At 35.9% G+C, this 102,582-nt stretch overlaps 6 protein-coding genes and 1 pseudogene across 8 annotated transcripts; 3 read left to right on the top strand and 4 right to left on the bottom strand.

Moving 5' to 3' along the window:
• The first annotated feature begins 209 nt into the window (after positions 1 to 209).
• Positions 210 to 1,316, top strand: LOC149012734 (early nodulin-like protein 9). The gene is made up of 2 exons (XM_089159691.1): positions 210 to 498; positions 591 to 1,316. Exons 1-2 carry the CDS (start codon positions 288 to 290, stop codon positions 1,118 to 1,120), a joined length of 741 nt encoding a protein of 246 aa, XP_089015817.1. The 5' UTR covers positions 210 to 287; the 3' UTR covers positions 1,121 to 1,316.
• Positions 1,317 to 2,869: 1,553 nt separating this feature from the next.
• Positions 2,870 to 28,629, top strand: LOC149012733 (Ypt/Rab-GAP domain of gyp1p superfamily protein). Of its 3 annotated transcripts, none has more exons than XR_016174050.1 (12): positions 3,049 to 3,190; positions 3,379 to 3,514; positions 3,640 to 3,823; positions 7,761 to 7,831; positions 8,902 to 9,039; positions 9,141 to 9,232; positions 10,360 to 10,631; positions 20,593 to 20,678; positions 20,912 to 21,013; positions 26,553 to 26,728; positions 27,906 to 27,956; positions 28,125 to 28,629. XR_016174050.1 is itself a non-coding variant. In XM_089159335.1 (11 exons), the coding sequence occupies exons 2-11, from the start codon at positions 3,102 to 3,104 to the stop codon at positions 26,712 to 26,714; spliced, it is 1,332 nt and encodes a 443-aa protein (XP_089015461.1). In that variant the 5' UTR covers positions 2,870 to 2,967; positions 3,097 to 3,101; the 3' UTR covers positions 26,715 to 27,047. The 3 variants fall into 3 exon arrangements, 1 of the variants encoding a protein (XP_089015461.1); XR_016174049.1 differs by having other exon boundaries at positions 27,896 to 27,956; XM_089159335.1 differs by lacking the exons at positions 27,906 to 27,956; positions 28,125 to 28,629 and adding an exon at positions 2,870 to 2,967 and having other exon boundaries at positions 3,097 to 3,190; positions 26,553 to 27,047.
• On the bottom strand, positions 27,516 to 31,450 carry LOC149012732 (cation transporter HKT1;3-like). The gene is made up of 3 exons (XM_089159334.1): positions 30,336 to 31,450; positions 29,530 to 29,748; positions 27,516 to 27,714 (listed from the first exon to the last, which is right to left on the bottom strand). Exons 1-3 carry the CDS (start codon positions 31,397 to 31,399, stop codon positions 27,516 to 27,518), a joined length of 1,482 nt encoding a protein of 493 aa, XP_089015460.1. The 5' UTR covers positions 31,400 to 31,450.
• A 19,129-nt stretch (positions 31,451 to 50,579) lies between these two features.
• On the bottom strand, positions 50,580 to 53,753 carry LOC149012731 (cation transporter HKT1;3-like). The gene is made up of 3 exons (XM_089160048.1): positions 52,681 to 53,753; positions 51,980 to 52,210; positions 50,580 to 50,809 (listed from the first exon to the last, which is right to left on the bottom strand). The coding sequence occupies exons 1-3, from the start codon at positions 53,748 to 53,750 to the stop codon at positions 50,611 to 50,613; spliced, it is 1,500 nt and encodes a 499-aa protein (XP_089016174.1). The 5' UTR covers positions 53,751 to 53,753; the 3' UTR covers positions 50,580 to 50,610.
• A 5,185-nt stretch (positions 53,754 to 58,938) lies between these two features.
• Positions 58,939 to 83,824, top strand: LOC149012730 (proteasome subunit alpha type-2-B). Its single transcript, XM_089157910.1, has 11 exons — positions 58,939 to 59,116; positions 59,245 to 59,321; positions 64,734 to 64,798; positions 72,303 to 72,349; positions 75,313 to 75,388; positions 77,429 to 77,496; positions 77,992 to 78,061; positions 79,341 to 79,426; positions 80,356 to 80,418; positions 82,323 to 82,388; positions 83,527 to 83,824. The coding sequence occupies exons 1-11, from the start codon at positions 59,076 to 59,078 to the stop codon at positions 83,573 to 83,575; spliced, it is 708 nt and encodes a 235-aa protein (XP_089014036.1). The 5' UTR covers positions 58,939 to 59,075; the 3' UTR covers positions 83,576 to 83,824.
• A 6,422-nt stretch (positions 83,825 to 90,246) lies between these two features.
• On the bottom strand, positions 90,247 to 93,491 carry LOC149012729 (cation transporter HKT1;3-like). Its single transcript, XM_089160205.1, has 3 exons — positions 92,401 to 93,491; positions 91,705 to 91,935; positions 90,247 to 90,445 (listed from the first exon to the last, which is right to left on the bottom strand). Exons 1-3 carry the CDS (start codon positions 93,456 to 93,458, stop codon positions 90,247 to 90,249), a joined length of 1,488 nt encoding a protein of 495 aa, XP_089016331.1. The 5' UTR covers positions 93,459 to 93,491.
• Positions 93,492 to 98,104: 4,613 nt separating this feature from the next.
• On the bottom strand, positions 98,105 to 99,678 carry LOC149012728 (uncharacterized; annotated as a pseudogene).
• Positions 99,679 to 102,582: the final 2,904 nt, after the last annotated feature.

The raw sequence follows: 102,582 nt of genomic DNA, 5'->3' as shown, positions 1-102,582 counted from the left end.
TAACCTCATAAAGATAATTGCTTGATTAAATGCAAAAGTGCTCTAGAACGGTAGCTTATGCTTTGCACAAGAAGTTAATATATTCAAACAAAAAGGAATATCTAAAAGAAACACAGAGCTTCAATGCTACGAGTTGTAAATTAAGCTCTTGCATATGGAGTGGCTACAAAATCCCCCTAGGATGTTCTGTTTCTTGTCAAATCTTTACCTTTGAACCAGGTAGCTAGCAAAATCAGCTTTGCTGAAGTTCTCACTGCTTCAGCTAAAGACCCATTGATCCTTTTGCTATGGCCAACAACACCATTCTTAGATTGAAAAACCATGGAAAAGTTTTCCATGTTTTGAGTCTCTTTACCTTTCTTCTACTGGTGATGCAGAGAGTTGGTGCAGTTGAGTTCAAGGTTGGAGATGCGAATGGATGGACTGTGCCCACTGATTCAAATGTCTCCTACAATCAATGGGCAGAAACGAAGCGGTTTCAAATTGGGGATTCTCTGTGTAAGTTGAATTTTTTGGTTTTTCAGATCAAGCAATTCTCAAGTGACTTCAATCTACCATTTTAGCTCTGACAACAATTTTTTTTGATGCAGTGTTCGTTTACTCAGCTGAGAAGGACTCGGTGCTAAATGTAAACAAAGAAGAATACGACAGCTGCAACTCAACATCACCCATTGCATCATTCAAAGATGGCAACACTAAAATCATGTTTGATAAAAATGGTTTTTACTACTTTATAAGTGGAGTTCCAGAGAACTGCAAGAAGAATGAGAAGCTGGTGGTTGTGGTCATGGTAGATAGAAGCAACAGTTCTTCTACCACTAATCAGAAAACCGCAACCTCTCCTCCTCTTCCACCTTCAGATTCCACTGACAACGCCACTGCTCTTCCTCCTCCACCTTCAAATTCCACTGACAACGCCACCGCTCCTCCACCTTTTACAGAGATTACTCCCCCTCCTAGTGAAGGAGAAGCACCACCAGCTCCTTCACCTGTTTCAGAGACTGTTCCTTCCACTCCTGGTGTGGTGTCTCCCTCTCCCAATAGAGCTTCTGTGATGTCAGTGAGTGCAATTGCTTCCATTGCAGCTTTTGCTGGTTCATCACTGCTGTTAGTTATGTAATTCGATCGAGTGGTTTCGAGATTTCCTTCTTGAAATATTTTATTCATAATTTTTCTGCCACGGATTTGGAGTGGTTTGCATTTTTCTTCTCTCTGGGTTTGTGTGGGAGGCATGGGAGAGTTGGTGTATTTCATTGTTTGCTTGGTTTATTCGGAGATCACACATAAATAATAATTACATTATGGTTGTACATGGAATGATGGAAGAATGAATAAGAAACCCACGATTCTGTAATTTTAATTAGTACCTTACAACGAAATCCAATTTCATTTCTGTCACGAATCTTTGTAGTGCCAGTCCAACGCATGCGTTAGCCTAGATTAAGGGTGTCAATTGGTACTGTTTCGATAATTCGGTAGGGTTTGGTGCGGTACCAACTTTGAATGTTAAAAACCAGAACCGTACCGTACCGAATTTAAACGGTACAGTGCGGTACGGTTTCGGTATTTACAAAAACGGTTCAGTATGGTTTCGGTATTAAATCGGTACGGAAAACGGTTTAAACACGGTATCTAGTGAGGTACAATTTTGATATTAATGAACTTATGCCACTTTTGTTATTAGTTCATTAAGATCTTAATGAAATTATGATCAACCAATCAATATAATTTGAAATTAACATTGATAAAGCAAATAAATCTAATTAATAGAGATAAAACAAGTAAATCTAAGAAGAGAAATGAATGATAAAACAAAAAATTGAAATAGGAAATTAGGGATAGGGAAAAAGGTTAAGTGTTTTAATTGTAAAATTACAATTTATATCTTTTAATTTGGTATGGTAGCAATTCGGTACATACCGACGGTATGAGTACCCAAAACTGAAATGTACCGAAGAAATTCGGTTTAGGTACATACCGTACCGAATTTTGAACTGTACGGTACGGTGCGGTTTTAGACGGTACGGTTAAATGGTTCCGATACACAATTGACACCCTTAGCCTAGATATTGAATATAAAAGATATAATGTCCAATTTTAAATCAAATACAAAATGAGTTAGATCCAATCATCTGGATGAAAAATTTTCTTTTCATATGGATTGAGAATTTTTTTTCTTCTCTCATTTGTTCTTACTTTCTAATTTTTCTTAATTCATTCTCAAAAGTTTTGCCTTTGATTTTCTTCAAAAAGTCTTACTTCCTCCTCAAATTATCTTCTGCTTAAAAAAAAAAAATCTTAATTACACATAACAAATTCTTATAAGGAAAAAAAAAAAAAAAAAAAAATTAGAGAAAGAGAAAAAATTAATTTAATATGAAAGGTCAAAAATATAATTATAGAAGAAGAGATAATTTTTTTTTTTCTTTTTAGAAGAAGAAGAAAGTTTTATAGAGGGTAGATTAATAGTAAATAAAGAATATAGAGGTGAACTAGAAAATTTCTCGGAAAATTGACTGTGTTTATTGTCACAAAACAAAAACAATATCGATTGTAATGAGAACATCTCTTAATAAAGAGATCGTGGTTTGGTCCAAGTGGTAAGCAGCTAGGTCCACTTAAGCAAAGTTCCGGTATCAAAACTTTTTAGATACAAAAAATCCTTGCTTGGGAGACTCACCCACCATAGCCAGTTGTGCGACCGGGTCGAACTCTGGATTAGTTAAGGCAAAGCTTTGGTAACCGGAGTTGGCAACAAAAAAAAAAAAAAGATCGTGGTTTCACCTTCCCTGATGATATATGCAATATTCTTAATCCTATATATGAAAAACTCCTTCATACCCCCAAAAAATCAATCAATGACGATCAACCAATTCTGATATGAATCCGAGGCATTGAAAGGATATCCGATAAAAGATAGGGGTATCATCGAGCATTTGCAAGTAGAATGGAGAAATGACGCCATTGGTTAATTTTCTATGACTTTCGCATAAAATAGAGCTTTATATTTTATATAAAACCATTGTTTATTTTTGTGTTTGCCTTGATTTGAGAAGGGTTAGACTGAGGGAATCCAAAATGCTATTTTGATTGTAGAAGCTATGAGGAACAGTGACAGAGAAGTGGAACGAAAGGAGAGCATTCCAAGCCTTGATACCAGATTCAATCAAACCCTCAGAAGTGTTCAAGGGTAATTGATCATTCATAACATTTCATTTGTGAAATGGTACTCTCATCATCAAACCTTAAATCCTCCAAATTGGGAACTCAATGAAGAAAGTCCCTACAGAAACTACAAACCATCGTAGATCTAAAAACCTGTAAACAAAAAATTATCCTCACTTCTTCCCTAAATTTCTTTTCTATTTTGTGATTCAGGTTGCTTCAAGGTCGCAGTTTTCCTGGAAAAGTTTTGCTATCCAGGAGATCAGCTGAACATCATCCTCCAGACGTTGAAAGAAGAAGATCAGAAGATGATTTCGGATCAGATGAACACATGGGCATGCCTTTTGAGGTAATATTGATTAAATTTGAATTCTTTGTCTTGGTTTAAAATATTTCAGCATCGTCTGGATTTCTTGTCCGAATTAATTATGGACTATAACAACTAAAAGGTTGTTTTTTTTTTATATTATTTAGAGCGAAGTTGAAAGTACGAGCAAGGTAACAGATGAGACGGGCATTAGTAAAGCAACATCATCCAATACAAGCATGCAGAGTACATCTGGAGAAGCTCAGAAGCCCGTGTTGGGGGCTAGAGCCACTGATTCTGCAAGGGTTATGAAATTCATGAAGGAACTCTCTAAATCGACTGTCATATTAGGTATTTGCTTTTCTTTGTTGTCTAATTGGCCGCATTGTTTTCTTGTGCCTGACCTTCGACGAATATTTATTCTTGCAGATATCAGATTATTTTCTTGTTTATAATGGGCGTCTTATTTATAATTTATTTGGTTTTTTGGGGACATACAGAACAAAGATGATGTTCCAAGTGCATAGTATCAAAACTGTACGACATAGATAGTTGAATTATCACCTTGGCCGTTAATCTGGGCCAATACATCCACTTGATTATCTATGTGAAACATGTACTGTTTGACATCCTGTATGAGGTATCCATTTGGATCACTCTAGGCCAATAAAACTGGAGCATTTAGCCAAGTGCTTTGTTTATGTTCATAACAAATTGGAAGATAAAGAATTCTGATCGTTGGTTAATGTAACAAGTCCTCAACAGTTGCTTTGTAAGTTAAAATACAGTATAAGAAATTCAAATATTTCTAGATCAGTAAGTGGGGATCCTGTTAAATTCATCAAGTTATTCAAATATTTATTGATCAGTAAGTGGGATCCCGTTAAATTTCATCAAGTTAATCTGTTGAAGTAAATAAGATTAGACAGAAGATGATATATTCCAATGGTCAGATTACTCTACACAGAATGCATGCCCTCCTCCCCACCAAAATAAAATAAAATAAAATAAAAAGTAAAGAGCTTCCCATATGGGTTTACGATTGAGCAGGATGTGTTGGAAAATTCAGAGCAGAACTTGAGCTTACTTATTAAAATGTCAGGAAAAAGATCAAATGGGTAGCAAATCTAATGCTAGTAAAGTAGTTTCAGAATATGAGGAATTGAACAATCCACCTGATCTTTACACTTCAAGGTGTTCAGTAGGATCAGAGACCAATCTGCCTTGATCACACACAAGGGTTGTCTTAGTCAAATACAAGGGATCTTAAATGGAGAAGTAGAGCAGCAAAGGGCTTTTCATTTATCCAAATCTATTTGTAATGCTAGCCTGTTAAACTTGTGTAGACGGCTCAAAAACAGACTACTATACTGATAAGGAATGACCTAACTCAATCCTTGACCAGCAAGACAACATACATTCTTCAGCAACTGAAATAACAAAGAAATAAATACACTCAAGTATTTTATTCCATATGCCCAACCTAGATCCATATTATAGGCTCATTGAAGTGGCTCATTACAGTGAAAACCTATAAAGGCCTACACCATAGCTTAATTCTGCAAAATATGCTCATTTTTGTGAAGTTAAACTCTTAACAAAAGAAAACTGTCTTGAGACGTATTAAAACACTAAACACACTAAGACTGGCCTCTTGTGGATATCTTGGCCAAAACCTGTGAGAATCCTTACCTGCAGTTCTGAGACACCTTCCATAATGCAGGTCTTATTGCTGCATCTGTGTGCAGTTTTAGTTGGGCCTATCACTACAGGTTTTGTGTATCTATCTGCATTAAGTATAACCCTTCCTAGAGAGGTAATAAGACATCCAAGAGGAACTTTTTCCTATGTCAACGTTTTTGACTTCCTCCCTGCCTCTGTTTTCTGTTGTTCTTGAAGCTCAACTGCTTGTGGGCATGGGTCATTTAATACCCTAACTGCTGAGATGCCTTGGCAGCATTATGATGCAGCACAACCAGAAATTACTGTTCAAGCTACAGTGGCGTGAACAGTAACTTAGATGATATTTTTCATATTTGGTGGGCCCCAAGTCTAGCTTGCATGGAAATAGATTCAAATTTGGTGGGCCCAAACTGCCTTCAAGGAGATAAATAGGTCTGTTGGGGGTCTAGAGTTTTAGTTTTTTGGGTACATGTAATCGAAGTTTTTTATCCGGGTAGGATATCTAGGATAAGTTTTAGTTAGTTTTAAATTCCTAAAGTCCTAAGGATCAGTCTTTTGTTAGTTTTAAATTACCAAGAGTCCTATTATGTTGTTTTCATATCAAGTATGTTTGTTTTGTTATTTAAACCTTGTGGGGGGGGGGGCCGCGCCCCCCCCCCCCCTCCCTTCTTTTCTTTCTTTTCTTTTCTCTCTTTTCTCTCTCTCCTTTTCTTTTCTCCTCCCCCCTCTTTCCTTTTTCCTTTTTTTTTCTTTTTTCTTTCCCTCCTTCCTTCCTCTTTTTTCTTCCCCCTCTTTTTTTCTTTCTTCTTTTCTTCCTCCCTTTCTTCTTCTTCTTTCTTTCTCTTTTTACCCCTGGTTGGGGAGGGGGGCGGGCCCAAACTGCAGCTTGCAAGGAGATAAAATAGGATCTGTTTTCGTGGGAGTTCTAGAGATAATTTAGAATTTTATTATTTATTATTGGGATAATCATGTAATCGAAGTTTTTTATCTGGGTAGGATATCTAGGATAAGTTTTAGTTAGTTTTAAATTCCTAAGAGTCCTTGAAGGATCAGTCTTTTGTTAGTTTTAAATTACCAAGAGTCCTATTATAGTTTGTTTTCATATCAAGTATGTTTGTTTTGTTATTTAAACACTTGTAATCAGCTTATTGAGTATGGAATAGAAAAATATGAATTGAAGCTTGAGCTTTGTGCGTTTGCAGCCCCCCCTTCTCTCCTCTTTTCTTCTTCTTCTTCTTCTTCTTTCTTATGAGTGTTCTTCTCTCTCTTTCTCTTCTTCAAGACTAATTCTTCTAAGATTTCCCTTCTTCCCCCTATCTTCTTTATATCCTTCTTTCTTCTATATTCTGTCCCCCATTACATTATTTATCTATTGTAGAAGCAGCTAGAAGGTCTAAAATGTGGGGAGAGAGAGAGAGCTTCCCATTTATTTTCAAAATCTGGATTCCAATTTCTTGGAAATTTGGTGCAAAAATCGAACAAAAACGGCTTGAGAAATTGAAACAGCCTTTGACACTGAGATAGAAATCCAACAAAAGAGAGCCTAAGTCCTCCCCCCCCCCTTCTTTTGTGGATGAATGAGAGCTGAAGTCCTTGGATATTCAGGTTCCTAAATCTTTCTGTGCTCAATCATGTAGATCTTGCTACTGAAGAATGAGCCAATCCATTGTCCTGGGTTTGGAATGGAAGGCCAAATTGAGTAAATAAAGCTGAGTTATGTGGGTTAATTATTCGAGCTTTTTTCTTTTGTTTTAAGTAGTGTGGTTGAAGTTCCTGCTTGTGGAAACCTGATAAGTTACCTTGAGACACATTTTCCGCCACTCAACATGTCAGACGAGGCTGAAATTTGCCAATAAAACATTGATAAGTTGGTTGACCATGAAGAGCGTGTACGGGTTATTGGGGGTTGCATGGAATACATGGTAGGATATCAGATTGAATTTGAGTCTTGAATTGATGGCTAATCCAGAACATTTCTTAGATTTCCAATGGTGAAAATTCCCATATCACCCATCTATGTGGCAGACCAGCAATGCCATTCACACAGACTAGGATCAGGGCAGAAAATCGGGTGGATCAGACCCAATCTCTTTCATGCATTGAATCAGTTTTTAAATCTTACTTGATAAACGGTTTGGATTTGGATAAGCAACTGAGATTGTGACCAGATTTTGATCTTGTCCAGAGCCAACTCATATTTGATCATATATGATACCAAAATAATTCTCATATCTAACTGAAACCTTAGATGCTTTATGCCTTACCATGAAACCTTTGGCTTTATTTATGTTTTGATTAGGCACCAGGTGAACACCTATGTTACTAGAAACAGCATGGACGTGACACTTTTAGGTATCCAATACAATTTATGTTCAGTATGGAAGATAATATATATTCAGTATGAAAGTATCCAACATTATGTGGATGCCATTCGGAAACAGCCAGCTCTAGTAGATGCAAACAAATGTCTTCTAAATAACCATTTTTAATTCCTGTTCCCGAGCTATATATTTCTTTCACAATATATATATTTTAAATAAAATTTTGTTCCATATTTCTGGGCTAAGTATGATATTTTTTCCTAATGTTTTTATGCATCCTGTAGAGACTTTACATCAATTGGCTTGGAATGGTGTAACTTCGCATTTGCGCCCAACTGTTTGGAGGCTTCTTTTGGTATGCTGTACATTTAATGTTCAGTTTTTAAGCATCATATACTAATGCCCTTAGTTCAGGCTTTGTTGAACTTGACAGTTGACACTAGCATTAGACCATTTTGATGTGTTTATGAAACTTGGCTTTCCTTGATAGCATGATTTTTCATCTTCCTTTTTGGGTAAATAGCAACTCTTATTATCATAGCCTTACGGTAGTAGTACACTCCAAATGCCAAAACTGGATATGCTTGGAATCACCCTTAAAAATAAAAGACTGAATGAACTGAATTTGTTGAAACAGAGTAGGACTAGTCTCTCCAGGAAAGGAGTCCCAGAACACCATCTCAATTTACAGCCTGCTTGGTGAATTGGTGAGGCATTGCATTTGTTTGGCTTGGCTTTCACAGTTGTTGCATCTTCTTACACTGTAATGTTAAAGGAGCCTCCCTCATGACAAACACAACATTCTTATGGAATGACAACAGTTCCATCCAAATTAGTTTCCTTTGACCTGTTTTCCCTGTTGAAGATGTTTCCGTCTAGCTGCATACAACCATGAAGCTCTAAGTAAAGGCATGGATGAATGCCATAGAACATAATAAGATTATCATTCAGTGTATATGGAAAAGGAAAACAAAGAAAGAGAGCAAGGGTTACAATTCTCTACTCCAAATTCCTTAATATATAGCATTATTTTTGACAAAAGTACCATTAGATGAACCATACTATCACATTTATGCCATTTAAAGTTGCATTTCTTATGGAATGGGTTGTGTTTGTAGTGCTTGTGGTTAGGCTTTGAACCTTTTTTTCTTGGTAAAAGTAAAACTTTGAATCTGCTATTTTTTGGCTGGAGGAGTTGTCACTACCTCTGTGATGCGAAGAGAAGTTGTTTGCTAGATTAAGTAGTTGTTTTGTAATCATTTGAATCCTGTTTGGAATGGACAGTATCATTTCATCTTGAAGGAATATAACTGTAGATTTTCTTTCTTGTCCATGGTCAGTTAAATCCTCTTTCTTTAGTTGTACTTCTCCGGGTGTTTACTATTCACATTGCTTGTATGAAACTTAAGTATGAACTGACTACAGGGATATGCACCACCTAATTCAGATAGAAGGGAGGGGGTTCTAACAAGGAAACGGAATGAGTACCTTGAATGTGTTTCTCAATATCATGATATTCCTGATACTGAACGTTCTGATGATGAAATCAACATGCTTCGCCAGGTAATCTTTGCACACGATGCAACCATATTGAGTGTCATTACAAGTTCCATCACTGCTAAAAAATATGGTCCTATGCATTATTCTTTGTTTCTGTTGCTCAGATAGCTGTTGATTGTCCTCGGACGGTACCCGATGTTACCTTCTTTCAGCAAGCAGAAGTTCAGAAATCTTTGGAGCGGATCCTTTATACATGGTTAGTTGAGTAGTTCTTTTTCATCAAAAACCCCCTCCCAAAAAAAAAAAAAAAAAAAAAAAAAAAAAAAGAAAAAGAAAAAAAAGGAAACTGATGAGAAATGCACAAGCTGAGGTTCAAGGAGTACCATATGATGAAAGCTTTAACTAGGTGGATCTATGGGAAGAAACCTTCATCCTATGTATTTGATTCCTTGTTCATGAATATACAAAATGCACAAGCTGAGGGTCAAGGAGTACCATATGATGAAGCTTTAACTAGGTGGATGTATAGGAAGAAAACGCCTTCATCCTATGTATTTGATTCTTCTAGAATGTTACATTATTTGGCAGATGAAAAATATTTGCCAACTGGGTCATCTGATTGGCTTGATTTCCTCAGAGACATCTTAGGTTGGTGTCGTGAAATGTTTGGGCACCTTGGATGTGCTTATTTTATGCATAGAATCAATAGAAGATTTACCACAAATAGATTTATTTGATGAAGTTTTGCTGATATGTCTAGGTACCTGAGCTAAATTTATAAATAGCATGTACTTTGATTTGGTCAAGTTTCAATGGTTATGGAATATCAAACAGTAATTACATAATTTTCTCCAGCTTTGCATCCTCTTATTTCACTCCTGCTTCCTGTGCGTATGTTTCATTTCTTATTGAGGTATATTTAGTTTCTTATTGAGGTAAATGATATTTATAAGATCTGTGTTTCATTTCTTATTGAGGTATATTTATTTTCTTATTGATTTAAATGATATTTAGTAGATCAGCATAGTTGATGTTCTCTGGGGCTCATCAGTGATTCGAATATTAAATGCTTGAGACGCCATTGAGAGTCATCTTGAGGGCTTCCATACAGCATACATCATATAATTTATTCTGGACATTTTCCAATGTCTTTCTGACCATGAATGTAGAGGGTGGTAGGTAACGTGGGTTTTGGTGATCTTTACTTTGGAGATCTCCACTGTAAGTCCTATCAAATGGTCAATTGTGCGCATGGCATGGTTGAACCATATGAAGTTGGTCTTTTTGAACTCAGGAGTGTTCTAATTGTTTTTTTCTTAAGAGGTTAGCAGTTGATTATTTCTAGCTTTCATCTATATTAATGGGTTTGTGACTTATTTTCAGGGCTATTCGGCATCCAGCAAGTGGTTATGTTCAGGGAATTAATGATCTTGTTACACCCTTTCTAGTTGTTTTTTTGTCTGAATACTTAGAAGGGGACATGGGAAATTGGTCAGTTAGAGATTTATCATCGCAGAAAATTTCCAATGTTGAAGCCGATTGCTATTGGTGTCTATCAAAATTACTTGATGGGATGCAGGACCACTATACATTTGCTCAACCAGGAATTCAGAGGCTTGTGTATAAGCTGAAAGAATTAGTTAGGAGGATTGATGGTATGTTCTATTTTCTCTGTTTCCTTCCTTTCTTCTTTCCCCTTGTATTTTTCTTTCATGCAATTGTTCTTTCAGACCTTTCTTGATTTTTATATGTTTACCCTTAAAAGTTTTGTTGACCAACTACTTAGTATGAGTGTTAGGCTAGATACCCAAGACTATAGAATGCAAGCTTAGTACCAGTCTTTAACTCCACCAAGATATCCTATATGAAGATCGGCTTTTTGGATGACTGTAAGAATAAATTCGAGTATTCGACCATTTATGCCAAAGTAATCAGAAATATTGGGTGGCAGCAATTACCTTCTTCACAAAATGAAACAAGGAGTATTTTCTTTTTAAATATGTCTTTCTATTTTTTTTCTTCCTAGTGACAGTATTGTTTATGTTGCCAAATTGACCTTCCAATCCTGGCATGCTTATTACAACTCTAATTAAATAGAAAAAACTCACTCAAATAAAGAAAACATAAAAGGACTAAATTGCCGGACTTAGAGTTGGGCAAAAATGCCGTTACCCAACTGAAATTTATTGGACTTGAAAAACTTTCTGTAAAATGCTATTAAACCAGTAATGTGCTGCTGGGCAGCAAGCCTAGAGGCTTCACTTGGGCTTCTAATTGCCGAACACCAAATCTGAGAGCCCTAATTAGTGGCTGGACCTGCATCATCCATATTTTGGGGATCAGGTAGCTTCATCTTATGTGCCACCTCACAAGCATGATGGGAGATTTTCCCATATAGGAAGTCTTTACAAGTCCGTATACCCCCAAAGGTTCCTAAAAACAAGGTGTAGTCTGATAACCCCTAAGAGAGGAATAGAGTAAGCAAGCTAGATGGGGAGTGCTTTTGATTTGAAACCAAGCCAGCAAGAGATGCTATTTGTGCTTGCAGTTGTCTGTTTCATGATGTTCAAAGTAATGGTTGAGTTTGTGGTTTGGGATTTTGTTTCTTTTTCTTTTTTTAACTGTGTGGAGGTTATATTTGTAATTTGGATAGGAAAATTTTGTAATTGTTGATAAGGGAAAGGTTATTGTAAATTTTGCTACTTGGACAGTGGACTTGGAGAATATTTTTGTAATGGTTCAGTTTCTTACGGCTTAAGGGTCTTACAATTTAACTTTTGAAGAACCTCTTTGCTTCTTAAATAAGCTACTTCTAGCTTTTTGTATGACCTTTTTTACCATACAAAGATGTGGACTAAAGTCGGAAAAGATGGAATATAGTTGAATGAAATGAAAGTGTGTTTAGTGAGAGTTTCTTTCATGAGCTTGTAGGGTGTGACCCCTTCTTATCTTCTCTCCCCCCTCCCCCTTTTTCTCCTTGTACTGTTCATAGCCCCTTAACTTAGCTCAAATGCTTTCATTCCCTAATTTCTTGTCTATATTGGAGCTCAAATCGGGCCCAACACTCTTCCCACCATTCTTTCTTGTAGTCAAGTTAAAGAAATATAAACCTATAGGTTATCCACTTATCCTCCTGCAATATAAACACTTATTTGCTTTAATTCTTTCTTTCAGTCTGGGTGTGGTGTCTTAATAAAAGGTCTCTTATTTTAGTCATTTTCAAATATGTTTGTGTAAAGTGTTGAGACAATTAATGCAGTCTTATTTAGTAATTCTATTGTTTAAAATTTCTCAGTTGAAGATGGAGTCGTTAATTGAGAAAGAAACATAAGAAAAGCAAGTTGGATGAACAGATTGGCTTGTCTAGAATGATAGAGGCCATTATTTATTTGTACATATCCAACCAATTACAAACACGGTATGATAATAATATTAAGTCGTCGCTATCATCCTGACATACAGTGAACCAAGATGGTCATTTGTCTAGTCTATCCTGAGTACTCCCCCTTGAGGTGGTGTTAGATGGCCGTAGTGCCCAACTTGAATAAATAGTGTGGAATAACTAAGAAGTTAAAGAAGTTAACCCCTTAGTAAATTCACCAGCTGGCTATTTTACTTAAGGAAGGCAAATTGAACCTTGTTGAAGCTTCTCCTGGAAGAACTGTTTGTCAATACCAATATGGTTCGTTTTGTCATGCTGAACTGATTATGAGCTATACTGATCGACCTTAATATCATAGTAGATCCCTGTAGGTTTGGCGGATATTATCCCTAGGTTCTGTAACTTCCTTAGCCAGATAAGCTCGTAATATACTTTGGGCCATGGGTTAGTAGTATGCCTTTGCATTGGATCTGGATACCACTGCTTAATTCTTGCTGTGCCAAGTTTCCAGATTACAATTGAGGAATAGTGAAGAGCCAATCGTTGATGGAACTGGCCAGTCAGCATCAAGAAATCATTGTAACCTAAAAAAATTGTGTAATGTATTAGACTTGTTTGAAATTTAAACTTTGAGCATTAACATGTTAGTGCATGATGTGTACAATGGGCCATTTTAAGGTTCACTTCAGCACTGTTGTTTCTCTGAATTGGATCTCACATTTACACTACTTTTTGAATCCCTGGAGTGGGCCCCATGGCCACTCCAAAGTGGCGCACCTAGGGTTAACTGTACCCTCCAGGAGGGCTAATTTGCTCAATTTCAACCCTAATTATCTGCTGGAATTCAATTTCAGATTTATTTCTTTATTTCCAGAGTCTAGTTTGTTTAGAAGTCTTGATTTGATTTGTGAGTTGAGTTCTCAAGTCCTTAGGAGTCTCTCTTTAAAGTTGGACTCTAATAGATAAGTCCTTTATTTCAAGAAGAATTCTTTTAATATAGGTGGTTGATAATGAGTTGTAAAAGGGTATCCTAACTTATAAAGGAAACCCTAGTTTAGTTGGTTTCTAAATTCTAGTTGAGTCCAATTGGAGTCTCCCTGTTTGAGTTAAGTTCTTTCTTTTTTATGTAAGGCTATAAATAAGCCAGCCTATGGTTGTAAAGTTCAGTCTGCGTTGAATAAGAATTGAATATTGTTTGTGGTAAATAGGTCGAGGTTCTCTTTGGGAGGGCCATAGCGAGTTTTCAGATCTTTAGATCTAATTGCAGCATTCCATCCTCAAGTTCCAGCAGCCAATCAACAACTCCATCAGCAGAATTGAACCCAAGTAAGTACAACAGCCAAGAAACCCCTTCCCCTCCCATCGCAGCCACCAAGAATCCCTTCCCAACCCCTGTGATCCTCTCAAAACCCTTGCCCCACCCCTGCCCTCCCTTACACCTTGTGGCACTGCTCCCCCTTCCCTTTCTCTCTCTCAACCCCTCTCCCTTCTTCGACTTGTGGCAGCATTACAAGAAGGGGAAAAAAAAAAAAAAAAAAAAAAAAAAGAGAAAAGAAAGAAAAGAAGAAAGAAAGAATAAGAAAGAAAAGATTTGAAAGAGTGCCCAAGATCCATCCAAGAATCCACCAATTTTTTATCCAAGCCTTTTCCCATATTCCTAAAATCTTCCCTAAAACCTCCCCATCCCCAACTGTAGGCTTCCAATGAATCTTTAACACATCCTATATTTCTTTATTACATCCCATATTAATTTTGGGTATCTCAAGATTATCCCAATAGGATACGTTAAAACCCTGACCCTTCCCATACCATCCCGTTCAGTTTTGTTAGATCAAATCTGACCCAAAACCCTACCCATAACAAATTTACCCATCCCTAAAATTATTCCTAAGGTTTCCCAGAAATCCTGAACCCATTACCATCTCCACCCCTGCAACCCATTTAGGTTTTGTTATTTCCCACCTTTACCTAGGATCCAAATGTAACCATACTATTCATCCCATCCTGATTTGCTTATTAATTGCTGGAAGATTCTGGGTGAACCCTCAATTTTAGGGAATTCTTCACATAAACCCTAACCCTAGAAGTGGGTTTGACATCACAAAGTGTTCGGAATGGGCTGAAACAGGCTAAACAGCAATTTCAACCCCAATGGCCCTTGACTGAAGTCACTGAACCTTGAGTTGGGGGAAATAATTTCACCAACTAAGTGAGACTATTGCTGAGATGTTGAGCCAAACTCTCTTTTTTGAGTGGGTGAGATGGGCCTCGAGATCTAGACCTTGAACCATGATCAATATCTGTCCAGTTATAGGAGAGATATAAATCTATCAACAAGGCACTGATATTTCTCCTTGACCATTGGTTCTTCTCCGTTCCAGTTGAGTTAGTAATTAACCTCAATCGGAGACCTTGCAGCATGGTGGTCTTGGCGTTGCCATCCAGATGTCGCGTTGAATCCCCCCCTGAGGGGAATGCTTTGCTTGCCTAGCTGCCATGACAACTATGCTTTGCAGGTTTATAACCTAGAATCTAAAGTCTTGCTGAAGATGCAGTTCAATTTTTTGTTTGGAAAATGAAGATTCCTTTTTCTGATGGTCTACTACATTCCCTAGAAAATATCTAAGAGGTCTTAAATCCTTAGTCTCAAAATCTGTAGATAACTGGGTTTTCAACAAGTATATTTCTGCATCATCATTCCCTATTTTTGCTCCATCCTCAACATAGACAATAAGAGCGGTAACTTTTTTTTTTTAATCCTTATGTTTGACAAACAAGTTATGATCAGCATGGCTTTGTTTCTACCCAGGTTGTGACAGATTTTTGGAATTTGCTAAATCAAGCCTGTTTTGAATGCTGAGATCATAGGGGAACTTTCCCAATATGCACACCATCTATATTATGATGAGGCAAATGCTGGGGAATATCCATATGCACGACTTCTTTGAGGTCAGCATTTAGGAAAGCATTCTTTATGTCAAATCGTTTGGAGATTATCCAAGTTTGCAGCACAGGATGGCAATTCTCAAACAGAGCTCATCTTCACAACATGATTCTTCAAGGAATGTAATAGGTTAGACTCACCTGTATTGGATATTCTCTATTTTTGAGGTCCCCTTCCTCTAAAGGAAGACATCCCGGTGCCTAATCTATCAGATGACTCCTCTTCCATTCCCTTGATTATTTTCCACCCTTCTCTGCCATTTCTGGCATTGCACACAAAAAGATTCCTCTGCTTCTTTCTAATATCTATTTGATCCACAATCTTCTTAGGGACCATAAAAAGAGACATGAAGTACATAGGGGGACTCAGGGCTTCCCTTTTGTGAATCACAATGTTAGCCCAACCTAGTTGTGGACAGGGATTCTGATTTAGTGTCGAAGTGGGATGTCCTCAGTTAAAGAGCTCCTGCAGGAATTTCAGATCTGCCTGAGATGGCAAAGGTCCAAGCGCAATCCAAAGGACATTTCATTCCAGTGGAAGCAAAGAACTGCCTTCTCCTTAGTGTATTGGGACATATTTCTCTTTGCTTTCTACTCTTAGCAAATGTGCTTTTTGGATTAATGATGTGGTTTACTTGAGAACTGAGCACCCGGTTTGATTAGGTTACTGCCCTGTATAGTGTTCTGGGTTATATGTTGATTGGCCATGGGCCCATAACCCCAATAAATGGATGTAATCTAACAAACAAGAGATTCTATTATCTATCCCACAAAGCACGGATTGTGATTAAATTTTTGTAACTCAAAATGTTCTTTATCAGTGTGGTGGGACTTACTTATACTGGGCCATTTGCAGTCATGTAGATCATGCTTTTCTCTAATCTTTGCTTTCTTTTTCTTGTATTGGAGTTATTGTAGTATGTCATCTTTTCTCTCTGTGACACTGTTGTAATTTGTGCATCTGTTCTTTATCCCCTAAATATAAGGAGGGATAAGTTCTACTTTCTCTGTGACTTGACTTAAAAGATGCTTGCAGTCTACCAACTACTAGACTCAACCACATGCTCTTTTGGCTATTTTTTTTTAGGGGATGATTTTGGTTGGAGAAGTAGAATAGGGTGGATGAAGTAGAAAGGCCTTTCCAAAGTGTTGTGTAATCGACATATTCCTTCAAAGCTAAAAAGGGAAGTTCTGTGGAACAACAGAGACCAGTAATCATGTATAGTGTTGAATGTTGGGCAGCTAGGAAACTACATAGAAACAAAACTAGTGTAGCTGAAATAAGGACGTTGAATTGGATGAGTGGTAAAACTAGAAAAAAAAAAAGAAAAGAAAATAGGAGCAACTTAGATGTAATTTAGGAGTAGCTCCAGTACATGTTTAGTAATGAGAAAAGTTATTTGAGGTGGCATGGACGTGCCACTGATGCCTTTGACTGGTCTTCCAATCCAAAGGGGTGATTTCATTCTGATCAGAAAATGACTCCAGTATTAGGGGTGAGCAAATGTATAAATTACATTTGACTACAAGAAGTATCAGGTTGGATATAGATACAAGAAGAAGAAGAAGAAGAAGCTTAATCCCAACAAGATGGGGTTAGCTACATGGATTCTTGCCTTCTAATCAGCTTTGTTTTAGGCCATGCTAGATACAAGGCCTAAGCTATGCACATTCTTTCTCACCACTTCTCTTAAGGCTATCTTAGGTCTGCCCCTAGCTCTTCTAGTTCCTTCAATTTAGATTATATCACTTCTTTGTATTTATAGGTCTCCGTTGAACATGGCCGTGCCACCTCAACAACTTTCTTGTAGCTTATCACTTATCAGAGCAACTCCTAGATCAACTCTAATATGATCATTCCTTATCCTTTCTATTTTTGCCACTCATCCATCTTAACATCCTCATTTTTGCTACTTTGAGTCTATCTATATGATTATTTTAAACAACCCAAAGCTTTGAACGATGGTTCTGTAGGATTTTCCTTTAAGTTTTAAAGGAATATGTCGATCACACAAGACCCTGAATGCGCCTCTCCACTTCATCTATCCTATTTTAATTCTTTGGGAAACATCTTTCTCTATATCACCTCTTTTATTTATGATTGAACCAAGGTACCTAAAACAATCACTTTGAGAAATCTATTTTTCATCAAGTTTCACCACCTCGTCGTCTACCCTATTATGACTAAAGTTACAAACTAGATATTCTTTATTCATTCTACTTTGTTTAAAGCCTCTTGATTCCAAAGCTGCTCTCCATGATTCTAATTTTGTATTAATTCCTACTTGAGTCTCATCTATCAACACAATATCATCAGCAAAAAGCATACACCAAGGAACCTCGTCTTGCATGTCTTTGGTTAATTCATCCATTATAAGTGCGAATAGATATGAGTTTAAAGTTGATCCTTGATGTAGCCCAAGTGTAATTGGGAATTCATTACTTTGTCCCCCACTGTTCTTACACTTGGTTAAGTATATATATATATATATCCTTAACTATGTCCCCATATTTTCTGGTAACATTTCTTTTCTCTAATACTTGCAAAATTAATACTTTAGGAACTCTACAACAACAACAACAACAACAACAACAATAAGCCTTGTCCCAACTAAATGGGGTCGGCTACATGGATTCTTGCCCTCCAATTAGTTCTATTCGGGGCCATGCTAGATACAGGGCCTAAGCTATACATATCCTTTCTCACCACTTCTCCTAAGGTTATCTTAGGTCTACCCCTAGCTCTTCTAGTTCCTTCAATATGGATTATATCACTTCTCCGTAAAGGAGCATTTATAGGTCTCCGTTGAACGTGGCCGTGCCACCTCACGATATGAAGGTCTTTCGTACACTCCTATACCTTTCCATAAGTCTATTAATTAGGTAATAGTCTCCATTGTAGATCTTCCTGGCACAAACCAAAATTGGTTCTTCGTAATTGGGGTTAAATGTCTCAAACGGGTTTCAATTACTCTCTCCCATAACTTCATAGTATGACTCCTTAGTTTAATGCTTATGTAGTTATTACAATTTAAATATTTGCTTTATTTTTGTAAATTGGAGCCATGATGCTTCTCCTCCGTTCATCTGACATTTTCCCTGTGCTCATAATTTTATTAAACAACTTAGTTAACCAAGCCAGCCTGTGGATTCCGAGGCTCTTCCATACTTCTATTGGGATTTCATCAGGACCTTTGCATCTTACTTATTCCTCCTTGGTGCTTCCTTTACTTTGGAAATCGAAATTCTTTGTATATATGTTTGAAATTGGTGCCTTGGTGAATGGTGTAATCGTTCAAATCACAGATGCTTGAAGTATTCTTGTTTAGTAGACTAGAGAAATAGATTTTCCATATTTTTTTAATGTCTTTATCACATTCTAATACTTTACCATCTCCACTTTTAATACATTTAACATGGTCAAGATCTCTACTCTTCCTATCTCTTATTTTAGCTATCTTATAAATAGATTTTCCCCCTTCCTTTGTGCCCAACTTATTGTATAACTCTTCATACTTCTTCTCCCTTGCTTTTCCTGCAATTTTCTTAGCTTCATTTCTAGCCAACCTATACCTTTGAACCATCTTTAGTCATTTGCTATGTCTTAAAACTAGCTTTCTTATTCCTAATGACAACTTGAACTTCACTATCCCGCCACTAAGTCTCTCTATAAGAATGAAACTTTCCCTTTTGATTCACCTATGACATCTTTAGCCACCTTCTTGATACATGTAGCCATCTCATTCCACATCACATTAGTGTCCCCCTTAAAATCCGACTTTTCTTGTTTAACTACTTCATTAGCAAAGGATTTCAAGCACTCTTCTTTAAAGTTCCACCGTCTTATCTTAGGATGATTAACCTTGCACCTTTTATGAATTTTTGGGGTTAGGCACATATCCAAGACCACAAGTCTATGTTGTGCAGTTAGCTTTCCCCTGGTATCACCTCGCAATCCTCGCACCACTATCTATCAGTCCTTCTAGTTAGGAAGAAATCTATTTGGCTTCTATGATGTCTACTTTTGAAGGTAATTAAATGTTCATCTCACTTTTTGAAGTAAGTATTTACAACAGATAGATCAAAAGCAACAACAAGATCCAAAATTGAGATTCCTTCCTCATTCCTTTGTCCAAAACCATATCTTCCATATACACTATCATAGCCTCTTTGATCTTTCTCAATATGTCCATTTAGATCACACACTATGATTATCTTTTCTCTTTGATGAATTCCTTGCATTAATTCATCCATATTTTTTCACAATTCTGACTTTAGACTTTCATCCAATCCTACTTGAGGAGCATATATACAAATTATATTTAAAATCTCTTTCTCCATTACAAGCTTGATAGTAATAATCTTTTCACCTAGTCTTTTAACATCCACCACGTCGTTCCTAAAATCTTTATCCACTATTATACCTACTCCATTTTGTTATTTTTATCCCCAATATACCAAAGTTTAAAGTCATCTAACTCTTTAGTTTTTTTACCCTTCCATCTAGTCTTTTGAATGCAAGCTATATTAAGCCTTCTTTTCCTTATAACATTTATCAATTTTAAGCTCTTACTTTTTAAAGATCCTATTTTCCAAGATGCCAATCTAATCCTACGTTCTTTTCCTGCACTCGTCCACAGCGTGGGAACCCTTGCCTACTTATCACCGCATCCAGGCCATAGTGTAGCACGTTGCTTCTTTTGTTGGGGGATGCCCCAGTGTAGCATTTATCATATACGGTTAGATTGGATATAGATGATGGAGAAAAAAGACCTATTTAGTTGAGTTCAACTGACCCAATTTAGCTGGAATGAGGATGAGCTACAGGTTCAGAGTTTGTTGTGTTTAAGACATGTTTACAGGAACTAAACAACTAGACAGGACAAAGTCTCAAAACTGTGATCATCCCTCATAATTCAAGAAATTAGGAAAGGGAGGGCTAGGTGACTCCACTCAGTATATCATTTTATTGCACTCAGAAATAATCAATTGAAAGCTTCTTGGGCATTACTCCCTTTGTTATGGCCTCCAAATTGTCATATTTAAAATTGTCATATTTGTCAAGTCATATAATAGCTGATTCATCACACTATTATCCCATGTGCATGTGCTTTCTCTTTTGTTACGGTATTATCATCCCCCACCCCCCACTGCCTATCTTCTCTTCTTCTCCGGTCCTTCTCCCCCCCCCCCCCCCCGTTTTCCTTTTTTGGTAAGATAATTGAGTCTTCCAATTTTTTAGTGGTCAATGTCAGCTCCTGTTTGACAAAAGTTATTTTCTTGCCCATAAGAACCTCTGTCAAGGCACATGGAGGAGCAGGGGCTTGAGTTCATTCAATTTGCATTCCGCTGGTTTAACTGTCTTCTAATACGTGAGGTTTGATTCCTTTTGACCATTTGTTCTTAACGTTTTCTTTTCTCTAATTTTTAGTTCTTCATTTTTGGGTCAGTTATCTACCAAAGTATTGATGCTACTGTCCAATCAAAGAACTCTTCCTCTTTTTTTTCCTTCCTTTTTTGGGTGTTGGGGGAGGGGTCTATTGAACAATGAGGTGAAGTACAGTTATCTTTTGGAAAAAGGAGCTAATATGCATTTCAAATTATCTGCAGATTCCTTTTCATTTAGTAACACGACTTTGGGACACATATCTTGCAGAAGGAGACACATTGCCTGATTTCCTTGTATACATATCTGCAAGTTTTCTGTTAACGGTAAGATCTGGTTTTATTGATTATGTAGCCCTTTCTATCTATAGTTGACTGTTGGAAAACATGTTCCTATTTTCTGCCTTTGCCAATAGTTTGTGTGTAGAATCTTGTGGCTAATCTAGACCATATTCTCTGTCCATTAGTGGGAATAGAGACATCATTTATCAGTGTGGCAGATTGAATAAATAACAGACCTTTATGAAAATTTTGTGTGAGCTTGAAATTTCTTAGTTTTGCAAGAGGTGTCGCAAAAATGAGGGACAGATTTATCTAAGAGACTGATAGGACCCTAATGTTGAAGGTTTAGGGAGAAGGGAGTTGTATGATATCAAATAGCCATGTGGAAGGACAAGGGCAAGTGGTAGGAACTCACTGGGGGAGCAGCCACATTTCTTGTTGGCACCCTTTAGATGTGTGGCGGAGATGGAAAGTAGTTAGTTAGGATTTGGGTTATATTAGAGGGGAGGTTTGAGATAGAAAGAGAGAGGGGGGGGGGGGGGAATAAATTTGGTTTTTGGGGCAAGCTCGCTTGCGGTGTGAGGGCTCTCAAGTGAGTTAACTTGGCTGAGTTCACTGGATTTTGTTTGCGCCTGTGCAGATGTTGTCCCTGCTGGCCTGGAATGGTCAACTTGTGCCTGTGTGGATATGATCTGTGCAGCCTGGAATGGTCAATACTTGGCGTTGGAAAATCCAATGGTTAGAAACAAGGTTAAAATTTTTAGTAATTTTCTGATATTATAGTTTTTTCAAATTTACATATTGAATCCCCTCAATTTATCTAATTCACTCGCAGAACCCTGTTTGGGGAAAAATCCAGCCTGAACTCTAGATAAAACCTCTCCTTCCTCACCGGTGACGACAAACGACCAAAAATACTAACAAAATCTTCATATTTCCATCACTTGCCTTCGGTGTTGGCCTCCCAGCAGTCTTTCAAGACTTCTCCATCTGCTTCCTCTTCTTGTACTCCTCCCATCTCTCATATTTTAACTGACCACCACCGTAGTTTGTTGAGTCCTCATCCACCTTCTTATTCTTCTTCCTCTTCTCTTTCCCATCACTGATACCTGCAATCGCAGAACGAGCGATATGATCATGGAACTGTCTCTTATTCATCATTTCCCCATCCACTAATTTAGGGCGTCTCTTATTCATCTTCTTCTCTTCCTCTGTGGTCTCAATAATCATCCTCTTCCAGAGCTTCTAAACTGTTCTTTTGTTTAAGGATGGATTTGAAATCCTAGAAGAACTGGGTATTTACTGTTGTCGTAGAAAATGCCCAAAAAAAAGAGAAAAAAGCAAAGTAAAACAACTAGTTGGAATATGGCAGATGAGATGTCTTTTAGGTACCTTATGGTACTTGTATGGTGATTATCTTGGCTCTCTTGAGTGGTATGAGCTGTGATTGAGATCTTATTGGAGAAGCATCTGCTATTAGATCGGGTCTTATCAAAGCAGTCAAGTACAAATTTTAGAATATTATTCTTGAACCGATTATCTCAGAAGCAAACAGAATAATGGCATTGGAGTATGTCGTATCAAAGAATTTGGTAGACCAAGATGAGAGTGCCGGAGAGTATGGAGTAGACTGATGGATTGCCGGAGACCAGGGCAGAACAGCAGCTAGGGTGGTTACTGGTTAGAACCAAAAATCTTGTTTTTGTGTATGGGAGAATGTTAGCCTTATTTTGTGAATTTAATGTTTCTGAGAGTTACTAAAAAAAAGAAAAAGAAAAGAAAAAAAAAACAGTATTTTGGAAGGGTGTAATTATAATTTAGAAAACTTTTTATACTTCATAAATAACATGTGATTCAATTAACCGTTGGATTTACTAGGTGACACATGTCATAACCTGACGCCTGCACGGACGATATCAACGCAAGCGCAAACAAAATTCAAGTTTACTGGTTTAGTAGCAGTAGCAGTTGTAGGGTAGTGTAAGGGTCTTGATGTTTTAAATGGAATTTAGCAGTTGTTGAGGCAATTCGTATGCATTCTAATGTTTATGTACCTGCATAGTTTATATACCTGCATATTTCATTGTCCATTGTTCACTACTCGCTGTTCCATTTCTGTTTAACAATTTCAGTGGGATTGAGTGAGTGAAATTGCCTCAGCGAGGAGGAAAACAGTGCCAGAATTATCAGGGGTGCCATGGGAGGTTGGCGGAGGTTGCTGGGACAATACCAGGGTCTTATCAGAGACAAATAGGATAATACGAAAGAATGAATGAAACATAATATTCATACTACCTGTTCTTAGAACTGAGATACTAAACAATCTCTACTAACAATCCCCTTTAAGCTGGAGTATAGAGATTCATCATGCCCAGCTTGTCACAAATATATTCCTCTCTAGCACTCCTCTGATACTTAAATTAAGTCCAAGATCTCACGAGCCTGCAGCATGATTACTGGAATGTCTTCTCTGAGACAATCCCATGCAGAAGAAAGTGGGGCTGGGGGCTTTGCTGGGGATGATCTTCTAGTGTTCAAATTGCCTTAGGTGGGGCAACTGGTGTGTGGAATGTCATGCTGAAAATGCAGAAAGAGATTTATCTATTCTTTTGGTTTGTAACCTATGTTGAAAGATAAGTACATCAAATAAAGGGAATAAAAGAGGTTGTGAGAGAATTTAGGAAAGAAAACAATTGTAGCTATCAATATGGTGAGAACCAGAATCTGAAACAACAGTGTTTGGGTTAGTTGATTTCTGGATTAAACAATAAGAAAGAAAATAATGTAAAGAAGGCACTTTTACTGACCTCATCCCACACTGCTCTGTACTGCTCTGTAATTATGGTGCTAATCCAACTCAGTTACTCTCCGGTGTATCCAATCTCATGGTAGGTTGTATGAGCATAAATAAGAAAACAAAATTCCTGCAAAATATAATCTATTCTCAAAAAGGGAAACTAACAACTCAATTGAATCCCCCACGTAGCTAATCTTACTAAAAAATAGAAGCCTGGTTTGGGCTACTTTCTCCTTGATTTGGGTGAAGCTGATCTAGCAATGTTGGCACTATGCATCACAGCCCAAAAGGCAAGGTAGCACTGGGAGAAACGGAGGGGAAGGGAAACATGCATGAGGAATTAATTGTTAAATGGCATGTTTCCCTAGAGGTGTATGCCAGACTGGTGAACTTCTCAAATAGATATACTTTGTGCATTTTCAGAGCCCATGCTGGTTCTTGGTTATGTATGATATGGTAGGACTCAAAAAGAATAAAGCATGTCACATTGATATTAGTTGTATGAGCATATCTCTGCAGGTGAAAACTGTTTTCACCCTAGTTTCAAAACTTAACACATGGCAGACATGGATGTGACTGCATATGCAATAATGGAGACTGCCACACCCATGTGACCCGTCAGTTTCGGTCCCTAGTGAGAAAATGGAATGGCCCACAATTTGGTGCAAAATTTAGTAGCTGGTCCAGCAGTTGGTGCCACGTTTATTAGCATTACAAAAACTACCAAACTTCTACAAGAGACAGTTTCTTTGATGGAATAAAATGGAGTAAACCTAAAGAGGTGGGAGAAGTTTACCTTTTCCCACAATTTATCAAAAGGTGACCTTGTTTAGGGAGAGTGTGCAGACAAGATCAAGGAAGCTTGTCGGTTGAGTTGGCAAGCATTTTTTCCCACCCCATGCTTTAAAATGTCTCAAAACTTTTTGGTGGAACCTTGTGGGAAATGAAAACTAACATGACCTTTTGATGTATCTTGCTAGGCTGGTGTGTCCTATGTGGTGGTGGCGTGGTGCGCCTGGTGCGTTAGCTAGGATCCAAATAATCTCTACCGTTAAAATGAACAGATTTTGGTAAGTGAAAATGAACCTGAGTTAGACTGAACTGTTCGTATCGATTTAACACACCAACCATTCATATTGATATTATAAAAAAAAAAAAAAAAAAAAAAAAAAAAGAAAAGAAAAGAAAAGAAGAAGAAGAAGAAAGAGAAGATAGCAATCAAAGCAGAGCAAAGAAAATGAAGCTTCTTCTGCAACTAATTGTTAGGTGACACCTGCAATTTTCTTCTCCAGCTCTAGTGTTTTCTAGCCCTTGCAGTGGTGGAAATCGCCAACCTCCACCATCCCCAACCCTACCCCCATTTCCACCCCCCACCCGAAACTCCAAACCCAGCCCACCTGAAACCCTAAACCCTGTTTGGAACCCAGTTAAGTTTCCTGGTTAAACCCTGTTCATTCTTCTTCGGCTTCAGCATTGGTTGGGTGAGGCGGTGAGCTACCAATTCCCTTCTCTACTGCTTTGCAGATTTTAATGGATCCCTTGTTCTCAAGGGGGCTGGAAGATAAAGATAGGAACAAAATGAACTGAGGTAAGTATACTGCTTAGTCATTTGTGGGCATCAGTGAGTGTGGCAGCTGAGCCCACTGCCAACGGTGATGGCAAAGTCCTTGACACGGTCAGTGGAGAGGTCCATGAGCTCTACACAGTCAGCCAAAGGTACCTGATGTGGTTAGCCGTGTGAAACAGAGCAGCTATGTGTGAAACAGATCAGCTATGTGTGAAACAGTGTTGTTCAAGAAGATCTGGTCAGTGAGCTCATCAAGGTTTTTATTTATTTTTATTATTATTATTTTTTGGGCCCGGGGGGGGGGGAGGAAAGAAAAAAAGGAAAGAACAAAGGAGAGAAAGCCCAAGGAAGAATGAAGTAGGGTTTTATGGGCTATTTCATAACCCTTATTGAGTTAACATAGGGTGGATGAAGTGAAGAGGTGCATCCGTGGCCTTGTGTGATCGACGTGTTCCCTTTAAGGTCAAAGTAAAATTTTATAGAATCGTCTTTTGACTAGCTGTGATGTATGGTGTTGAGTGTTGGGCTGTTAGAAAGCATCATATGGATAAACTTAGTTTAACAAAAATGAGGATGCTAAGATGGATGGTGGCAAAACTATGAAGGATAGGATAATGAATGATCATACTAGAGCAGGTCTAGGAGTAGCTGTGATAAGTGATGATGCAGGTCTAGGAGTAGCTGTGATAAGTGATGATGCACCAGTGTAGGATGCACCAGTGTAGCAAGATTGCTTTTTGATTGTAGGACCTTCTTTTTTAAGTCACTTTCCCTTCCTTTCATTTTCTATCCCCTCACCCTGCTATACATGGCTCTCACACATTTTAATTATCCCACACCTTTTCTTTCTTCCATCAAATGATTTCTAATGGAATCCAAATTCAAGGACAGTGTGACTCTAGCATCACTTATCATTAGCTTTTGACATTCTGTCCCTACTTGTTGAGCGCTGGTATTTCACCATGTAAGTGTGAGTCCTTGTTCTGGGGGTTCAAAAAGAGTTCTGTATTTTAATGGTGTGAGTTTAGGAAAGTGGTATGTCAGGATTTTTTTGAACCACCTTGCATCCACTAAAGATTTGATGAAAGAATTGTGCCTTCCTTCTCCTTTCTTTCTTTCTTTTTTTATTTATTTTTATTATTATTTTAATATGATTGATGCATACTGTTGTTAAAAATACAAAATTGAATTATAATTCATGCCTTTAAACCTTGTTTCAGTGGTCAGATAAGTTACAGAAACTTGAGTTTCAAGAAATGGTATTGTTCCTTCAACATCTCCCCACCCATAACTGGACTCACCATGAACTTGAGATGGTTCTTTCAAGGGCCTACATGTGGCATACCATGTTCAACAGCTGCCCAAGCCACTTATCCAGCTAAGGAAGAAGACAAAAGTATCAATTTCTTATCCCCTTATCTCATGTATTACTGCTTTTCAGGGGGTAACCTTTATATTCTTTATTTGTGGTCTTGTTTGTAAATCTAGCAGTCCATTATTTGTCAAGGAGAATGATTTTCATGAATGCAAAGAATTAATAGAGAAGCATCCTTAGGTTATTCGTCTGCCTTAGAATTTGTGAGATATCTCTACCATAGACAAAGATTGATATTCAGGGTTAATAAAACCATTGAGAGATCCCCCTTTTTTCCCCCCTTTATTCTTCCCACCCCCCTTCTTCCTACTTTCTCAAAATCTATGCGAGGCTGCGAAAATTATTTTTCGTGTGTATCAATGTAGCTGACCCTATTTGTTTTGGGTGAGGTGCTGTTTTTTCTGTTTTGTTCTTGGTAGAACAGGTAAAGTGTGGAACGAAGGTGAAAAGAACCTTGGCTTGCCAGGTGCTGCAAATACTAGGCCTTTCTTTTGGGTTTCTTGCAGCAATTGTCCAAACCAGAAAATTTGTTTCTTGCTTTGGTTGCTCTCATTGAAATAGCTGGGATGGAGTCACAATGTACTACTTGTTGCTCTGTTTGTGGACTCCCATAAAACATTTTAGAGGGTTGGTCATCACTTCAGAGCCAAAATGTACTTCTTATGCACCTATTTGTTCAATCATATCCCTATATTACATTATATGTGAAGTCTCTAATTACATGATCACATATAGATATGATTACAGCACTCGAACATATATATACTCTCCCCACAAAGGAAGGAAACTCATTTGAACTCATATATTTTCAGGGGAGTTTCCAAGCTTTACTTCCTTCCTTATTGAACTTCTTAAGTTTCCCAAAAAACATAACTAAGATGAGTACCATCTTCCCTTGATTGCTCCATCTCCCTGCAAATCCATACCATGTATCCCTACAATGGCCATCAGGCTTCAATTGTCTTTCACAACTATAGCCCATTGTAAGACCCACATTTCCATATGCACTGCATATCATATGCGATCACAAGTTAAAACCCCCAAAGAGTTAAAAAAGTGTATAAAACAGAGTAGATCATGTTCCTCGTGTGTTTAGTTAGCTAGAAAAAGAATTAAGTGTAAGAATAAATGTGAATTGTTTTAGCAGTTAATATTAATTGATTGACTTGTTTAGTGTTTAATAAATAGAAGTTGACAGAGACTCCAAGAGAGCTGGTGAGAAGACTAGAATGATATTGAACAGAAACAGGTAATATATCACCCAGTTGATGATTAGATCATCTTTTTCTATTCTCTACTTCTGTTTCACTTTATTAATTAATTAACAATATAAATAAAAAAAAAAAATATATATATATATATATATAGTTTTATTGGTTGGGCGGATCTTGACATAGTGGTCGGTTAATTATTGCAGTTGTAATTTAAGGTCAAGTAGTCTCTCAGTCTCAGCAAGTTAGGGGAGCCACACTGATTAAACTATAGATTATCCAGAGTAACCGGTCTTGATAAAAAAAATTTATTTATTATCAATTATTTGTGATGCCTTTGTTTACTGTAAAATGAATATTATCAATCAAAATATTTTATTCATTATCTATTGTGTATTATGAACATAATAATGGGATTGAACCTAAATATTTTATTTTATTTTTATTTTAAAAAAAAACCTAAATATTTATCTCTTAGATTTGAGATGAATTGCTTCTTTCCCATCTAAGTATCTACTATCATTTAGAAAGGGTAGATTGGAATATTTATTAGAAAAGAGAAAGAGGTGATTGGAATCAAAGACAGAATATCTACAATTTTGGTTAAAAAATTAAAAGCTATGCTGTGTGGTGGAGGTGGTTTTGGTATACACTATATGGTGCGGTTTTCATTGAAGACATCTCAGATTCAAACATGTCCCTTCCACTCTACCTTTCTCCCAACCCTTTTTTTTTTTTGGTAAAGATCCTCCAACCCTTCTCCCCCACCCAAAGGAGAGTTTGTATCTTGTTCGAGTTTTCGGTTTTTTATTTATTTTTCTCGATGGATAGAAGATTGTGTTCCTCTTATATCTTTTTATCACACATTTGAGAGAGAAATCACTTTTGAGCACTGACAAGAATGGCTAAAGGTGAATCTTCCTCTTCAATTTGTAGTAGAAAGATGTGAAGAGATCATAGTCATCTACCATTATCGTAGATAGAAAATCCCAACTTCAGGTGAATCATTCCTCGACGTTTCTAACATGTTTGCCATTAATTTTCAATAATTCAGACCATGTTTTCAATGGTAGGTATGGTGGGTTGTCTTCGTCTTTTCTCTAAACACTAAGGTTGTGTTTGGCAAGAGCAGTATGAATTAAAAAATATATATATTCTCTTGATTATTGGTTATTAAATGGAATATAAAAGAAAACTTTTAAATTTGATTAAAAAAAAAATTTGTTGGCCTATGATAAAATTTACCCAAACAACTGTTTTATAAAGATAAATTGATACTTGTTAGAAAATGGCAACACCTTTTTTTCTAGGTTATTCGTTACACACTACTTCCAAGATAAATTTCAAGAATTGTGAACAACATAAGATTTTCAACAGATAAAAGAAGTTTGTAGAAAAAAAGCACAAATCTGGTTCTGGTTCTGTTTCTGTTGTTTCCTTTTCCATTAACTAAGAATTTTATCTTTGATTCTATTCTAAGAACTTGAATTTATTCATTTTACACTTGACCAAGAACATTTATATATGATAATATATAATAAAGAACACTGCCTATCTTGTATAAAAGTTAAGATCCACAAATTCCTAAAAGTTAAGAGAGAAAGAGCGAACCTGATTACTTCTAGCACAATGTTTAACACATTGAAGTTAAGTGGATCTTCTCGTAACTTTTTCCTCTCAGTGATGCAAATGAGAATGATGAACATTGCCAAATAGGGAAGCTGTGAAAATAAGAAGCTGTCCACTAGTTTTTCCCTTTTCTCACAGCTCTTATGGTTATTCTCTTCACCCTTTCTTCTGGGCATAAAGGTTGTGTACGGAGGGAGGTACCTGTAAACCATTAAAACTATTGTGATTAATTAATCTGATAAACAAAACTATCATAATCATTAATAAAATACATATATTAGTTCTAATAATTGAAGGTAAGATAGATGGTTTTCGTGTACGTCTGTTCTTTTATAAGGTAAAAGGTTTCATGATTGATTTCTAGACATTTTCTTGAAAGTCCAATTTTCCAGAGAGAGGAAGAGAACTTTGCTTCTGTTTCATTTTCTTTGGATGAAAAAGAGATACTTATTCCATTTTAAGAACAGAATTATTGGATCATCAGGAATATATCTGCTCTACATAAGAGTAGCAGCCACAGATCTGGAAAGATGGTTATAATATTCTAAACCAAGTCAGTGCTTATGAGCATAGAAAGAATATTCTTGTAACTTTGGGTGAAAAAAGGAATTCGGATCCTTTCCACCACACATTTAGGAGTGGACTTTTACCTCCGAGTACTACGAGGTGAATTAGAGGTGGGTCCTCCTAAATATGTGGTTTAAAAATTTTGAGGAGAGTTCGATCCTCTACCCTTGGAACTCGTAAAAAAATTGAGAGAGAGAGAGAGAGAGAGAGCGAGAACTTACATCATTACAATATAGAGGACCAGGATTGCTGGAGCAATGACTGAGAGATCAACGAAGTTTTCGCCGGCGTGCCGGGAATTGATTGACTGGAAGAATGCAGCAACTAGCTTTTGATAAGAATTCAGACCATTCAAGGCTTCTGAATTCCACTCCATAAAACAGAACATAATGAACTGAATCATTATGAACACACAAACTGTGACAACCAGAAGGCAAGAGTGCAGAAAGGGGAGCAAGTGATAATATCCTATTTCATTGTTTTTCCTCAACAGGTAGTTTAGCTCTGCTTTCTTTGTAAATCTCTCCAAGACCCAGATCAGAAATCGCAAACAGGATGGGAATAATGTGTTTCCAAGAAGAATTTGAGGTATGAGAAGAAGCATCAGTCCTGAATTTTTTCTGAACACTATCATGTTCTCATTTGTGGGAATGAATCCACAGTTTGAAAAGGAAGAGATAGTGGTGAAAATAGAGAATGTCACCATATGAATTCCCTTCTTCTCAAGAACATCTCTTGCACTAGAAACATAGCTCAGATATATTGAAATCAATCCAGACCCAACTACATGAATAACCAAGAAATAACACCACACAACATAACCCAGATACCTGATAGAGTTGGACCTCAAGACATCACTAACTGATGTGCCTGCATCAACCAATCCTAACTCAAGTTTGGAAGAACTTTGGTTGTGGGTACTTACTGATTCTGCTTTGTTCTGGGTTTCTTGATCCTTAGACTTGGAATAAGACCAGCAAAGTTCAACCATTGAAATGAAAACCTCCCCACCCAGAAGCATTAAAATGGTAATCACAATAAGCTGGGAATTGGAGAAAAACTCCATTTCAACAGTAGACATGCTTGAAACAGTTGAAGCTGACACAGACATAAAAAACATATCTAAATTGCTTGGCCTATACAACTCTGTTCTTGGGTTCAAAACCTTCAAAGCTAAAAAACCTACTGCTGACACACACACAAAATAGCAAAGCTGAATCCAAAAAGGGTTTACACAGATACTCAGACACTGGAATTTCTTCCCAAAACAATTAAACTTACTCATCTTTACAGAACTCTATCTTTACAGAACTCTTTCTTCAGAAGAGGGTAGAGTTCTGCTATTAATTTTGAATGTGGTTGAGGTTATATATACATATATATATAAACGAATCGTCCACGTTAGGGAAATTAATTGACATGTATTGCTCAATCAAATTCGCTATAAAAAGAATGCAAAGAATACTTAAAAGGTAAAAACCCATTTCTTATAGAAGCAGAGTTGGGAAAGCAATTTTCCTATGCAGCTTATCGGAGCAATTTAACTGTTCTAATGCTTTAATTTACCTCAGACTATAATCATGTTCCGTGATCCATGAATAGATTAAAATAATAAGTTAAAAAAAAACAAAAAGGAGAATAAGAGTCATGATGAACAAGAATTAATGGTAGTTGAATTTTGTTTGAATGATTAAATTATAATTTTAAAAACTAATTAATTCGGTGTGGGTAACATGGTTGTATCTATATCTATCACGATTAAATGTTCAGAATTTTCTCTTTGAAGAGCCTGGAATTTTGGATTCATTTTTTTTACCTTTGAGATAGGATTATAAGAAATCCTTTCCCATCTCTAACGGAGATCAAATTGTCCAACATAAATAAGTGGATGAGTTGGACACCAACTTGCATTATATAGTGCCCCATATGGCCTAGCAGACATTTTCTTTCAGAGATGTCGTATCCTCTTGACCCATCATCACTAATTGCTTCTCAGGCATGCACTAATAGCTGAGCTGGGATGAATACGGATCATCACCTCGTCTGTCCCCGACTGCTTTACCACCACAAATCACTTGGCCCACAGAAAAAGAAAAAAAAAATCCATCACCAAACCCTGTAGGCCACGTTGTAATTTGTGGTGGTAAAGCCGTCGGGGAGCACAGACAGGGTGATGATCCGGACTCAGCTGGGATCTGTAGGTTGTACTTATTTCTATTATTCTTATTTTTTAGATCTGAGGTTCATTTAGGCTAGTTTACGCACATTTCGACTACATCTTTAGGGGCGTTTTTATATAATTAATATAGGCGAAGTTTCGTCTCTAGCCTCGAGATATTCGAAATCTGACCTCCAACATGGAAGCACTGGTCACTCTTCAGAGTTACTTATCTTACATTTCACCACACCATAAGAAGCAAAGGTTAACTTTGGTTCAAATGGTTACATGGAAAGTTGAAAAAAAGGAGAAAGAATGATTCTTCAAAAAATACGAATGGTTATGCATTCCCTATGGCATATGACAAACTGGTGGTCCAACACAAAATGAATTTGGCATGCTCAAGGCCAAGGATGAGTTCCTTCTTTGAGAAGGAAATTGTATGTTGATGGGCAAATCAAGCATACCCACATTTCGAATTATGAACCATTTAAATCCAATACTTCATCACACAATATTAATGATTGGTATTTATACATGTAAGGCCAAACATTTTTCCTTTGCATCTCTCATTTTTAGTTGTAACATTTTGATTTCTCTATGGTCTTTGTGTGACCACAAAAAATGAAACACATGGAAATTGACGAGTGAAGACACTAGCCATGGTCGGCACGGACGTCTACCGTCCCCGTTTCTTAAATGGGAAAATTGAATAGCATATGCAAAATGACATATCATCTTTACATATAAATAGGTACGCGATAAAAGGTCTAATCAAGAGAATAGGAATTCCATCTTACCTAAACAAACAAAAATATATAGGTATCCATTTTCGTGTCATGCGTAGTTGATAAGATATGAATGGAGATCTTGGTGTCCCTTATTTCTACCAAGAAGGATATATCAAATTGCAGAAGATGTTCTTATAAAGACAATATTCTTTCATTCATGATACAAACGTCATAAAAATTCTACATCCACTATAATTAGACTTGACAAGGTCCATTTGGAGGAGATTATACTTATGGTTCTATTTTTTGGTTAAGTATTGTACCTTATAATATGTAATGAAACCCATTGTTCTATCTTCCCAATTGTTTACAAATTACAAAGAGAATCATGGGAAAAGACAAATCTAGTGGCGAATACACTTGTTCTGTAGAGTAGGTTCTTTAATTTCTTCTCTAATTCTTTATATTATCTCACTTTCTTTTTTATTTTTCTTTAATATTTTTAATCATTAAAAAAATATTAGAGCAAATTGTTTCAGTATTTTAATTAGAGGCCTTTAAACCACTAATAACCCATTTTATCCTTGAAAAACAATGATATTTTAAAAATATTTTTTCATCCACTTATTCATTATTTTTTTTCTAATTCCAAAATTACATAAATACCTAAATACCTTATGAAAAAAAAATGAGGTGAGAGGGACTCATGTTGGAGAATTAGTCTAATAGAAAATTAGTAGATGGGGTATTCTAACCTAATTATATATAACACATAAACGATGTTAATTGTGGGTGCAAAATTTCAAGAGAGATGCACTCTATTTTCAATTAAAAACGAGAGAAATTCTTGTAAATTGTTTTGTTTTCAATAATATTCATAGAATTCAATAGAGGAAGTCATTTGAGGCTAAGGTGCTGCTCGTAACACCTAACACGTACCCATTAACTTATTTTTAGGATCAAATTGAGATTTAAATATTAAACACCGAAAAAAAAAGAAAGAACACACAACAATTAAATAATGCCTCAATTTATTAAGTAAAGAAGATGGTAGCGTCAAATTAAGAAGGATTGGAGCCAATATTTTTTGTCTCATTATTGGTAGGTTTTTTTTTTGAATCAATCAAATAATGCCTTGATTTAGCAAGTATATATAGAAGATGGTAGCGTCCAAAGAAGGATTGGAGCCAACATTTTTTGTCCTATATTGGTAGGTTTTTTTTTTCATTTTATGGTAAACATTATTAGTAGATTAAAAATGTTAAAAGTTGACGTTTGTGATCAAGGAGAGGTTAAAATAAAGAATGAAATATATGAGTTGTAAATATTACAGCCATGCAAATATAAAACACAACGTTAAACCATTCATGGCCAAGCCTTTTTTGGGTTCTCCTATCTAATCTGAGATGTAATATGGAATGTTTAAAAGTTAGTCAAAAAGTTAGAAATCCACTTTTATCTTTTAATGTTTAACAGAGCAGAAAGGCCATGGTTCTATGGAAGAAGATATGTTTTGCTTCAAGCAAAGGGATCAGGTTCTCACATATATACACTTTTTTTGTTAGTGGATTTGAATCCTATTTGTGTGTATTAGGGTTTATGTGAATGATCCTCATATGATATTCTCTCCTGATGGTGGTGCACCCACAAAAAGGAACTTGTTAGGATAAAATTATTGCAGGTCTCCATCTGTTATTCCTGGGAAAACCATCTCTTAGGTCTTAAAAGTTTTGGATAACCTACCCATTAGGGGATAAGCAATGGGTGAGATCCCACATTTGAGACAATGTTTTTGGAATAGGGTTATCCTTCTCTTTCCTTCGCTAATAGAAGATTCATGCTTAGATCCGGAGGCCTTCAACCTCGTTCGTATTAATATGAAAGCTAGGGTTTAACAATTTAACTTCGATATCGATCATTGAAGCCTAACTTGTCAAATGGTAGCTAGTAAATTAATGTGAATTTTTTTTTTTTTGGGTAAACAAAAAGAGGGGATGCGTAGGCGGCGACCTAGCGCCCCCCGCTACGCAATGTTCGGACTTTTTATCGAGTGCGACCTATGCAAGCATTAGCCCTGTGCATTACCAGCGCAAGCACTGACCCCGTCAGCGGAGCCCCACCGGAGGTCTAGTATAATCCACAGAAGCCGGTAGCACTCATGCCCAGGCCAAAGAGCACACGACTGTCCAATGCAAGAAACAAAGGAGCAGAGGGGCCAGTGAGCATAGCACACAAATCCCCTCTTTTTGTTTACCCAAAAAAAAAAAATTAATGTGATTAAGTTTAATCCCACTGAGCATAGTAACTGGAGAATAAATTTCCCACGTATATATGTACATATTAGAAAAAGAGAGAGAAGGGGCGAGTTTGGACCCAAATCATATAAGAAGAGTGACAAGAAAGAGAAGTAGAAAGGGAAGATGAGTCGGGACTCGGGATCAGCTCCCTGACGGCTTCCCAACCACAAAAGCCAGTGGCTCCCACTGGTGAAAAAACACATTTTAGAAAAAGAAAAAAAAAATCAAACTTATTTTGTCATCTGTGAGACCCACTAGTTTTTGTGGTTGGAAAGCCGTCGGTGAGATGACCCCGATCCAGGGAAGATTAGATTAATACCCTTGTGAACAACCTGTTAATCAAATAAATGCATATTTTGAAATAGTATAGTTAATAATAATATATTCAAATGAGTTGATTTTGGTAAACGAAATCAAAAGAAGTTAGAGATGAGTCTGAAATAATCATAAGAGAAGTCGTGAAGAAAGACTTGTTTAACTTAGGCTTTGCTTTTGACCAAGATAAACTTAGGATTTGCTCATTTTATGACTTCAAATGGAGTTAAATTGAAATAAAATTCAATACATCAAATCAAATTAGTTTAGCTGGGCTTGGATTGTAGTGACGTTGTTGTAATAATACAAATTTTTTTTGTGTTCTTGATACTATATTCCTTTTGACATTCAATAGGTTTTGCTTATGAATGACACATGTTGTGATTAATACTTAATTCTAATATGAATGATTGAAATAATGCAAATTATAAAATTAGAACAATCATAAGACAATGTATAACAAAAAAATGATTCATATTTTAAAATTTGCATTATTATTATGGTTTCTATCTTGACTATTACTACCATTACATCGTCTATTTCAATTATAGATAACAAAATATCATTTAAAGTCTTAATCAGCGAAGTCACAAGTTAGCCTAAGCGTGCTGAGGTGGTTACGTAAACGATAGTACATGCCATAGATTAACCTGAGAAAACGTATGAGATGAAATCCTCATTGGTTGATGCAAATTTATAAATGAAATTGAATATTAATTTCCCAGGATAAATAAACGTTCCACATGTTAAATCCGCCCATATCTATAGCATGATTTGTATGCAGATTCAAGAAATAAAAAATATGCGCATTTAAATGTCTGCTTGTCATTATAATGTGTTTATGTTATCGTATATTATTTTTTTTATATTTTTAAAACTAGTGCTCGAATTACTGTATTAAATGAAATTAAGTTTAGAACTGTTCATATTGTCTTTTAAAATTGAGTTTTTTTACGTGTAGGTCCCCTTTAGTGGACTATAAACTAATGTTGGGTCCTTTTAGTGCAATATATTATGTGTGGGTTTCAACTAAAGTAACACTGTTAGCCACTGTCAAGTATATTCAAAATTAAAACGTGAAGGGATCAAAATGCTCTTTAGGTTATTTAGAAGGACATTTAGCTCTTCTTCTTTTTTTTTTAGGATTTTGTTTTTCAGATGATATATTTCTGCATGGAATATTTAGTCTCACATAAATAGTACCCTTTTATGGATTTTTATTTTTAAAACTCCACTTTGAAAGTGGAAGAGTAAGGTTTAGCCCATATAGAAAAGATAATTTCTTTTAGCCCATATGTTGAGGGATCTAAAGTGCTGTATGCACAAAGAGGACCTAAGCATCACTTCATGCATAGCAATTTGTATGGGAGCAAATATTCCTGAAGTGTGTTTTTTCTTCTTTTAACAGGAACATTCAGAAATGTTTCCAGCCATCTACATGCATTTGTCTTCCAAAGGTCTTTCTTCTGAGTGTCAAGAAAGAAGACACAGAAACAATGAGCGAGGGATATAACCGTGGGAGTCTTTTGATTCAATGTATAATATTCCCTAAGAACCTTATTAACTAATAACTGAAAGTGGTTTACAGGAAAGAAAAAAGAAGAAGACATTTGTCTACAATCTTATATATTTATGCTTCTCCGAATTCCAACTCAAATGCCATCAAACGACTTGTTTTTGACATGGGATCAAAAAGTTAGTGCAACTATTTTGTGAAAATTCAATATCATCATCAAAACTCCTTTAAATAGACAGTTCTTAGATGATCGTCTTTAGACACATGAAAATTATTATCTCAAATGCAATGAATTAGCCAATTCACTCAGATATGTACGTATGGACTTGAAACTTGATCTTTATTTTCCCAAAAATATGGTATACTAGACTAAAACTGAATGAAAATATAGTAAAGTTGATGGTATCGTTTCTCAAATTTATCCTCTTAATAATGCGAATGAGGATTAAGATTGAAGAGGAATTGGAAGAAGAGAGAGAGAGAGAGACTAGCATTCTCACCTGCAAAGCAGCCATTGTTTGAAACGACATTCAGATTTAGCAATGTAACAGAAACTCGTGCTTCCATCCGAGTTGAAGAACATCGCCTCTGTTGCTGAGATATACCCCAGAAATTAGGGTTTCCCTGGGTGTCTCATGTTCTTCGAGAATCTTTCTTACGTACACCATCTCCAACATCAACTTCCGTCAATAGCAGAAACACCTCGCATGCCCCATTACCAAACCCTAATTAGTAAGCTTGGTTTATTTCTCTGACTTTCTATCAAACTACCATGCATTTCCTCTCTGTCTTTCAATGTATTTGATTTCTTCAGTGATTTATTGCTTTGTAAGATTTCGAAGAAGGTAGATAAGGCCCTCAGATTTCAGAATCGAACTCTTTGCAAGAAAGTTGAAGCGTTGAAAATTTGAAACCCTATTTCGAGTCAGCCATTATAAATGCAATTAGAAGCTAAACACATCATTCGTTAGGAGTTAGAAAATTAAAACCTCTTAATAGTCTTCCTAGCAGAGACAATAATGAATAATAAACCTCTTCAGGTTCGCCATTGTTGATGCTTGAACCAACTGCACCACCATCACCGCCACTATTTGATTCTTGTTACCCTTCATAATCAAACAAACAAATCAAGATAAGTACGTATCAACTATTGTTGGTAAGTAGATCAATCGATTCAAAGTCAGGAACTTGAGTTCGAAGAGGAAGATGAGGTGAATTATAAGTTGTCTTTATCTTATAATATATAAATTGTACTCTAAATCTAATTATTTGACAAATAATCTTGCAAATACAAAATTGCAAGTTCATAATAAATATAAACATGACCATTTTATAAATATATTTACTAAAATCATATATTATCTAAATGATTTACATGATATGTGAATGGATCTACATATTTCACCCTACGTACATTCTAAAACTACAGGAGATGCAATCCCAATTTTAGCTGGTGATAATCTAGTACTAAATTTTCCTTGAGAACAAGCAGCACAAGAAAATTCAATGAATTAAAGAATCTTATGATTCTTCAATAGATGAAGATATGAATTTTCAATCATTTTTCGCATCATATTTAATCTGAGATGATCCAACCGGTCATGTGAAATAATAAAGTTATCAGAATCATATTCTTTTGATTTATCAAAGCATGTGTTTATTTATTCGTGTAGTACAAACGAGAAGAAAACATCTAACACTTTTGTAACAATATAGATATTTATTTTTATTATCGTTTGTAGTTTTAATATGATAATCATTTTAATAAATTTCTTTAAGACTTACTACAAAATAATGTATTATTTATAACAAATTTAGTTTCCATGTAATAATATATTGTTTTTTCGGAGCCTTCAATCAATTTTGTACTACAAGTTATTGTATGAACATTGGCGTCTTCATTATCAAATATGATAAATATTATTTTTTCTCTCAGTATAATATGCGTCGTAATATATTAAGAAATATTCATAAATTGCAGTTCATTGTTTGTCAAATACCTATTTTCATAAATGCAAATAGTTACTGAGGAAGCATCCCTTGTGTGAAATCGTCCCAGTCAAGGATAGGAGATCCCAACTAGACAATAGTATTCGCTCAATCTGATAAGAAGATGAGATTTTTTTAATAAATAAATTTATAAAGGGTATTAGTCTTTATAAATTTTAATACATAGAATAGGATAAAATTTTAATTTTAATTTTAATTTTTGGTACAAAGATACTATTAAAGATGTATTTGTATTTTCCTCTTCAATTGACCATTCTAATGGAAGAGGGAGTGGTTGTCAATTTAAAAGACATTTTCGAGTGTCTCTACCTACTCGGTGTATTTTTGAGATGTCGATGACTTTTAGTATTTAATTAGAGGTGCCCTTAAAATTTATTCTTTTTTATTCTTTTTATTCCTTTTTTGAAATTTAAAGAAGGTTCTAAATGTTTCCTTCATATATATATATTCGTGTAAATAGGGTATATCACCCCATTTAGGTAGAATAAATTAAGCTGCATGAGTTATTGTTTATAATAAACAAAAGGAGACAAAGAAAGCCTTCGCTTGCTGGGTTTCCAATAACTAGGTTTTGTTGTTATTTACACTAGATTGTCTAGGCTAGAGAATGTCCCCTAGAGACTAAAACAAGTTCATATGATTGCTCATGGATGTATATCATTAAAGGTCTCAAGTGTTGAGCACTTTGGGGTCTTTCCCTCTTAATAATGCGTATCATCTTTGGAATATTTTTTTATTTTTTATTATTAACAATCCAAATCAGTTCCTTCTTTCAAGGTTTACAATGGTACCAGAGGGATTGATTGATTCGATCCATTTGGAGGAGTATTTTTATATTTTTATCCTTTTTTAGAAGTGAATATATTAAATCTTTGTGTTGTATTATTCTGGTTTGTTATCGTTGGTGCAATGTGTGCTCTCCTAAAGTGAAGGTGATCCAAACTCTTTCTTAGAGTGTGTATAAATTTGGCACTGATAATTGGAGTCTACTTTGAGCCCAAATGGGGTCTAGGCAGACTTTTCAACCAGAGAACGGGTTCGGATTGATAAACACAAGCCTTAAATCAGCATTGGACTGGGTTATTGTGCAGGTCTTGGCTCAGTCGAACCTAACCTTGATTTTAACCCTACTTAATACCCTAAAAAGTAATAATAATAAATTTCATAATGTTATAACATTTGTTTATGTATATGCTCTTGCATCATGTTTTGCTAGTATGTGAAACTAGTGAGGTTGGGTGTAATGGGTGCAACTATGGTTGCAGATTGAGTGATTGTGGTTCTCTAACATGGTGTATGCATGTATTGTAATCTTTTCGTTTGTTAATATAAATGATTTTTTTGAGAGAAAGTTATAGCATTTGGTTATCACAGAAAAGAAAATGTCATAGAACTTTCTGCCTTTTAGCCCTTTGACCATTCTAGGGTTCTCTTTAATTCACCATTGACTGAGTGCAGCTTCTTTTAATTGATTTAATGCGTACAAAGCCTGACTAAACAAGATCAATGCTGCAACGATTTTACAGTAATACTTAAAACAAGCATGACTATTGATCCAGGAAGAGTTACGGGACCATCAAGATGTGAAAAGAACTGGCTCGACGAGATCTAATGCATCCTTATCAAGTTCACCCACTAGATGTCATTTTGACCCCTAAATTCCATGGTTTAGTGGGGGGGGGGGGGTTTGGGGCATTTTTAGTTTTCTGATTAGATTTGGATTCTTAATTTGAGTTATTTTCATTTTGTTTTATTTTTTTCCTAATATTTTTAGGGTTTCTTGCTATAAATAGACATCATTGTTAGCTTGGAAAACACACTCTAATTTTGAATAATAATTTTCAATTTATCAAAGTTCTCAAAATTTTTGTTTTACGCTATATTCTGCGTCAATCAATCAAGTCCAACCCAATTCAATCCAAGTCTATTAGAGCGGAGTAGCGGAGCTGGACTAGACTAAACCCAACACAATTGAGTCCTCCAAGGTTAAGATCATGGTGGGCATAGGTTGCACAATAGGATACTAGATTTTGAAAAGTATCCTGAAAATCAAATTTGCTCTACAAGTTCGCAAAAAATTAAAGGGAGAGAAATTTTATGAACCGTTGAAATAGTGGAATTCTATGGGAATTTTTATCAAATACATTTTTGATAAAGAAATGGACCATTCATTTTCCTTTGGATGAATGACACATGTCCATCATTCACATCCAAATGTTCATATTAAATTAAAACAAAAAAATTTATATTATTTAAATCTTACCTCAACTTTTTAATGTAATTGATGAACATGTGTCATTCATCCAGAGAAAAATAGATGGTCGATTTTTTTGTCAGAAATAAACCTAATAAAAATCCAATTCTGTATTGCTTTGAATTTTTATTATGTGCCTGATTTCTCTTGATTGGGGAAGAGAAAGTGGAAGATGCACTATCTCAAGAGATGACAGAAGTGACTATGGGATGCACTATCTTAAGAGATAACCAATTCTGGCTTTCACCCTTCTTTTTCTCACTTCTCTTTATATCTCTAACCCCAGCACTTCTCAAGCATTCTCTATAATCCATGTTTTGTTTTTAATTCCCAAGCGTACTACAATGCATCTTTAACTAATCCAGCTTCTAATTACCCAAAGAATAACTATAATAATATACTACAGATTCTAATATGATAATAATAAGCTGTAGTGCCTATACATATCTTTTTATTATATTCCTTCTCCTTCAATAAAAAATTGAAAATATGTCTAGAAGTGGAAATCGGAACGGTTTTGGTACGTGTAGAATTTGAAAATTACCAATCGAAATCGTACCTTACAGAATTTATACAGTATGATATTTACAAAAACGGTTCAGTATTGTTTCAGTGATGGTTGGATGGTAAAATTATTGCTTTTTAACAAATTGGTTTGGGTACCATATGTTCTATGAGTACAAATCCATTTTAATTTAACAACATTATGCTTAGAACCTTATATTCACTAGAAGCACAACTAAGTTGCAGCAAGCTTACGGGTGGTTGAATGGTAAAGCTAGTGCCTTTCAACGCACGTAAGTCTTGGCAAGATGTCTATTTCTATTTCTTAAAAAATTAGTTTGCTAATTAATTTTTATTTCTTTAAAAATTAGTTTGCTAATTTTGTACACTTCTAGACAACCGATGATATGGTTCCATAAAACTAATAATTCAGTTTTGGTACAAATCATACCTAATTTTGAACAGTGTGATTTGGTGCGGTTTACAATTGATACCCTTAATCGCTTTACAATGAAGACAAATTTAGAGTTTAATATTTTCTATGGAGAAAGGGGAATCTAGTATAATATACTATATTATATTAAAATAGACAAAGATTATATTATGTTATATTAAAACCGACGAAAATACAAGAATAAATTACAAAAGGAATTAGAGTTCAACAAAAATACATGTCTGTTGAATAACACCTGCATTTACTAGCACCTTACACAATGATGATCGATCCAATTGGTCATGTAAGGCTGCGTTTGTTTGCTGGAATAAAGGTGGGGTGGGAAAAACCCCTTTTTTCCCACCCCACCTTTGCAAACAAACGCAGCCTTAGGGATCCCAACCATCAATGTATCACCATTTCAAAATTTGTGCATTTGGTGGATGCACAACTTATATGATATGGAAAATACTGCAGGTAAGATTCTTCAACCATTTAGATTTGAAAGCTTCTGGGTGCATGAGGATTCCTATGCAAATCTTTTACATCACTCCTGGAGTTCTCCCGTGCGAGGATTTCCTTCATTCTCTTTGGCAAAAAAGCTCAAAACTCTCTCCAGCAATTTAAAAAGTTGGAATAAATCAACAGTGAAGAATCTGGAATCCAAAGAGGAAGATCTCAAAAAACAGATTGACCTTCATGATCAACTCCCTTCCAAACAACGGTCGGAGTAGTACATGAAAGAAAGTCATTTGGTAGCTAAATTGAAGTTGGTTCTGAAACAACAAGCAGACAAATAGCAACAAAAAACTTGCATCAATTGGAAACTTTAGGTTAACAGAAACACTAGATTCTTTCACCAAAGCACTTTAGTGCGAAGAGCCCGAAATAGAATCCGCATCATTAAACAGAATGGACTTCAATTCATTGAACAAAACGATATAGCGGATGCTTTTGTCGTGCATTTTTAAAGACTGTATTCTTCATCTTCTCCACAAAGCAGTGATGAATATTTCAACCCTATCAAAAACAAACTTTTCGAAAATGATCGGCTATGGTTGATGCGTCCTATCAATGATGAAGATATCAAACTTGCTATTTCGGTGCAAATGGCCTCAACTCCCCCCATTCAGATGGTTTCCCAGGAATTTTTATATCAAAACAGCTAGGAGGAGGTTAAATTTGATGTTCAAGCTATGGTCCATCAGTTCTTTGACACATGTACATTCTCCAAATCACATAATTCTACCTTCTTAGCATTGATTCCGAAAGTAGATTCGCCTGATACAGTAGGAAACTTTAGACCTATTAGCCTCTGTAACATGAGTAACAAAATTATCTCCAAGATTCTAGTATCTTGCCTGAAGAAAATTCTCCCCGGTTTAATTTCCTTTCAACAAAATGGATTTGTTAAAGGCAAACACATTCAAGACAATATATTGATTGCTCATGAACTTATGAACAAAATCCATCGACGCAAGCAAAGGAAAAATGGTATCATGGCAATCAAATTGGATATGAGCAAGGTGTATGACAGATTGGACTGGAGCTTCCTCAAACAGGCCTTACAGGACATACGGATTCCCAGATAAATGGATACATTGGGTCATGTTCTGCGTTACTACCGTCACCTACATTCCGCTAATTAATGGATCCCCTACTTCTATGATACATCCTACTAAGGGGTTAAGGCAAGGTGACCCTCTATCGTCCTACCTCTTTGTGTTATGTGCCGAGCTGTTGACTTCACACTTGGAATTGAAAGTTCAAAATAAGAAATTAAAGGGTCTTCAATTAAGTAGAGGAGGAGAAAGACTCTCTTATCTCGCTTTTGCAGATGACTTAATTTTGTTTGGACAAGCCTTAAAGAAGGAAGCCACCATTTTTGCATAGGTAATCCAACAATATTGTGATCTTTCTGGTCAAGAATTGAATTTGAGATAAACAAGAGCTCACTATAGTCCGTACACCTCGGTTGCTATGAAAAGAGAGTTGCCATTACAATTTCACATCTCCTTGACTATGATGGAGGATATTTATTTGGGAATTCCACTCTTTCCAATAAACTGAAATGCAAACATTGTGATACTCTCCTTGAACGAGTTAACAAGAGATTATAGGGATGGAAATCCAAGTATTTGGCATCTCCCGGAAAGCAGTCTTAATTCAGTCAACTCTTACAGCTTTACCCTCACATTATATGTCTTGTTTTCGACTGCCATATTTGATACTACAGACTTTGGAGAGAGAAAAATGAGAACATTCTTTTGGTCCAATGGAGATAAGCAATAAGTGCACACCATTGATTGGAATACTATATGCTCTCCCAAATCTTAAGGTGGTCTGAGCATTCGCAATCTCTATGTTTTTAACCTAGCCCTTCTGTCTCGGAAGGCATGGGATTTACACGTAAATCCTCAATCGTTGTAGGGGCGGTTGATGTTGAAGAAATACTGCCACAATTGTTCCTTTTTGGAGGTTTCCCCTTCTCATACTGATTCCTGGGGTTGGAGATCTATTCTAATGAGTCGAGATTTAATAAAAAAAAAGTATTATGTGGCAAGTAGGAGATGGACAATTGATCAATCTGTGGACAGATAGTTTGATCCCAAATACAGCTCTTGACTTAGGTTGTTATCCTTCCACTTGGCTTGCTCCAACAAAAGTGGCACAATTCATTAATCCTCGCACTCACTATTGGAATAGAGATGATTTGCAGAAGTGGTGGCCTCCAAATATGGTCAAAAAGATTCTTGCAATACCATTACCAATTTTAGCTCAGAATGACCGATTGATCTGGCACTAGATAGCTTCGGGAGCGTTCTCAGTTAGATCAGCATACAGGCTGGCCACAAGTAACTCTCCCTTCTTGGATCCATTTGCTACCATGTGGAAGAGATTTTGGCAACTACACCTTCATCCAAGAGTTAGCCATTTTCTCTGCTACAATAAAGCTCCCAACAACTTCCCTATTAAATCAACGTGGATGCTCTTGTTCCAATTTATGCCTACATTGTGGGGAGGATCAAACGACACCAGATCATATTTTGGTACAGTGCCCCTTTGCAAAGTCAGTATGGGATGCTTTACAATTGCCCTTCATGTCTTTAGGAGGGTCCCTGGTGGAAAAGGTAATACAACTGGTGAATCAATGGCACAACAAGACAGCTATTGATCTAGGGAATGCCACTCTAACAACATTATGGTTATTATGGAAAGCCTATACCAGCCAATTTGATTCAAGCGAGACCACCTCTCCCTCACTGGTAATATTTAAAATTTGGAAAGGTCTTCAATTCTATTGCCAGTACTCCAGGAAAGAGCAGACATACAACACTAGTAATCTCATCAAATGGGTAGCCCCTCTTTCTTCCCATACAAAATTGAATGTCGACGGGTCGCTTTTTAAAGATCGAAGAGTTGTGGGCTATGGAGGAATTGAAAGGGATCACAAGGGTCATATGCTTTTCTGCTTCGGTCGGGGAATTGAGGTACATTAGATCCTCATGGTTGAAGCTTTGGCAATCCGGCAAGCTTTATTGTGCGCTATCGATTTTAAATTGACAAAGATCGAAGTTGAGTCCGACAACCAAGCTCTCATTAGCATCTTAAAGAATCCTCTCAATGAAGCACCTTGGAAGCTCTTCCCAATCATCACAGACATCTTACAACTCTCAACTTCCTTCAAAACTATCTCCTTCATACATGTTCTACGTGAGGCCAACATGGTAGCGGATACTCTAGCAAAGGATAGTGCTCTCTCTCAGGAGGCCTTCTTAACTATCAATACCCCACCCCCTCATCTTCTCTGGCTTTTGTTATTTGATATATTAGAACTAGGTTGTAATAGAGGTTTTTCCATTAAATAAATTAAACTCTTTCCTACCAAAAAAAAAAACTTATATGATAAGAAACCCTAATGACTAACGTATGTGATAAGATATCAATTGCCCATAAAAGTTAAATAATAAATAAATAAATAAATAAATAAAAGTAAAACCATTTATTGTATGATTTAAAAACTATTATCATTGTTACCAAAAAAAAAAAAAGTATTATCATTAGTGTGTATATTTTAATTGGGTAAATTATATATAAATTTCTTGTGTTTGTAATTAATTATATCTACTATTCCTAAAAAAAAAATTAATTACAGATGTCCTCCTATTCTTAAATGTTAAGAATTGAAAACTATAAATAGACAACTCTACTAAAGCAATAAATGGACATATATAATTGATTTTTTTCTTCAGAGATAATAGAAGCAATTGACTGTAAACCCAGAGGGTTTATATATAATTTGCCCATTCTAATTATAAGATGTTAAGAACTTAAGATAGTGCATTCACCATGAATAGAAGATGATGAATTTTAAAATTCTTAATTAATAAAACCATTAAATTATGGGTAGTATAAACTATAATGCATATTATGTGTTGATCAAAGTAGATGAAGAGGTTAAGTTCCTCTCTCCGACTAGAATTGTATGATTAAATTCTTTAAGTATTCATAATCAAGGTCTCTAACAATGGCAAAATGTTACATTCAAAAGAAAATATTAAAACTTTTGGGAAGTGGTTGTATTAAATATAAGGGGTTTAATTAGAAGTCTCCATGATCACTTTTAAAAGTTGGTCTTTTTTTTCTTCTTTCAGTGAGTATGTTCTTTTGTCCTCTTATATGTTCTCACATTTATGGGTGGAATATTTAGTCCTGCACCGAAAGTGGACAAACATAAATTTAGATGTTCGCATATCCCTGAACATGATTTTAAAATTGTATAGGGTGGCTTTGAAGCCACTTGTTAGGTTTTAGTAATAACTCAATATATAGTAACCAATACAATCTCTACAACATGAACTATACAATACACTATTCTCCATGGGTTAGTAGTAATCCAAATGCTAATCCCTGAATTTCCCTTTATTCTTTAACCATTACTTAATTTAATCTCAATCGAGAAAAAAATATAGTAATAAGAAAGTGATCATAGTGGGAACCCTTAGTTGGAATATATAGATTTTTTTAATTCTAACCCACTTTCTTAAAAGGTTATGAGTTTCCATAATTGTTTGAGCCAAAATTTCACCATATCAATGTAATTTTTCGTTCTAAATATTCAAAACGAATACTTTAGTATTGATATTATACTATGTTCATAGCTGCCTAACTCACTTTTCTAGCTAGACAGATATCATGTAAATGTAACCTACCAAAGGGGGTGGGGGTGAATAGTTTATACATAGTGGTTTGACTTGTCCAAATTAACTTACAAAATAAATTGGGTGCTGATGAACTCCTTCTTCTCTGATCAATACCACACTCAATGTTGTCATCGATGAAGCCAAATAGAATTGTACGTAGAACTTCTCCTGGAACTAGTCTCGAGAGGATCAGTGGGCTGGTCAGTCACTTCTTTAACTCTTCAAACACTAACTGACACTCTTTTGACCATCAAAGTTCATTCTGAGCATTTAAACTCTTAAATGCCTTAAAGAAAGCTGCACATCTATCACCCGATCTAGATATAAATCTATTCAATGTTGCGACTTTTCTTGTTAAACTTTGAATTCCTTTCATAATATTACTTGGAGCTCTCCCTACTGGTCATAAATGTTGTATGAGGTTAATATTCTTTTTTCATGAGAATTTGATTATAGCCTGAACATGCATCCATAAAACTTTGCATTTATTGACTAGAAGTTGCATTTATTAACTGATCAATTCGAGGCAATGGACAAGAGTCCTTAGGACATGCCTTGATTAGATTTGTATAATACACACACATTCTTGACTTCCCGTTATGCTTCGGAAACTCAATTGGCTGAATGAGGCTTGGGTTCTTTAACTTTTCAACTTCAACCTTCATCACCTTGTGTTTTTGCACTAAATAGTTCATCCTCCTTTGCTTCACCGGTTTGACTATGTTATCAACCCAAAGGTTGTGTTCCGCACATCTCTATTCAGACCTGGCATGTCTTCTGACCATGCAAATATATCTAAATTTTGCTATAAAAAACTCATCAACAACTTTTTATCTTCATCAAACTGTTATGCTCCAATCATGGTTCCTTCTCTGGGTCATCAAGCTTTAAAGAAATTATTTCCAGCTTTTTTACTGGTTCTCCCCTTTGAATTTTTTTCCTCATGTCTCTTGTCCATAATGTCAACAGTTAGGGCCAGGGCTTTACCTTGGCCTTTGTTTATTTAAGGAATGTTGTATAGCATTGCCTTGAGAACTCCTGGTTCGACCTACATTCGCCAACTCCTTGTTCTAGAGGAAATTCATCTTCAAATGTCCCATGAAGACAATCGCCCCTACTACATTTAATTTGTTGAGGATCATGTTATGCAATGACAAACTTCTAACCACCAAAAACATTGTCACAATTGTTACCATCTTTAGTTGACTCCATAATATTATTGTCATTTCTACTGTCCCCTCTAGGGGAGTTGATTCCCTAGAGAAGCCAACTAATCTAGTTCCGCAAGGCTTTAATTTCACAGAATCAAGTTTCAGCTTTAAGAAAGCTTCGTATGACAAAATGTCTACCGAAGATTAGGTGTCCACCAAAATTCTATGTTCATCTTGTTTTTCAATTTCTGCAACTATTACAATTGCATCATCATGTGCTTCCTTTATTCCATTCATTTCTTCTTTTGAAAATGTTATTTCCTTCCTCTTTCTAATTCATTTTGCCACTGACTGTGATTCTACCAAATGAACAAACCTTGCATGTGCCTTTGATTTGGCCACTGAACTCAAATCCACACTTCCCAAAATTGCCATGATAGGAGTTCGCTTTCGTGTAGGTTTCAGATTTTCTTGATCCTCAAGCTGAGAATTTGCTTGCTCGTCCTTCTTCACTTCTTCATCCTTTTTTGGCTCTTGTAGATTCCTTCCTTGTGCATGGTTGATCTTTGTTTTGCTATTGGCCTCCATTCTTGTGTTGCACATAACGATTCAGGTGACCTGGACTAATCAAATGTTCAATCTCATTCTTTAGGACTCTGCATTCGTCTGAACTGTATCCATGATCCTTGTGAAAACGAAAAAAATTATTTAGATGTCTATATTCTGCTCTAGGTATCATCGGAGAGGCCATCTCAAGAATCTTTGGTGTTGGATTTGCATCAATACATATGATCTTCTGGCATTTAATGGTGTATACTGATTAGAGTCACAATGTTGATCATTCCTTCCACCTCTATTTTCATTCCTTGCAGAATTTTTGTCATTCCTCCTATCTCTTTGATCATAACGGCAAGGTTCCACTTTCTTTGTTTTTATCACTCTTGTCATAAGCTTCCTTCCTAGCTTGCAAGATCTCTTGCATGTTTGCATATTGATTACAATGGATTGTCAATTCTGCCAAACTTGCTAGTTTGTCCATAGTCCGAGACGGCAAGTGCCGTCTGTGGGCCCTGAACATGCATCAGCCGCCCTTTCAGTCCTTGGTGGACTCCGGTGACTCTTCTGTAATTGCAAATACTCTCCTGGTTGGGGTGTTTGTATCTGTCTCCGCTCTCGAATCTTGTCTGTTTTCTTTTCCTTTTCCTCGAGTTGGTTCGCTAATCGTTGTTCGACCCTTCTGATGACGGGAATGTCTTCTTCGCTTCCGTTTGGTGTCCTTGTGGGTGGGCCTTCGGCTCTGGTTTTTACCTTGCTTTGGTTTCCTCCTCGGTTGGTGTCCCCTTTTTTGTTTTGTATTTTTCCTCTTCTTGGTGGTGGTCTTCTACAAGGTCATCAACTTTCATGGGGTCCATTTCCGAACCTCTGAACTTGACTCGAATGGTCCACAACTGTGTTACTTGAGCTTCGGATTCACGGTCCTGAAACCATGGTTTAATGGTTAAAAATCAAAGGAATTTCACATTGGTCCCCTCCTTGGTTTTACCAGTAAATGGTTGGTTTTGCCCATAACACACTAGAATGTCGTAGGGCATAGAATATTGTTTCCTTAATAGATCAAACAAGCTCATATGGTTGCCTATGGATATTTATAAAACTGAAATGGAGTTACAATGTACGTATTCGTGTTTGCACTCTTTCTAATCTCTTAAAGATTTAAATAGCAAATTGCCTTTCTGACAATGCATGCATGCCATGTTGGTTTTGTCATCTATTCATCTTTTGAGCCAATTTTACTTTAGTTGACAAGCAAAAATTATTCAAGCATCCAAATACTCTACTGACTAGAATAGATATATGTAATTACAATACTTGAAAATATTCTTACTAAATTACTAAAGAAAGTCCTCAACTTCTATTTATTTTTCAGGCGAGTATCCAACCTTTACCACCATTCATGTTAAACTTCTGAAGTCTTCCAAAAAACATTAGTATGATGAGCACTAGCTTCCCTTGGTTGCTCCATCTCCCAGAGAATCCATACCACGCATCCTTGCAATAGCCATCATGCTTTAGTTGCCTTTCACAACTATAGCCTGTTGTGAATCCTACATTTCCATATGCACTACAAATGATATATAAACAAGTTAAAACCTGAAATGACCCAAATATATAATTAAATATGCAACTAATGTTTGACTACAGACTACGACATTTTATTTTTATTTTTTTGTAAAAACTACATATTACAACTTTATACATGATAGTGAAAAATGGAAACAGAAAATCCCATCTTCCTTTGTCTCATATCCCAATTATCCTTTATATACAGTATAGTAGGAAAAGAAGGAATCGACCACCTTTGTGCAGCTTCAAGTATATCTTTATTGTTTTTTCTCAAGAAAAGTATTTATGGACGATGACTTACTTTCAATTGATATACATGTCAAGCATGAAATTTATGAAGTTCCTATGGAATATATATTACAAAAAGAGATCAACCAATTTGCCTAGAATCCAAAATTGCATTTTTCTCAAAAAAAGTATATATGGACGATGACTTACTTTCAATTGATATACATGTAAGCATGAAATTTATGAAGTTCCTATGGAATATATATTACAAAAAGAGATCAACCAATTTGCCTAGAATCCAAAATTGCATTTTTCTCAGAAAAAAGTATATATGGACGATGACTACACTTTCAATTGATATACATGTAAGCATGAAATTTATGAAGTTGCTATGGAATATATATTACAAAAAGAGATCAACCCATTTGCCTAGAATCCAAAATTGCATTTTTCTCTTTTTCTGTTTATGAGAAAGAAAGTGGGGACGGAATATGCACTCTATGGTGCCCATCTTGCTGTAATTAATATTCATATTAGGAAAACGATATGATTTGTTTTTTTTTTATTCCTTCCACTAATATCGATCTCTACCCTTGTAAGCAGAATGTATCCTTCACAAGAGTATAAGCTATGCTGATATGAAAACAAATAAGGAATTTTTTTTTGGCTGTAACCCATGTTCCTGCCACACTAATCATTCGTGTTGAAATGAAATTTGTAAGGTACGGTATTTGTAAAATAAATAATCAAACTTAAAGAAGATACATTGAAGTTGATGGCCAGTATCTCTTCTTTTTTTGGTATAAAGTTGACGGTATCTCAGGGGAAGACAAAACAATAGGAGCACCACCTTAAAGCGTGTGCATGTATATGTGTATGTATAGCTCTACCAAAAAGAAAGAAAAAAAATGTATATGTGTATAGCACAAAGTGTACTTACCTGATTACTTCAACGACTATATTCAACACACTGAAGTTGATGGGATCCTCTTTCATGTGTTCCCTCTCAGTGATGCAGATGATGATTATGAATATGGCCAGATAGGAGAGCTGTGAAAAGACAAGGTTCTCCACTAGCCTTTGCTTTCTTTTCTTCCTTTTCTCACAACTTGTTAGAATACTCTTCTCATCATCTTTTGTGGGCATAAAGCTAGTGTAAGGAGGAAGATACCTGCGAAACATATAAACTATTTGTAATTTGCTAAACATAAGTGTCTTAATATATACAAAAGTACATTATCACGAAAGAAAACTACTAGGGTTATGGTTTAACCATGCTTAATTGCTTGAACTTTTAAACAATCTCCATTCTTGTTGGAGGCTTGGACCCAGGGGCAGCAGGAAACATTCCTGCAATTCTCTGGTTAGAAATGCTGACATGCATTAATCTACTTGGAAAGGTGATTACTCCAACTTATTAGCACCTGTGCATAGGACAGAAGGAACATTCCTGCAACCTGAATTGATTCCCCTCCCCCACCCCCCACCCCCCGGCGTTGGTGCCCAGCAAAAATTGTTAAGGTATGATTGGAAAAACTGTGCTGAACTCTGCTTATGCAGAAGTCTTTGGCACCAAGTTGGCCCTTATCAATTTTTAAAAAGAGAGAGAGAGAGAGAGAGAGAGGGGTGAAGGTGACTAACATCATTACAACAAATAACACCAGTATCGCGGGTGCAATAACTGCAAGATCAACAACGGATTCACCAGCCTGCCTGGAATTCACGCACTGGAATAATGCAGCAACCAGCTTTTGATAGCAACTGAGACCATTCAAGGCTTCTGAATTCCACTCCATGCAGCAGAATATAATGAACTGAATCGCTATAAACACAAAAACTGTGACAACCAGAAGGCAGGAGTGCAGAAAAGGGAGAAAGTGACAATATCCTATTTCACTGGAGTTTTTCATCAACAAGTAATTTGGTTCTGGTCTGTTTGTTAATCTGCCCAAAACCCATATCAGAAATCGCAAACATGGAGCGTACAATGTGTTTCCAAGAAGCCCTTGAGGCATTACAACAAGAAGCAATCCTGGATTTTTTATAAACACAATCATGTTTTCATTTGTGGGAAGTAGTCCACAATTTGCAAAGGTAGAGACCGTAGTGAACACACAGAATGTCCCTATATGAAGACCCTTGTTCTTAAGGACTTCTCTTGCACTTGGAACAAAGTCCATGTACATTGAAATCAATCCAGAACCCACGACATGAATAACAAGCGAATAACACCACCCAACGTAACTCAAATACCTGACTGAGTTAAGTTTTAAGACATCACTAACTGAAGTGCCTGCATCTACCAAACTTGACTCAGTTTTGTAAGAACTTTGGTGGTGGGTAACTGGTAAGTCTGCGTTCTTTTGGGTTTCTTGTTTCTTCATCTTGAAATAAGAACAAGAAATTTCAAGCGTTGAAACAAAACCCTCACCACCTAAAACCATTAAAATGGTTAACACAATAAGTTGGGTATTGGAGAAAAACTCCATTTCAATGGTAGTCATACTTGAAATAGTTGAGGCTGACACAGACATAAAGAACATATCCAAGTCATTTGCCCTGTATAACTCAGTTCTAGGTTTCAAAACCTTCAAAACTAGGAAACCAACTACTGATAAACACATAAAATAACAAACTTCAGCCCAAAAAGGGTTTACAAGGTGACAAAGACGCTCAAATTTTTTCCTGATCAGAGAAATAAACTTGCCCATCCTCAACTCTTTTCTGAAAAGGTTAGCAAATTTTTCGAGGTTTGCACGGTAACGGAGTGCTTGATCCGATCCATTTGGAGGAGTTTTTATATTTTTTTGTTTATTTTACAAGTCAACATATGTTAAATGTCTATGATCTTTATTCTATTTTTTTTTTTTTTGGGCATATTACATATGCTGCTAATAAGGATTGAATCTATGTCCTTTCGACTGAGAAGTAACGTTTTCAACCATTTCATCAACCTCCATTACACTTTATTCTAATTTGCTTACCCTAATTGACAAGTAGTGCAGTATTAAGACAGGATAAGAGAACAAAAGGATAACTTTAAAAAAAAATTAAAGAATATAAGGCATGATAAAAGAAGAGATATGTTTTTATTTTTTGATTTTTTGGAATTTGGAATAAGAGATATACATGTTGAAGTGGGTGATCTAATGATCTCATTGATGACTGAATTAATTCCGTGGTCTGTTTGAGGTTCTTACTTAATGAAGGAGAAAGTTTGTTTTTTCTATACCATAGCTACTCATCCGATGCACCCCAAACTCAGCCAAACCAAGTTTAGTGGATGAGCTGAATTAACACTTACCAGCAGCAGCAGGTCAGCCAAAAATTAAAGAATATAAGGCGTGATGGTCGAAGTGGTTTTCGAATCTGAATACTCTCCCATCAAGAATACTTAATTTATAAAATTTATCTTCCACCATTCATGGAAGGGGAAGACCATTTTTGGAGGTGTATAGACTCCATTAAGGGTGTCAAATCTTATGATTTTGATTAATTATGCTGTCTAGTGTGAATGTTTTTCTAACACAGTAGGGACAACCTCTTATATTAAGACAATAAGATTAAGAAGGTCTAGTTCAAACTTCTTTCCATCCATGCCATCCCCACCCCTCATATTCGCTGAGCCTATCTGCCCCTAATCCAAACTTTTAAATGGGACTGGAAATTAATGTCTCTCTTGGATGTTCAATATATCTATTTTTGCCCGCCCTTGTTATATGATATGGAAACTAAAAGACCGGATCTGTTATGGTTTGAATTTGATTTTTGAATTCAATTTTTGGATTCAAGTTTTTAATTTTGAATTCAAATTTGAATATTGTAAATGAATCTTGTACAACAGCCATGTTTATTTATAAATATATAAGACTTACCTATCAAGGTAAGCAACCTACTTATCAAAATTAGAGTTTTTCTTTGCATTCTTTGCATCAAATTCACCATTGGACTTCTTGGCTTGTTGAAAGCTTCTCACCTGATTACTCACAGAATTCCAAGCTTTAAATAAATCCTGTCCGCAACTTCCTCCTCCTATTACTCATCGGAGTATTGGACTGATCTTTCATTTTCTACCTTAATCATTGTAAGGATATAGCGGTGGATCATCTCAACCAGACAATGTAAATAACGGAATGTGTGGTTTGATTGGAAGGCGGTTGATGGATCTAGGATTATAATTTTCAAGTTTTTTTTTCCCGCCAAACATAAAAAAAGAAATACATTCAAAGAAACAAGTCGGGGGAAATCCTCCCAGCAGGAACAAAGTACAATGGATCAAGTCCTCAAAGTGTCAATATTTTCAGCTCTAGAAATATGAAATACAACACAGTTATCAAACCCCAACAAAGAATGCTTAATAAGTTGAAGTAAGTTAGAACAGTGCCAATCTAGATCACTAGAATGGTCATGTAGACTGGAGACTATTGCCTTACAATTAGAAAAGAGCTTGATATTCTTGATCCCTAAAATAGAAGCCACTTGAAGGATGTCATACATTATCGCTTCTAGCTCCACTTGCTGTGCAGACAAAGCCCAACTTACGAGCAACTATGAAAGACTTAGAGGATGTCTTGATAAGCAATTTTCATGTAGCTGAAGTATTGCGCATTCAAATTCAGGTGGTGATGTCTGATTTTCCCGATCAAGGTGTGGCCGTTCTACTATACACCACCTCTTTTATCCACCTCTCAGAAACTTAGTTCAGCCACTTTTTGTATGAATGATGTTGTAAATCAGCTCCTTTTTAAGCTGTTTTTTAAAAAAATGGAACAGGAATCACATTCAAGTAGCTTTTTTTTTTTTCCTTCCTGCGATGGTGGATGATTTTGACATGCAAGGTGAAGAAAAGAGATGGGTGACCTAAGGAAGAGTGTAAGTGACAACTAGAGAGTAATTTAGTTATATCACTTTGCATGGGGTTTTTATGGTAATTTAGGGTATTATGGTCATTTAATATTCAAAAATTGAATTAATAAACAGAATTAAGACCAATCTATTAAATGTGAGTACCAATAATTTGAAGTGGACTACCAATAATATTTGACAGGGGGATGCAAACAGTTTCACCTCCACTTAAGGGAATTACTTTTTATATATATTAGGAATGAGGTAGTTAAATAATATACCAGCATAATCGAATCGATGAACTTTTCACTAAGAGGAATTGGATCCTACTTGTGTAGTTATGGTTTTCACCATTGGATGCACACCACATGAATTCTATTAAATTTCTATTGCTCTAACACATAGTTCGGTTTGTTTTAAAGAAAATCGGATTTTTCTACTTAAGTTAATTATACATGCACATTATGTTTTGAGCGGCTAGAATTTAACAAAATACACATGACATGCGTCCAACTATGTGCAAATCAAAAAATGTCAATTCGAAACAGTGGAGAAGTGAAATACCAAATTTGCCCCTATCATGTTCCTTCCTTAACTATGTCGAAGCCCTAACCCTATTCTATTGCAGTTGTACACCTCTGTCAATCCCTCTCCTGCGAGATTTGATCAGCCAAACTGCCAAAGAAAGCCTGTATTACCAATTTACCATTACCAAAAGAGTCAAGCGAGATTTGGACTTACTTAAAAGTAAAATTCTAATGCAGATGTTAGCTTTTGGATTGTTAGGAGTACATGTAATAAGTGTCAAATCTGAGGGGGTGGATGTAATTTACTTAAAATCATATCCACGTTACCCCGTACCTCCTTATACTTGCTTGTTGGCCCATGTTAAAAAAAGAATTTCCCGGTATTTTGGGGTTCAAAGGCCCATGTTAATAACGCAGGTCTGACAAATCGTTTCCTGGCCCTATAACAAGAATCCATACCCAACAACAGAAAAGAGATTAAATATATGGCCCAACCCATGTATTTGATATGGTACTAATACAATTTCAGGTAATTTTACATCATAAATACCAAATGATAAAAGTGCCACATCCGTTACTGTACCATATTTATTCAATGCAAAATAGTTTTTATGTGTAGTACAAAATCAGTGCAATATGGTTCATTTGTATCATTTTTCCATACCATTATGATACCATATATCAAATGGTACAACTATATCATATACCGATACTATACCATATCTCTTTGGTACTATAAGTACAGTATAAGTGGAATATTTTTTATTTTAATGAGGCACACAGTATGAATTGACACTCTTGACAGATCCCTCTTGGTACTTGCATGTGTGCACATGCGTGTGTGTGTGTGCGTGCGTGTATGCGAAATTCTTATCTTATCTTACTCCACGCTTTTTGCTTCCCAAATCATATGAAGGTATCAATTTGGGTTCAGCTGCAGCCTGTGAGCCATGGTATCACCATTAGACTTCTCAGCTTGTTGAAGGCTTCTCACTTAAACTCACAGGATCTAATCCAAGTTTTAGACTGATTTTCCATCTCAACTAGACAAATGGATTTTTGGTGGGCACACAAGATAAGTTTTCTTTTAATGTATGGAAATTGGGATATTACATATTCCATTGACAATAGTTGAACTCATGACCTCTTCACTAAGAAATATCGGTCCGACTAATCAAGCAACCCTGCATTGACACAAGTGATTGAAGCATTGCACATTCAAATTTAGGTGTGATGTTTGACTTCTCGGATTGGAATCAACTACTACTGATTTTGATCAAGGCTTGGTTGTTCTAGTCTGCACCACTTTGTTATCCATCTCCCAAAAACTTAGTTCAGTTACCTTTTTGTATGAACGATTTCATCGCAAAACAAAAAACCTTTCATATGAATGATGTTGCCATATATCAGGTGTTTTTGTGTGTGTGTGTGTGTGTGTTTGGAGATACAACAGGAAACCCACATCCATTGTAGTCCACTACAAGCATGCACTATGTATTAGACTTTAAATTGTAGTAGGTTGGGCCCTTGTAATTTATTTCCTACTAATCAAAGAAAAAAGGAAGAATATCAAGGACAACCAAAGTTAATTAGTATAAAGCATACAAACTCAAAAATTATGCCAAATTGAAAACACTCCCTTTTTCATTAAAATGATTAATTAATTAGAGAAAATGAGTAATATACTCTTAATTGTATTATTTATATTTTATCGTATAATATAAGATAACAAACGAAAGAAGAATAAGGAACTTTTTAAGAAAAAAAGGAAATGAAATTTAGAATTTCCGTATATTAGGTGCAAGTGTGCAATATTATAAAATCGTAAGAGATTACAATTAATATAGAAATTATGAAATAATTTAATCATGACTAAGTGCCTGTTTGGTTACTTGAGTCAAGAGATTTCTAATTTATAGATTTCAAATTTACGGGGTCATGGTTCATAAAATTAATTTTTTTTTGGCTTTTTGGAACTTCTTAAGGGCTTTTTGGTCTGAGTGGGTTCACTGATTTCATCTTTGGAGTTTTATAAAATATGTATATTAATCTTGAAAAACATCTATGGAGTCATGGTTCAAAATCTATAGATTCATGTTTATAATGCAAAAATGTGAATCCTTATATTTCATGAATCTAAGAATTCACACAATCAAATGGGTATAAATCTCCCATTTGTGAATCTAGAGATTTGAAATCTTTGGATTCATGTAACCAAACAGGCCCTAAACATAACTTACTAACAGAGTGTACAAATGTGTAAATTTAAGAGATATTTTAGAAGATTATCGCTAATTTGATGTAGTCTTGGACCTGTGTGTATTTTTCGTTTATTATTTTAAGGTGTTCCTGAAAAATTTTCCAAAGAAAAAAGGGGTTGGTATCAGCATCCATCTTGCCCGATATATTGTCGATCCGGAATACGGTCCGAGCTCTAGTAGCGATTCGGATTTATGTGTTCCGACTTCCGAGGACAATATGGGAATTATTTGAATTCTTTAGGGCTACCAACATAAATTAACAATCTGTAGTTTTCTACTTTTCTTGCGAAAGGGTTCATTTGCCTCCCCTTATTTCTGCTTTCGTTGCCTTAATTCTTCCTGATTTTCTCTCTCCCTCTTTCCTGTATTCGTGTTTCTTGGCAGTGACTCTCTCTGTGAAGCAATGGGAGATAGTCAGTATTCGTTCAGTCTCACCACTTTCAGGTACATTGGTTTCGTCTTCGAACTCTCTGTGTAATCCTTTTAATCTGTTCAGGTCGCGATCTTCTCCTTTTCTTCACGACAATTTACTATCTAGAAATTAATATGGTGTTCTTTGTAATCTGAAACAGTCCTTCTGGGAAGCTCGTACAGATCGAATATGCTTTAATGGCAGTCGGTTCCGGACAAACGTCTCTTGGGATTAAAGGTATCTCAGCTCTTCCAACATGTTTGATTAGTAGTTTGGGCTCAATCTCATTGAAATTGTTTTGAAGGCTTTTGATGTTGAATAAATTTCTATTTTTTTCTGAATCGCGTCTATGTTTGGCTTAAACTGTATAAGTTTAGATATGTTTAAACTAAGTAGCAGATTGCTCATCTAGGTTGTCCTATTCGTTCATTTCTTGTGTTGTGAGAAACATCCACGCAAAGTAACTTGTACTCAAATATCTCTATTCTTATTGGTATTTGGAGAAATTTAAGGGTTTAGTCATGTGTGACCTTCTCAAACAATGGGTTGGCAATCCCCTGTTCCCTCGTCCCACATGGGCTGCACTGCTTTACCTGAAGGGCTATAGATTAGACCTGTAAATGGATAGCCGAAATCCGCCTCCGAATTTGCATTTGTATTCGTTTAAGGGTATCCGATCCGAAAATTTTCTTACCGGAAAATATCCGATCCGTCCGCTACCCGGTTCGTGGATGTTGCTTCGGTGGATAATTCCGGATAAATTTTTATCCGGATAGAGTAAAGTATTTAACATTTTTCTTTAAAAATATATGATAATCGGATTCGGATACCGGTAATCGGATTCGGATAGCGGTATTCGGTAATAAGAAATTAGAAATTTATAATAAAAAATGTAAAAAAGTGACAATTATCAATCAATAATCGGATATTTTATCGGATCGGATTATTATCGGATATCCGATAGTTTCGGTTCTTTGGATGCCTTCTCTTTTTGCCGGTTCGGTTCGGTGCGGATTTGCTTCGGTTCGGTTCGGATCTGGTGTTCCGGCCGCCGGTCCCTTTCGGCCTCTATGTCTGCCTGGGTTGTTGTGGGTTCTTCTTCATATATATATATATATATATATATATATATATATATCCTGTCTATAGATTTGTTTATTGTGCAAGTTGTAACCACTTGAGGCTTTTAGGCATGTAAGTATCATCATATAGAAACTGAAACAAAATCACAAATTCAATTTATCTGAGAAATCAGAACTGTATAGCTGAAAAGAGTGAAAAGATGAGGAAAGGATCATTATTCCTCTTTCTGTGAATCTTGAAGTTGATGCCTAATACTCCATAGATTAGATAGTTTCAATTTATAGGAACAATTGTCAATTTTAGCCCAAGTGGTTTATAGGGATCCAATAGAAATGTACAAATTCTTTTCCATCAGTGCCTGCAATTCGTACTTGAATTCCTTTTGGTAACAATTTGTTGGAACATATGTAACATAATTGATCTCAAGTTAGAAGGGAAGTGCCACTGTGCTAGTATGGTCTCAAATAGAGCTGATTGGAGGGCAAGGATACATGTAATCTTCCCTCATTTGACAGGGATAGGCTGAGTTGTTGTTGTTGTGCAAATTAGTGATGGCAAGGAGTTGTCCTGCCTGTTCAATTAGTTCCACTCCTAAAAAATTGTATTACAATTAATTGCCTCCACTTATTATGACCAATCTATGCCTTGCCTAAAACCCCCCTGCTTTGCTCCGTTGGAGATGGCAGCTTGGAATGGAGCGGAAAAACTGAACCTTACGTAAATTTATTGAACTCGAGGGCACGGCAATTCATAATAGAATGTCTTCGGATGGGTGCAGCATATCTACACTTCCATTCCAGTAGAAGGAAGACCTGCAAACTCAGGGCTAACGTCTGATTAGTAGATTAGTACAATCTAGCCTCTTGGAATGGACCTGGCTCGGGCAGCTGCCATACTGGTATTGCTTATGACGATGGGGCCAAGGATAGTCTTTCTAGTCACTTTCTTTCTTTGCCTAGATTGGGCAATCTGATTTACTTCTTCCAAACTAAAGTCATCACAAACAAAGGGTGCCTGGTCATCTTTGTGAATCAGTCAACAAGGGGATGACCAAGCCTTTTTGAAGTGGAACCTGATCTCATTTCCTTGCCATTCAGGGAAAGCCTTCCGCAACAGACTTTGGCTTGTGTGAGAAGATGCGTTAATGCTTAAGTTATCGGCTTGCCAGTTGTACCTTTACCCCTACCCTTTCCTTGGCCAAAAGCTGGGCCTAACAAGCAAAGAGCCGTGTCAATCGGTCCTTCACCACTCCTTGAGTGACTTCAGGTCGTACAACCTTGCGGATGGAACAAAAACGCGCTTTGGAGAGATGTCTTGTCTTAGAAGTCTTGCTATTTGTTGGGGGGGGGGTATAATGATCAAGCTTAAGGCTTAGTGGCTTTAGAATGAGATCTTGTGGTTACTGCTTGTTGGAGGGGCTATAGGACAGAAAAAGGCTAGTCTCTTGAGTCCAAGGGGGAGCTTTTGAACCTTCAGTGCAACGAGGGCGCTAGAGTTCTTGAGACCAGGCACTCCTTGGCATTTGTTAAGTGAGAAAGGAATAGTGTGGACTGTCTCGTGAGATTTGCTTGAGCTGATAGAACTATAATCATGATGGTGGCAACCGTCACAGTGCAAGTCGTTCTTCAAGCTAATGGTTTCTATTTTGACTTGCTTCCTTGTTAAGACTGAGTGAGGATTGGGGGGGGGGGGGTTGTTGAGGCCAGCCTAGTAAGCCTCTCTAATGGCTACTTTTTATAACAACTAGCTGTACTGGTGGACCGACACATCTATAGGTCAACCATCTAATAACAAATATAATTGTTTTCTGTCCATTGGGATTCAAACCAATCCCACAATGTTGGCTATAAGTAGAGGTCTTGATGACCCCTTAATCACATTTAAGAATACAATGGTTAGCCTATCTTTCTAGCTTGTTTCTCTCAAGTTTTGTCACCCTAGAAGTCCAAATTTCCCCCAAAGTTCCATTTCTTCACAATTGAGAGCTTGTTCTCATGAATTCAAAGCATCTTTTCTTAGACATCATTAATTGGATGAAGTCCTCCAAGGAGACATTGGTGCATTGTAACTTATTCGTATCATTGTGCATCATCATTCACTCAAAGTGTACTGCATTACACCCTCTGATGAGTAACCAACTCCTATCTATTTCATTTAAAGTATTAATTGTACTTATACTCTAGATTGGACTTAGAGTAAGGTACAAAGACTCTTTCATCCTTAAGTGATTGGATACTCTTGTTCAAAATCAAAATTTCTAAAGGTGCTCTCGTCCTCTAACAAATTGTAAAGGTATTGTTTCCCCACCTATTGTACTGACAAAGAATTACTAGTGGAACTCTCTCTAAAGTTAATTTACAATATGATCATAAGGAAAAGATTTCTTGTCAAAAATGTAAAACTAGGAATCTGATCGTTTGGATTACTTATGGAGTAGGCCGAAGTTTAATATGCCTTTATAATGGTTAGTCCCATGTTCTATTCTACAGTAGCTAGCTAAATCCCTATTCTTTGATGGGTTATAAGAAAAACATCCATTGGCGAGTGAGAAACACATTGTAGTCTCATCAACCTTACATGATACATAACATCCTGGCCAATGAGAAACTTATTCTCTTAAATTGCTTTATGATTACAGAACTTAAGTGATAAGTGGGACCACACATTTGAAGACGACTTCTTTGGGGAACCTTACCTTTCATGTGATCCCCCACCTGAACTAAATAGGTTTAGGGTATGACCGGTACGCTACATAGGTACACCACACAATTCAGGATCACATGGTTTGAGGGCCACATCTCACATCCATGCTATAGATCTCAATATCAATGGCATAAAGAGAATCCAATGATCATTAGTAGTGTAAGAAGAGTTAAACTATATTAATTCAAATGATCATTGGATTCTCTTTATGCCATTGATATTGCGATATGTGAATGAGATGTGATCCTTAAATTGTATGATCTTGGATTGTGTGGTGTGCCAGTGTAGCATATGTTTCATGCCCCCTATACCTATTTAGTTTAGGTGGGGTGTGACATTCCATGTGCATGCTTTGTCCTTCGCCACAAGTGATTTTTTTAATGTGTTCCAATGAAATACTATCTTATGTGGCCTCAATTGAATAAGATCCAGTTAACCTAGATCTTGTTAGAACCAACCTTGCTGTGAAGGAGTGGATGAAGTGCTAGTGGAGATGACTGGCTGAATCCACAACCTAAAACCAGGTTCTGAAAATTTAACCACTAAGATCTTCAACCACCTAATATCCCAGGGCTGGATTTCAAACAATCTAAATCAGTTTTGGACTTTTAAGTACCAAACCTACCTTCCACAAAGGTAGACTAACAGCCGAGCTGAATCGCTCACCAAAATCTGCCTCTTTTCTGTCCTTGTATTCTTTCCTCAAGGGAGCATAAATAGGGGTTAACAGCCTTACCATTCATAGAAGCAAGAAAGAAACTTCTAAAAGAAATAGAACTAAAAATCTATTGGATCCTGGGGGCTAGGACTCCTTGTTGACTTAAGACTTGGACAAACTGAAATGAAAACATAAAGAAAAACTGTCATGGCCTTATAACCTAAGTTGCACAATATTACTTGAAAGATAATTAAAGAACCATATGAAATAAAAGTTGAACCAAGTTCTAAGTTTGTACTCTGGTTTAGTATTCATGCTTAAGGGTCATAGAATGGGCCCTTGACCACAAAATCCCAAGGGACAAATGGCCGGCAGAAATACCTCTCAACCTTAGGTAGGTTTCAAGGGAAAATTGGTAAGCTTCTCAATCCCCGTACATATATCTTCTGAATGCCGTGCGTAGTATGTAGCCATTCTGCCAGGCAAACTGCTTATTTTCCATTACTCTTTTCAAAGGTGGGTAGCTGTATGATCTAAGAAACCTATCCAAGTCACTGGCTTTCTTAAGTGAGCCTCCAACAATTGAACCCAAGATCTATCCCTCACCTTAAAAAACTTCCTATCCGCATGCAGACGTTCCATGAGGTCCACGCTCCATTAGCAACTCATGCTGGCGTATAATTAGTTGTTTCAGCCGCGCGCGTGCTGGGGTGGGGGAATCTCATCACCGATTCTCCATTATGGTATTATTTGAAAAGCCTTGATTTAACAAAAGAACATTCTTGAATAGTTTGATCTTTTTGAATATGTGCCTCTTCCAATTAGAGTAGTGTTTAGGGAAGTGGCAAGATGTGATGTCAGAATTGTGAAGTATTCTTCATCCATGGTTTCTTGAATAAGTTCATCCTTACTATTGCTACTGATCACCAATGTACTTTTGTAGTTTCAGATGAAAACCTGTCTGTATCATAGTCCAGATGGGATACTTCAAAAGAATCAGATTGCAATTTTTGTAGAGTCATCCTGATATTATAACTTCAATGCATAAACTTCGGTTGTATATTTTGGTCGCTGTTCTTTCTATTAAAGTGTTTTTTTTTAATTTAATTTTTTAATTTTAAATTTTGATTCTCCTGAATCACGCCAGTTAGAATTTCATTTATTTATCAATAGTCAATATTATATACCTTTAATGTTTATTGCAGCCTCCAATGGTGTTGTTATTGCGACTGAGAAGAAATTACCATCGATCTTGGTAGATGAAACATCTGTGAGTAATATCCAAACCTAGATCTAGATTCACTGTTCTGCTACCTTTTGCATTTATTATTTGAAACAGATTTTTACATTTTGTAACTGCTTTTTACAATAATCTTATCAAAGCTGCCTTGCCTTCTCCCATCCCCTTTTTCTGGTTCTGGCATTTGGCTTGCTTTTGTGTTTTTTGAATTAGTCAATAATGCACTTGTCTCATGAGTGGCATGTGATTGATGATTCTTTTAGTACTACAAATTTGAGGTTTTTCTTTTTCATTGTTCTTGGTTTATGATCAACTCTAGCCCAAAATAGGTTAGTGGTCATCCTGGTGAACATCAAACAATCAACATTACCCTTTCAAGTCTGATTTAGGACATCTGGGAGCTACTCCTACTAGCCTTAGCCTAGGCCCAATAAGATACTCCAAAAGATACTATCTCAGGCCCATGCCTATGCCCATCCGTTGCTGCATTTCATGGTTGTGAAGGCGACAAGGAGATCTAAGCAGCTGGGCACTGCCTAGGGGGCAATACAGCAATTAAAGTGGTTGGGGCAAGGTTTTTCAATACGACTTCTTTTAAATTGATAAATTTCAATTATAAGCAAAACAAACATTTTAAGAATTAGAATTATAATTATGAAAGATTATTCAGAAAGAAAACACAAACATAGGTCCATCTCATTAAGCATCATAACAACAATAATAATAAGCCTTGTCCCTAACTAAATGGGTCGGCTACATGGATTCTTGCCTTCCAATCAATTCTATTTGAGGCCATGTTAGATACAAGGCCTAAGCTATACATATCATTTCTTGCTACATCTCTTAAGGTTATCTTAGGTCTACCCCTAGCTCTTCTAGTCCCTTCAATCTGGATTATATGACTTCTCCGTACAGGAGCATTTATAGGTCTTCATTTAACGAGGCCGTGTCACCTCAAACGACTTTCTCGAAGCTTTTAACCATGACCATGGACTAAAATGAAAGTAGTAATTATACTTACCTCTTTGATAGTGTGATGCCAAATAAGTGCTTGTGCCTAGACCCTACGAGCATTTGACAAATTACATTGTGCTCTTTTACCTGACTTTTTATAAGTAAATGACTAATTTTCAAATCTGAATGGGAATTTGATATGTTTGTTTTTATACCACTTTTTTTGACCGAGCACGACAAATTAATGGTTGATTGATTCCTGTATCTGAAATGAATACCTATCAAATTCATATTTGGCTTTGTAGAAACACTTTAGCATGTAGGCAGGCAATATGGTGTACAAAACGACAAAGCAGCAGCACCTAGGCGATAAAGCGATAAAAAATTTGCACGTCAAAAAAGTGGTTGAAAATTGGTGGTTCAAAAACTGCCAAGGCGGATGCTTTGACAACAATGCTGTATTTAGCTTGTAGTTTACTTCATAAATAGGATTTGTTTCTCCTTTTTTTTTTTTTTTGGAATTTTCATTTTTAGTGTTGGTAGTGTGGTGGACACTTATAACTACTCCATGGCAAGTATGTAGACCATAGTTATCATGATGTCTTGGTAATTCAAGGTGTTTGAGGCTGGAAAAAAGAAAAAAGTGACACCAATAAAGGGGATTGATGTTTATATTCCTTAAAAGGGGATACTGAGCCTCCTTGAGGAGCAAAAAGGGATTCCGAATCTTCTTCTTCTCCCTCCTCCTATTGGGTTTCTCTTTCTCCAGTACTTTCCCTTTTTAAAAGTTCAAATTCTGCTACTTTATCTCTTGTTTTCGTTGTTCTCCTTCTTGTGATCCATTTGTCAATTTTTGTATCAGAACATAATCTGGGTGAATCTCTTGCTCTTCTTCTTTTCCTGCATAGCTGAAGCTTTCCTCCGATCTGGGATCCTCTACCCCGATGGGTGGAGGATTGTGCTTCTCTTTCACCCTTACCTCCACAATGTTTAGGAGGGGGGCCACTGGTGGTTTACTTTATTAATGCTCAGCGGTGAGCCTGCTCTTGAATGTGTGGTGGAGGGGTGTGAAGGGAGCAGAATCCTCTACCTGTCTGGGTAGAGGGTCCGGACTCCTTTCCTCCCTCCACCCTCCTAGATTTCTCCCCTCTCTTGGATTCTTCTTTTCAGTCTCTTCCTCTCTTCTTATCTTTTTTCTCCGAAGTACAAACAGAATTTTCCTTTTTACCCCTCCCATGTTCTGGGGTCCCCTAGCCAGAACAAAGTATCCATTTGCAAGTACCTTATCGTCTTGATCATGATATCAATTGAACGTTTATACCCACATGACTCAACAACCAATTGTTCCATCTTATACTAGGCAGGATTGACAAAAAACATCATAGATGCTGCAACACTATGGTGTATGACTTCAGCATTCTAGTCAACATTTTTCAGAGGAGGCATGTGGTTTCAAGACTTGATCTCCCTCTTATGATTACTAGAGCTTTTGAACTTCATATGGACTGGTTTGCTCTGTTTATCCATCTCTAGGTTGACTTTTTCTTAATAGCAAGGGACAATTGATAGGACATATGTGGGCTGCTTCTACTAGCCTTAGCACATGGCCGATCCAATACTCCAAAAAGTGCCATCTCTGGCTGAAATCCAAGACTTTTCTGCCTTGCATTTGGCATTTATTTCAGTATAATTATTTATGTTCAGTTTAATCATAGAAAATTTTCCTTTTTCTGCATTTTATGTTCAGTTTAATCATAGAACAGTTTTCTTTTTCTGCATACATTTCCACTTTCATTTTTAATTGTAGCATGGTGGACAGTTAAAACTTAAAACCATCCCACAACAAGTATGTAGGCTTTTATTTTCTTTGAAGGGCTACTGCAGTCTCTTTGAGTAGAGATGAATGACAGAAGAGAGAGAGAAGAAAATGTCTGGATCTTTTTCTTCTTCTTACCCCATTCTTCTCTTGGGTTTTTATCTCTTCAATCCCCTTTAAACTCAAGTTGTGCTACTATATCTTGTCTTTGTTTTCCTCACTCTTCTTTTAGGCACCCTTCACTAACACTCCCTTGCTGGTCATTTTTGTCTTTGTAATCTCTTGTAAGTGTAGGATCTTGAAAAGACATACCAAATTCATATGCTTCTTGATACCCCACCAGATAACCATTTTAAAGATCTGGGTTCTATCATACAAATATGGGAAGATAGTTGATGTTATTTCACAAAGAATTAAAGTGGGATGGAACCGATGGATGAAGTGGAGAGGTGCGATTGGAGTACCATGTAATGTAAGAATATTTCTATCCAAGATCGCATAGATCGACTAAAAACACCTTAGTATGATAATGACACAAGATGATGATGAGCATACCTTTCTATGGTTCTATTGGAGACGAAGCGCAGCGGAATATCTTCTTTATGTCTCCCACTAGGAACAAACTTGAGGTGGAAGTTGATTCTATGATCAACTTGATGTTGGATCTTCTCCTCTAGACTCCTCCCTATTCACTGGTTTGATGGTATATCCTTTCTGGCTAAGCAGATGTGATTGTGATTATGATTAGGGTTTAGAGGAGGGACCTAGCATCCTTTATATGCAAACCGTTAGATCGTCCATCAAGATCTCGGTTCCTATGCCCACACTAGCCCCCATATAAGAGTTATAGTAACCGTGTTCCCTTCGACCAATAAGAAACCAAATCAAAGTGTAACACAATCAATGAAGCCCACCTTATGTGGAATATTCAATTAATATTCTAACATGTAATCATCACATTCCTTTAAAGTTTAAAAGGAAGTCCTATGGAACTATCATTTGACCAGTCATGATGCATCAGGTGGAATGTTGGGTAATTAGGTAGTGCCATGTAGTGAAGCGCGGAGATGAGGATGTTAAGATGGATGTGTAGGAAAGCTAGGAAGGATAAATTGAAGAATGAACATGTTAGAGCAAACGGGGCAGTTGCCCCAATCAGTGACAAACTCAAAGAATGTTGTCTGAGGTGGTTTTGTCATGTATAATGGAGGCTTGGGGATGCACAGTAAGATGAGTGATGTAATCTTGATTGAGGAGCTAAAAGAGCTAGGGGTAGGCCTAAAATGAGTATAATTGAGGTTTTGAATAATTAGGAATGACATGCATAGTTTGTGTCCTATACCAAATATGACCACAGATAGAGCCTTTTGGAAGACTAGGATCCATATTGCGAACACCAGCTTTTCTTGATGTTGTGGGTTATTCTCTTTCCTCTTATCATTATCTTTCAACTTCATTTTCCATTTCTCTTTTCATTGTTTTATCAAAGATGCATGTAGGCAACCTCATTCAATTGGGGTAAAACTTTTGTAGTTGTAGTTTATGCCAAGTATAGGACTTGAATAAACGAAAAATGGTAATTCTCATTTTGACCCCAAGGTTTGACTCAAGTCATTTTTAACCAAAAAATATTTTGCATTTGCCTCCCCTGTGGCATATAAAAGGGGGGGGGGAAACCAAGGGACAAATCATCATTTTTATGACGAAAGTAGTCTTATCCTTTAGACTTTTAAGATTAGGTCATGTAGGAGAAATTCGATCCTACGGTTCTAATAAAAAGACAGGGTATACTTGTAATTATGATGTTTTTTTATTTTACATTTAAGTATTTTAGAATTTCAAATTTACAAAATGGAACCCTAGGTTGAAATCATATGAGGTGGAATCCATGAAAAGGGTTTGGCTAGATTTTTTAGGTGCCGGCTGCAAACTTGATGCACCAACCCTCCTCCTTTACTTGGGCTTGGGGCCGACAACAAACATTGGCGGAGTTAAAGAAGCACTGAGGAGGACGAAACTAGGCAAGACATAATGTTCCGATGAAATCTTAATAGAAGTATGGAAGAGCTTAGGAACCCACGGGCTATTTTGGTTGACTAAGTTGTTTAAAAGATTATGAGCACAGGGAAAATGGCAAATGAATGGAGAAGCATTGTGGTTCCAATTTACAAAAATAAAGGAGATATTCAAAGCTATAACAACTATAGGGGCATTAAACTGATGAGCCATACTATGAAATTATGGGAGAGAATAATTGAAACCCGTTTGAGACACTTAACCATAGTTAAGAGAATCAATTTGGGTTTATGTTGGGAAGATCTACGACGGAGGCTATTTACCTAATTAGGAGACGAAATGGTATAGAGTGTAGGAAAGACCTTTGTATGGTATTTATTGAACTAGAAAAAGCCTATGATGGAGTTTTTAGAGTTAATTTGGCAAATACTAGAGAAAAGAAGTGTTGCAAGTAAATTTGTGGACATAGTTAAAGATATATATAATGGAAAGTTGGTTCAGTGACAAGTGTAAGAATAGTGGGGGAACAAAGTGATAAATTTCTAATTACAATTGGGCTACATCAAGGATCAACTTTCCCAACTTTTAAGCCCATATTATTTGCACCTGTAATGAATGAATTAACCAATGACATTAAAGACGAGGTCCCTTGATATATGCTTTTTTCTGATGATATGTGTTGATAGATGAGATTCAAGTGGGGATTAATTTCAAGTTAGAATCATGGAGAGCAACTTTGGAATCAAGAGGCTTTAAACTAAGTAGAACGAAGACAAAATATCTAGTTTGTAACTTTAGTTATGATCGAGCAGACGATGAGGTGGTGAAACTTGATGATAAGGAGATTCCTCAGAGTGACTGTTTTAGATGCCTAGGTTCAATCATAAATGATAGAGGTGATATAGAGGATGATGTTTCCCAAAGAATTAAAATAGGGTGGATGAAGTGGTGAGGTGTGTTTGGGGTCTTGTGTGATCGACGTATTCCATTAAAACTTAAAGGAAAATTCTTTAGGACCATTGTTTGACAAGCTATGATGTATGGTGCAGAGTGTTGGGTTCTTAAAAAGAATCATATAGATAAATTCAGTGTTGCAGAAATGAGGATGATAAGATGGATGAGTGGAAAATTAGGAAGGATAAGATAATGAATGATCATATTAGAGTTGGCCTGGGAGTTGCTCCCATAAGTGATAAACTTCGAGAAAGTCATTTAAGGTGGCACAACCACGTTCAATGGAGACCTATAAATGCCCTTGTTGGAGAAGTGATATAATCTAGATTGAAGGAAAGAGCTAGGGGCAGATCTAAGATAACCTTAAGAGAAGTAGTGAGAAAGGATATGCATAGCTTGGGCCGTGTATCTAACATGACCTCAAACATAACTTATTGAAAGGCAAGAATCCATGTGGCCGATCCCATTTAGTTGGGACAAGGTTTATTGTTGTTGTTGTTGTTGGAACCCTAGGTTGAAACTCGATTAAAGCTGGGTTTCATGTTTGAGAAATTGCAAGCTGCCATTGCAAAGTGGAGCTTAATTCTTGACCGTTTGCAAAATGAGAATGGAACGGTTATCAATAAGTATGACAATCGGTAGGAATTCTCTCTGTTACCACTGTGAATCATAGAGAAGCTTTGGATATAAAAGCTATAGAGCCAAATTAATCGAACGAGACAATAAAACACATGCAAGAAGTAACAAAGACCAAATTAGGCCACTCAAGGTATTAGCATTTGATGACTTTTGTCACTAAGTTGCACGGATTACCACTAAAACTGACAGCGTCAAGTTAAAGGAGTACAAAACTTTAAAAAAGAAACCATGCTACCCTCCATTTTAAGGAGGCATGGGTTTCTGCATCTCAATCACCTTCTTCCATGAATCCCTACTGAAGATCCCCTCCCACCATCTCCTTGCATTTTCCCTCTCCATAAATAACTGATCCTTTTCAGTATTTTAGCAAGTATTGAGTAAGTGAGGAAGTTCGGGAAGGGAGAACTCATCACCAGCCAATAAACAACCATCCCCTAGCCTCTGCTCGTATACATCAAGCACCTTCGAGAGCTTGGCCTTGTTCTGCCTTATCATGTTCTCATCTTGTTAACTGTTCCATTCTCATGTTTGCTAATGGTCAGGAGTTAAGCTCTACTTTGCAATGGCAGCTTCCAATTTCTCAAACATTAACCTTGGGTTTAATCAAGTTTCAACCTAGGGTTCCATTTTGTAAATTTGAAATTCTAAAATACTTGAATGTGTAATAAAAAAGTCATAATGATAAGTAAATCCCCCTTTTTATTAGAACCGTTGGATCAAATTTCTCCTACATGACCTAATCTTAATGGTCAAAAGGATAAGGCTATTTTAGTCATAAGAATGATGATTTGTTGTTAGTTTTTTTGGATACCACAGGTCCACAGGGGAGACAAATGTAATATGTCATAAATGATTTGAGTCAAACCTTTGGGGGTCCAAATGAAAATTACCCATAGATTTATTTTTTAGATCTCTGTATATTTTGTTACCTTCATCTCATTTGTGGTTCCTTCATCCATCAACTTCATTAATTAATTGAGCTCTTAGTGTTTGCATGATTTTGCCAACCTGCATCATCCCTTCTTCCCTCTCCCATTTTCCCTGTCTTTGAATCATTTTTTTGCGTTGGGAAAAAGCCCCCAGGGGGGGTGGTTTCAAAAGAAGTATTAGGCCTAAAGTGGCATTGTGGTGATAATATCATTTGTTTGATTGCAGGTTCAAAAAATTCAATCTTTGACGCCAAATATTGGAGTTGTGTACAGGTTGGTTTTCTATACTAGTTACTAATTTGGGAGCTTAACTCTACTATTAGTAGGAAGTTTTACTCCAATGCTTCTTGATGCCATATGTCCATAATTCATATAGCATGTGGCCTAATAACAATTACATAATATTTGACTTTGCAATTCACTTTTTAATGAGCATTATTTTTTTAGTAGTTATGAATGCCAGCTTCATTCGCCATGTGTTAGGAATGTGCTATTTGCCTTTCTGCGGAAAAAAATTGTATATTTTCTTATCATGAAGGTGCTTCCAAGGTTGATCTATGCTATGAGCTCCTGACTGAGGTGGTAAATTATATGGAGTATGTTTCTTTGTACTATTTTTTTTCCCAAACATTATATTTGCACGACAAATTGTCCCTTTCTAAGTCAGCTATTATGTTTCATCCTTTAATATGTGGTCTGTTGCTAAGTGAATTGAAGGAATAAAAAAAAATAAAAACAGGAGGGGGAAAGGGGAATGCCATGTATCTTTGTTGTGTTGAGAGATGAGCAGATGATTCCTGTTTCTCTGCAGCAAATGCATATGCTGGCTATGTGAACCCTGTTTCTGCAAATTGTTTACCATAAACATTGTTAAGTACCTCCACAATTTGTTTACCATGAACATTTATTGTGTACCAAAATCCACAGAAAGGCTTCTAATCTTAAGGGGACAGTTTGACCCATGTTTTGTTTGTTAGAAGATTAGCTTCCTCTCTTACTACATGTAACTGAAAAAAGAATTCAATTGAGAAATCACCTTTTTTTTTGTTGATTCTTTCAGTCCCCCACTCACGATTGTTTTGGTATATTCTAATTGGGCTTTCACACCATCTTCACATTTCTTATTTACTAATGGTTGATGGGTCTACTTTTAATGGGTGTCAGTTAGTTCAGGGCTGGCAGAAGTCACAGTGGCTTCCTCAGATGTGATATCCTTCTCATTTTCCGTCTTTGCTGAACCTTACAAGCAGCCCAATTCATTTGCAGTATTCTTTAGGCAACTTAAATCACTTCTATGTATGTTGAAATAGAAAGTGTGGTGAATGGAAAACAATTTATTGTTATTTCCTATAGGGTTACGAGAAGGAATTCTTGAACTTCGCATTAGTTCTGTTTGGCATTCACATTCATTTATTGGTCAGTTAACCCTATGTTCCTCCATTATATGGCCATTCTTTTTTTTAGGTAAATTTTTTAATCCATATGACTGCAATATGAATCTTCTTCTTCTTCTTTATTTTTTTTGTTGTTTTTTTGGGGGGAGGGGGAGGGGATTGATGAGAAAGCTTTGTATTAGAGGAGGTAGTACATAATAAGCAGTCCCCAACAACCACCCAAAAGGTGTGATGGAGACTATATCCAAGGGTATTTTCTTCTAACCATTATCGCAAATTAGTAATAACTTCACCCTGTAGAACATGTAAAAGGTCGTCCATCTAGATCAATTCTAGGCTTCTAGCAACTCTGTTGAAGCACCTCAGGTGTTTATACTGGCTGTCTACTTTTCACTTTTGCTGCAGCCATGATGTCAGCTGGTTGATTCTGCTCTCTCCACACGTGCCTGAATTCCCTGTTATGAAGCAAATCAACAATTTGGCTGTTTTCCCATTTTCCCTCCTGCACTCTCCAAGGCCCTTGAATTTTCCTGTTGAGAGTATCAATGGCTAATGTTCCTATGAGTTAACAGTGAGGGGTAAATAAATGGGGTGCATGACGGTTTTGTAGCTTGTTCTATGTGTGTATGTTTGTCATTATATATATATATATATAATTTACTATTATAAAAGCATGAACTCATGGGAGATGCTACATTTTTCTTCCAAGAATACCCTCAAACGGTCATTACAAAGATATAATGAATTATGTCTAAAATCGTAATTTTAAACTTGTACTTGATTGTAATTAATTCTCACCATTATTTCTCTCCTTTCCATTTCTCAAAATTAAAATAACTAATTACTTGATATATTTTCTCCTAAAAAAAAAATTTACTTGACCTATCTACTTTCCTTCCCATTTGTTAAAAAAATAAAAATAAAAATTATTTGATATCTTAAATCCGTTGTATCTCTTTTTTCTCAAAAAACAAAGGCCTCTCTAATTTAGTATTAATAAATATAACTCTCTGAATTTTTTATTTATTTTTTCCAATACAAAAGAAAGCAGGCTAGAATTTATAATTCTACAAGAGAAGTATCACATAAAACATTTGCTTGCATGGCAAGCTGAAGAATGTGATTACATCCCCAATCCTTTTCTATAAAAAGGAAAAACAAGGAAAGCCCACACAAAACCAAAAGAAAAAACCCAAAAAGAAAATAATCTGATGGCTAATATAAAAATATTTGCTAATAATCAAGTACACTTAAAAGATAGAACCTGTTCAAGTTTAAGTTTACAAAATATGCAATGTAAATGTTAATTCTATAGTTCAGTTTATGTAATTCATATTCATATGGATACCACCACATGCATTTGCACGTGGAACCTTACTAATACACACACACATATGTATATATAATTATTGGTCTCATTGTCCAACCAAAAAGAAATGAGTTTGCTGATAATTTTTATAGCTTTGGGTATTGTAGTGCATTGGTCTAGTTCTTGTTGTCTCTTTCCACTTGTTTGTTGTTTGCTGCATTTTTGCATATTGCTCTCACCTGGTTACTCCTAAACAAGTTGGATTAAACTAAAATTGCCTCATGGTTGGGGTAAACATTGCCTTCATGGTTCCTAACTAACTGAAACCAAATATGGTTTGAGATAAAGTTTACTTTACCTTGTCATGTCTTACTTCCTTGTGTGAAGTATGTACTGATAGTGTTATATAATCGATTCTCTTTCAAAAATTTTATATATTTTCACTGTTATAAGTCTCTGTCTGTACAACTTTTTGGACATGCATATCCATAATATAAGTCTATCCTTGCAACTTTTGTTCTTTTTGGCTGCAGCGGCATGGGTCCTGATTTCCGGGTCCTGGTAAGGAAGAGTCGGAAGCAGGCACAACAATACTACAGACTCTACAAAGTACTGTTCTTTTCTTTCAGGATTGAGATGTTTCTTGCAAGTTGCAATTACTATTTTGATAAATGAATTTGCCTTTTTATTGCATCTCTCGAATGTCAGCGTTCTGATCCATATGAGTTCCTTCTTTTTTTTTTTTTTTTTTCTGCTCGAGCATCTCTTTAACTTAAATTAATGAAAAATGTTTATTGGCAAATGTCCTTGGGAACTTAAATAGAAGGGGAAGTTTGAAAGGAATTTAGTTCTCTCATATTTTATTTTTGATGTACAAATGTGGGAGAGGCTTGAAAGCATGGTCAGAGAACTCTTGAGATCTCATTAGGTATCTTTCTTTTCCATTTAGCGAGATGAGACAATGTGATTTTTTATGGGCTGAGGTCTCGAATCTCAAATTATAACTTTGATGATTGAATTATCTTTCAAACTTTGTAATTTGAAGTATGAACATGTGTATTGTGTCAGATTTGTTTGCATATTGAACTTTGAGCATTAATAATGTATGGGCGTATGATGTGTACTATAGGCCATCTGTGTGTTCAGAAGGATTGAAATAGACTGGACATCAAGTTTCAGTTCCAAATGATCCCTAATACCCCTTGAGTTGTAGCCTCGAGTTGGGGAAAAAATTTGAGTAATTCTGCTAGATCTCGCTGAAATCTAAAGTCAATTCTACTTGTTGGGTTGGCAAGATGGGCCTTGAGAGATTGAGATATTGAACCATGCTTGAAAGACAGTAAATTAGTGAAGAACTTTTTGAGTGGTATAAACTTAAATTTGCTCTTCATCAATTCAAATTAAAATCAGACCAAAAATCAAATTTGTTATGAAATATTATTGTGAGAATCATGTGAATGGTTATCATCTGAAGGGGTATCTAGTTTTAGTGAAACAATAGAGGAATACAAGTGCTGATCATGTTAAAATCATACAAGGAAAGTATTAAATACATAGATTTTCAGATTTTTTGGGACAGGTCTGATCTCCAATCCTCATCCTTGGAACTGCAATCAGAATTTAACCATCAAATCCTACTTCTGGCCCATGGATCTTGCGGGTTATTGGTGTAATTCAAAAACCAAGAAGGTCAGTGTCAAACCTAGCAATCAAACTGGACCAACAATGGACTTATATGTATTGAGTGCCCAGTGGGTTATTCAGATAAATGGCTTTGTATTTTTGAGTTTCTTTGGCAACGGGTCCCTTTTTGGTATGTGAAACTGTATTCTGATTATTATTCTGACCCCTGTTTTGACTGGTTTCTCCCTGTCCTTTTGTCATAGGAATCCTTCATATCTTTGGATCCAACCCTTGGATCTTGCTATAACATTCATCAAGGTTTATACCTGCAGAGAGGAAACTTGACCAGGCTATAGCCTGTTCTGACTAACTGATTTTGTTCTATCTGTCTAGACCAATTCTATGCCCCATGTTTTGATTCTGTTGTTAGTGCTAGTATATCAATTAAATCAGAATTGAGAACTACAATAAAGGTGGACATGAAAGCTTCATTTGTAAATTCCAGGCATACACATGAACTATCTGTCGATGGTCAGATCTGCCACATGACAAATGGATGGGCGGAGTTCTGTTGGATATTGACAGTGAGGTCTCCTGCTCATCTGTCAAGTGTCAACGTCAGTGGCATTGGTTAGCAAAATATAGTATTGAAAATAGCCAGAATCAGCAATTAGAGTGCATTCCAGTGCTTGGACTTACTAGAGGGTAATAGGCCCAACAATACATGGAAGGATATATGAATGATTGAACTAGAGACAAAAGTTACACATGGCTAATCACCCAGTCTTGACCATAGTTGTCAGGTGTTTAGGTGACTGAAGGCATTCAAGTGTGGAAGCAAAGCAACACAAATGAGATGCAAGCCCAGGCGATGCCTTGAAACTATTATCTAGGACGTTTCCTACATTTTTTTGTCCATGTTTACCTTATGGTTGTGCATATGCAGAAACCTGTTGCTAACTAGTATTATTTGTTTTGGTTTGCTGTTATTCTGACTTTAATTGCAATCTTGTCATGTCATTATAGGAACAGATTCCTGTTACACAGCTTGTTAGAGAGACAGCAGCGGTTATGCAGGAGTTCACTCAATCTGGGTATTAACTTCCTTCTACCCATTCATTTCTTTTTGTAGCAAATGTTTCTTGAAAAAGAAAGGATGTTGTTTGGTTTATGGGCCTTAAGTCAGGCAAACTGTCTCATCATCTGTTGATGTGGAACTATACTTGTCTACCACAAGTTTGGACTTCTATCAAAGCTGTGTCTTCTTCTTCTTCTTTTTTTTTTCAATTTAATAAAAAAAATGTAAAACAAAAAATTTTCATCCTTGAGGTTGTTTTCTGTTAAATTTTGCTTGTACTGAAGATAATAAGTGGATATTCTCTAGAACTAGTAAAACTTTGATACATAAAGAAAAATCGTATTTTTTCTTTTTAGAAGATTAGGTGCCTGAGGAACTTCAGTGAGGAGTTAACTTGGGTTTGTAGCTGTTACTCTGTGTTTTGAGATTTTTGAAGTGTGTTGGAAACCAGTCACAGATGTAGGGAGATCGAATTAATATTGGTATCATTTCATTTTTCCCCTATTGGCAGTGGTGTAAGGCCTTTTGGAGTTTCACTACTCGTTGCTGGGTTTGATGCTGACGGTCCACAATTATATCAGGTATGTGAAATTCTGCTTTTTAGTCACTCTTTTGTTTCGACTAACTATTATGCACAATAGCTAGGGTGTTCCCCGTGAGTGGCATATTACTTTGGCACCCAGTTGCAATGACAAATGGTTAAGGCTTCTTGCACCATTGATAACTATGGTGGTATTTGTAAATTTTAGTTTTCTGTTTGAAAATACTGCCTCATTGTATTTTGTATGTCAATGCATATTATGTTCTATCTGGCTAGAGAATGTTGTTGCTTGTTTTCTATTAGTCTGTTGGCTATTCCTCTCCCTGGGGATGAGTCTTATCTGAGATGAGTTTTAATAGCGTGGTTGACGTTTTTGGGAACTCAGCGGCAAGATCTGGGATGTCATTGCTAGTCTCAAATTGGCTGTCTTCCATTTGTTCAGCATCAGAATGGGTTGCAAGGAAAGGCCACGGTTCAGATTTAGGTAGAGCAGGTTACTTTTAGCCTAGTGGGACTACTCCCTATTGATGGCATTGCCAAAGGTGTAGGGAGGGGGAACCCAAGAAGGGAGATGAGGAGTCTTGTTAATGCTGGTGATTCTTTGGCAAAAGCCTGCTGTGCGTTTTTCCTATTATCCTTTCCTTGCTACAATTACCTGTTACTGGGAAAAAAAAAGTATAGTAGGCATGGTTAAAACAATCTTTGGTTTACATGTTTCAGGAGTCATTTTGAGATTCCTTTTCCATTTGTAAACACATTAGAGTGGCAGAATTACAAATTTTTTGCCATAGGGAGTTTTGGTTTCTGATTGTGTTTCCAGTTGGGTATTGGTTTACCTTTTTGATTCATTGGACTAACTTGAGTTAATTTATTCTGAGTACACTGAGAATATTAGGCCATTGGGCTGTAAATTGGTTGCCTGGCATACAGTTGGAGTCTTATGTGTATAGGGCTTTAAACAAGTTATTTTGCATAATTGAAGTTATAATTGCCTAGAACATTTGCAAGGTATAATAATTTGACATGCTTAAGTACTGTGGTAAACTGACCATCATGTATTGATGATTGTTATATTGTTTGTGTAACATAATCTGTTAATGTCTGTCTAGCTGGTAGTTATTGTGCTAACCTGGACTTAAAAAGACCATATGTTTTGAATTTTACTTCAGGTACATCAGATTCATGTACAATTGACAATCATGTTTCAAGAATTGATTTATTCGTTGGATAACCATAATTTGCTAATGTCTATCTAGCTGGTATATATTGTGCTAACCTGGACTTAACAAGTGCACATATTTTATATTTTGTTACTTCAGGTGGATCCATCTGGTTCATACTTCTCTTGGAAAGCTTCAGCAATGGGGAAAAATGTCTCTAATGCAAAGTCATTTCTTGAGAAGAGGTACATAATGATGCACGGTTTATTTGCTCAAGTGCTCTTGGATAGGTTTTGTCATGTCTTGGGATTGGAGGAATTTGAAATGTTTCATGTAAGAGGACCAGTCTGTTAGGATCACAAGGAAGATATTTATTAAAACTCTTGCTTCAGTATATGTAGGGGTCACCACTGCATCAACACGGTTTTTAAGACACAAGATTAGGCACATAGTCATTGTATTGCTTAACAAGGATGCTACATATCCATGGTGTACCTTTATGTAGCTTTGGCTCCTTTCGCCATCTTTGTGGTTGTTTTGATAGTTCTAGTAAACAGTGTGTAAGCTTATTCTTTGAACCATTTCAATTTCTAGTGGCTTGCTTTGGTTGAACAAATCTGCCTCATCTATAATTTTGCTGGTTGATTAAGCCTTGGAACTACGAGCTCTGAATATTCCATGTTTAGAGCTTGAAAAAGAGTTCCTTATCGTGATATCTTTTAGCTTGTTTTATTAAAGGAAACTCTTCTTTTTCTCATTGCATGATTTGAAGCAAACATTTTACCGTTAGGCACTTTCTTACCTTGCATCAAGGTTTCTTGTTCACGGGGAGTGCTTTAAGCTCCTTTGTGTAAAATGGAAACTTCCGAGTAACATCTTAACATTCTGTATTTTCTTTTGTATGTAAATTGTATTTTCAAGGTTTATACCTGGAAGCTCACTGGAGAATTATTGAAAAATTAGTACCTTAAAGGTGTCAGGATATTTTAGAGTGCAAATAGGCAAACCTTGGTTGGGACAGGACTGACTGCAAATCTTGTCTTAGTTTATTGACTTCAAGTTAAATTTATTTCCTCCTCTCCCCCTTTCACCCTCTCCCTTGAAACCTTCAAGTTTTTATTCTGGACTTAATTTTTCTGCAAGAACTGCATTGATTATTTCCTATCTATTACAGGTACACTGATGATATGGAGCTCGATGATGCAGTGCATACAGCGATTTTGACACTAAAAGAGGGGTATCTAACTCAGTTCCTGCTTTAAGCATCTCTGAGTTTCTGCTTTAAACATATCTTGGATGAACAGTCCAGTTATTGGAATGGGATATAGCAGAAAGAGGCTATTTCATGTGCTTCTATCATTGGGCTGAATTTTTTTTTTGAAAAGAAGTACTTGTACGAAACACATGTCAAACGGTTGGAAACCATGTTACTGCTTGATAGATCTTAAGTTTGTGGGAATAGATGATCCAATCCAAATAATTTAAGTTTATTTGTATTCTTTTTTTTTCTTTTTTCGGGGGGGGGGGGGAGTTTCCAGTGCCTTATTGAAGCTTCCTGGATTTGCCTGGCTTTTATTATCATGCAATTTGGCTGATGCAAAATGAATGGTAGATTGTAATATTTTGAGTAATCAGATGACCTTGTGATGGGGCTGGGCATAGTTAAGCGGCTTTGAACAACAGGTCTTCTAATTACGTTTCTGTTATGTTAAATCTTAGTAATTCAGGACCATAATCACCATCATTAAATGTAATTTGTTGACCTGTTAACTATACTTAGGAAATTATCTAAAAATAGATAGCTGTTAATCATGTCTGGGGCCCAATTCTGGTCGTTAGTTGTTCTTTCTCTTTATTTTGTAGAGTTTAGTTTGTCTAGGTCTCTCCTTATCGCCTTACATATGTGGGAGTTCCTTACTTTGTTGTCGTTACTTTCTTTCCTGAAGGTGTTTTTCTTGGTAGTTAATTTAGATTGGGATTCTACCTAGGGTAGCCAACAAGCTAGGAGGTTTAGTTTTCTATTTGTATCGTTCTGATTATTGATCAGTCCTTTCTTATTACCTTTGTCCTCAGAACTATAAAGCATCTCAGTCTTGGTGCCTTACTCTTTGATGGATGAAATATGGTTAATTTAGTTTAGAGGCTGTTGCCTCCTTTGTCATCCTCTCTCCACCCCCCCCCCCCTTCTTGCAATTTTTATTTTGTTCTCTTTCCTCTTTCTTACCATTGATCTTTTCTCTTCTCCTTTGCTTCCATTAATTTGACCTTCAACAGCAGACCCATCCACCTATTTTTGTTGCTTAAATCCATTTGCTTCTTTCAACTTCCTGTAATGAAAGCAATGGGGTTTATGGTTTTTCTATTAATCAATTGATCTGAAGCAATTAAAGTTTCTCGAAACACAAAACTGTGGTAAAACCAGTAATTTAAATGCTACGTTCTCATTGTATGTTGGAGCAAACAGGATGTTCCTGTTCTGTGTGGTCATAAAGTTCTACTGACTCTTGGTTAGGGGCGCCAGGTTTTGGGGTTGGGGTATGAATAACCTTCAGCTGTGGTATGTTTGTGGTTACTATATCTCTATAGGGTCTCTGTTCATTGAAGTGATACTGACTGCAAAGATTTCTCAAAATGCTTATCTTCTTTTATTCTCCTTTTTTTCCCGCTTTTTTTTTTTTTTTTTGGGGGGGGGGGGTCGGGTAGGGAATTAACATTTGGATTTTATGATATATACATCAAAATGATTCAGAGGTTCTTGCATAGTTTGAGGCCCTAGCATTTGTGTGAGTTCATCCTTGGAAGCTGAAACACCCCCCTTCTTCCATGTTTGATCAATTTGTTGGATTGGTGGTAGTGGACTTTGGATTTTCATTTCTGTTGGATCCCTTGGCAATCCCTTTACTATTTCTTTTGATAGATTCACAGATATTGCTGAATTCTTTTGCAGAAAGCAATTTATATAGGTTAAAGCTGATTTGTAATGAACTTCTTTTTCATTCTTCACATAATGTTGCCTTCTTGGTTTGTTGTATCTTAAATAATAAAAAGAGGGTAGGTGTTCTCTCATTTTTGTGTCTCAGAGCATCCTTTTACTGGATCTCATTCCGTTTCTGCTAATGACTTTCCTGTGCATATTTGTAGGTTTGAAGGACAGATTTCATCAAAGAACATTGAAATTGGGATTATTGGCACCGATGGAAATTTCAGGCATGTTTCTTTCATTCGATTATCTTTTAGGGTGGGTGCGTGGGTCTTCCTATATGAGGTTACTCAATGCCCTTTATCTGACAGAAAACTTGAGGAAGCGCTAAATTAATTGGATTGTCCTGTGATTCACTAGCTTTATTATTTCAGGCATGGGCATGTGGCATACACTTCTTGTAGGTTTCTTATAAATAAATAAATCAATCAGAGTTATCTAAGTGAGTCAATGCATAGGTAGAGTATTGACCATTGGATGCAAAACAAGGGTCCTTGCTTTATCACCTGATATGCTAATAAAATCACAGAATATGCAGATAGGGTCAAGAGGTTAAAAACTATACTGATGTTCCATTCCACCAGACCCTTTTGAGTTTGACAAACTTGGTGGCGGGTGGATTTGCCAGGCAAGGCTTTCTGAGGCCTTATTGTGGTTCGCTATGGTTATCTCATGAGGTTTTGGAAAGTGTCTAGTTCAGTGACTCTCTAAGTCCAATATTATACTTGTGGCTAATATTAACAAAATTTGTTACTCATCACCCCAAAAGAGAAAATGTGTGGATGACAAAAAAAGGACTGACCAGCAACAATTATTTTTTGAAAATTGATTAAATGGTAAAATGAAGAGACAATGTCTACAAAATAGCTGTTTGGGTTCTGGTTAGCAGATCGTTTAGGTAACTCAGATTCATTGACTAGCAGTCACTTGATTGCAGCAAGAACCAACCTACCTGTGGCCCCCTGGGAATGAACTGTCAATGCCTGCCTGTGTTGGGTACACGATTAGAACACTTTTGTATTGTCACTCTTGTTGTGTCATTTATGAGAAGTTCCATTAATGTTTTAATTTTTACCTATGATTGCCACAGGGCCTGGGAGCATTTGAAGAATGGTAATAGTTTGTGAATTACATTTGTAACAAAGAAGTTGCTGCAGATCTTGATTTGGATAGTGAGCAGTCATAATAATAATAAAAAATATTTTTAGGAAAAGAAAAGTTTGTCTTTCCTAACTTGTTTAATCTTTGGATTGTGCTAGATGCTGCTGCATTAAATGCCTGGAGCAATAGCATTAAGCATATCTTCTTTTTTTGCACAGAAAATATACTCAAAATTTTAACATCCATGTTTTCTTTCCCCTGCAGAGTTTTGACTCCATCTGAAGTCGACGATTACTTGGGTGAAGTGGAATAACTGGGTGGGTTTTCCTACATTATCAAGCATGTTCTTGTAGTGTTCTCCCATCTAAACCGCAAGGAGCTGATTTTCTTATGGTTTTTACAGTTAGAATCCCCTGTTTTTGTAGCTATGCTGGTAGTGGACATTTCACATTTTCTTCCTGTAATTGTATTTTCCTGAATCTAATTTTCGTTATCAATGATTGAATATCAACCTAACTTAACAAGTGATTTGGAGCATGGTAGTAACCAAAGCAACTTAAAATGAATGAAAGGCTTGTGGATGTCTACTCCTCAAGGGTAGAAAGAACAAAAACTGAAATTTTTGAAGACGGTCATGGTTCAATTGTGTGGGATTAAATTCAAGCATTTATAAGTATGAAATCTTCCTCTCTTGTTTTCGTGATGTGAAAACAAATGTTTGGATGTCAATGTTTAACTAAAATCCTTCTTGGCTTCGTGCATGATAGGAGATGAAGGGGAGGGTGTTAATTCTTAACGTATTCTATTCTTTGATATTTTAATATAATATATACATCACCATCACCATGCTTCAAGGTGTTTGTTCTGAGGGTTGTGAATGAGATCCCTATGATGGTAGGAGTAGGTAGGTGCATTCGCTTCATGCATGTTGGTTGTGAAGCAAATAAAGTTGCTGATTGGATGATGGAGGTGGAACTCGGCCTAGACATCCCTTTGGTGTTCTTTCTAGACACCCCTCAAGACTTGAAGGAGGTCCTTTAGGCATATTTGGTGTCCTTAACCCCCTTTTCTTCTACCCTCTTTACTTTAAAGTGAATCTCCATTCACTCTGGCTTATTAGTGGCTAAGGGGTTCAATCAACAAGAAGGTCTTGACTAAAATAAAACTTTTAATTTTGTTATCAAATCCACTACTATCCGACTTTTCTATCTCTTGCTATCTCCCATTCTTGGCCTATTCGCCAACTAGATATACAAAATGCCTTTTTACATTTTAATGAAATAGTTTACATGAAACAACCACCAGAGTTTGCTGATTCTTTTCATCCTGGTTATGTTTGTCATCTTCATATATCTCTATATGGTCTCAAACAAGCCCCTCGTGCTTGGTTTGATTGCCTTAGTTCATTTTTCCTGGAATTTGGTTTTGTTGGATCTAAAACTGACACTTCTCTTTTCATTTATCATGGTATTTTTGGTACACTTTATATCTTAACCTATGTGGATGATATCATTGTTATTGGAAGTTCTGAATTTTTACTTTCTAAATTTATGACTGCTATTGCCTCTGTGTATGCTCTCAAAGATCTTGTTCCTTACATTATTTTCTTGGAACATTTGTGTCTCCATTCTCTAATGGTCTTCATCTTTGTCAACAACAATACATTACTGATATTCATAGAGCCAACATGGGTTATTGCAAGCCTGTTACCAACCCTCTTTCTCCTTTTACCTAGTTGGGCAAATTTTCCAGGGAGCTAATGGCCGATCCTACCATATTCAGAAGTATTTTGGGGGCTCTATAGTATGCTATTATGACTTGCCCTGACATACAGTTTGTCGACAAAAAGGTGTGTCATTTTATCCAAAGTCTGACTCTTGATCATTGGTCTGCTGTCAAAAAGATTCTGCGGTACTTAAAGGGTACCATATCTCATGGAATTGTTATCAACAAATCCTCTAATATGACATTAACAACCTTTTCTTATGTTGATTAGGCTGGTTGTCCTGATGATCATAAGTCTACCAGTGGTTATGCTGTCTTCTTAGGGCCCAACATTGTTCTTGGATTTCTCAAAAACAATCCACTGTTGTTCGCTCCAATATCGAGTTTGAATATCGAACACTTGCTAATGTTGCTGCTGAGCTCACATGGCTACAATCTCTCCTCCACGAGTTTCATGTTTTTTTGAGTGATGTTCCAGTCCGTTAGTATGATAATATTGGTGCAACTTACCTCACTGCAAACCAAAGAGGATAAACTTCCTATTCTCCTGAAACAGTGGAATTTTGGGCTGTGTTGAACTTCTGTAATGTGCCTTCACCTCGTTTCTCTTGATTGTGAAAGAGAAAGTGGAAGTGATTATGATATGCACTATGTTTGGAGATAACCAATTCGGCTTTCACCTTTCTTTTTCTCCTTTCTCTGTATCTCTGTACACTTGCACTTCTCAAGCTTTGGACAAAAAGAAAAAAGGGAAGCACTTCTCAAGCAATCCTCCATAATCCATGTTTTGTCTTTTAACTCCCAAGTGTACTAGAATGGTTCTTTAACTAATCTAGCTTCTAGATACTTAAAAATAAAGAAAAAAAAAAAAAAAAATTCTAACTTCTACTTAAAAAAAAATATACTATAGATTCTAATTATAATAATAATAAATTGTAGTGCCTATACATATTTTTTCTTATATTCTTTCTTCTTCAATAAAATAATGAAAATATGTCTTGAAGTGGGAATCGCTTTATAATGAAGTCGAATCTAGAGTTTTAGTATTTTCTTTTGGTGAATGCACAACTTATATGATAAGAAACCCTAACCTATGTGATAAGAGATCGATCATTATCAAGTTAAAAAAGTAAAAATAAATCATTTATTGTATGAATTAACTAGTATTATCATTAGGATGTTCATTCTAATTATAAGATGTTAAGATAATGCATTTATCCATTATTAAAAGAAGAAGATTTTAAAATTTTTAATCAATAGAACCTTTAATTAACTTGTGGGGGTATGTACTAACATACATTATGAGTTGATCTAAGTGGATGAAGAGGTTAAGTTCCTCTTTCCGACGAAAATCTTATGACTAAATTCTCTAAGTGTTCATGATCCAAGATAGAGGACAAGGACAAAATATTAAATCAGAAAGAAAATATTGAAGAGTTGAATGGTAGTTGGTAGGTCTATCGGTTATAAAACGAGGACACTAATCTCAAGAAGTCTGATTTCACCTCTATTATATAATATAGATCATTAGAACTAAAGAAAATTCTAAGTCTGAAATGCATCTGTTAGTGATTTGTCACTTCATTTTGATGTGCTCATGTTATTATGCATTTCATTAAATTTTAAGGGAAGTGGTTGTATTGAATACAATGAGCTTTAAATCTTCATGATCTCTTTTAAAATTTGGTTCTTTTCTTTCCATTAGTTTGCTTTTTGTCTTCTTATGATCTCAAAATTTATGGGTGGAATGTTCAGTCCTACATTGAAATAGACACACATAGATGTTTGCATATCACTAAACATGATTTAGAATTGTATAAGATGGTTTAATGCCACTTGTTAGAATTTAGCTCTAATTCAATGTATGGTAACCAATACAATCTCTAAAACACAAATAGTGAATTAAATGGACTATGCAAGGTACTTTTCTCCTTAGGTTGGCAGTAATCCAAATGCTAATTTTGTCTTCTCTAAATTTCGTTTAATTATTCTTTATCAAACGTACTCGGAAAAGAATATAGTAATAAGCAAGTGATCGTAGTGGGAACCTTTAGTTGAATATATAGAATTCTTCCAAATCTAACCCACTTTCATAAAGTTATGTAAAAAAAAATGCTCCTACGATACAACTAAAAGGAAGTATGTTTTACTTATTTATTTGAAATTAAAGTGTTCGAACTAGTTTATGCACACCTTGACTACATCTTAAACAGGAGTAATTATTACATATAACTTAAACATAAGACAAAATTTTGTTCCTAATCTTGAGGGGATTTAAGTCTTAACTTCATTTATTATGAGGTGCTGACCTTTTTTTAACTGAGCAACTATACTTTATTATGACACCAATGTATCAAAATGTATTGTGAATCTCAAAAGTTAATAAGCTTCCATATTTATTTTGACCAGAATTTCACCATATAAATGTGATTTTCTGTTGTAGATATTCAAAACAACTATTTCTCTAGTTTTTCTATTATACTTTATACTATGTTCAATAGCTCTAAACTCACTTTTCAAGCTAAAGAAGAAGACAAAAACATCGTGTAGTAGGTTAACCTAGTGGTTTGACTTTTTCCAAAATTTCTTCTGCTCATCTCTACCCTTGCAAGTCTATCAAGTATAAAAGAGATCTTTAATAATATATTGGTTCAGAGAATAGTGCTTCAATCACTTCAGGATGAGAGAGTCCTTTTATCAATCTTAAGTCCAATCTAGAATGGATGAGGTTAATTTCAAATACATAAAATGTAAGAATTACTAAGAAATTATATTTCACCCGAGGAAAAAGAATTATGTATAAATAAGTTTGACACTTCACCTCTTAAATTAAGTGAATAATACAAAATAGAATTTTTTACATGAGCCCCTTTTGGTTTCAATTGAAAATTCGGTGTATACCCTCAGAATTGAAACCTTACAAAGTCTCCCTCCACATTTACCACCGTCAGGTTTCCGTTAGTTTCAAATTTGCTTTTACAATTTTATCATAATTTGATAAATTTATTTAAAACCCTAAATAATATTTATAAGAACTTTTTTTTTACATGAACCCCTTTGTTTTCATTGGAAACATGAAGCACCCCTTCAAAATCAAAACATTACAAAGAGCCCCTCATACTTCACATCTTTAGCGAATGTATGTAGTCAATTGATTAAAGTCAAATTATTTTGTTAATGACCACATTGACTATAAAGTGATAAAATGATCATGCAAGTGTTTTCTTTTTAATTGGAAGAAATTTAGGTTATTTATTTTGGGGTAACATGGTGACATTAATAATATGTTTAAGATTTCAAAATGAATATTAAAAATATTATTTGAGATTTTATATGAATTTATTAAGTGTGGTTAAAAAGGTAAAATCATTTTTACAGTTAAAAGAAAATTGACGGTGTGAAGTGTGGAGGGGGACTTTGTACGATTTTTATTTTGGAGAAGGTGTGGAGTGTTTCCAATAGAAACCGAGGAGGCTCATGTAAAAATTATTTAGGGTTTCAAATAAATTTATGAAATGAGGGTAAAATTGTAAAATCAAAGTTAAAACTAACAGAAACCTGACAGTGTTAACGTGGAGAGGGTGCTTTGTAAGGTTTCAATTTCGAGGGAGTGTGCCAAGCTTCCAATGAAGACGGGGGGGGGGGGGGGGCTCATGTAAAAATTTCTACAAAATAATACGCGAAGGATGGTGTTGATGCATCACAAGTTACCTTGCTTAATTCCCATTCGGAAGCTTCAAGGTAGGATCAAGACAATTAAACTACAATCACATATGTAACCTTGAAGTTTAGGAGGAATGCCAAAATAGCATAATGCTAGATGGGAAGCTTGAGTAGCCTTGGATAATTGATGGAAAAGTGATTTTACCAAAAAAGAAAAAGAAAATGATCATACTAGGCATTATTTGAGTGCCTTTATGTTGGGTAGATTGGCTCCTACAATATTTTTTGGGCCAAAACAGAAAAACAAATATATTAAATGAAAGAGTAGAGGTTAAGAGACCTAAACAAACGAGATAAGTCCACAATAAACAAAGGTGGCCCTACCAAGATTTCTCTAAGGAGAATCTACAAGTACCCCTAGCAAGAAAATCATCAAAACCATTGCCAACGCTAGGAATATAACTAAAAATAACCCTATTAAGTAAAGAACACAATCTCAAAATACTCAAAACTAAACTAGAGCTCATCTAATCTAAAGATAACTGGAGCCCTTGAAAAGCAAAAATCACAAGAAAGCAATCCAAATGAATATGCAAATCAACTGCTTCTAAAGAAGATTCAAGGAGATGTCATCCCTAATGGCTCTACTGCTTTTAATTGTGTTTTTGTCCATTTGGGCTCACCCTAAACGTATCTTAATTAAAGTCTATGCATGTGTATAAATGTTTAAAATGATATGCATTTTACAAGTACACAATGTCCTACGGTGCACTTGATAATTCTTGGGAGACTTTTAATCCTTAGTCATGATCACCAAGTTCGTAGATATTCCATTGACATCTGGGCTCATTAATTCTCTATAAATTTTCTTGAACCATCTACTACTTGACTACAAATGTTAGTGCTTATGAGTTTGTTATCATCAAAATTGTAATTGGAACGAAATGACTTTCTTCAATATATTAATTTGTTATTTAAATTGATTGACGGCATTTTTCCTTTTTCAAAATTAAAGGAGATTGTGTGTATATTTTTCATTTATATAACCATGTAGCCTACCCCATTTATCTGGTATAAGGAAAAATTATTGTTTGTTAGAAACCAAAGGATGCAAAGAGAACCATAGCCTTTCAGGTGCTGCAATAACTTGGCTTGTCGTTCTTTTATGCACTGGAATTTCCAGAGCATAGAATGTTACCTTAATAGATCAAACAAGCTCATATGGGTTGCAAGTAGATATTTACATAACTAAAATGGATCTCTTTGTAATCTCTTTTTTCGCTAAAAGGGTTATTTTATAACGAAAATAAGAAAAAAAAAAAAAAGAAATACAGCAATTAGTACCTACCTTGCTTACTCGCAACAACAGTTGCCCCCAATACACCCTTCCTCACTGGTTCTTACTCTTTGTAATCTCTTTTAGCATTTAAATAACAAATTGCCTGTGTTGGTTTTTTCATCTATTCATCTTTTTGAACCAAACAGAAATGATTTAAGCATCCAAATACTCTACTGACTATATTAGATGTATGTAATTACACTAGAAAAAGATTCTTACAAGATTACTAAAGAAAATCTTCATCTTCTTTTTATTTTTCAAATGAGTATCCAACCTTTACCCCCATTCATATTAAACTTCTTAAGTCTTCCAAAAAACATTACTATGATAAGTACCAGCTTCCCTTGGTTGCTCCATCTCCCAGAGAATCCATACCACGAATCCTTGCAATAGCCATCCTGCTTTAATTGTCTTTCACAACTATAGCCTGTTGTCAATCCCACATTTCCATATGCACTGCAAATCATATGTAAATAAGTTAAAAGCCTGGATGGCCAAAATATATAATGAAATATGTAGCTACTGTTGACTACAGAGTCACAGACTACAACTTCCTTTTTTTCTTTGGGTGAAAACTGTGGACTACAACATATACACAGTGTCCAATGTCCTTATATCAGAATACACTGTGAAACTCTCATATAGACTTCTATTTTGAGAAAAGAAGGAATCGACCACCTTTGTGCAGTTTCATATAGACAGTGAAAATAATATTCTTTTGGTTTATGAGAAAACAAAGTGGGGATGGAATATGCACTCTATAAATTTTCTATCATGAAAACAATATTACTTTTTCCTTTTCCTTGCACCAGAATCTAGATGGTTCTCTATCCTAATTTTATATTAGATATACATGGAAAATTATCATTTTAGTGCAGTACATCATCCATCATACATATGTGACATTTGATCTCTTTCTGCAGGCATATGGTGTACATTATTTAATGCACCATGCATGGTATATACATTATTTAATGCACCATGCATGGTATATGAAAAGAGGAAAGTCCGGCCAACCAAAAAGGGAAAGAGCAAAAAAAAATAGTGGCTGTAGAGACCTCTAAGAATGAGAAACAATTGTGTTTATAGAGAATATTTGTATCCTGTACAAGAGTGCAGATGCTGAAATGAAACGTAGAACAAACGGGAAATAAATTTCTGGCTGCAAGCTATATATGTTCCTACTGCTCCAATAATACGTGTTGACATGAAATTTTGTAGAGTTCTTGCAAAATAATAAAACTTAAGGAAGACACACTGAAGTTGTTGGTATCTCATGGGAATTAGAAGACAAATGGGAGCACCACCTTAGGGCCTGTTTGGTTACGTGAATCCAGAGATTTCAAATCTCTGGATTCACAAATGGGAGATTTTTACCTGTTTGGTTGTGTGAATCCCTAGATTCATGAAATCTAGAAATTCACATTTTTACACTAAAAACGTGAATCTATAGATTTATGGGTATGAGGTGAAATCCAGAGATTTCACCCATACTATCAAAGCGTTAAACATTTGAATCATAATTCAATAAATATTTTTTTAGGATAAATCTAGAAATTTCATTCAAAAAATTCAAACTTACCAAACAATTAATTTTACGAACCATGACTCTAGAGATTTGAAATCTCTAAATTTTTTAAATCTACAGACTCAAGTAACCAAACAGGCCCTTAAAGATTGTGCATGTATTTGTATATAGCAAACAGAATACTTACCTGATTACTTCAATGACTATATTCAACACACTGAAGTTGATGGGATCTTTTCTCAGTTTTTCTCTCTCAGTGATGCAGATGATGATAATGAATATAGCCAAATTGGAGAGCTGTGAAAACAAAAGGTTCTCCATTAGCCTCTGCTTTCTTTTCTTCCTTTTCTCACAGCTTGTTGGAATACTTTTTTCACCAACTTTTGTGGGCAGAAAGCTAGTGTAAGGGGGAAGATACCTGCAAAACATTTAAATTATTTGTAATTTGGTAAACATCATTTTCTTAATATATGTATATGATCATGAAAGAAAACTACTAATCCAATTATCATTTTGGGGGAACCAATAAGCTTGTTTAAACTTTTAAGGAATCACCATTCTTGTTGGAACATTCCTGCAACTCTCTGGTAAGAATTGCTGGCATGGCTTCAACTACTTGGAAAGATGATTATTTCAAGTTGGCATCTGTGCATGGGACATTAGGAACGTTCCTGCAACATGGGTTGAGGTTTATTTATTTATTTTATTAAATTCTTTTTTTTTTGGAAGAGAAATGTCCATACTAGGTGGCTTTTTCCTACGGTTATCTACTTTCGTACCTCTTCTTTATGTATAGAGAGAGAGAGAGAGAGAGAGAGAGAGAGAGGCGAGAGAGAGAAAGAGAGAGAGAAAGAGAAAGAGAGGAGAGGTGGAGGCGACTAACATCATTACAACAAATAGGACCACGATCGCCGGCGCGATAACTGCGAGATCGGCGATGGATTCACCAACCTGCCTAGAATTGACGCACTGGAACAACGCAGCAACTAGCTTTTGATAATTAGTCAGACCATTCAAGGCTTCTGAATTCCACTCCATACAACAGAATAGAATGAACTGAATCACTATAAACACAAAAACTGTGACAACCAGAAGACAGGAGTGTAGAAAAGGGAGAAAGTGATTATATCCTATTTCACTGGGATCTTTCATCAACAAGTAATTGGGTTCTGGTCTCTTTGTAAATCTGCCCAAGACCCATATCAGAAATCGCAAACATGGAGCATACAATACGTTTCCAAGAAGTCCTTGAGGCATCACAAGAAGCAGCAATCCTGGATATTTTCTAAACACAATCATGTTTTCATTTGTGGGAAGCAATCCACAATTCGCGAAGGTAGAGACTGTAGTGAACACCGAGAAAGTCCCTATATGAAGACCCTTGTTCTTAAGGGCTTCTCTTGCACTTGGAACAAAGTCCATGTACATTGAAATCAATCCATACCCAACAACCTGAATAACAAACAAATAACACCACACAACGTAACTCAGATACCTGACTGAGTTATGTTTTAAGACATCGCCTGCATCTACCAAACTTGACTCAATTTTGGAAGAATTTTGGTGGTGAGTAACTGGTGAGTCTGCATTTTTTTTGGTCTTATGTATTTTAATCTTGTAATAGGACAAAGAAAGTTCAAGCGCTGAAACAAAAACTTCCCCACCTAAAACCATTAAAAAGGCGAAGACAATAAGCTGGGTATTGGAGAAAAACTCCATTTCAATGGTAGTCATGCTTGACATAGTTGAGGCTGAGACAGACATGAAGAACATATCCATGTCAATTACCCTATATAACTCAGTTCTAGGTTTCAAAGCCTTCAAAGCTAGAAAACCCACTGCTGATAAACACAAAAAATAACAAACTTGAGCCCAAAAAGGGTTTACAAATTGGCAAAGAAGCTCAAGTTTCTTCCTGATCGAACAAATAAACTTGCCCATCTTCACTCTTTTCTGAAAAAGGTTAGCTGTTACCACGAATGTGAATCTGGGTGAGGGTATATGTATAGCTATAGCTAGGAGGAAATGGTTCAAGTAACTGTAGAGGACTTTATTTCCCACCACATAAATTGCTCAATCACGTAAGCTCCGAAGCTGTGTGGTATGTCTCTCCAGACGTTTCAGAGATTGTCCATTTCGAATTTTTAATTAGTAATCCAAATCAAACTTTTTTCAGAGGTTTTTACACGGTAATGGAGGGCTTGATCCGATCCATCTGGAGGAGTTTTTATATTTTATTATCTTTTTTGTACAAGTCAACATATGTTAATGCTGCTTTATTTTGGTTTGTTTATTACCATGTTTAAGAATTTCTGCAACATATAACAGACAGGGTAAGAGAACAAAAGGATAACTTAAAAAAGAATTAAAGAATATAAGGCATGATAAAAGAAGAGATTTATTTTTTATTTTTTTATTTTTTTAAAAAAAGAAAAAAATATATTGATGTGGGCGATCCAATGATTTGATTGTGATGTCCAAATTAATTTTGAGGAGGCTGTCTGGAAATCTTACTTCACCAAGGAGAAGTTATTTTCCCCCTCCCTCTGTTGTTGCAAAGTTCTGCTCATTCGTAAGATCAAGTGTACCTACAAAAAAGTGCTCAACTGGTTTGATTGAATAACCTCTGACGCCCAAGTTAGCCGAATACCCAATCTTTGAATGAAGAAAGTAGGTTGCAACAAACAAAATAGCTAATTGGATTGCAGGGGCGGACCCAGGATTCAAAAGTGGGGGGGGGGGGCGAAGAATAAAAGTCCAGATAACCTTCCCGTCGGGAAGCACTAATGCTTATTTTGTAGGGCCCATTATTGATAATAATTTTTTTTTGACAAATATAGATAAATTAAAGCCAAAAAAAAAAAAAAAAAAATGAATTCAGCCCTAGAAAGTCATTCGCAAACCAAAATTTTCTTTGTTAGTAGATGCAAACCAATGGTAGTTTTACCTTACTAACTATAGACATTTTATTCACAGTATAAAATCAAATAACAAAAATTGTAAAAGAAATAAAGAAACAAATAGTATAAAATCAAATAACAAAAATTGTAAAAGAAATAAAGAAACAAATAGTATAAAATCAAATAAAAAAATAAAAATAGAAACGATAAATAAATTGAGAAAGAGAAAGAATACCTAATTGTGGAGAAGATTTTTTTCCAATTTTACCTTAACCCATACTTATAGAAAGGGAAGAGAATATGAGAGAGGAGAGAATAAATACGGATTGAGGAGTTAATTTCTAATTAGGAATGAAATTTTGAATATCTAATAAGATTTTTTTTCAAAAATTTTCCTTAACCCACATTTATAAAAAGATAAGAGAATAAATAGGAAGAAAACATGAGAGAGAAGAAAAGAGAGAAGAAAGGGGAGAATAAATAGGAAAATAAAGAAATAAATAGTATAAAATCAAATAAAAAAATAAAAAAATAGAAACGATAAATAAATTGAGAAAGAGAAAGAATACCTAATTGTGGAGAAGATTTTTTTCCAATTTTTCCTTAACCCATACTTGTAGAAGGGGAAGAGAATAAATAGAAAGAGAATATGAGAGAGGAGAGAAAAAATACGGATTGAGGAGTTAATTTCTAATTAGGAATGAAATTTTAAATACCTAATAGATTTTTTTTCAAAAATTTTCCTTAACCCACGTTTATAAAAAGATAAGAGAATAAATAGGAAGAAAACATGAGAGAGAAGAAAAGAGAGAAGAAAGGGGAGAATAAATAGGGATTGAGGAACTAGTTTTTAATTTGGAATGACATTTATATCCATTATATTACCTTTAAAAATGATTCTCAATATTGGGGGGGGGGGGGGGCAAATAGTGACATTTCACATGTAGAAAGAGAAAAAGCTGAAGAAAAATAAAGGAATTAGCATAAAGACCAAAAAATTAAGGAATATATAACAAATTTTAAAAAATCCGGGGGGCCATGGCCCCCCTTGGCCCCAATGCAGGTCCGCCCCTGTTGGATTGATTCTTGAGAACATATCAGCTTGTTCGCTACACTATTTATTCTTCACTACCATTGCCATTTACGCCAATCAATGATTTCCAAAAAATTGCTTGAAGGAACACCAAATGCAACCAAAGAAGACAAATCCTATCTATTAGGATTTGAAGTTTTTAGTATGGATGTTTAAAGCATTTCACTTAAAATATCTAGTTTGAAATACTAAGTTTGTTGCTTCCAACTAGTATTTATAAGCAATACTATAAGTCCATAAAAGATGCACTCCCATTTATAAACCGGAAAAATTATTTAATTGCTTTATTTTAGGTACTGCAATCATTCTTATACATGGTTTCTCTTGCAAATGAAAAAGGCTCAGACCTTCTTCCTTTTTACGAGATGTATGGATTAGTTACAAGGACTACAATATTTATTTACTAAACTTTAGTTTTCTCATGCTCTTCTTTGAGTACCTGAACTAATAAATTGTTTTGAAAGAAAAAATTTGTTTCTCATTAACCCAAAAAATGAAAAAGAATTTCAGTTTCTTGAAGCAAAATTGTTTCAAAGCAAAATCAACATTGCCACAAACCCTAGTTAACTGCTTTCCTTTGGATATAAAACCTTGGTCCGCTTAAGCAAGGTTTTGGTATCGAAACTTTGTGGATGCAAAAAATCCCGCTGGGAGACGCACCCACCACAGCCAGGTGTACGATGTGGGTCAAACACTGAATTAATCAGCGCAAAGCCTCGGAAACCAGGGTTGGCAAACCAAAAAAAAAAAAAAAAAAAAATCTTAAGGTGAGAACTATAAGGAGCTCATATTAAGCCAAGGCTCCCCATGGTTCAGAATCTCGGTTTTGTACCAGCCAAAAATGATATATAGATAGACGAGATCTCGCAAAACTCAATCAAAACCAAGGAATTTTTCCCATCCATATTGACATGTGGTTTCAACACCTAATACATAGTTTTTTTTTCATCTGATTTTTGGTAATAACTGTTTGAGGATGGTAGACACAGTGGATTGGCTATTTTCTTAAAAATCACTAAAAATGATCGATATGATTCTTGACCCAAGTCTATCATTATTTGCTGGAATTTTGAATACTACGTTACCAATTTAAAAATATACAATGATATATACAAGGAGTTGTGATGTACATTAATACAACAATGTCAACAAATGGACACTGTTATCTTGCTCATATGATGGCTAATCTTCCTCCAAACTAGCTTATTTGAGTTAAAGTTCCAGAAGAAGAGGAAATCCTTTGTTTTTGGCAATAATACTCCAACAAAATCATCAAAATAGTAAGTATATGTTAAAATCAGACTCAAAATAACTCTAAACCAGCAAACTTTCTTGATTTCTCCTCAAACATGTGACTTCATGCCACTTAAATACTAACACCTCTTAGTGAAGAAGTTGTGGGTTCAACTCTTGTTGAGGCATATTAATCTCTCCATCCCTCCCCCGGTTTAAAAGCCCATTTGTAAATAAAAAAAAATAAAAAAAAAAAACCAGGTTTTGTTTACCCTATCTTTCGTCTCGGATTCTCAAGAAACTGAATTTTTTTTTTCAAGATTTTAGTCAGTTTCAATCAAAACTTAAGCCATGGGGTTCCGTAAGCAAATCAATGCAAGGAAAAATTGAAAACCCATTTTAGTTGTCCCAATGTAGAACATCTCTCGGATTATGCATTGAGACCATTACTAAGAGCGCATTTGGTAACATTCTTAGAAAACATTTTTGGCGTTCTTCCGCTCTTTGGGAATGGAAGAATGGGTTATAGACGTTTGTTAAAATAGTCCATTCTTCTATTCTTCAGACGGACCAGTCCGAAAAACAATCTAAAGAACGTCCTTTGTAGAACATCAAAAAAATATTTTTACCAAAGAACATAAACAAAAATGATAAAATTGGTCACGATTGAAACCTTAAAACGAGTTTATCAAACACCAACTTATTCTAATAATCTTCGATAAATATTTTTTAGAATGGATTTATCAATCACTCATTTCCAAGCAACGGATGGTCTTTTAGCACAAAAACATTAAAAAATGGTTTGGCATAAGAAGTGGTCTCTCAGAATGGAAACATTACCAAACACATACTAAGATTCCTCATATGACCCCTAATTCCAAATTAACGACATCCTACCCAAAATATCTGCAAGAGTTGCCTAAACATTCTCCTTTAATTCATCTCCAAATCTTTTTTTCCGAAATCAAATGAAAATAATACATAATGAAAGAGGTTCCTATAAGAAACGGAAAGAAACCCAACAACGTAGAGGCTCTGAATGTTTTCTTTCAATATTAATGCCTACAAGGCTTCTTAATTAATAACCACTAGGGCATGCCTATGAAGATGATTAGAACAAAAAGCCCCAAAAATCAGAAACCAACAACTGAGATTGTATCACCAAGGAAATACTCCTCTCAATCATTTTTGAGCTAGTCAGAGGCACCAAATTTTTTGTTTTCATGCAAAAATATAATTCTTGTATAATTCAGCCAAAAAGAAAATCTTGTAAAAAAATACTAGAATCATCTTCCAAACTCCTGTCTCTCTCACGCTTCACATCAAACACTTAATGACAAGTTGAGTAGATATAAAAATTCTCAAGAGGAGTCTTGCAGTTCATGAATAGCTGAACGCAGTTTGTCATCTCCGGTGATCAGCTTTATTTGTCTCATGAAGAAATCATTGGTCACTTCCCCAGCCTAAGAAAATTGCATTAGAGGCTTGTTATCCATGCTCAATTCATGGTCATGATTCATATAATGATCAGAAAAGCTACATACTAAGCAAAGGATATATTTACCATGTACAAAATATGGATGCTCTCCAATTCTTGAACTTTTGAGGGAGAAAGCTTGGAGCTTTTCAACTTGGAAATTAATTTTGAAACAGTTGTATTTGAAGTATCTTGAGTACTTGGACCAGTTCTTCTTAATAGTCCTGCCCTTGATGGATGAAGAAAAAGAATCATATGGACAAGGAAACATAAACTTCAGCGGGAACTCTCTCATCATTGACAAAAACTAATTAATATGCATTTAACAAAAATCCGCAATACACAAGAATTCCCAAGAGCTAGGGGTTGTAGGAGCTTTGGCACAGTTTTGAGTCCAGTCAGAGTAACACCAAACATACACCAAAAAATAAAAAATAAAAAATAAAAATGAAAAGATGGATAGGCATTCCTGTCTATTTGACATCAATGTCCTATTTTCGAACACTAAAAACTCAGCTTTTTCAAGGTTCCATATGTGTTTTTTTTCTTCTTCTGTGTAACCATATATAATTTCAACATCCAAAAACAATGCAAATGCATACAAACACAAAAAGTGTTCCTTACCTAAAAACAAAGAAAAAAACAGAGATGTTACAATACAGCCCCTAGAGTACTGTTATGGACTCTCTCGTCATTGACAAAATCAAAACTCCTGTGCTTTTGTGTTTCAAGAGTTAGTGAGCTAGAACTCTCTCATCGTTCACAAAATCTAAACTTCCATGCATTTGTAGATTAAGTAAATACACAGGATACATGATTTTTCAAGAGCTAGAGAGCTGTGAACACTACAGAAACAACTGTTGTCCTATTATTTGGGAGGTGTTGATCTTCACAAACTAAGCAACCACTTGGTTTTCCTATAGGAGAGAAAGGTTACCTTCAGTATAAATCCATGAAATTGGCGTTAGATCTCCGGAGAGCAGATCCACCTGCAACATTTGAACAAAGTCAAAGAGGTAGCATGCACCTGCAATCTGGACTTCTACCATGGACTTTCCTTCTGAGAAGCAAGACTTCAATCTTTCAGATACATCATCTGGGAAGTCAACCCAGGAGCCATTCCGGCAGAACATGAACCTGGAAGGAGTACCACTTTGCCTGAAAATTTGATAGCTTTGCATCTGGTCTTGTATGGAGGAAAACCCATGAACTGGAACAGCTTCTACACCACTGGAATCATCAAAATCTGAGCCAATTATTTCAACCCTAGAGGAACTTTCAGATCCTAAGTTAATAGGGGTACGCTCGCAAGCACCACCTATTGGGACAGCTTCTACACCATCGAAATCATCGGAAATCTGAGCCTGGTGGTGGGAGATTCAAATCTATTCCCATCATTTCAAACCTAGAGGCATTTTTAGATCCTATGCCACTCTGGTTTGGCTTTGCCTCTTGCATGGCTGTAAAGGCTGGAAGAAATGAGAAGAACTGCTGCTACTTCCTCTACTTCTTTTGCTCTCTCTAACAAAACTAAAGTTGCTACAGAATCTCTTGATTTTCCTTCTACTTCCCCTTGAGTTTAGGTCGATCTTCTGTTTCAAAGCACAACAAAACCTTAGTTCCTAGGGCCGCAGGTTGATGTACCAGTATAGGATCTGCTGTATCCTAGCGGTATGGGTTGTGGCTGATATCAACATGTTGCCAACCCTGACTCTGGTTTTGGTATCAAATCAAGGATAAAATCCTTCTGAAAAGTCTCAGTTATTATTCCGTTTTTTTTTGTTTAAATGGTAAGATGGAAAATGTGATATTAATTGTATATAAGGAAATATCAGTGTAAAACAACCCAGACAATTTTTTTCCATTACAATCGATCGAAACTATCAAAACCTTTTACTCTCCTCGAAAAAACAAAATCTCTAATTAACAACATACTAATTCCAAATATAAAATTCAAATTTCTTATGACGAGCACTCTCTTCTTTTTCACTCTCATTATAAAAAAAATATACTCGCATCAGTAAGTTTGTTTGTAATAACACTAAACTTTTATTTCTTGTTCTAGCATTTTCTTGTTTTAGGAACTAGTGGAACAGAAAATTTTAATCTTATGTTTAGGTATATTAATGTATTTTTATGTGTCACTACAATAGATATAGGCCTTCCACCCCTCCCCCTTTCTTTTGCCAGGGACAACTTTAAAAAAATCATGTTTCTACTATAATTATGCATATTTGGGAAAAGAAAAAAAAAAGTTTGGCTGCAAATCATGACCGTCTCTAGTTAAACATGCTCTTTATTTATAACAATTCTGGAACAAGTTTATCAAACACCATTTAGTGACTTAAAAAGTAATTTTTTTTTTTTTTTAGTACAGTGAACTCCGAAAGAATAGGGATATGTTAAGGCATATATACATATGATCTTTGCATCAGGGTGGCTTTTTTTTTTTATTTTTTCTCCCTATGAACTGGGAGCTTGTATTATAACATACTATAAAATAATGTACAAAAAGCTAGAGAAATTACATTTATGGTAACATCTACTAGTAATGTCATCCAGTATGAGGTCGAGAAGAGCAGCTGACAGGTCTTTGCAATCGAGTTTTCTTTCACCAGCAGTATCTGTGTAACTAGCCAAAAAATCTGCGCCAAGTGTTATGCTTGCTCTCACACTCTTATGTATGAAGGTGCATTCTTGGAAGTCCGAAGAAAGTTCTTGAATCCACCAAGGTGCCTTGTTTCACTATCATTTGTATTAAGGAAAAAAAATGGTTAAAAAGGAAATATGTAGAAACTAATAAGTCTGCCTCATCAGCATGATGGGTACATCAAAATTGATTTGCTGATCCACCCTTTAGAAATCTTAAAAAATTAAACTGAAAGGATGCTTGATAACCTAGCGCCCAACTTTTGCCTCAAAAACAGATGCAAATAATTCAAAAGTATTCTTGAAGCGGATTTTTTCATAAATTTTAATTTGTGTTTCAAAAATCCCCATAAATAAAACAATAGTATCAAATGGTTTTTTGCCCTAAAAATTGACATTGCATGTCTCCAACGGATAATGTATATTAGTTGCTAAAAGATAGTGTGGAATGTGAATTGGGCAACTATTATTAGGCGTGATGAGGATAAATCATCCTTATCATGCCTAATAACTATGACTCACTTATCTTTTGACTTTCTTAATTTGCTCTCTTCAGTGCTCTCTTTACATCTATATTCTCCCATTTCAGACGTTCGAGAGAGGCTCAAATTATGAAATGTCAGACATCACACCTTTGGAAATAGATTGGAGCTGATAAGGGCAGTGTTGCATGTTTCTCACCTCAGGGATGAATAACCATGGATGGAAAACCTTATCTGTGAGTAGAAACCTGTGAAGTTGGGTGTATTGGGGGCAACTGATGTTGTGGGTATGAGGTTTGTTTCCTTCTGTACGATTAATATTATGCTTTTTCGCTTTTAATACAAATGACCCTTTTAGCGGAAAAAAATCCTTGGATGTAAAACCATCCATGCATGAAGAGCACCTTTTAGCTGTGATTGATGTCTGGATGAAAGGAAATTTTCATTTTCTTAAACGAATCTATGGAATTGTAGTTTTGGATGTTCCACAACAAATCTGTAGCTGAGAATGATAGTAAACCATTATAACCACAATCTTTTAAAATATGAATCTTCTCGCAGACACAACAAATCTAGAGCTGAGAACGATAGTAAACCTTTATAACTACAATTTTTTTAAATATGAATCTTCTCGTAGACACAACAAATCTATAGCTGAGGGGCTTAGATGCTCAATTTTGTGCCCTAATATTTGTACCTGAGATTTTCGGAGATGTAACAAAATCCATAGACCTACAACAAAGCTAACCTGTAACTACAGATTTGGCTATGAGTTTTTTGTGCCTCAAATCTATAATTACATATTTCATTAGCAGAATCTGTTTTACAAAGTTTATTGGTACCGATTTTAATTCTGAATTATTTGGTTTTGAATTATTTTAGCTCCGTATTTTGGTTTCAAAAAATGTAACTTCAATTTTTAGTAAGAAACCATCAATTTATATAGAACAACTGTACAAGTCATCCACAATATAAATGCATGAGTCACGTTGATCGGTCTTCTTACTTCTACTTTCCAAATTTCTGAATTCTTTTTTTCCATATCCTAGCGGTTGCCAAAAAAATTTCTCCAACAAATCTATAAAATTAATTTGCATTTTACCTTGAATAGAATTTGAATTAATAGTCATTTATGAGTATCTCTCAAAACCATTGAGGATCCACCACTTTCCACCCCATTTTTTCCTGTCGAATAATAGGAAAGCCTTGGTGAAATCTTGATCCATGCTAG

This window comes from Hakea prostrata, chromosome 6, assembly GCF_041222555.1.
Source record: "Hakea prostrata isolate BN-2017 chromosome 6, UWA_Hpros_2, whole genome shotgun sequence".
NCBI classification, from domain to species: domain Eukaryota; kingdom Viridiplantae; phylum Streptophyta; class Magnoliopsida; order Proteales; family Proteaceae; genus Hakea; species Hakea prostrata.
This window is presented reverse-complemented; position numbering and strand designations above follow the sequence as displayed.

Coding starts and splice junctions, on each gene's coding strand:
- LOC149012734 (XM_089159691.1), top strand. CDS start 288: ATGGCCAACAACACCATTCTTAGATTGAAAAACCATGGAAAAGTTTTC. Junction 499..590: donor TCAAATTGGGGATTCTCTGT/GTAAGTTGAATT, acceptor TTTTTGATGCAG/TGTTCGTTTACTCAGCTGAG.
- LOC149012733 (XM_089159335.1), top strand. CDS start 3,102: ATGAGGAACAGTGACAGAGAAGTGGAACGAAAGGAGAGCATTCCAAGC. Junction 3,191..3,378: donor ACCCTCAGAAGTGTTCAAGG/GTAATTGATCAT, acceptor TTTGTGATTCAG/GTTGCTTCAAGGTCGCAGTT. Junction 9,233..10,359: donor GAGCGGATCCTTTATACATG/GTTAGTTGAGTA, acceptor ACTTATTTTCAG/GGCTATTCGGCATCCAGCAA.
- LOC149012732 (XM_089159334.1), bottom strand. CDS start 31,399: ATGAGTAAGTTTAATTGTTTTGGGAAGAAATTCCAGTGTCTGAGTATC. Junction 29,749..30,335: donor GTCCTCTATATTGTAATGAT/GTAAGTTCTCGC, acceptor AATGGTTTACAG/GTACCTCCCTCCGTACACAA. Junction 27,715..29,529: donor ATTGTGCTAGAAGTAATCAG/GTTCGCTCTTTC, acceptor TATGATATGCAG/TGCATATGGAAATGTGGGTC.
- LOC149012731 (XM_089160048.1), bottom strand. CDS start 53,750: ATGGGCAAGTTTATTTCTCTGATCAGGAAAAAATTTGAGCGTCTTTGT. Junction 52,211..52,680: donor GTGTTATTTGTTGTAATGAT/GTTAGTCACCTT, acceptor TATGTTTCGCAG/GTATCTTCCTCCTTACACTA. Junction 50,810..51,979: donor ATAGTCGTTGAAGTAATCAG/GTAAGTACACTT, acceptor TATCATTTGTAG/TGCATATGGAAATGTAGGAT.
- LOC149012730 (XM_089157910.1), top strand. CDS start 59,076: ATGGGAGATAGTCAGTATTCGTTCAGTCTCACCACTTTCAG. Junction 72,350..75,312: donor AATATTGGAGTTGTGTACAG/GTTGGTTTTCTA, acceptor TTTTGGCTGCAG/CGGCATGGGTCCTGATTTCC. Junction 75,389..77,428: donor AATACTACAGACTCTACAAA/GTACTGTTCTTT, acceptor ATGTCATTATAG/GAACAGATTCCTGTTACACA.
- LOC149012729 (XM_089160205.1), bottom strand. CDS start 93,458: ATGGGCAAGTTTATTTGTTCGATCAGGAAGAAACTTGAGCTTCTTTGC. Junction 91,936..92,400: donor GTCCTATTTGTTGTAATGAT/GTTAGTCGCCTC, acceptor AATGTTTTGCAG/GTATCTTCCCCCTTACACTA. Junction 90,446..91,704: donor ATAGTCATTGAAGTAATCAG/GTAAGTATTCTG, acceptor TATGATTTGCAG/TGCATATGGAAATGTGGGAT.